This window comes from Glycine soja, chromosome 14 (genome assembly GCF_004193775.1).
Source record: "Glycine soja cultivar W05 chromosome 14, ASM419377v2, whole genome shotgun sequence".
Classification (NCBI taxonomy): domain Eukaryota; kingdom Viridiplantae; phylum Streptophyta; class Magnoliopsida; order Fabales; family Fabaceae; genus Glycine; species Glycine soja.
Genome location: NC_041015.1, coordinates 47,146,868 through 47,291,046, shown reverse-complemented (window position 1 = coordinate 47,291,046; position 144,179 = coordinate 47,146,868). Strand labels below are relative to the sequence as shown.

General features: G+C 31.8%; 5 protein-coding genes, 4 long non-coding RNA genes, 2 other non-coding genes and 2 pseudogenes across 18 annotated transcripts in view; 6 read left to right on the top strand and 7 right to left on the bottom strand.

Annotated features, from left to right (window-relative positions):
• LOC114384446 overlaps positions 1 to 3,792 on the top strand; it is a 4,149-nt gene extending 357 nt beyond the window's left edge. Inside the window, exon 2 of the long non-coding RNA XR_003660690.1 lies at positions 3,291 to 3,792. This is a non-coding gene — a long non-coding RNA (uncharacterized LOC114384446). The remainder of the gene's footprint in view (positions 1 to 3,290) is intronic.
• A 25,915-nt stretch (positions 3,793 to 29,707) lies between these two features.
• Positions 29,708 to 31,510, bottom strand: LOC114383576. Its single transcript, XR_003660544.1, has 2 exons — positions 31,328 to 31,510; positions 29,708 to 30,329 (listed from the first exon to the last, which is right to left on the bottom strand). It is a non-coding gene; the product is annotated as an uncharacterized LOC114383576 (long non-coding RNA).
• A 1,947-nt stretch (positions 31,511 to 33,457) lies between these two features.
• Positions 33,458 to 41,852, top strand: LOC114384155 (annotated as a pseudogene).
• Positions 41,853 to 42,467: 615 nt separating this feature from the next.
• On the top strand, positions 42,468 to 42,557 carry LOC114385565. The gene has a single exon (XR_003660934.1). It is a non-coding gene; the product is annotated as a small nucleolar RNA snoR26 (small nucleolar RNA).
• A 107-nt stretch (positions 42,558 to 42,664) lies between these two features.
• LOC114385566 lies at positions 42,665 to 42,754 on the top strand. Its single transcript, XR_003660935.1, has one exon. It is a non-coding gene; the product is annotated as a small nucleolar RNA snoR27 (small nucleolar RNA).
• A 17,509-nt stretch (positions 42,755 to 60,263) lies between these two features.
• Positions 60,264 to 61,714, top strand: LOC114384337. Its single transcript, XM_028343997.1, has one exon. The coding sequence runs from the start codon at positions 60,414 to 60,416 to the stop codon at positions 61,476 to 61,478; it is 1,065 nt and encodes a 354-aa protein (XP_028199798.1). The 5' UTR covers positions 60,264 to 60,413; the 3' UTR covers positions 61,479 to 61,714.
• Positions 61,715 to 69,301: 7,587 nt separating this feature from the next.
• On the bottom strand, positions 69,302 to 72,838 carry LOC114383511 (pentatricopeptide repeat-containing protein At3g24000, mitochondrial-like). The gene is made up of 2 exons (XM_028343193.1): positions 72,581 to 72,838; positions 69,302 to 71,823 (listed from the first exon to the last, which is right to left on the bottom strand). Exons 1-2 carry the CDS (start codon positions 72,680 to 72,682, stop codon positions 69,649 to 69,651), a joined length of 2,277 nt encoding a protein of 758 aa, XP_028198994.1. The 5' UTR covers positions 72,683 to 72,838; the 3' UTR covers positions 69,302 to 69,648.
• A 2,920-nt stretch (positions 72,839 to 75,758) lies between these two features.
• Positions 75,759 to 83,269, bottom strand: LOC114384573 (serine hydroxymethyltransferase, mitochondrial-like). 2 transcript variants are annotated; one of them, XM_028344273.1, is made up of 15 exons: positions 83,039 to 83,267; positions 82,928 to 82,972; positions 82,747 to 82,833; positions 82,512 to 82,633; positions 82,325 to 82,401; positions 80,922 to 81,046; positions 80,060 to 80,152; positions 79,253 to 79,345; positions 78,962 to 79,159; positions 77,905 to 78,009; positions 77,690 to 77,755; positions 77,464 to 77,541; positions 76,628 to 76,739; positions 76,430 to 76,540; positions 75,759 to 76,312 (listed from the first exon to the last, which is right to left on the bottom strand). In XM_028344273.1, the coding sequence occupies exons 1-15, from the start codon at positions 83,099 to 83,101 to the stop codon at positions 76,164 to 76,166; spliced, it is 1,524 nt and encodes a 507-aa protein (XP_028200074.1). In that variant the 5' UTR covers positions 83,102 to 83,267; the 3' UTR covers positions 75,759 to 76,163. The 2 variants fall into 2 exon arrangements, 1 of the variants encoding a protein (XP_028200074.1); XR_003660727.1 differs by lacking the exon at positions 75,759 to 76,312 and having other exon boundaries at positions 76,497 to 76,540; positions 76,628 to 76,722; positions 83,039 to 83,269.
• Positions 83,270 to 92,362: 9,093 nt separating this feature from the next.
• On the bottom strand, positions 92,363 to 93,098 carry LOC114383097. Its single transcript, XR_003660400.1, has 2 exons — positions 92,747 to 93,098; positions 92,363 to 92,636 (listed from the first exon to the last, which is right to left on the bottom strand). It is a non-coding gene; the product is annotated as an uncharacterized LOC114383097 (long non-coding RNA).
• A 1,997-nt stretch (positions 93,099 to 95,095) lies between these two features.
• Positions 95,096 to 97,798, bottom strand: LOC114384650 (annotated as a pseudogene).
• A 2,241-nt stretch (positions 97,799 to 100,039) lies between these two features.
• On the bottom strand, positions 100,040 to 103,036 carry LOC114383448 (pentatricopeptide repeat-containing protein At1g09900-like). 3 transcript variants are annotated; one of them, XM_028343127.1, is made up of 2 exons: positions 102,931 to 103,036; positions 100,040 to 102,372 (listed from the first exon to the last, which is right to left on the bottom strand). In XM_028343127.1, the coding sequence occupies exon 2, from the start codon at positions 102,204 to 102,206 to the stop codon at positions 100,371 to 100,373; it is 1,836 nt and encodes a 611-aa protein (XP_028198928.1). In that variant the 5' UTR covers positions 102,207 to 102,372; positions 102,931 to 103,036; the 3' UTR covers positions 100,040 to 100,370. The 3 variants fall into 3 exon arrangements, with proteins under 3 accessions (XP_028198928.1, XP_028198931.1, XP_028198929.1); XM_028343130.1 differs by lacking the exon at positions 102,931 to 103,036 and adding an exon at positions 102,677 to 102,859; XM_028343128.1 differs by lacking the exon at positions 102,931 to 103,036 and adding an exon at positions 102,468 to 102,610.
• An 8,643-nt stretch (positions 103,037 to 111,679) lies between these two features.
• On the top strand, positions 111,680 to 122,367 carry LOC114384686. Its single transcript, XR_003660753.1, has 3 exons — positions 111,680 to 112,096; positions 112,289 to 112,372; positions 121,872 to 122,367. It is a non-coding gene; the product is annotated as an uncharacterized LOC114384686 (long non-coding RNA).
• Positions 115,572 to 135,656, bottom strand: LOC114384684 (MADS-box transcription factor 23-like). Of its 5 annotated transcripts, none has more exons than XM_028344399.1 (9): positions 135,544 to 135,656; positions 135,072 to 135,296; positions 122,637 to 122,715; positions 117,659 to 117,720; positions 116,473 to 116,575; positions 116,355 to 116,396; positions 116,200 to 116,283; positions 115,923 to 116,077; positions 115,572 to 115,837 (listed from the first exon to the last, which is right to left on the bottom strand). In XM_028344399.1, the coding sequence occupies exons 2-9, from the start codon at positions 135,251 to 135,253 to the stop codon at positions 115,819 to 115,821; spliced, it is 726 nt and encodes a 241-aa protein (XP_028200200.1). In that variant the 5' UTR covers positions 135,254 to 135,296; positions 135,544 to 135,656; the 3' UTR covers positions 115,572 to 115,818. The 5 variants fall into 5 exon arrangements, with proteins under 5 accessions (XP_028200200.1, XP_028200202.1, XP_028200203.1 ...); XM_028344401.1 differs by having other exon boundaries at positions 115,572 to 115,834; XM_028344402.1 differs by having other exon boundaries at positions 116,242 to 116,283.
• Positions 135,657 to 144,179: the final 8,523 nt, after the last annotated feature.

Sequence of the window (144,179 nt, the reverse complement as noted above, 5' to 3'; positions counted from 1 at the left end):
ACTTGATCACTCTTTTCCATATAAAATCAGACTTTCCAATGCAGCACTATATATCTCAAAACAAAAATTGCTTTTGGCTAACTGTACGTTTTGTATAAAAAAAAATTAAAAAAAATCAAACAAGCATTATTGCTTTTGCCTTTTGGTATAGTGATTAGTGTTTCATTAGAAAAACTATGTTAGAATCAAGATATATAGGGTTTGATTCCCCAGAAAACATAGTAATTTTAAACTTAGATATAAGTGCTTAATGCCACACATTTTGTACTGTGAATTCTAGTAATAATAATATTATTTAAGTGACCAGAATAATCATTTAATCTCTCGCAACCTGCTTACATACCACTTCTAACACTACAGGCAATCACTCTGAAAAACTAAAAATAGAAGAGCTGTACGTTATAATTAATATTAGTATTTGAAAATTTAGGTTTCTTTTTTCTTGGGTTGAGTCATCGTTTTCGCACTTCTATATGCTCCCGCAAAGCCAAGATACGCAAACAGACATTATATATATATATATATATACACACACATAATTATGTGGCTCTACCGAAGCATTGTTGATTTTGCAAAAGAACAATGTTATGGTCAGTGACTTTGTGACATATGCTTAGGATTTGTGTCGACAAACCATGTTTGTATTAGGCTTTTGTCGTTTTGATCATAGGAGAGTTTGCTGATATAAGAAGTTGTGTCCTGGTTTAAGAATCAACGTCAGTGGCAGCAGGCTAATGTTGACAGAAACATTGAATCATGCCGGTTTAGTGATTTTCACTCTAATAAACAACGAATTTACAATTCAAGAAGTGGCCAAAAACGTAGAAATTTCATATGGTTGCATGAGTTTGGAAAGGAGAAAAATTTAATGCGGTTGAGTTTGTATAATCCAACGACTTGTTATGAGTTTGTATAACTTTCAAATATAATTTTGCAACTTATTTGTTATTTTGACTATAATTAATACAATTAGAATTTAATTAATTTAAACCAAACTATTATTTATTGCATAATAAATTATGAGAGAGAGAAAGAAGATAAACATACAAGGGGTACCCCAATCCTTACAATCTTAGGACATGCATATGCAGGGGCCGATCCTTTCATAGCAATGAGGGGGCCGTGACTACCCCCGATTATTATAAAATATGTATATATATATTAGTGTTTTGCCCCCCACCCCCATTTGTTAACTTTTCATTAAGTAAATAAAAGGGGGAAAAAAAACTTAGCTTTTTTGTTTTTTCATGTTATCCAAATGTTCAAAAAACTTTACTTTGTTTTTAATAAACTATCAAAGCATTAAGCATTCTACATGCATTCCAGATTTTTCAACATAGAATATGCATTTCTTTATACATCTTAGATTTTATGTCATTTTGTTTGACTTTTTTTTAGTTTTTAGTTTCAGGAACAATTTACTGTGGTTACTTCACGTACATATAATATAAGGAATACCCTTTAAATAGGTTGTTGGTACTTGTTAATTAATATGTATTGATTGGAAGGGACTTTTTATTTAACGTGATTTTTAAAGGGATTCTTGTTTTAACGCATGAGTATACTTAAAAGATTAGTTTTTGTTTTTCATGGGCACGTGAAAGTGATACTCTAGAAAACAAAAAAGTTTAAGCTGATTATGATTAGTTTTTCATTCTATTAAAATTAGCTCCTGCAATTTTTTTTTTCATTATATTAGAACTACAACCTTGAGCTTTTTTTTTTTTTTTACAACAAATTGAGCTTGTTTGTTTATATCCCATTCCTTTCAATCCACTGGTTCTGCTATGGTTGGTTATTATAAAAAAAGATATACAAATGCCTCAAGGGATTCTTGTATGTTTGAGATGCAAATTTTTTAAAAGAAAACAATTGACAATCCAACCTCAACTTTTTAGAAATGCAAATTTTTTAAAAGATATACAAATGCCTCAAGGGATTCTTGTATGTTTGAGACATCCAACCTCAACTTTTCATCTCATGAACAAGAGAGCAAAGTGAGCCAAAACATCCGAGATTTTGAACATTGAACTAGATATCGTATTGCAACCCATGATTTTGGGATTTCCTATAAATCAAAATCTGTTTTCATAATGACCAAATTACCTTGAAGCATAGTTGAACTCAACTTTCCTAAATAGCTATTGGAAGTTTTTCTTTCCTTTAACTTGTGGCTTTAATTTATGTTTTGTATAAGTCATTGTGCATATTTTGTTTATTGATTAATTTTAATTTATATTAATTTTTAAAATTTATTTATTTATTTATTTACTCTTTATATATGACCCCTTATAAAAATTAAGCTAGCTCTGCCTCTCTGAGCATATGATAACTCCCTAATTTTGTAGAAATTGTTTTATCCTCTTCCAACCTCAACTAGATAGTGTTGGAAAGCCACCTTATATGGGGATCCCTTTAGCTCATCTTAGTTGTGGTCTCTTAGGGGTTGATTGAATTGTAATCTCAAGAATGGTAAATTATTCCCATATCAACTAGAAATATGATCAAATTAAAATATATAAGTAAAAAATAATTCTTTTATAAATTGATTTTGTAGGATTGATCAGTTACTCATAACACACATTTTAAAATGATATTAAAATTTATCCTAATAATATGTTGATAGACCTATCATGTCACATGCTATTGAATCATTATTGGATCACCCACATATGTTGGTTAGTCTTTGCAAACTCCATGCTTAAGGTATCTAGTTGTCGGCATGAGGGGAGTGGATGTTAAAGTTCCCATATTACTAAAATAGATTATATAAATGAGATGTAAATCTTACCTTCAAAGTTAATTTTTTGGAATTGAATTACATCTATAACCCACAAATCAAAGAAGAAACAAAACATAATATAACCCCAAAAAAGCCTCCATAAAACAATCTTTCCACTAACCTTAAATTACATCTATAAACACTTTCAATACTGTTAATGAAAATAAAAAAAAAATTATTATTTCTTCTATGCCTTCACTTTCCATTGATTCCCACCCATAATATATGTATACTTACTACGTAGTAACTAAAGATTAATATGTAATGTGTTAGTGAATGATACAAATAAACTTTTGTTAAATCAATTTGCTTATACAAGGATACCGAATCTTTTATTTCAAACATATTACGTGATAACTTGGTAAACCCACTTGTCTATATCTTGCCTCTATGTTGGAACTTCAAAATTAATTCTGCGTTCTAATTGATGGACGAGGAATATTTTTGAAATTGTTTACTACCTAATGGCATTAATATTTATGTACCATATCTTGGGAACATTATTTAGTGCAGAGATCATTTAAAAAAAAAAAAGGAACGGAGAACACTTTGTATGGGACAAAACTAATTGGAGTAGTGGTCCATCGATCCTTCAAGAATATTATTAGGGAAAAAATAAAATGGGATTTGCAAGTGGTTAATGTGTTATCTCATATTCCCATGAAGACCGATGATATATGGTTCTCCATAAGATCAATCTCAACTTCAGTTCTGCCCAATAATCATCAATTAAATCTTCCCATACAACCGCGTGCACGTGTTTGTGATTTGTGATCTTCTCATGGGTTCAGCTCCATGCATATTAAACGGCTGTTATAGGGTGTTCACACCAGTGTTATCTAACTTTTGTCTTTTTATGAGTAGAACCAATTGAAAATTTTAAATACAACACTACCTGGTTGGTTTTGCGTTATGAAAGACTAGTTATGAAAAGAATGGATTTCTTTATTAAGGATAAAACTTAGACCCACTTAATAAAAGTACTTTTAGTATTGTTTTTTTAATTAAAATTAAAGTTTTATTTCAGTAATCAACGTAATGGCAGTTCATATTTTTTTTATGAGTGAGGATAACATAGCAGTTTATATTAAAGGTTAATATAAATTATCGAGATAAAACATTGATTCTAACTAAAAAAAACAACACCAAGAACATTTAAGAAATTGTACATAAGTTTTGTCCTTTATTTAAAACAGTTTGGTTTGTTAAAAAAAGAAATATATAAATAGGCACACATACAAATTCATTGATATATATAAATAGGCAAATTAATGGAGAAATGCCTTCTATACTTAATAAGTCTACGCATTTTTTAAATTAAAACAAAGAAGTGATTTTGTTAAAGCCAATGTTAACGAAAAAAGTAAAAAAAAAATGTTTAAAATAAAAAAAATATTTTTGTTATAATAAATACATTTTCTACATAAATTTTATATACATATATTTGTGTCTTTAACATTAGTCTTAAAAGTTGATATTGACAAGATATAGAACATATTACATAAAATAAATAAATACGATTACAAAAAATAAATCATTTTCATATTTTAAAAAATAAAAACTAATTTTTTATTTGATAATAAAGAGATTATAAAAAAGTTTAAAATATTTTTAGACTTTCAAATTTGGATATTTTTTATTTTGGTCTTCTAATTTATAAATGGTTCTTTTTAGTCCACTAAATTCACTTGAGAAATTAAAAAAACAATATCCTGTAAATTTGAAAGACTTAAAAAATATATTTAATCCTTGTAAAATTATATTACTATATATATGTTGCTAGAGGATTTGAAATTATATATATCCTCCACACATATATGACCTGATGATGTACATGTATACAAAACAAAATTAGTAATCATTTGGTTGTTGGGTTTCCAAAATTCTCAGATCTAATTTAAGAGGAATTGAACATGTTTTTTTTTTAATAGTCCATATATTGCTGCAAATAGAAAAATAAAAATTCATCTCAGCATTAACAACATAATTTTGCATTAAGCTTCTTCTTTTAATATAATATTTGCTCATTAATTAAGGGAATATTGCAAACTGTACGCGCAAACCTTTTTTTGGATAATGTTTCGAAAAGAAATTTGGGCTAACATATTCCACATAAGGAATAAATAAATTAATAAATCAATAAGCTTCCAACTTAAATTGGGCTGTACCTCACTCTTCATTTTGTCGTTTTCGATAAAAGAAACGGATCTTCGTTTGAGCTAGCCTTGATCAAACTAATATCTTCAAGTCAAATTTGCATGGCGTACTCGGAGAAAAACAAATTGATAAAAGTCAATATAGGGACAATTAATGATCCAATTCTCTAAATAAGTAATTAAATAGATGGAGAGTGTTGCTAGGGTTTCGGGAGCTGGAAGAAAATCATCTAACAAGGAAGAAGACTTATTAGACAAGAGCCCTAAAAAAAATCAAAACAAGAGACATCAATCCTGATGCTTTGTCTATGGAGGTGGAGGTGGAGGGAGTGACCTTCAAAGAAAAGGAACATGGTGATCCATATAAGGAAAAGCTATTGCTCATTGTGGGAATGGGTGAAGAAGGCCAGTAATATACGGAAGGTTTTTCGGATGTAGAGTAAAATGATCCTTCGAGTCATAAGGAAGATGAAGGGGTGTTTGATCCATATCCTAAGAATAGGATCTCAGATGAGGAGCAAGAAGCATGGAGCATCCCATGTCGTAATTTCTTAGTGGTCCATCTACTAAACAAGTGTCAGTTTTAGGGTTTAAGAGGCTAGGTTGAAGAAGGACTAGGCCAAGGTGGGAAGCATTTAGATCATTGATATGCCAAAGAATTACTTTATGATATCTTTTTCTGTAGAGGAAGATTGCAAGCATGCTCTTCATGAAGGCCCCAGGATGATAACAGATCATTATCTTTTGGTTAGGAGATAGAGGCCATTCTTTTTGACCAATGTTCAGGAAGTGACTAAAATCGCTGCATGGATTTGTATTCTCCAACTTCCCTTGGAGCTATATAATGATCATTTTCTTTGGAGAGTGGGGTGTAAACAAGGGAGGCCATTGAAGATTGACAAATTGACCTCTATTCATTCTCGAGGCCATTTTGCTCAAATGTGTGTGGAAATCAACCTGTCCAAAAGATTGATTCCTCATATCATTGTTAGGGGAGTGAAGCTTAACCTTGAGTACAAGGGATTACACTCAGTTTGTTTCAAATTTGGTCACTACGGGCATAAGAAGGAAAGATGTCCAGAGGTCGGAGTTTCTGATTCACAACATCCCAATCTACATGGTGGCATTATGAGGAGGGAAAAGTAAATGCCAGTGACGACAAACTACCATACTAAGGTTGAAGTGGATGTGGAAAAGGGTCAAACAAAATTAGTGGAGTCATTTACAAAGAAGAATCATGACCCAGATTTGGCAGATATTTTTGGCTCAGGGAATTTGGTGAAGAGGCCAATTAGAAATCGTGCTAAGACGTCCAAATTTGGGGCAAATCAAATATGGATAAAATAGAATCCAAACAGAAGTGACAAAAGCGAGCTATTACATTTTGAAATTCTCTATTTATTAGAAGAGCATATTCTAGAACAAAATCAAGATGAGGGCCTCACATTCACTCAAGATTCTAAAAAGAAGAAAGTGTAGAAGCAAGCTTCATGATGATGAATCAAGTTGATTCAAGTAGTTTTGATAATGACAAAGATGATGACAAAAAGCTCAAAGAATGATTTCAAGATTGAGTCAACAAGTTCAAGATCAAGATTAATTTCAAGTTTCATGAGAAGAAATCAAGAAGATTCAAGAATCAAGAGAAGTTTGATTTCAAGATTCAAGAGAAGATGAATTCAAGATTCAAGAGAAGATGAATTCAAGATTCAAGAGAAGAAATCAAGAAGACTTCACAAGGGAAGTATTGAAAAGATTTTTTAAAAAACAAACATAGCACAATTTTGTTTTTCAAAAGAGTTTTTCTCAAAATTTTCTAAGTTACCAGATTTTTTACTCTCTGGTAATCGATTACCAGTTTCCTGTAATCGATTACCAGTGGCAAAGTTTGATTTCAAAAGTTTTCAACTGAATTTACAACGTTCCAATTGATTTCAAAATGGAGTAATCGATTACAAAATATTGATAATTGATTACAAGATATTGGTAATCGATTACCAGTGTATCTGAACGTTGAAATTCAAAATCAATTGTGAAGAGTCATATCCTTTCATAAAAAGCTTTGTGTAATCGATTACATGGTTTTGGTAATCGATTACTAGTGACAAGTTTTGAATAAAAATCAAGAGATATAACTCTTCCAATGGTTTTCAGGTTTTTCTAAAGGTTATAACTCTTCTAATGGTTTTCTTGACCAGACATGAAGAGTCTATAAAAGCAATACCTTGAGTTGCATTTTAAGAATGAACAATCATTACAACTTTTCCAATTAACTTTTGAACTTCTACTTCTTCTTCTTCCTTTGCCAAAAGCTTTCTGAGTTTTCTGGTTTCCAAACTTTGTTCTTTCAAAGAAAACAAAAGTGTGTTATTCATCTTTTTCATTCCCTTCTCCCTTTGCCAAAAATAATTCGCCAAGGACTAACCGCCTGAATTCTTTTTGTGTCTCTCTTCTCCCTTTTCCAAAAAAACGAAGGACTAATCGTCTAAATTCTTTTGTGTCTCGCTTGTCCCTTTTCAAAGAATTCAAAATGACATAGTCTGTGAATTCTTTTGATTTTTCCCTTTCCCTTAAACAAAAGATTTCAAAGGACTAACCGCCTGAGATATCTTTTGTTTCCCCTTCACAAAGATTCAAAAGACTAATCGCCTAAGAACTTTGTCTTAACACATTGGAGGGTACATCCTTTGTGGTACAAGTAAAGGGTACATCTACTTGGGTTGTTGTAACTGAGAACAAGAGAAGGTACATCTCTTGTGGATCAGTTCAAGTGGAGGGTACATCCACTTGGTTGTTCAAAGAGAACAAGGGAGGGTACATCCCTTGTGGATCTTTGCTTGTAAAGGTTTTTACAAGGTTGAAAGAAATCTCAAGGACCGCAGGTCGCTTGGGGACTGGATGTAGGCACGAGTTGTTTCCGAACCAATATAAAACTCTTGTGTTTGTCTTCTTCTTCCCTACACTTTTTAATTTCTGCTGTGCACTTTAATTATCGCTTTTACTTTTGGTTAAGTTTTTATTTCTGTTCTTTACTTTCTTAACATTATAGTAAAAGCCTAATTGAATCTAGTAACATTAAGAAGGATAGATTTTTAATTAGTAAAGGTTTATCATTAATTAATTCAACCCCCCCCCCTTCTTAATTATTCCGAGGCCACTTGATCCAACAGGAAGTTAATAAAGGCAAGGCCTAACCCAAACAACATGTCATTAAAAAAGTCTGAAATGTGTTTGGGGGAAAAATTCCCCAAAATGGGCTAGTAGGTAAAAGGAATTCAGGCTTGATTATTCCATAATTTGGGATGGGGAAGCAAGGTATGGGTAAAAAGACTTTTACAACCACTAATAGCAGTTTGGGAAAAAATAAGGTGACTCTAAAGGAGGGAGAACATAACATTGTGAAGACTACTAAGGAGATTGACACTCATGTTTGGGCAGAAATGAAGTATCTTGAGATGGAAGGGGGTTTTCTAAGAGATCCAAATCTTAAGGCGGTGAAGAATGAAAATTTCATTCTTGGGGTGCGTATTGGGGGGACAACATTGTCATTGTTGATTGAACCTCCTAAGAGGCAAGATGGTCTTGACAGAAGTGGGACATTTGCCCAACAAATGATATGGTGGTGGATCTTCATCCACTTGGTGAGGTTAGTGGGTTTTTAATTCCATGCACAATCTAAAGGGGTCCCAATGAATTTCATCATATGGAATTATAGGGGAACATCAAGCTGAGGCTTCCTTGGCTTGGTCTGTGACTTATGACTCAACTTTGGAGCTAACTTAATTATTTTTCTAGAAACTCTCGAGTGGGGTGAGGGCTAAAGGGATTACAAAAAGAGATGAATTTTTCAAACAATTTTGGGCAAGAAGCAGTTGGTGCTTCGGGGGGTATTTGGTGCTTATGGAATGCTGATGTTTGGAAAGTGAATATTCTAGCACATTCTCATCACTGTGTCCATATGAGGGTGGCCTGTAAATTTGAAACACCTTGCTGTCTCTCAATTGTCTATGGTTCACCTTCTTTTGTAGAAGGCAACAACTATGAAAGAAGCATGGGGAAATTACAGAGGATATGAATAAATTTTTGGAAACTATAGGTGACTTTAACATGATTTAGTCTCTTGATGAAAGGGAAGGGGGAGCTGAGTTACCCTCTCTTCATGGAATGGAGAAGTTTCAATAGTTTGTTCAAGATAATGAGCTTATGGATGTAAGCTTTCAGGGGGTGCCTTTTACTAGGAAACGAGGGAGTTTGAAGGAGTGATTAGACAAGATGTTGGTTAACTTGAGTTGGAGAATTTGTTTCTCTAAAATTTATGTTCAACATCTCGCAATGATGAAATTTGATTATTCTCCGCTCTGGGTTAATTTTAATAAACCTGTAACTAAGAATCATTATCGTCATCTCTTTAGATTTCTAGTGGCTTGGTTTCTCCATAAGGATTTAAAAAATGTGATGACTCAAAATTGGAGGGGTGAAGAGATTGGAATGTTAACATAAAAGGGTTGTTGTTTTCTCTTTGCACTAGGAATCATCAAGACTTTGGTGATGTTCATAGGAAGAATAAGAGGCTTATGTAGCGAATTAATGATATAGCCTTAAGCAGAATGAGCAATGACAATCATTACCTTCAAGAGACTCAAATGAATATGTGGAAGCAATATGAGGAGGTTTTAGCTCAAGAAGAGCTCTTATGGATGCAAAAGTCAAGAGCAAAGTGGATCGCTTATGAAGATAGCAATACCTCTTATTTCCATGGCCAAACTATTATTTGGAGAAGGTGAAATGTTTATGATACTCTCCAAAATGATGAAAGGTGTTTGTGTGACAGATGTAGCAGAATCGAAAACTATGGTTTCAAATATCTACAAGTCTTTGTTTCGTGATGCAGGTAATTTTGAACCATACTATCTGCATAGGGATTTTTTTAAAATTGTGAAGGATGTCTGTGCTTGGAAAAGAGTTTACATTGCATGAAATAGCAAGAATTATGTTTAGGATAGGGACATTGAAGGCACTAGGTCTAGACGGTTTCCAGGCTGCCTTTTATCAATCACAGTGGTCAGTTGTGGGGGCATTCTTAGTCCTTAAGTTGATTCAAGGTATTTATGATGATCCTTCTAAGGTGGTTGTTGTTAATGGAACTTTAATTTCTCTGATTCCTAAGACAAATATAGTACAACATATAAAGTTCTTTAGGCCTATTAGTTTGTGTTTCGTGACATATAAAGTTGTTACTAAGATTTTTGTTGAGTGACTCCGTGAGATCATTCAAGAGTTAGTGAATCCTGTAAGAGTGGATTTGTGCCTAACAGACAAAGTGCGAATAACATCGTTGTGGCCCAAGAAGTCTTTCATTCAATGCATACTAAGAAGGGTAGTGTGGGGTGGATGGCCATCAAAATAGACCTTGAAAAGGCCTATGACATATTAAATTGGTTTTTCATTAAAGTACCTTGTTGCATATTGGGATACCTAAAAAATTTATAGAGGTTGTTTGGACCTATATTCTACTACTTATATAAGGGTGTTGTGGAATGGGGATGCTCTTGATGATTTTTCTCCCTTAAGGAATTTGTCAAAGAGATCCCATATCTCCTTATTTGTTTATCTTGGAGATTGAGAGGTTTTTCCCATTAATCAATATGTCGGTAGATTAGAAGCTTTGGATGCCTATTTAGTTAACAATGGGAGGTCCAATCTTGTCTCATCTAGCTTTTGCAAATGATCTGTTGTTGTTTGCTAAGGTTGATATTCATCAAGTGGAAGTCATTACATCTATTTTGACCATCTCTGCAAGAGTTCTGGGCAAAAGGTGAGTAATGACAAAACTCAACTTTACTTCTCGAATAATGTTTCTTGGCAGGTTAAGGTTCAAATATGTGATACTTCAGGATTCCAAAGAATAGATGATATGGGGAAGTATCTTGGGGTTCCAGTTATACAAAAGAGAGTCAATCATCAAACTTACTAGTTTATGCTTGACAAGATTAATCAAAGATTGAGTTCGTGGAAGGCTAGGAATTTATCCTTCGTTGAGAGAGTGACTTTAACAAAATTAGTCTTTCAAGCTCTTTCGACTTATGTAATGTAGTTTGTATCACTTTAAAAGAAAACTTGTGATGCCATAAATAAGAAGTGCATGGATTTTGTTTGGGGTGATACGGTGGATGACAACAAAATTGATATTGTTGTTTGAGGTTCTTTTGGTTTACCTAAGTTGCAGGGTGGGCTAGGAATAAGTTCGGCTAGGATGGTTAATCAGGCCTTTTTCTTCAAAATTGGTTGGAAGATGATAAGTAATAGAAAGGATCTATGTGTGCAAACTTTACGCAGTAAGTAAAAAATGTGGTAGTGACTTGGTTCCAATAATTGATTCAAGACGCCAAGGATCCAACATTTAGTAGAGTATGATAACTGCTAAATAATTGTATTTTGATAGTAGAAAATTAGTCAAATATTGGCCTGAAATTAATTATTTAGCAGTTATTTGTGATTAAAAGTTAGAAAATTAATTAAATTAAATTTTTGATTGCAAATATAAAAATTGGAAGTGTAACAAGCAAAAAAGGCAGAAAAAATGAAGAAAAGAAGAAATTTTGAAAAAGGTCCAGCCCAACACGCACGCTCAGCGCGTGTCACGGGCTAAGCGGGCCAGGAAGTACACACGCTAAGCGCGCCTACGAAGGCCCAAAGCCCACTTCAACAACTATAAATAGAGAGCCAATCTAAGGGACAGAGACACCACAACAGAACCCCCTCTCCTAGGGGTTTCATTTACTCCCTTTCTTTCACCCCCTTCTCATTGTAAAGCCCTAATGGCCATGAGTGGCTAATCCCCTAGCTAGGGCCTGACAGGCCTAAAAAGCCAATGATGTATGGAGCATTTTAAGAGTTATCAATAAAAAGAGAAATTCCCTTCAGGTTCTTTTATTTATTTACTGTTTTTTCTTTTTACATCCTGTATCACGGAACTTACTTTCTGTTAGGGTTTAGCCCACTCGGGAGAGGGTAAAGCCTAATTAGGGGTAAGGAATGAATACTTGAATCTGTTTTAAGGGTTAGGCCACTCGGGAGAGGGTAACACTTAATAGAACACTAAAAGGAATAAATTATCGGGGTATCTTTTAGAGGGTTTTCCTTCCAGGTTCTTTTATCTGCTTTTCTTTCTTACTTATTCTGCATCTTAGACTTTATTTTCTGTTAGTCTTTAGGCCACTCGGGAGAGGGTAAAGCCTAATTAGGGATAAGGAATGAATGCGTGAATCAGTTTTAAGGGTTAGGCCACTCGGGAAAGGGTAACACTTAATAAAACAATAAAAGAAAGAAATCATTGGGTTAGCATGACCTAATGCCCCAATGCCCATGCTTTAGCAAAACATTTGGAATATAATCTTAACGCATCTTAGTTATTGAGTCTTCGCAAAGGGCATTTGGAAGATAGGTAATTAAGGTAGGCTTGTCATCGTGAGGCATCAGGGGCAAGTAGATGGATAGATGTGGGGCAGAATTAGTTCACTGGTATTGATAACTGACAAATCCTGAATCCATATATCTAGGCTGATTAGACTTGTTAGGTTTTAGCGATTTTAATATATAGATTTTATTCCCTATTTTTCTATTGTTGGTTTTTCTTAGAAGTAGTTATTCCTTATTTTACCGTTGGGTTTTATTAGGAGTAAGTAGTTAGGCTTAGTAGATTTAGACTTTATTTGAATTTCGTAGAAGTAGTTATCTTTATCGCAATTTAAATATTTTATCTTCTATTTTGATCTTTCAATCTCTTATCTTTTTCTTTTATCTTCTAATTTTATCTTTAAATATCTTATCATTTCTTTTATCTTTTCTTTTTATCTTTAAATATCTTATCTTTTCTTTACCTTATCTTCTATCTTTCTTTTTAAATTTTTATCTCTTGCTTTTAAATTGGGTTTGCATTAATCTAAGTACAAACAAAGTCCCTGTGGATTCGACACTCGGACTTCCGATAACTTTACTATTTGTGACGATTTGGTACACTTGCCAACGAGTTAACAAGTTTTTGGCGCCGTTGCCGGGGACTTTATTTTTCGTACTTGATTATTTGCATATTCCAATTTTAAAGCAATTAGTTTTCACTTTCTATTTTTTTATTTTAACTTCTTTTTTTTTCTATTATTATTTTTTTTAGTGCTTCATTTTATTTTTCAATTTTTTTGTCTTTATTCATTCTTATTTTATTTTTTTATATAAAAAAAAAGATATTTAAGTTTAATTTTTATTCTGTGATAACGTGCACGGTAGTTGTTTCTTTTGTGAACAGTGCACATTCCTTCTCTAGAAAACGCATCATGGCAGAAGATCGTCCAAAGAGGATGACGCTAGAGGATTACTCTAGTCCTATTATACCTCAATACTTCACCAGCATAGTCGTACCAGAGGTGCAAGTGGCCAACTTCTCATATCCATATTCCTTGATCCAGCTGATTCAAGGGAATCTATTTCACGGCCTACCAAGTGAAGATCCATACGCACACCTGGCCACATACATCGACATTTGCAATACGGTGAAGATAGCCGGGGTTCCTGAAAATGCAACACGCCTCAATCTTTTCTCTTTTTCACTAGCAGGTAAAGCAAAAATATGGCTTTGCTCATTTAAGGGGAATAGCCTGCGGACATGGGATGAGGTGATGGAGAAATTCTTGAAGAAATACTTCCCAGAATCAAAGACCGTTGAAGGGAAGATGGAAATCTCTTCATTCCATCAATATCCTGACGAATCCCTCAGTGAGGCGCTCGACTGTTTCCACCAATGACTCAGGAAGACGCCTACACATGGGTACAGTGAACCGGTGCAACTAAATATCTTCATAGATGGCCTGCGGCCACAATCAAAGCAATTACTAGATGCATCCGCAGGAGGGAAGATCAAGCTAAAGACACCGAAGGAGGTAATGGAACTCATAGAAAACATGGCGGCTAGTGATCACGTCATCCTTCGTGATCGCACATATGTCCCAACAAAGAGAAGCCTTCTAGAACTCACCACTCAAGATGCAACCTTGGCTCAAAATAAGTTGTTGTCCCAACAAATAGAAGCCCTGACAGAGACCCTCAACAAGCTTCCACAGTAATTACAAGCGGTAAGTCATTCTCACTCTTCTATTATGCAGGTAAAGGGATGTCACATATGTGGAGGAACACATGAGTCAGGCTTATGCATGGTCCAAGATGACGCATCCAATGAAGTTAACTACATGGGCAGTCATAATCATCAAGGATTCCATCAAAGAGGACCACCAGGATTCTATCAGAGCGATAATTTTTTGTAGGACCACGATTGGAGATATTATCCAAGTAATAACTTCAACCAAGGGGGTTCACCCTATTAGCATCTTAGCCAGGGTCAGAGTCAGCAAGAGAAGCCGCCTATCAGTATAGAGGAAATGCTATTAAGCCTCATCCAAGAAACAAGGGAGACAAGGGCATTCATCCAAGAAACAAGGGCAAACACTCAGGAGATAAGGGAATTCATCTAAGAAACAAGGGCAAACACTCAGGAAACAAAGGCATTCATCCAGGAGACGAGATCACACCAAAAGAGCACAGATGCAGCCATCAGAAACCTGGAGATACAAATAGGCCAACTAGCTGAGTCAATTGCTGAAAAGCCCACTGAAACCTTTGCGGTAAACGTTGAGATGAAGCCCAAAGAGGATTGCAAGGTAATTTTCACTGAGAGAGAAGAGGAAGAAAAGAAAACTAAGGAAGATGTGCGTGATGAGGAAGGAGAAAAGACGGAAGAAAGAGAAAGAAATGAGGAGAAGGCATAACAATGGGAGAAGTACTCACAAGTAGAAATTCAACAAGAAAGTATTCTCCAAGTCAATACCCCTCCTCATCAACTGATTGTCAAGGAAGAAAGGCGTGGAAAACATGAGAAAGCCTTAAGTGTCATTCTTTCCTTGATCACCACCACTTCTCTTGCAATAATGTGGAAGGTGCTTCCAGAATACACGAGTTTCATGGCGTCTCTAACTAAGAGGCGAAAATGCAAGGAAGATGTGTTCTACGTGACTTTCATGCCACCTTGAAGGTATTTGACTCGTCAAGCTAATGACGTTAAAGAAGCGCTTACTGGGAGGCAACCCAGGATTTCTTACTTTATCTCTCTTATAGTTAATCGCATTTTGTTAGGATAGTTGTGTTATTTCTTTTCTTTATTTTGATTTTATGCATTTTGATTTCAGAAATTTAATTTCAGTAGTTTAAATTTATGCGTGAATAAATAAATTGCATGATAACTTGAGAAATGACAATTCTGAGTTTGTTCTGAAAGGTCCAACACTTGAAATGCTACTAATCATTGGAAAACACTAGTCTTGGAAGCAAAAGTCAGATCAATGAATGAAACATGATTCACGAAAAAGGAAAGGTTAGCTTGATGGAATGAAGACACATCTGGTACGCTAATACTGAATTTATCCCGGTGAGAGTGTGACCTTAATTGTGAGAGAAAACGCTTATTTTTAAACTCTTAGTTTTGCATCATTCTTGGACTGTTAAAATTAGTTACTTAAGGTGGATCTGATCAAGGCCATGTTTGCCTTATTTCACCCACTCAGCCAAAAAGCCAACCCAACATAATTTTATCCCTTGCACCCATATTGAGCCAAAAGAATTATAATGATTTATTCTAAGTAGAACCCTAAGCCAAGAAATTGATATTCCTAACCTTGTGTAGGATTCTAAGAGAGCAGTAGGGTTCCAAATGATAATAAGGCCTTAATTTGGGGGATTTTGAACAAATGGGTAAAGTAGCCAAGGAAATAGCACACACTAGAACACCTCTAAATAATTGTGAGCCCATTGTTATTATTATGCTTATTATTGAAAAAAAAAAGAAAAAAAAGCGAAAAAGAAAAAGAAAAAATATTTATATATATATATATATATATATATATATATATATATAATAATAAATAAAAAGGGCAAGAATGAAAAAGAGAGGTGTCAGTGGAAAGTGCTAAAGGCAAAAAGGGGCTTAAAGTGGAAAATAGGTCTTGGCAAGAAATTAAACTTTTGGAATGTATGCTCTCTTATAATCTTATATTTTGAATTTCCAAGAAAAACTATGATTCTTTTTTAGCCAGGCCCCATTACAAGCCATAAAAGTCCTTAGTGATCCACCGAAGGTGATTAAGGCTAACCTTAACCGAGATGAAGTACAAAACTCTTGAGTTTTATTTACAGGTTGTTAAAATTGCAAACACTTGACCAGACACTTGTGAGCAGAGAGAAACACCAACTTTGTAAGGAAGTAAGGCAAGTCGGACCTGTTGGAATTCCAGATAATTGACTTGTTTCTACTCTTGTGTTTATGCTTTTATTTTAAGATCATGACAGATGCAAAGAGACCAGTCAAAGGATCAAGGAATTGAAGTCATGGAGAGTGTTGGAATGCTTGGAACTTACTTGAGAAAATTTTTGCTTAAGAATGGAATAATTTTATTTGCTTGGGGACAAGCAAAGTTTAATTTGGGGGATTTTGATAATTGCTAAATAATTGTATTTTGATAGTAGAAAATTAGTCAAATATTGGCCTGAAATTAATTATTTAGCAGTTATTTATGATTAAAAGTTAGAAAATTAATTAAATTAAATTTTTGGTTGCAGATATAAAAATTGGAGGTGTAACAAGCAAAAAAGGCAGAAAATTGAAGAAAAGAAGAAAATTTGAAGAAGGCCCAGCCCAACACGCGCGCTTAGCGCGCGTCACAGGCTAAGTGGGCCAGGAAGTACACGCGCTAAGCGCGGGGTGTCGCGCTAAGCGCGCTTACGAAGGCCCAAAGCCCACTTCAGCAACTATAAATAGAGAGCCAGTCCAAGGGACAGGGACACCACAACAGAACCCCCTCTCCTAGGGGTTTCATTTACTCCCTTTCTTTCTTTCACCCCCTTTCTCATTGTAAAGCCCTAATGGCCATGAGTGGCTAATCCCCTAGCTAGGGCCTGACAGGCCTAAAAAGCCAATGATGTATGGAGCATTTCAAGAGTTATCAATAAGAAGAAGAATTCCCTCCGGGTGTTTTATTTATTTACCGTTTTTTCTTTTTACATCCTGTATCTCGGAACTTACTTTCTGTTAGGGTTTAGTCCACTCGGGAGAGGGTTAAGCCTAATTAGGGGTAATGACTGAATACTTGAATCTGTTTTAAGGGTTAGGCCACTCGGGAGAGGGTAACGCTTAATTGAACACTAAAAGGAAGAAATTATCGGGGTATCTTTTAGAGGGTTTTCCTTTCAGGTTCTTTTATCTGCTTTTCTTTCTTATTTATTCTGCATCTCAGACTTTATTTTCTGTTAGTCTTTAGGCCACTCGGGAGAGGGTAAAGCCTAATTAGGGATAAGGAATGAATGCGTGAATCGATTTTAAGGGTTAGGCCACTCGGGGGAGAGGGTAACGCTTAATAGAACAATAAAAGAAAGAAATCATTGGGTTAGCATGACCTAATGCCCCAATGCCCATGCTTTAGCAAAACATCTAGAATGTAATCTTAACGCATCTTAGTTATTGAGTCTTCGCAAAGGGCATTTGGAAGATAGGTAATTAAGGTAGGCTTGTCATCGTGAGGCAGTAGGGGCAAGTAGATTGATAGATGTGGGGCAGAATTAGTTCACTGGTATTGATAACAGACAAATCCTGAATCCATATATCTAGGCTAATTAGACTTGTTAGGCTTTAGCGATTTTAATATATAGATTTTATTCCCTATTTTTCTATTGTTGGTTTTTCTTAGAAGTAGTTATTCCTTATTTTACCGTTGGGTTTTATTAGGAGTAAGTAGTTAGACTTAGTAGATTTAGACTTTATTTGAATTTCGTAGAAGTAGTTATCTTTATCGCAATTTAAATATTTTATCTTCTATTTTGATCTTTCAATCTTTTATCCTTTTCTTTTATCTTCTAATTTTATCTTTAAATATCTTATATTTTCTTTACCTTATCTTCTATCTTTCTTTATCTTTTATTTTAAATTCTTATCTCTTACTTTTAAATTGGGTTTGCATTAATTTAAGTACAAACAAAGTCCTTGTGGATTCGACACTCGAACTTCCGAGAACTTTACTACTTGTAACGATTTGGTACACTTGCCAACGAGTTAACAGGGTATCAAGGAAGTTTGGCTAAATTTCTCTAATAACCTGGGTTGGAGACTTATTAATGGGAGGTCTTCGAGATTCTAGGTTTATCAATGGATTCTAGGGGAAGGAAAATTAATTGAGCAGGCCCAAGGTTTTACTTTTGACTTTGAGAAAATTGTTCCTGTGATCTATTATGCTTTTGCTAATAATAGATGGGATTTGGCTTGTTTATATGAGCTCCTCTCGGAAAGAATTATTAAATCTATAAGAGGATCTAGCCCACCAATTATTAATGGAAGATAATGTGATGTTTTGAAAGGCTCTTCTAATGGCTCTTTTTCAACGAAGACAACATATTCCTCTAATTGTTGGTATCTCAACTCCCCATCCTATTGCAATATTACTAAAGGTGATTTAAAGTTTGTCCACTACTGAACGAGTGTGAGTGCATCTTTTGAAGGTGACTGGGAACTTACTCTTAATAAATGAAGTAAGATTTAATAGAAATATTGTGTCTGATGCGATGTGTCCTATGTTTAAGACTGGTGTTGAATCTTTGATTCATCTCTTTTGTGATTGTCCTAGCATCTCTAGTATATAGGATAGATTGTGGGGTAGTCATATTTCTGATTCTTTCTGGGAAGGTAACATATTGGATTGGCTAACTCTTAATTCGAATCCAATTTATGGCTATCCAAGTGAGTGGGATGTTAAATTTGCAGTTGCTCTTGATATCATTTGGCAGAGATATAATTATTTTGTGTTTAGAGGCATTTGACATAGTGAAAATGTTTTGTTTGAGAGAATCATGGTTTTGTCTCATTAGGTGGTTACGAATGAATATATTACTCATCAGTTTGGGGCTCAAGTGCACAATCAAGAGTTAATTAGTAACATCGGGTGGATTCCTCCAAGTTCTCCTTTTATCAAACTTAACTTGAATGGGGCTCATGCTTCGGTTCATGCTTCTTGTGGTGATTGGTGAGAAATGGTTTAAGTGTAGTTGTCTTTGCTTATTTGGCACCCTTGGGGGGATGTTCTATTATTCAAGCAAAATTATGGGACATTCTTAAAGGGTTGGCCATTGCTTGTAAAAGAGGATTTACTCATATTATAGTGGAATCTGATTCATAATTAGCCATCAAATTCATTAAGGAAGGTTGTTCCAGTTTGCAAGATTGTTATCTGCTAGTTCATCAAATCAAGATGTTGGCAAATTCTATAACTAAAGTTACTTTTTGATAGAGGACTATCCAAAGGTTAAAAGTTTGGCTTGGGTGGGCTCAACATGGAAGCACCAATCATTAGAACAAGGAATAAGAGATTTAAAGAAGAACTTGACAAGAGGCTAAATTCCCTCATGGAAGAAAGAAACGAAGAAGTGAAACTCATAAATTTTAGCGAACTTTTAGAATAAAATTTATTTTCATTTTAATTGTATTTTGGGTCTATTTTTGGAGTTGTAATGGACTGCCACAACCTTTTATTATTATTTTTAAGTCTTTTAATTATTAGATTAGTTATTGGACCTTTGACCTAATTTAAGATTATTAGTAGGAGTTATAAATAGTTTCCTTAAACACTTTGTGGAGTTTTTGATGAATTTTCATATTAGACACAGTTAAGAGAGTGCCTTTCTTGATTCTGGTGTGAAATTTTAGGTTTTTATCAAAAAATTATATTATTTGTGTGTCAAATCATCCTGAACTTATCAATCTTTTAAGATTGTGACATCGTTCTTTTCATCTCCTTTTCTAATTCTGCTTTTTCCTTTTTATTTTTCCCAATTTCATAGAGTCCCTAATAAGTTTTCTAGTTTGCTGATGCCAAAAATTGGATCCCTAAATTATGGTTCCATCACTTTCTCTCACATTTTTAGAGAAGCAAAACAGTCAGCAGATGCTTTAGCCAAACATGGGTTATCTATCAGTAATGATTATCATTTTTTTTTTATTTTGTGCCCGATTTTGTTGTTTGCTAATTTTGGCTGACTTTGCTATTATCTCTTTTTATAGAAGTTTCTATTATGGGCGGTTAACCCTAATTTTCACCCAAAAAATTAGAAAGATGTTAATTGTTAATTATTTTTCTTTTGCAAAGTAAATTTAATTTGTGGCAACAGATTATACTCCTTCAGTTCCATTATAATTATTATGTAAGAGAAAAAAATTGTCCAAAAATAATTGCCATTTTAACTTTTTAATGTAACATTAATTAAGTTTTTCCACTTATATTCTTTATAATATTCATGATGGATAATAAAATCTATAAATGAATTAATAATGATAAAAGGTTAATTTTATAAAATTATTTTTCTCTTTCATCTATTATTTTTTTTTCTTAATTTCTATAAAATAACTTAAAATGACTTCTATTTTGAGACAGAATGATGTAACAAAATTGATAAATGAAATAAAATAATTATAAGAGAATTTAGAATTATTTTCTACTGTGTGTACAACTATGAATTTGACTCAGAATAAATTTTCTAGGCTAGTCTAACCTTCTAGCTATAAGTTAAAGGCCAAAATGGGCTAACCCATGAATCTGCATTTTTTTTCTATACAGTTTTTATTTCTTAACTTTAAGTAAAATAATTACTTTCCTAACGCATTATATCATTTTAGTGACTAATAACATTGTCATACTTTTAAATAAACAATAAATATTATTAGAGTTTCATGACTATGCATTGATAGTATAAAACAATTTTACATTATGACTAATCATAAATAATTATTTATATAATTTTTAAGATAATTATTATAAAAATTAATAAACTTAACATATGTAATAAGGTGTGATTAATTAGATGATTATGTAAACTATTTAATTAATTAATAGATAATACATTCACATATCACAACTTGGTGAAGTCCAAGTGTTTAACACAAGAAATAATAAGTTCATCATTATAAAGGCGGTATGGAAAGGGTACCCCTTTACCCTATTTCCTCTTACATAATAAAGTTTTTTTTGTTTGGTAATAAAAAAATTATCAATAAAATAAAAATTAGAAAGCTTATTATAAAAATAACATAAGAGTTTATCAAAAAAAAAAAAAAGATTCCATCACAAAGAAAATACACCTTGTCACATATTAACAAAAGATTCTAAAACATAAAACATTGAAATTTGTCATCTTCATCATTCTGATTCTTCTGAAACATCTCCCTTCTTTTTTCACATCCGACCGTTATCATCAATTAATTTTGGTGATCATTTTATTTGCATCATCAATCATCCTAAAATATACAATTAACCATAATAATGATATATAAAAGTAAAAAAAAATATGATTATGATATTAATAGAAAGTTAACCGTCAAAAATTATTATCACTTGTATCAATCATGATTGGTTAATATATATACAAGTAATAATTAAAAAAATATTGTACAACTCAAAAAAATTATTACCATTTTGTAAAAGTTCAAGGAACCAATTAAAAGTACAAATAAGAGTTTGTAATTTTAATTTAAAAGTATACAACTTCTAAAATTACTCTAAATACAACTTTTAATGATAAAAGCAGACTCAGACGTCACTGTGTTGATTGGAATAATGAATATATCACTATATTTTTCCTAGATCACCAAATAATGAGGGTTTATGACCTTTGAATATCACTGGTAGTTAAAAAAAATGAGAAATTGATAAATAAATAAAAAAGCTTATGCAGCACTCATAATCAAAACTAAAATAACGACACAAAAATGATAAAGTATGTGTTACAATAAGTATGAAATATTTTTTTATTCTTTAAAATTCAAGACAGCAAGTTAGCCCGATCCGTCATAAGTTAATCCGCGCGAGTGAGCGAGACTAATAAAATTTCAAACTATGAAAAATTAGATTAAAATATTTCATGCATGCCTAAATTTATAATCTAATTTATATTTGACATTTGATTGATTACCAAATCATGATTATGTTTAACTTATTTTGATCACCACCCCTAATATACGTATTTCTTTCAATTTTGAATATAAGTAAAAAAAACGCCAATTTATGTTGATTAAAAAATTAATTGACATCATTTAATTTTATTAATTTCATGTATAAAATATTTTTTCCCTTAAAAAGGGGTCAGTGGAAATACAATTATAATTAAATAAAATATTTTGATAACAATTTTATTGAATATGATGAAATTAATTAAAATTTGCTTATATATGATTTTTTTTAACTTGTATTAGAGACTTAGAGAAGGAAGTATAAAAGAAATCTAACAGTTATTTGGTTGGGTTTTCAAAATACCCACTTCAAATTAAGAGGAATTGAATAAGATTTTTTTTTTAAATATACTGCTGCAAATAGAAATATAGAATTAATTGCAGCACTGGCAAACGAGATTTGTGGGGGAGAAAGAAATGTACAATATTTGCTCATAAAGGGAATTGCAACTGCATACGCAAACCTCTCGGAAAAAAACATGTTCCTCTTTAAGGAAAAATAAACAAACAAATAAATAAATCTATAAGCCTCTCACTTAAAATTGGGCTATACCCAATTATTCATTTTGTCGTTTTCGATACTAGGAAAGCATATTCGTTTAAGCTAGCCTTGATCATATTGATATCTTCAAGTCAAATTTGCGTGGTGGCACTTGACAAAAACAAAGTAAGAAAAATAAATAAAGATTATGGACAATATTAAGGGTCCAATAGTCTTGGTAAGTAAATAGAAACATGCTACTAATTATTTAATGATTTTCTTCTTTCTTTCATGGACAAAATTTGTGGCTGTAAACTATATAGCTTAGCTGTAGGGAAGCTCCACTAGCTAGTTCTTTTTTTCAAGTACGTTATATATAGTTTTGAATTTTGATTAGGGCAGAAGATCAATTCATTAGCTGTTTGAATTAACCACAACAATTGTTAACTTATTGGTGAGGCTATTGTCATTACTTTTGAGAAATTTGACTATCTAATTCATTGACCAGAAAAAATATAATTCAGCGATGGAAACCATAATTTCAATAAAAGATACATAAGGCATCAGGTTTGCAAGTTGGCAACTGATTTTTTTAGAGGAAAAAAAGCAAGCACTTTCAAACTAATTATAAGGAGCACTAAAGACAAAACTTATTCATATATAGCTGAAATAAACTAGCAAAACAAATCTTCAGAATTTACTTATATATAAACCATTATATGCTACTTCTTCATTTGATTTTGTTCTTGTTGAAGAGAGATTGTTAAATTATTTTGGGTACTGTTTATGGAAAACGAAGGTTATGATGCACTATCTCTCAAGGCAATGATCAGTAAGACTTTTTCTTTCCTTTTCTAATGAAGCAAGGATCAGTGTATAAGATTTTCTCACACGTAATCTGTGTTTTAGTTAATTATTAACTGGTTAACCGTGTTTTCTTTTTGACAAAAATTGGTAACCGTGTTAAGAATGATTAGTAGTACGGATATATATTCTATAAATTTAAGTTTATGTTTTCAGTCGGGAAATTATGGAAGCCTAATGATCATGCTAGCTGTTATTGAAAAGTTGTTAAAAAAAAGGTGTAATCTCCACTTTAACAATTATCTAGCTGTATATATTTCTAGCAAGTCTTTCTCGAAGAATAAAGGAAGAAAAGGATTAACTACATATGCTAGTCTTTAATTAGTATGACAGGTTATAATGTATTTATTGCTGTCTCCAGATATAATTAACTGCTTAATTTGGTTAGGATTTGGAATTAGTTGGGTTGAGAAAAGATTGGATAAAAGTTATTTAAAAATGTTGATTTTAAGTTTCAAAAATGATTTCTGGATTAATAATTTAATATGAACACATGACAGGCCAGCAAAAAAAAAAAAAAAACACTTAAACACGCTGATGCTTTGCTTCTGCTAAGCTAAGTGAATTCTTTCAAAAACACGCTTTAGTAGTATTACTAATAACTAACAAATTAATAACCAACGTTTACCTATAAAACATTGAATTGAAAAATGAATTAGAAAACTATTTTAAACATAGTAACTTATTGTTTTTAGGAAAAATATGTTTTTTCTTTTGATAAGAAAAAAACGTGTTTTTAATCTAAATACTTTTGATTAAATGTGATCAAGATTCTTATTTTTTTTCCAACTAAATATGATCAAAGTCCTTATATTTTTTTATGGATGAATTTAGTTCTCAAATTTTAAAAATCATGTAGATTTACTCATTCATCTTTAAGAATTTATCATGTTTTTTAGAGTTAGATATTACTAAATTCGTACACTTTTAAAAATTTGAAAATCAAATTCCTATATGAAAATGCAAAAACGTTAATCACGTTTAACAAAAGTATAAAGACTAAAATACATTTTTTTTCTTGTTTTTTACACTGCTGTCGAATAGCCATTATTGTTTTCATAAACATTCGTAGTGTTTATTTTTTTTGGACAGAATTCGCAGTGGGTTATTAAACACACTAGATTTTAAACCGGGTTCGATTAAATTACCTATTTTTTTATATTTTTATTTAGTATTTATATTAATTTTTAAATATTTAGAAATATATTAAATAAAACTATATTAAAATCAAGAAATATAATTAATTCTATTTTTAATATATGCTGTAAAAAATGAAGATTATTATAATTTTTCTATTATTTTTAATTTTAAATATTATTTTAAAATTAATTTAATATCTATAAAATCCTTATTTCTAATTAAAATTATTCATAAAATATATTTTAATAATTAATTCAATATCTATAAACTTCTTATTTGTAATCATCTAAAAAAAAAACTCTTTATTTGTAATTACATTTGTTCATAAAATATATTTGAATAACGATTACTGGTATAACTTTACACTATTAAGTTGATCCCTCCTATTTCTCTCTCTCTCTCTCTCTCTCTCTCTCTCTCTCTCTCTATATATATATATATATATATATATATATATATATATATATATAAAAATTTATGTCCTTGGTTATTAATTAAAATAAAATAATATGAATTACCTTAAATTTAACTACATATATATAAAATTATTCGTTTTAATTATTATTTTTTATAAAATATAATTTAAGTAACTAATTTTAAAATTTTAATAAAAGTGAGAATAAATATTAATATAACATTAAATATTATTATTATTATATATATCTATATCAGTATTTAATATTTAAATGGGTGTGCGTGTTATTTTAATTTTATTTTATAAATAAATTTAAATTTTTGCATAAGTTATATAATCAATATTATTATTATGAGATATTCATGAAATTTTACACTATTTTAAAATTTAAGCATGAGTAAGTAAAATTAAAAAATATATATTTTCAAAAAATAAATTTTAATCTTATTAATATATATATATATATATTTATATATATATATATATATATATATAAAGAGGTACCTAATACATTTGTGTTTATAAAGATGTTATTTTTTCTCAGTTTCAAACTATATTATTGTTATTATATTAAAATTCATTAAATTGTGTAAGGAAAGATAATGATAATAATAATAAATGCTGTTAATACATATATAAATAAATATTTTAAATATGTGCATAAATTATATAAGAAAGAGTACTAATTGAGCTATTTAATCTTCCAATAATATTTGGTAGAATTGATTCAAATCAACAATTATTATAGAGTTAAAGTTTTCATCAACGGTCAAGTTTTAGTTTCATATTATTTTCTCAAATCAATGATTATTATGGAATTTAATTTTGATCTAATGGTTGTAAAAAAATTCAAGTGAATCTTTTATATATATATATATATATATATATATATATATATATATATATATATATATATATATATATATATATATAGATGTTGGCTACTAATTATTACATAGATTCTCAATATTGTTATGAAACCGTTAATAAATACTACTAATGAGATCAACGATCAAGTTTTAATTTGAGATTGTTTTCTCAATTCATCGACTATTATAAAATTTAAGTTTTGATTTAATGATTGTCAAAATTTCAAGTGAATCTTGCTTATATAGATAGATGTTGGCTACTATTACTAATATTACATAGATTCTCAATATTTGTTATGAAACCGTTAATAAATGTTAAAAATGAAAACTCACAATATCATAAAAGTATCATATTGTATCATTAGAGTAAGTTTAGCAGTGAAAAGTTTGGTTAGTATGCGTAAAGACTTAAGTTTAATTCTCGTTGTCGTTATTGTACCCCAAAAAAAGTATCATATTAATTCGGTTGCTTTGATCAACTTCAATGTTATGATATGATTGAAATTTTGTAGGTAAAATGAAAAGGAAATTGTTTTTCTGGCATTTAAATACAAGAAAATAAACTGCGGCAATCGGTATCATAGGTAGGGATCCAATTGTGTTGGGTTAATAAATGAAAAATTGCTATATATATAAATCCTTTGAGTACTTTTTTTCTTTTAAAAAAATCACAAATAGAAAGAAGGATTGATGCTGTTGTTGTCGTGTTGTTGGTTTGATTTTGAAGGATTTATCATGTCTCGAATCTAAGACCATGAATATGGTATTGCAATAAGCAAACTATTAGCCTAGGTTGAAGACACAAATAAAAAGAAGGAAAGAAGTACTCTAAGGATTTGAAATTAAAGCATAAAAATGTTAAAATTAAGGGGAAGCCTCGATTGCATTAATTTGAAACGTACGTAGACATTGTTTAATCATTGTTCATTCAAATTAAAGTATAAAATTACTAATAAATGATTGGGTCGAGGAATAAAAAAAAATATGATTGATACTTTGTACCAATGTTATAGATACAAAAAAAAAAAAATAACTTGTGAAATTTCTTAAGAAAGTAAAGAAAACGTGTCATTTAAATATACTTTACTGGCATAGTTTTTATCATTTTTTCTATATTGTACTTTTAATTATATTTTGGAACTATAATTAAAAATAGAATATTATATACTGGCAAACAGATAGTACTTTTGGCAGCAAAGGGGCATTCCTCATGCTCTCTTTATTTCTTATTAATAATTAATAATACTTGGCTTATAAAAATAATTAAAATAGAATATAAATTATGTAAACTGGAACGTAGAGTTTAATTTCGATTCTGAGATTAGGGTGGGTTGCGTATTAAAGATCTAAAAAAATTCAATATATTGCACTGCTAGGTAAATGAAAATGGAAGATCCAAACAAATGGAGATTCTTTTGATGTAAAATTCTAGCTAGTGTCAAAATATATATAGAGGAGGAAGGTGTTTGGGGATGAAAACAATAGGTGCATTAGGACGAGAAGGTCATCTTCTATTTGTTAGAGGGATTTGGGAGGTGTTGAGGCCTATATATCGGGCTAAAAAGAGTGGTTTAAGGGTACCATTAGATATTTAGGTTATGGGAGAAATATAAATTTCTGGGATAAACGTTAGTTGAGTGATGAAATATTGAAGCAATAATAAATTCTGGACATTACATATCATCCTATGTAGAGAAGGAAGCTGCAAGTTTGGGAGAAAAGATCAAGCAGAATCTCTATTTAGTATTGTTGCAAGAGTTACACTTTCACAGGACCTTGTGGTTAATGTAGGCAGTAGGGATTTTTAGTTGAGATGCATGCCATGTGTTTTATGAGTTGGAATATATATATATATATATATATATATATATATATATATATATATATATATATATGCATACTTTAGTTGTTGATTAAAAAAAAAAAGATAAAGGTTAATGAACGTTTTCTTGAAACATTGGCTAAAGAATCAAAAGAAAAAATATTTTCGTTGAAATGCATAAAATTGTGCCGCTCATGATTTTTTTTATGCTCATATAAAATTTTTACAACAAAATATTTTCATCTTTTAATTCCTTAATTATCCCGTTCCTAGAAAGACCCAAAAAAAAATACTGCAGAACAAGATAGCTGAAAATGGACGTTCGATTCATCAGGGTTTTATACAGTTAAATTAGCTTATCAAATGTTGTAGAAGGGGTAAGAATGTAAGATCAGTGTGATAATTAAGTGTTCATGCAGCTTTGGACTTCCAAATCCCCTTAAACAATTACTTTAGCTTGGAAGGTGCTCCTGGATAAAAAAAAAAAATTTGTTGGCAACGCTCCTTGATAGAATTCGATAAAAAGTAAATAACTAAATATGCAAATAAAATAAAATAATAATAATCTTGTTCAATAGTCACAATATGAAATGTGTTTAGTGCAAGGACAAAAAACTTAGATACATTATCTTAGGTGTAATTTTTTTCTATTTTTCAATCAAAATTTAGATTTTACCTTGGTAATAATAATCTCTATAATTCTTTAATGTAAATTAACCTCTATTATGCGAATTATTGGGGTAGATCGAACTCCAATTCTTATTGAAGAACAACACCTAAAGTACTAGTATCTAAGTGTTTTCCTTTGTGCAAAGAAAAGGATAAATCTCCTCAACATCTGATCTTTTCATGCCCATATATATTAGCAACAAGAGCTATAGGAATTTCTGGTTAGTTATTACGATGGCAATAATGGTCTGGTTTATTTGGATTGACAAGAAATATATCATTTCAGTGAATCAAAATGCAATATGAACGAATGAAGGATCAGATCTTGGCCTTGGATCAATGACAAATGTACTCAAGGTTACATCTCATTCCATGAATGGGTAAAAAAGTCCTGGTATGTATGTCTAGGCTCCTATTGTAAAAGAATCTGTTATTTAGCTATCTTGTAACCTGATTTTGTGTAGACTGGTTTCAATGTTTCATCATTCATTGTAAATAGGCAAAATTACTCCTTGTACTTCATATGAATGAATTTTGCTTACAAGAAAAAAATGTAAAAAAAAAAAAAAGAATCTCAATTCTAAATTGTTGGGATCTTATGTTCGAAAATAGTGTGACAACATCACAACACCTAAGTTATGTAAATGGAAAACATATTATCCCAACTCCACAATCTGGACACGGAAACACAATATCAGAAAACGCATGCATTTCTACAGAGTCCATTTCTGATTATTTTGTTGAGGAAATAAATATAGACCATCAATTTCACATAAAACCTGACCAAATCAACATAAAAAATTTGGATAATTTCTGCACTTACAAAACAATTCAAGGCATTAAAAGCAAAGATAAAACATAACATAATGGAAAAATAACGAGACAAATATAACGCAAATGAAGAGAAAAATTATTAGCAAAGTAAGCAAATACTAAATCAAGGGTTAACATAAATGTTTGAAGCAACATGTCAATACCACGTATCTATTACAGGCTCAATTCATGATCAAAATATGATAAGATATGATATGTTAAGAGCAAGATAAACATAATTATATCCAATGTTTATTGCTCACCATAGTACAAAACAGATAATAATAAGTGGTAGTGTCAGGGACCATAATAGTGGTGGTGGTGCTTGTGGAGGCAATGAGGCGATGACGAGAGTGATAATAGTAATGATTAAATTGTGACGATAATGGTAGAAATGATAATGATTGTTATTGTGGCGGTAGCAATGATGATGGTGTGAGTGGTGGAATTAATAGTAATAATGCAGTGGTGATTGTTACAATAAAGATGAAAATGATGATTGTTGCAATGCAGTGATAGGAAATAGTGATGGTGGTGACAATAAAAATTATAATGACAATGGTAATAGTGTGTAATAATTTATTCCTCGATCAACAAAAATCAAACATATATATAATAGGAAAGATACTAAGTACTCATTTTTTAATGATGACTGTAACAGTGATAGTGATTATGAATAATGGGGAAATGGGGGTGAGACGAAGGGAGGGATAAAGAAGGACTATTCTATCATGTTTTCTAATCCAACTCCTTCCAGAGTAGAAATACATAACATCAGTAGAACATGATAGACAATAAAATAAGTAAATCCTATTCTGTCGGTGCACCAATCAATTGATTACAGTAGGATAAGATAGTTCTCCTATCATATCCTAGCCACCAAATAGACTCTATGTACATAAACCAATCCTTGTTGATGCCTATATGAAAGAATTGCTCATGATAGACATAATTTTCAACAAGAGCAGAAGACTTCAAAATCTAAATTTTGTTTCTTAAAGGGCATTATATACACCTTATAAAAGTACTGATTAAAAAACCATTTCATGTAATTTCAGTCGATATTAACGCACATCAAGCATGGTTGATAGGCTTGACTTCTTCCAACCGTCACCAAATTCCCAATTTCCAATTGGATTTTTAGCACCGATTCCCCAGCACTTTTGCTTTGCTCCCTAGTCATCTTTTTGTATAAATCCAAGGGCGATAATAATAAAAGTAGGTTTTTTTTTTTACTGCAATAGTAAATGTAGTTATTCACAAATAAAAATGAAACCATGAAAAACAATAAATAAAACTAGGTAAAACACTAATATCAACAGGCACCACCAATTTAAAAAAAACAAACAAATAGCATTTTCTTGAGAAAAATGAGATGAAAAGTCTGGTTCATATCATATCCAATAATCAATAACTATATGAAAATTGTCTGATCGTCACCATGTGTCGGTTGGACAATGCTGTCAGATTTTTTTTTAATTTCACCTTTTCTTTTCCTCTTAGTTTTTTCCCCAAAAATCATGCATTGCACGGGTCACTTTCTAATTCTTCCCTTAAAAGTCTAGCATATGCAAGAGGAAAATTAAGTGATACTTTCTAACCTATTTTTTATTATTGGTTAAAATTTATAAAATCATGAAACTCATTAAATAAGAAATGAGACTTACAAAGTTTTATAATTTTCAATAAATTTCACTAAATAAGAGAAAATAATTATATTAGGAAATGTGTTACTACTATTATGTGCAAACTGCTCAATAACAAATTTCAACGCTTCTTCTAAATAGATTATCGAATGCTTGCCTATACTAAGCTACCAATCTAGTTCTGTATAGATACACGGTGTACTTAGTGCAACAACTGACTCATCTGACATCACGAAATGGGAAAAAAGATATTCAAAGATAAAAATCTAATAAAGAAACATTTCCTTCAATATAGATTAATTTCCTAAATCCTAAGTATGTATTAAGTTACGAGAGATGCATCATAGTGTTTCCTACCTAAGCCATGCCTTTCAACCATGGACAATGAACAGAACCAGCGTGCTATATACACTTCATATTTTAAGGATGGAAAAATACAATAGAAAGTAATTTGATTTTAAAGAAAAGTAATCGAGAAAGGAAAAAACACAATAGAAAAGTAATTTGAATTGTTCTTGCAAAATTAGAACCAAAAGTAACAACGTAATTCAAATTTCAAAGAAACTAAATAGAATTAAAATTGGAACCTTGCGATGCCTTCAAAATATGAATACAAGTTGAAGTGAGGCATGAGGCAAGTTGAAGTGGTGTCTGTCAACAGAGAAAAAAGAAGAAGGGAATTTTCACCAGAGAAGGTGTTGTGTTGAAGCGAATAGACAATTAGACAGAGAAGAGGTAGAAGAATATGTAAAGGAAAAAGGTTTGGCAATGTCCTAAAAGTCTAAAACCATTTGAGTCGCCCACAGTTTCCCTCTCTCTTTAAAAATAAGAAAAACCTTATTCCCAAATCCGAATACAATTTTTTTTGTAATACTTCTTAATAATAAAGTGATACAAACAATAAAAATATGAAATAAAATAAATATTAGGATGTTCAAAAAAAAATATTACAATAAAATATAAAGACAATCATGTCTCGAACAAAAGGGACTAATTTGTTTCCCACAATATCATAAACCATGGTTCAAATCTTTTTAAAGAGGTATTCATATTTAATTTTGATCGTGTCTCGAATAAAACTGCTTATATTACAAAACAAAAATAAGATAAGATTATAAAATGTGTGATTAAAATAAATAACATATCATTTATTTAAAGATTATATACATGGATCCATCCTCTGATCATCATCATATTATTATTATTATTTAAAAATTTGTTCTAACAATCCATTATCCAGCCCCAGCCAATTATTTTAAAAGAGATAGATAAAAAAATATAAAATAAATTAATATGATCAAAAGAAATAAAAAAAATATATATTTTAAAAACGTATGAAATAATGTAATTCATTATATTTTCTTAAAAAATTTCAATTAATCAAGTAAAATAATCAATGATAAAGTGAGACATGAAATGGAAGGACAAACATCCAACCCTGGCCTTTACTAGCTTTTTCAAAGTTATACTTTGTTATAATTATATTAAACTTAAATATATTTTTAATTTTATAATATATTGGCCTTTTTCTTTCGATCTTTATAAAAATTTTGGTATATATTTAATTATGTATTTTATTAATTATTAAAAATAATATACAAATCATATTTTCTTTGAGATATGTATTTTATTACTCGCATGATAATGACATGATTGACGGATAATCTTGTTGCTTTTATTTATATATGATTGTGGATTCAATTTTTAACTTGTGTTTATGAAAAAATTTCTGCTAAAAAATTAATTCCTTAAATAAATATCAATAGAAGATTAATTTTTAATTTTTAGTTGAGATATCCCGATTAAAAAAACAACTTTTTTTTATTGAAAGAAGATGTACACCAGTTAAGCGTCCTTGAAGTCACGTGCGCATGACTTCACTTCATTATTAATTATGTGTTTATGAAATTATTTGAAGCTATTATATTATTTGCTTTATTTGTGATGCATGTATATACAAGTGCCAATTTTGAATGTGTGTAACATTACTATTTGTACGTATCTGTAACTATCCTAAATTAAATTTAACATATTATACAAATAATGCGATATACTAAACATTGCTACCAGTTTACTACAGATTCAGAAAGAAAAAAAAAAAACCAGTTTACTACATTACCTTTCTAATTTTTACTGCGCCTCAAACACTAAACACACACAATGACACAAACACCATATCAATGACAAAATAAGAAATTTTTTTAATGTGTCTAAATTGTTGTTTTCTAAAAAAAGTAATTTTCTATATTTTTTTATAAAAAAAATCTTATATGCTTCTTAAAAAATATATTTTAAAAATTATTTTGTAAAGTTTAAAATTTAAATAGACTTACCTATCATTAACCCACTTTTATCTGCAATAATATCATTGCGCCACTGTTACAATAGCTTTTAATGAAAAAAAGAAAAAAACAATTTTGTAGTAAGAATTTTTAGGACGTTGGTTTTAAGATGCTAAAGATATTCGAGAAATCAGACCCAAGGCTGCTACAGTGCTACGTCGATGTCCTATTGTTCCTAATCAAGCTAACTGCCAACCGTTAAATAAATAAATAATAAATGAATTTAAAACAAAGGGGTTCAAATTTATGAAGCACGGACACTCCAGTCCCTTGCCGTGTCCGGTGTCCGACACGAGTCCGTGTGTTAGTGTCCGATACCGACACGACACCCGTACGTTCTATATATTTTGGACACTACAGGTGTCCATGTGTCCGATGTCCATGTCCGTACTTCATAAGTTCAAACTAGTTCTTTGCCATAAGTTTTTAACTGATTCTTGGAATTTTCACACCTCCTCATTCCAAGTTATTTTAATTCTTGACTTACTCATTCACAGATTTTCCATGACCCGTTCCAGTTTTTTAATGCTTACATTTCCTTATATTACATACTGACCTGTGTAATCTTTCAAAAAAATTAGGAAGTGCATGGAATTCAGTTGATACAGACTAAATTCCATAAACTTCGTATTTCAGTCACTAGTCACTACATGTAAAGAAATTCATAGCTTATGTGTTGTACATGTTGTATTGTGATTCTTGAGATCATTCATCATCTGCATTACTTTTTATAGCATTCATGTCTTGTATAAATTTGTATATAGGTTTGGCATGCCCAAGGAGTTCATATTTAGCAGGAGAGAAGAACCATGATGCATACAATTCTTGATGTAAGCTCCATTGGAGCTTGTAGGCCTAGGATCTTCTTTATCAATGGATTCATTTGCTTCTTGGAAGATGAATGACAGCGGAATAAAGAAAGGAAGAGAGAGAGGAGACGCCACTTCAAGGAGAAGATGAGTCTAGAAGAAGCTCACCACCATAGGAGGCCATGGATAAGAGCTTGGAGGAAGAAGGAGATGAATGAAGGGAGAGGGAGAGAAGAGCACGAAATTTTGTGCTCTAAGAGAGCTCTGAACTTTGAAGTTTAATATTCAAATAATCAAAGTTGAAAAAAATGCACACACATGACCTCTATTTATAGCCTAAGTGTCACACAAAATTGAAGGGAAATTCAAATTTCACTTGAATTTGAAATTGAATTTGTGGAGCCAAAATTTCACTAATTATGATTAGTGAATTTTAGTTATGGTTCAGCCCACTAATCCAAGATCAATTCCAAGATTCTCCACTAAGTGTGCTTAGGTGTCATGAGGCATGAAAAGCATGAAGGACATGCACAAAGTGTGACTATATGATGTGGCAATGGGGTGTAGTAAGCAAATGCTCACCTCCCCCTCTAAAATTTAATTAGATTGGGCTTCAACCAATTCAATTAAATTTATTTCCAACCACACACATCAAATATCCACTTAGTGCATGTGAAATTACAAAATTACCCCTAATACAAAAACTAGTCTAGGTGCCCTAAAATACAAGGGCTGAAAAATCCTATATTTCTAGGGTACCCTACCTACATTATGGAGCCCTAAATACAAGGCCCAAAAATAATGAAACCTTAATCTAATATTTACAAAGATAAGTGGGCTCGTACTTAACCCATGGGCCCGAAATCTACCCTAAGGCTCATAAGAACCCTACGGCCTTCTCTTGCATCTCTGGCCCAATCTACTTGGAATTTTCTATCCAATGCCCTTGCGGGGTAGGATTGCATCAATTCTTATGAGCTTTTTGATGCACACTTAACCCCCCTCGACCAGGTAATTACTAGTCAGATTTACCTGAATGTCATGTTGTCATGTATTTCTGGATGGATTTACATGAAATTCCTCCTCAAAGTGATCACAAATATCATGATGAATATTTCAAAGATATTGGTATATGTATTCTGCCATGGTATTTCCATTAGTTGATTCTTCATCAAAGAAATCAACGAGTCAATAACAATCTTGTAGCATAGATCTATCTCTGCCTAGTTGGCTAATTCTTTCCTTGGCGAACTTTTGTGCTTTAAATCTCATGTTGAAATGCTTGTGTTTTGTGGCTCTGTGACAGGTTAATAATCTGCCAAAGCACATGAAGGCATGTGGACTTTCCAAAAATATTGAACTTGTTGTCATTTCCCCGTTGTTAAGGTATAATTTCGTTGTTATTTGGAATTTTGCTAAGACATGTATCAGAATCAAATATCACTTTGAGTCTGTCATTTCTTTTACTGACTTTTTTAAAATGTATATCTGAATAAGCTTGCAATGTATAATTAGCCATACCTGACAATGATATTTATTGGTAATGCGTGAAAACTCCTTCACAAAGCATGGACCAGATAGGCTGCATCTGACCATTGTGGATGAAATGCCAGAAATTGGCTAGAATTACTGAATATTAGGATGTCGTTTCTGAAAACTTAAATGTCTTATTGATTGTTCATGGATACTGATTGTTATGTTTTCTCCTGCAACATCTTTTATGACCCTTGACTTGAAACCTATAGAATACAAATATTGGGATAATTAGGGAAACTATCTGAAATTAGTTTTTGAATTTTAACATTGTGTCTGCTGGTCTATTGATGCGTGTATTTCTTATTTCTCTACTCCTGTTATTGTAATGTCTTTCAAGTACTACTTTAGTTTAAATCATGATCACATATGGCTTTTAAGAAGTGGTTTCTAATATCCTTTTAAATTTTGAAAAGGGAAGAAAAGTTGGAAATAGTATCAACCATGTTTTTTATGTTTAATGTGAGGATTATTAAGTATTGATAATGAGATAGAATCAGACCTTAGTTGGTGATAGGAATTATTTGAACTTGATCTTGTAGACCATGATATTGCCGGTATGTGTGAAGAAATCATTTTTAAATGTCTTTCATTTAGTGAGAAAATAAGAGTCCTTATGTGTTAGGAGCTATTGTTAGTTGAAATTGTTAATAATTACATCACAGGACCATGCAAACAGCAGTTGGAGTCTTTGGTGGTGAAGCATACACTGATGGGATTAGTGAACCTCTTATGATGGAAAATGTCAGATACAGTGATCATCCTGCAGTTTCTAGTCTGAACTGCCCTCCATTCATAGCAGTGGAGCTTTGCCGAGAGCAAATAGTACGTAATTTTGTAATGATGACGAACAAATGTTACATGATAAGTATTGTTTTGCTTTGGAGTTTGGATGACTGAATCAACTAATTTACATGAATCTTTCCCTTGGTTTCTTAAACTCTCCTAGTTCCTAAAATTCTTGAGATGGCCCTGCATCTGCATACTGTCATCTTGAGCTGTAACACTGCTAAAGTAAACTGATATAAGTAATGTGTTCCAGTCTCATTTTTGTGCATTATTTGTCTGTGACCTTAACGGAATTAACTTCAAATCGTTGTTGTATCAGCTTTCTGTGGGCTTAGAATGGCTATAAGACAATACTTGCTAGTCCAAACATTGCCCAGTACTGTTCTTTCTCACATTGTGATTATTACATGTTTAACTGAGATATCTGAATCCTTTTAAACTGTCCAAAGTTGGTTGGTGCATTGTAGTATGCTGTGGGTATAGCTTCTTTTGAATTATTTTATATTTTGCTGTTTGCACTGCATAAGCTTTTTCAATATCCCTTTCTCTTCACTAAACAATTATTAGAGGCTACTTGTTTATGTACGTGTGTGTGTGTCCTATGAACTTGTAGCTAGTGACAAGATTAAATTAACATGAGGAGGAACAAAATTTGAATATCTCCCTTTGTGGTGTGTGACTCAAAATCACAATTGGCACAAGTGAGAAGGCTTTAAAGTGGTGTTGTCATAACTGTTTTCAGTTATTATAACTGAATTGGTTTTGGCATCAAAGTATAGTCTTTGTTCCTAGGACTAGCTTTTAGAGTGTATATATACTCTTGATCATGTAATATAGAAAGAGAGTTTTAGAGACTACAAAACAGAGGACTAACAGAAAATTCAGAGAGTTCATAAAGGAGGTAGTGAGCTAGGTGATTGAGAGAGATAAAGAAACCAAGAAAGATCAAAGCTAGTTGCTGCTTGCATTGAACTTGTAATTTCATGATCAATGTGATGATGATGAGCTGCACTTTCCCGTGGATGTAGGCACATTGCCGAACCACATAGATCTTTGGGTCTTGCTCTGCTGTGCTTGTTTGCTGTGTTTTCTTGTTTGTTTTTTTTTTTTATCTTGTGCAGGTTTAAGAGTAGCAAAACTTATACAAAGAACCAGCAAGTGGCGTTGTCTGTGGGAACTGGGAAGCTTGGAGTGGTGAACCACCTGATTATTTAGGATTAAAGGTGTTTGGATCGCTGACCTTTGCTCATGTTAAATAAGGAAAGCTGGATGCAAGGGCTGTAAAGTGTGTGTTCATTGGCTATCCTGAAGGAGTTAAAGGGTACAAGCTGTGGAAATTTGAACCTGGTGAGACAAGATGCATCATCAGCAGGGATGTAACCTTTGATGAGAGCAGAATGACAATGCTAAATAAGGAGCAGAAGGATAATAGCTAAAGTGGTGAGAGTACCAATTTTGAGGTGGAGCATTCTGAGATTTTAGATCATGGCAGTGGAGATGCTATTGATCTCACTGATCAAGGAGAAACTGGAGATAATGAAGAGCTGGCTACTCAGCATGACTTGTCCAATTATCAATTGACTAGAGATAGAGAAAAAAAGGGTGATAAAGCCCACAAAGAGGTATGGTCATGCTGATATTATCTGCTATGCCTTGAGTGTTCTTGAGGAGATTCAAAATTCAGAACCAAAGATCTGGAGGGAAGCAATTAAAAGTGAAGACAACCAGCTATGGCTTCAGGCAATGAGTAAAGAAATGGAATCTTTGAGAAAGAACAAGACCTGGATACTTGTGGATCAACCCAAGAAGCAGAAGGCTGTTGGATGTAAGTGGATTTTCAAGACGAAAGAAGGCATTTCAGGAGTAGAAAGGCCTAGATTCAAGGAAAGATTGGTAGCAAAAGGCTTTACACAGGTTGAAGGAATTGATTACAGTGAGATTTTTTCACCAGTTGTGAAGCATTGTTCAATTAGAATCATACTTGGTCTGGTAAATCAATATGATTTGGAACTTGAACAGCTAGATGTTAAAACAACTTTTCTCCATGGAAATCTGAAGGAAACCATTTACATGAACCAGCCTGAAGGTTTTGAAGAAGGGGAGAACAAGGTGTTCTTGCTGAAAAAATCTTTGTATGGACTGAAACAAAGCCCTCGAATATAGTACCTAAAATTTGATAAGCTGTGTATATATCCTGAAAAATGGGAAAGTGTGTGTTTTTTACCTTCTCTTGTATGTGGATGACACCCTCATAGCGAGTGCTAATAAAGAAGAGATTGGGAAACTCAAAGAAAGCTTGAACACAGAATTTGAGATGAAAGATCTAGGGTCAGCTAGAAGGATACTCGGGATTGATATTCATAGGGATAGGGCAAAGGGTGAACTATTCTTGTCCCAAAGCAATTACCTCAAGAAAGTGGTGGAAAGGTTAAGGATGCATCTAAGCAAACCTGTTAGCACACCACTTGGCCATCATACAAAGTTATATGTTATTCAAGCACCAGAAACAGCTGAAGAAAGGTCTAAAATGGATCAAACACCCTATGTCAGTGGTGTTGGAAGCATAATGTATGGAATGGTTTGCAGCAGACCTAACTTGGCTCATGTTGTAAGTATTATAAGCAGATTCATGGGAGATCCTGGCAGTGCACATTGGGAAGCTGTGAAGTGGACACTAAGGTATCTAAATGGATCTTTGAAAGCTGGATTAAGGTACAAGCAAACAACACACGAGGCAGCAATCACAGGCTATGTAGATGTAGATTTTGCAGGAAATGTAGACACAAGGAAATCCTTAATAGGATATGTGTTTACTTTGTTTGGTACAACAATCAGTTGGAAAGCAAATCAACAATCAGTTGTTGTTCTTTAAACAACTGAAGCAGAATACATGGCCCTAGCTAAAGGAGTGAAGGAAGCAATTTGGCTTAAAGGTATGGTAAATGAACTTGGAATAGCATAGTCATGTGTCACAATTCATTGTGACAGTCAAAGTGTCATTCACTTAGCAAATCATCAAATGTACCATGAGAGGACAAAGTACATAGATGTGAAACTACACTTCATCAGAGATGTGATTGAATCTGAGAAGGTGAAGGTGGAGAATGTTTCAACAGAAGAAAACCCGGCTGGTATGTTCACAAAGTCCCTCTCTAGTGTCAAGTTCAAGCACTGCCTAGACTTGATCAATTTCGAAGATGCCTAAAGCAGATTGGTAGAAATGCAGCCCTGAATCACAAGGTAGACACTTGCTGATTTGGAGTCAAGGTGGAGATTTGTGGTGTGTGACTCAAAATCACAATTGGCACAAGTGAGAAGGCTTTAAAGTGGTGTTGTCATAACTGTTTTCAGTTATTATAACTGAATTGGTTTTGGCACCAAAGTATAGCCTTTGTTCCTAGGACTAGCTTTTAGAGTGTATATATACTCTTGATCATGTAAAGCAGAAAGAGAGTTTTATAGACTATAAAATAGACGAGTAGCAGAAAATTCAGAGAGTTCATAAAGGAGGTAGTGAGCTAGGTGATTGAGAGAGGTTTTGAAAAGAGAAAACAAGAAAGATCAAAGCTAGCTGCTGTTTGTATTGAACTTGTAATTTCATGATCAATATGATGATGATGATGAGCTGCACTTTCCCGTGAATGTAGGTACATTGTCGAACCACGTAAATCTTTGGGTCTTGCTCTATTGTGCTTGTTTGTTTTTTTTTATCTTGTGCAGGTTTAAGAGTAACAGAACTTATACAAAGAACCAACACCCTCCTATTGTTTTAAATTTCATTAGCTATAAAATGAATATGCTTTTATGTAATGCTTTATTTTTTTAATGTAGGGAATTCATCCTGTTGATAAGAGAAGAACTGTCAGCGAGTACCGAAATATTTTTCCAGCAATTGATTTTTCACTGGTAAGTGATTCTTTTACTGTCATCTCATAATATGGTCTAGCAGCTACTGTAATCAAGTTTGTTCTAATGAACTGGTTGCCAGAAGATAACTAGAATTTGGTTGAATGAGATTCATTCTTAATATAAAATCTGTTTAAATTGAAAGTGATGAGGACATTTCATGGGAAGCTGATGTCAAAGAAAAGACAGATGAAGTTTCTACAAGGGGCATGAAGTTTTTGGAATGGTGAGTGATATTAAATAATATTATCTATATTTCTTGCCAATGACTATGCATATTTAGCATGTAGAAAAATCATGTTAAACAAAAAAGTAGGCATAGCCAAAGAGGCCTGAGCATACTGAAATTAAGCTTCATATTTGCATAAATTGAAGTTCAAAAAGAAAAAATTTAATGGATTTAATCACTTCAAGTTTTTGCACATATTTTTGCCGGTGTTTTTGCATTGCATTTGAAGCACTAATTTCCGGTTTCTGTGGCTTTAGATTCTAAAAAATGTAAGGTAACTTTGACAATAATGCCATTTAGACTATGCCTTGCAAATGTTATCTAGTGGCCGAATGGCTACAGCCAAAGATTTGACATATTTTCCCCAAATATTGCTGTTGGTCAGGTTATGGACATGTAAAGAGAAGGTGATATTGAAATTTTAAAGCATCCTTATAAAATACCAATATAAGCACCAGGAACACATTACGTTAGATTGTCAAGAAGAGTTTTAGCAATATTTGCATTCATAATAATTGATCAAACAAATGTCGTGGAATCTGAATCTGTACATGATTTTTGATCTATGTATTCTTTTTAGGATATATTACAAAAATAATTAATATTATTATCTTATAATATTAACCTACATTAATTATTAGAATTAGGATCTGTTACAAAAATAATTAATATAATTATCTTATAATATTAGTTCACATTAATTATTAAAATAGAAAATTTCAACTGGAGATAATTGTTTTTACCCACAACAGTTTTCTTTTTAATAGGCTCCGTGCTTTTGGAAATGATTGTCACCCAGATGTAAAGAGTGAAATATGCACACAGTAAACATTTCTCCTGAAAGATTGCCTTGTATAATGCTTGAAATTATAAATAATGAGATTATTAGTATTTGGACTTAACCTCAAAAGCTGCTTTTTGAAAATGTCTCACGAACACTAAGGATCAATCTCAACGAATCCTTCAAGGTAAAAAAAAAAAAAAAAAAACCTTCATGACTTCATCTTATGTTGTTTTACAATAGATTAAATAAAGTACTCATAGATACCTTGTAACTTCTGATATCTTATCAGATCTTCAAATATGTACCTTTTTCTTCTGCATTTATTATTTAACTTGAATTTTCTGACTTCATCGTGAAGTTAATTTGACGATTACCTTCACCCTTATAGAATATTATTCTGTTACATAGAACAAATGGAAACAAGTCGAAAGACTTTGGATGTTCAGGAAAAACTCTTGTATGTAATAATAATATGGTGTAAATGTGCTAACTATAAACTAATTGTTGTGTTACTCTTTCATAAGACTAATTGACAAAATTTTGTTCTACAGCTTTGCTAATTGTGAGCTGCGTTCTATCGTCATCATTGATAGAGGGTGAGAATTTTACACTCAGAACACAACTTATATTCAATGTTATGCAGAAAATTCATTTGAGCTATATTATATATGCAGTATGATTGGATCAAGTGAATCAACTACCAACTATTCTGCTGACTAAAAACATTCAGGGATTAGGCTGACCAAATAATAGCTCCTCCTCATGATCATTGGTCGTATATTGGAATTTTCATTGGTACAATATGGTTATTTCTTAATTAGGCAAGGGTTCAATTTTTTGTTTTACCCAAACACACTACATCCATAGGAGCAGTTTCAAAATTCCTGTTAGTAGCATAAAGTAGATTGGAAACATATGTAGCTGCCAAATTTTAAATGGTAAAAAGGATGCCAACAATGATTATATATACCAAGTTTAGTTAATTCCAAATTCATGCATGAATTGACATTTGTCTTTCCACTTTAACCAAGTATATTATAAACATGTATTCTATGTTTGCCAGAGTAATGCTATGTAGTTGAGTTAATTAAATCAAATTTATCCTGTCTAGGAGCTGTGATGAGAATGAACAGAACAAGAGTTCAAATATCACTTTCGTTTTCTCCACGTATCTTTATTTATTGATATCAAATTATCAATTTCACATACCACCACGGCCCACAGTGCCACGCATCACCACGCCATAAGCCCACAGGCGGTTTCAAGGCCCGGCTACCCTGGGCAATTGCCCAGGCTCTGGCCCAAATTCCTTTGCACAACACGTCTCTGTTTTTGCGAGCATCAGTGATGAGCAATTCCAATGTTATCCTTGCACTTTGATTACCAGTGAAGAAGCTAATGGGGAATGGTTACTCTGAGATGCTCTTTCTGCAATCTCTCTCTTTATTCTTTTTCTAAAAATTTCAGCTTTTTGACCTATTCGCACCCGAAAATTTTGATTTTTTTTTTTTTGCATTTTAGTTGGTTGGATTTATGGATCGGTGATGTTTATTTTAAACTGCGTTATCTATCCGAATCTTCCCAAAGGAATTGAAGATAACCATATATTGCTGAGATCCATTGATGTTCTTATTGGATTTATGTTTTTTTTTTTAATAAACCACGTTATTTCAATGTGATGTGAATCTATATGATTGAGCCTGATAAACATCCTTTGCCCCTACTATGACTGCATTTTTTTTATTTGATATGGTTTGGTTTCTTCCACTGGTAGAGCTTCAGTTCGAGGTTCTAAATTATGGTTGTTGCGATTTTGTTGTACAAACATTGACATTGTGGCCTAAATCAAGGTCGCACACCATTTTTTAAAAAAACTTGTTTTAAGCTTTGAATGGGTATTGAATATTGTTTGTATCAGCTATGGATTTTACCAGCTGCAGAGTTCTGTTGTGTATTTTGTATATTTATTCTATTTAGATTTGTGTTCCTATGTGTTTAGTTTTTTTTAAGCCTATTAGTGCTTAAAGCATGTATCGTGGGAAATATATGGGATCTGTGATGGTGTTCAGAGACTGCGTTATCTTCTTTAAATTTTTGCCCAGGCTTTATAATTTTTCTGGCTCCGCCACTGCATAAGCCATATCACTTGGTGAATGTATACACTTATATATGTATCAGGTTAGATGCAGGTATCCTATTTGACCTTATCGAATTATTTACTTATCTAGTTTACCATTCCTTTATTTATTTTGCTGAGAGGAACTATTGCATCAAGAACCAATTTGAGACTTCATCCATTTTAAATTTATGGTTATGACAGTTTTAAAATTTGAATCACATTAGACTGACTAGTTGTTTTGGGACTAATCATGTTAATTTAGACGATTTAAACCATTTTTAGAGTTTTTGGTTTATTTTATAAATTTAAAGGAAATGCAGACTGTGTTTATAAAGGTTATTTTTTAGAACAAAAGTTTTAGGATTTATAAATACTATGTTTTGCATCGTCAGATACTCTCTATGACAAAGTTTCGTCTTGTTCCAACGAACACCTTGTGTTTTTTGCTCATGTGCCTCAAAATTTTTTGTTTTGAAAAACATTTGCGAATAGATTTTCGAAATACAACTCATCACCCTTCTTGCGTTTTCGCTTTTGTCTTTACACTTTAATATTATCACTAAGTTTTTATCTCATCCTTTATGTTACAGTTTTACCATTTTTAGGTATTGAATAGAAAGGTGGTTGCGGATTAAACTAAAGGAAACTCCACATGAAATTGTGGTTGTCAATAATTTAAATTAATTTTATTTAATAAAAAAAATATTTGATTACATTTTTTATTTCTATGGTATTATAAATAATTGGTTTTTTCATGAGTCTTTCGTTAAATCTTTAATACATTTTATTGACGTAATGTTAAATGAAGATGTAATAATTAATACATTAATTGAAATATATGTTAAAATAACTTAATTACATTAGTTACTTATAATTTTAATAAAAAAATAAAAATTATAATTAAATCACATCAGAATATGTGATAGCATTAGATATGTCTATCTTTACATTATAGATATATCATCTGTTACAAATGTCACATCAATATAATATGTTAAGTAAAAATTAGTTGGAAAATTAAAATAATATAATTGTAATATTTGAAGGATCTAATTCTTATAGTTGGGAGACCAAAATAATATAATTGTAATACTTCAAGGATCTAATTCTTATGATCACAATAGTGGAGAAATCAAATGTGAAATTAAAACTATTATTAGTAAAAATCTCTATGTCATCAACTTGAATTTGTACTTAAGATAGAAGTAATGATTTTGTTGTTGAGTCTTTATATGTAATATTAAAGTGTTCTTTGAGATATCTGATATTTGAAAAATATTTATAGTAAAAGTTATAAAAATTTCTTTAAAGCAAATTTCTTTAATAGCATGTCCAACTCCTTCCCGGTAAAGTAACATGCTATTTTCGTAGATTCTCAATAATTTTATATTAAAGTTAATCAGGAAGTTTCATAAATTACTATTATAATTTTTAATTAAGATACTACATATTGAAAATTGATAAAAATTATAATTTATATATGTACATGTATTTTATTTCTTATTTTAGAATAGTCATATTTACAAAAATGTAATATTTTTTAAAGATAATAAGGAGTTTACGAAATAGAAAATCTTTAATATCTATATTTTTATACTTCAATTTTCCATCTATCACAATCAACATGGATTAACATAAGCGGAATTTGTATCTTTTAATCAAGTAATTTAAGATTTAAATCATGATTGATCCTTGAATATGGAATAATTTGTGTTGAGAAAATCATATTCACCTTTGTATATTCATAATTTGCAATGAAGATTTATCATTACTTTTAAGAAAAACAACCTCGTACCAATATGATAGTAAGGAAAAAAAGGTCAATCACTAGTATCTTTTTGAATATAATATTTCTAATTTTAAAAATTTAATAAGTTATATTCTATTCGAACTAAAATATAAGCAAAATCCAATGTGTATTAAAATAAAATATAAATAAATTTTAATTAATTTTCTCCTATCTAATGATACTATCTCCAAAATAACTTTTATTTAATTAGAATTTTATTTCCAATAATTTTTTTTTGTCCTATGCAATTAATATAAATGATATTTAAAAAAATAAATTATTTTTTTATTGAGAGTATGAAAATTAAATTACGTTAACTAATTTTTTTAATGAATGTGATTCGGTTTTTTTGTGTCTCTCTTATATTTCAGTTAAGACAGAGTATTAAGTTATCCCTTTCAAGCTATTCATAAAGTCGTTGAAAGAAACTCCCGCTCCTTCTACTATAAGTTCCTTATGAAAACACAAATGGCCCACTCTAATTCTATTCCATATCTTAAATTTCTTATTAAAAGACAGATTCTATTTTGAACTTTGTGACATGAGAGTTGTATTTGTGATGTGTGGCATGGAAGCATCTGAAGTGTCTGCTGAGAGTTAGTTTTAGTTGTCTTCAGAGAATATCCACTAGAGCCTCCATGCCTTTTTATTATGTGGGAGCCTCTCTAGTGGAGAACAATTACGTTGTGTATGAAAAATGTAAACCACAAAGGCCCACTTATTACGCATAAAAATTTTGTGTGGAAGGCAGCAATATTTTTTTATCCCTTAAGAAATCAAAGGCATGTCATAGATCGAGTTTACAATAATTCATCCAAATTATTCAATCAATTGAATTAAATTTTTTCGGTGAAAGTCAGCAAAATAATTTCCTAAAAATTTGTCAACAAAAAAAATGAATTCTAAGGAATCAAAATGTACCCAACTTTCTCATGAAACTTGATTATTAACTGTTTAAAAAGTTATATGAATCTCATTGAATAATTTGGATTTATTCTTTATTAGTGGAATTATAAGAAACTTCGATGATAATAAAAAACATAAAAAGCGTACTATTATTGTATTATTATGCGTTAATGACTTTTTTTTGTATAGATGCATTTTACGGCGATTATAAAAGAATTGGAAACTATTCCATCGAATTAATAAGTATAAAATTAATATTTTAACAAATAAAACTTGAAATTTATTATAAATCCCCTCGACGCAGCTCCATAATATCTAGTGGTTAAATGTTCGATGTATATTTGGTACAAGTACTTTTTGGGTTGTTTTTAAAAACTTCTATTTCTCTAAAAAAAATGATATTTTTTAGATTCAATCATTTACATATACAAAGTTACATTATTTAATTATTTTAATTATAATGTATTCAGTATATTATTTTAATGAATCAAATTGATACAAAAATAAAATTTATCTTATTTAAATTTATAAATAACAGTAATAATTATCAATTAAAAATGTAATTTATATTCTATATCTATAACTATTTACTATCATAAAACAAGGTCCTCCTTGAATACATGTTACCTTTTGGTGAAAAAAATTTCCTCCAAAAACTTTCTCTTTCATTTTGTCTCTTATTTCCACTTTTCTTTTGTAACTTTTTTGTTTTTTTCTTTTTTGTCTTCCTTTTTTATCATCTATCTATTCTATATAGGAAAAAAAATTATTACCTATCCTACTCAATTTTTTTTATTTCTTCATTTTCAATTATTTTCTTTTAACATTTATTATTTCCTTCTTTTTGTTTTCTTTTTTATTTTACATTTTTTTCTATCCTTTTTATTTCTTTTTGTGTTATTTTTTCTTTTAATGTTTTCTCTTTCATTTTTCCTTCCTATTTATCTATAATTTCTATAATAAAAAAATATATTTCTGAATTCAATATATATATATATATATATATATATATATATATATATATAATGTACTACATAAAACATTGTCCTCGTTGGACACAAGTAAACATTTTGTAAGAAGTTTTCCAGCAAACACTATCTTTCTATTCAACTTTTTCTTTTTACTTTTTGTATTTATTTTTCAGTTTTATTACTACTAGATATCTATTTTATATAGAAAAAAATGTTTTATTATCTATTTTACTATTTTTTGTCTTTTTTTTTTAGATATTTTTTGAACATTTTTTCTTTTATGTTTTTTCTTTCTTTCTTTTCTTTCCTTTCCTCTATATTTCCTTCTCTCTTTTAATATATTTATTCCATTTTCATTTTCTATTTTTTATTTTTTAAGTTATTTTCTTTCTTTTTTATATTTTTCTTGTATTCTTTTTATGTCATTTTCTAAGCTTAAAATTAATTTTATTTATTCATTTCTGAGCTTAATTTTATTTATCCATTGGAATCGAAGAGAGTATCTCAAAACTAACAATAACTTCTATTATCTACCTATTATCTATGACTTTTATTATTTTTTATCAATAAAAGAAGATTTGGCTAGCAAACCATGTAATTTTCTTTAAAAAAATCCACCAAAACTTCTCTCTTTTCAATTTTTCTCTCTCTTAAAAAATAATGTTAATTTTTTTATAAATATACAAAAAAAAATTTTAAATTACTTACCAAATAATATCATAAATTAAATTAATTTTAATTTTAGTTATAATGTATAAACTACAAATAGTATAAAAATCAATATCTTTTTTAAAGTATAACTATTAAATAAATCAATGCTTTTATTTTTTTACATTTAAAATTCAAAAAAATATTTAAATTTAGCGTAAGTTAAATATTAAAAAAAACAATTCTCATGCAGTAAAAAAACTTTAATTTCTCATACTATTATATAAATATTTTAAATAAAATAAGAAATAATTGTGTGACGATAATGAAATATATTTTGTCTATTTAAATACTCATACTCTTTTTGTATGAGAACATAATATGTATACCTAACCCAAACGACGAGAAAGGGAGTGAGTACAAATTTTTATCCCTCATAGAGATTAGGGATGAAAATAGAAGTGAGAATGGAGGCGAGCAACAACATTTCAATCCTCATCTTGTCATGTTTTCATGTCTATTCATAAATATCACTTATATAATTATAAATTTGGATAAGACTAAAATACCTTTTAATATTTGAATTATTCATTTTTTGGTTATTTATTTTGTTAAGTGGCGATGAGGATGGATATAGAGAACAACATACATATCTGCCTTGTCCTATTATCATGTTTATTTACTATCGTTACTTACATATTTTTTATTTTAAATAGTTATAGATTTAGATAAGATTTAAATATTTTTTAGTCTTGTATTTATTTTATTTTTGGATTTTAATTTTATTTTCTAAATTAAAATACTTTGATCCATTATTGCTATGTGTGTGCTGGCCACAAAAAGTATATAGTTTATACTTTTATAAACAATATACTTACCACATAAATATTGATTCCTTTACAATAATGACCTTAATAAATTGAATGTGTATTAAATTATTTATTTCCTATTATACATGCAAAAGCATTGAGTCATCCGTGCAAAGACACGGGTGCTAGTTCAATTTAAATTTGAAGACCATCATAAGTAGTAATGTCATTTTAAAAACTCTAAGTTATGTGTGTAGATCACCGTGAAATGAGTCTTATTAACGAAGAAAAAATAGTTGAGAAAGAAGAAAAAGCTATACTATAAGAGTAAATTAATAGAATAAAAAAATAATCAATCAATGATAAATAAGAATAGAAAAAGTGTATTATTTTTTTTTAGGAATCAACGTATCAAGAAATTTATCACACTCATACATATCTCATTCAACTTAGCTAGATTACTTTGATAGAAAAAAGTGTATTGTTAATATGCATCAATGAATATAAAAGAATTAGAAACTATTCAATAAATTTAACAAGTATATAATAAATATTTTGATAAATAAAATGTAGAATTTATTATAATCCCGTTCGATGCACCTTTATTTAGAGTGTATATCTTGTATACGCGTTGCATCCACGTTCAACAAGAAAATTACAGTTTCCAAAGCAAAAACACCAAAACAAGTATATTGAGTGTGTGTTTGCGAAAACGTTGAATGGTACATAAGAGATGTTCATTCTAAAGCTTCCCTCACATAGAGTTGTCTCCAAAAGTGTGAAATGTCATTGACGAATGTTGAAACGCTCATACAAACATTCTATGAAGCTTTGGTCTGAATGCGGTTGCGTTGGATTCAACTCCTATGCAAACACAATACTAGTGTTTAAATGTTCAATGTATGTTTCATGTAATCATATATTACATTTTGGGCTGTTTTACTGGTTTGATTTTTTCCTACCTAATGCTACAAATTTGAAGATCTCATATAAATTATTATTATTATTATTATTATTATTATTATTATTATTATTATTAATATTATTATTATTATTATTATTATTATTATTATTATATTTTACAAAATATGTGATAATATTTCTATGCTATTTTAAAACATTTCTTTTTTATAATATTATGTTGATTTATTACTCTATATGACATAATATTAAAACATATATTTAATTTAAATATAATTAAATGGTGACCGGTGATTAATTCCTCCATTGATTCAATCTTCTATATTTACTTCTCTCATCTTGAAACTGGATCCTTTCAGTGTATAAAAGACATGTGGTTCAATACATAAAGTGTGTATCCTCTCTTGTTCAGGATAGAGAGGTAGATATAAAGGAGAGATGAGAGTAATGTACTAATTTTTTTACTTAAAAAAAGTGTCCGACACTTCAAATATATTTATTTAATCTCATGATGCACGTTCTAATTCATGATGCAACAGTTGAAAAATTTAAATAATATTTACTTTAACATGCTATTATATTTACTTTTACATTATAAATTAGAATACATAATTTAGATTCAATACGTATGATACATAATTTAGATTCAATACGTATGTTTGTGATAAATAGTCAAAAATTTGGTGAGAACTCTCACATTCTTTACCGCTGTGGATTCGAATCTTCCTAATTTCACTTTTTTTGTTAGACAATTCTTTATAATGAGATCCTCTAATGCCTAAGACTAATTGAATAGCTATAATTGGGGGAAATTGTTTGTAGTTTAGGTTTATACATTAATTCTCTTGACTTAGGTGGGGCTTTGCTAACAAATGCAACATGTAATTGACACTATTTTTTTTATCAACAAAAAATATATTGATGATGGAAGGGTACCATAACCATTATACAAGTAAACCAACATATACAGCATCTATCAATTAACATTGGTTAGACTCTATTTAAGGGCTTTATTGCAACCATGCATAAATAGAAAACTAACCAAGCCAACAAATATGACATATCACAATAAATTTATATCTAAAAAAAAAACTAGTATCCTCCACCCTCCGAAACCAATATGTCATCTATCCTCCATTGATGTAATCCTACCCTCCAAGGATATTAGATAGAAGACTCCTAAAAGATTGGTCCAAAGATACAAGAGAAGGCGTTAGGGTTCTCATGAGTCTTAGGATAAATTTCGAGCTCATGGGCTAAGTATGAACCCATTCATCTTTGTACATATTAGATTAAAGTTTTATTATTTTTCGACCTTGTATTTAGGGCTTCATAATGTAGGTAGGGTACTCTAGAAATGTAGGATTTTTCAGCCATTGTATTTTAGGACACCTAGACTAGTTTTTGTATTAGGGGTAGTTTTGTAATTTCACATGCATTAAGTGAATATTTGATGTGTGTTGGGAAATAAATTTAATTGAATTGGGAGAAGCCCAATCCAATTAAATTTTAGAGGGGGAGGTGAACATTTGCTTGCTACACCCCATTGTCACATCATATAGTCATACTTTGTGCATGTCATTTATGTTTTACATGCCTCATGACACTTAAACACACTTAGTGGAGAATCTTTGATTTGATCTTGGATTAGTGGGCTAAATCATAACTAAAATTCACTAATCATAATTAGTGAAATTTTGGCTCCAAAATTTGTCTCCACAAATTCAATTTCAAATTCAAGTGAAATTTGAATAGAAATTTAAATTTTTCTCCAATTTTGTGTGACACTTAGGCTATAAATAGAGGTCATGTGTGTGCATTTTTTTAACTTTGATCATTTGAGAATTACACTTCAAAGTTCATATCTCATTTGAGACACAAAATTTCGTGTTCCTTCTCTCTCTCTCCCTCCACTCATCTTCTCCTACCTTCAAGCTCTTATCCATGACTTCCTGTGATGGTGAGCTTCTTCTTGACTCATCTTCTCCTTGAAGTGGCATCTTCAATCATCTTTCTTTCTTCTTCATTTCGCTACCATTAATTTTCAAGAAGCAAAGGACTTCATTGATGAAGAAGATCCAAGGCCTACAAGCTCCACATGGAGTTACATCACCCACCTTCACCCAACCATTCTCTAATAAGCATTCTAACAACTATATAGCTTTTATAATCCATAAACTCATACAAAAAAAGTTAATGGAAACTACATGGCCTTAATCATCAAGTTAACATATGACCCTTCCTGCAACCATGTCCAGCCTAGCTTATATCCACAATCGATCATGGCCACAACAAAAATCCTATGCAATTTAACATCCTATAGATACTAAGATTAACATCTACCAGGATTCAGAGACCATAAAAGATATGAATAATCAAAGGATTTTTGTTTGGTATTCAACCATGACCAAGCCATAAACAAGTACTTTTGCTTCAAGGTTTCTTTACCAAACTCCTTTCCTTCAAAAACACACAAGTTTCAATACTGCCATATGTAATATACTACAACAAACCACACCACCAACCTCAAGTAATTCGGCACTATATTCCCACCATACAGTGTTGCCAAAAATGTTGCTTAGCATCATTTGGAAGTACCATTGCAACGCTCTCTCCACCATACCAGTCTTGCCATATATCCATAACTTTCGGACATGTAAAGAAGACATGGCTAGAAGTTTCCACCTGCAAAAAACATAAAAAGACACATAGTGTCATTGTTAGATAAATCAATATTTCTTCTTCCAAAGTTGTATGTCATTGGTAATCTATCTAAGAGAAATCTCCACACAAAACATGAAGCCTTGGATGGTAACTTTAATTTCCACATAAGAGAGAAAGTATCATCTTTGTGGCCCTCCACAATGGTGTTATAGATAGCCTTGGATGGTAACTTTAATATTCACCATGGTTATCCATTAGCCAGTCCTATAGATCTTCTTGTGAGAATGATGGTGTAATTCCACCAATTCTACCTTCCAAATCAGCTACAAGATCCTCCTCCCAACCAAATCACCCTCTTCGCCAAGATAAATTTCATCACCATTGCTCCTCCACCCACAAACCATGTTGTATATGGTCTCCTCCTTTTATGTTGAATTCAAGAGTAGTCTCGAATGAGTGTGGGCTAGTAGCCCTTCACTGGTCCAATCATCTAGTCAAAAGTGAACTTTAGTGCCCCTACCAATCTTCCACTTCATATTCGAATCAAACCATTGTGAAAAGTTTCCAAACCCACACACCTTGACTAAGTCTCTCCACCACATTGATACATTTGTAGCTCCTTCACCATCCACCATATTTTGAGAACAATATCTTCCTCCACAAAGCATGATCCTCATGAAACAAAGCCCATCTTCACTTGCCTAGCAAAGCATCATTAAACGCACAAATATTCTTTATCCCTAACCTTCCTTATTGTTTTGGCCAACACAATTTCTCCCAAATAACCCATGCAATTCTCCTCTTCCCTTTCTCCCCACCCCAAAGATATTGTCTTTGAAGACCAATAATTTTCCGTGTGACCATTGACGGGATTTTAAAGAATGAAAGAAAGTATAGTGGGAGAGAAGTTAACACTAAGTTAATTAAGCATATCTACGCGCAAAGGAAAATTGTTTTTGTTTCCACTTAGATAGCCTATTTTTTACCTTAGCAAGAATACGATCCCAAGTGCTAGCTATGCACGGATTAGCACCAATAGGAACCCCTAGGTACACAAAAGGAATGTTCATCAGCCTATAATTCAAAATCTCAGCCATTCTTTCTTTTTCCTCCAACCCCACCAAAGCAACTCTTGCTAAAATTAACTTTAAGGCATGATGCTAGCTCAAAATATCGCATGATAGCCTTGATGCTAACCACATTATTGATAGATGCTTCTCCAAAAAAGATGGTGTCGTCTGCAAATTGTAGCAAGTCAACCTTCACCTCATCCCTCCCATTAGAGACACCTTTAAATAACGAATTCTTCAAGGCTTCTCTAATCAAACCCCCACAAGCCCTTCTGCTACAATAGTGAAGAAAAAAGGTGCAAGTGGTCACCTTGTATCAAACCTTTTTGTGGCACAAACTCATTTGAGGGGCTTCCATTAACCAACACAAATATAGAACAAGATTGAAGACACTCATCTTTGTAGATATTAGATTAAAGTTTTATTATTTTTGGGCCTTGTATTTAGGGCTTCATAATGTAGGTAGGATACTCTAGAAATGTAGGATTTTTCAACCCTTGTATTTTAGGACACCTAGACTAGTTTTTGTATTAGGTGTAGTTTTATAATTTCACATGCATTAAGTGAATATTTGATGTGTGTTGGGAAATAAATTTAATTGAATTGGGAGAAGCCCAATCCAATTAAATTTTAGAAGAGGAGGTGAACATTTGCTTGCTACACCCCATTGTCACATCATATAGTCATACTTTGTGCATGTCATTTATGTTTTACATGCCTCATGACACTTAAACACACTTAGTGGAGAATCTTGGATTTGATCTTGGATTAGTGGGCTAAACCATAACTAAAATTCACTAATCATAATTAGTGAAATTTTGGCTCCAAAATTTGTCTCCACAAATTCAATTTCAAATTCAAGTGAAATTTGAATAGAAATTCAAATTCAAGACACCCTTTGATCCACTTTATCCATCTCGCATTAAAACTCAATCTTCCCAACATATAGAGCAAGAATTCCAAATTTGCAGAATCATATGCTTTCTTGTAGTCCACCTTAAATACCAAACATTTCTTCTTTTTTTCTCACCTCATCCACCACCTCATTGGTTGTCATAACATTATGAAGCAAATTCCTACCTCCCAAAAAAGTACTTTGGCGTTGATCAATAACACCTACAAAACTTTTGGAGTCTTTTGGCCAACAATTGGGTGATGATTTTATACATGCACCGCCACCAAGGATATAGGTCTATATTCACCTAACCCTTGGGGTTCATCCACCTTTGGAATGAAGGAGACGAAAGACGCATTGGTGCCTTTAGGAAACACACCATTAGCATAAAATCCTTGGACAAATCCGAGTATGTCACCTTTCAAAGTACCCCAAAAAGCTTTTAAGAAATTGAAGTTGCATCCGTTTGATCTCGGGCTTTTTGATCCTCCACTATCCCAAGTAGCCTCCTTAAATTCCAATTCCTCAAAAGGTGAAGTCAACATTAGGTTATCCTCCATAGAAATTCGAGAGAATTCAATCCCATCAAAGTTAAGCTTCACCTCCTCCCCCTCCATAAATCAGTTAAGGAAGAATTTTCTCATTTTCTCCTTAACAAGAGTAGGGTTCTCCTCCCAAACCCCATCAACAACCACCCCTCTAAGCATACTTTTCCTCCTTTTCAAGTTCACTACCGAATTAAAGAACTTTGAATTTGAGTCACCTTCCTTGATCCATTTCAATCTAGCTTTTTGTCTCAACAAAGACTCTCTATGCATGGCCACTTCCCACAAACTTTGTTGGATTATTATTCTATGAAGCCTTTCCTCCTTCACTAATCCTTGCTCCTCACCTTTTTTTTTTATCAAGATAGTTCATTTCCTTCTCAAGGTTTAGGTGCTTTTGATCAAGGTCATCAAAAGAAATTTTGTTCCATTCTTTTAGTTTCCCTTTCAATCCCTTTAATTTCTCCTTCAAGATGAACGCTCCCCAACCCTCCACATGTAGTCCTCCCCAAGCTTCTTCCACAACACGTGCAATGTTATGGTCTTTGAAGTCAACAATCCAACACCCTAAAAGGCTTTGGTCCTCAATCTTGTGTGGATGTCTTCAATAATATTGGGCAATGATTGGAAAATTTTCGCTCCAAGATGAATAAAGTGCTTTTATTCCATGTGTCAAATCACTCCTTAGAGACCAATGCTTTATCCAACCTACTCATAGCTCTCTCATTAGAACCAAGTGAATTTCCTACCCATAATTGGAACTTCCTCTATCTCCACATCCAACGCAAAATTATTGAATTCCCTATATTGGCTTGCTCCATTATACAAATCACTTTCTCCTTTTCTTTCATTGAAATTTCTAGTGCTATTGAAATCTCCAATAAAACACCAAAGATCAATGAGGTTTCCTTGTTTTTAGCTTTCAACTCCTCCCATAGTCTTCTGTTGAGTGCAATGTCACATGGTGAATATACATTAACAAAATGATAGGCTAGCATGCCTCTTTCCAAATTCCATTGACACTTATATCTTGTCATACTTTGAGTGTCACTTCTTTCTATCACTTTTAATACATGATTTTGAAAGTATCTTAATTAGACATTTTTAATATTTTATTTCTTTGTTTTCTTTAAAGATATATTTCATATACTCTCCCAAACTAGTTAAAAATCTCTCCCAAAGTCTAAGCCATCTCCATCATGAATTACCTTTCCTCTGTCTTTATTTGTATACTTAATTTTCTTAATCAAATATATGTTTTAATTTATCATCTTTTATCTTTTCTAAATTAAAATTCAATTTCATTTTAAAAAATAATAATTAAAAATAATCTTATATATGTTAAAATTTTAATTGTAGCATAAATCTAAAATATAATGAATATATTTAATGATTAATTTTTTGTATATAAAAAATAATTATTATATGGGATGTACAAACTAAAATATTAATATAATATATTTCTTTAAGGAACGGATTATATATAGTTTAATTAATTTTTGGCTCTTACCCTAAGACCACACCTGGTTTCGTGTATCTAGTATATATATTATACCATTGCTTTTAATGATTTGAATTATACTTCATAATTTTAAAATATAAACTGTAAAATATTAAATTTATTGTATATTATGACAAAATATTATCATTCAAATATGAAACGAATAATATGATAACATATTATTAAATGTAAACATAGTTTTTAAAATACTTAAAACTAAAGTCCTTTTATATTACGGTAAACAAATAGTTAAAATTAAAGTCCTTTTCTATTCGTGCTAGACCACTACAATATTACCGTGTGTAGTACATTATTAATATGTCGTTTTAATTTAATTACCATAAGCGTGCAATATTTACGCATAGCTAGCATGGTTCTCTAATACTACAAAAGTATGAATGTGTTTCAGGGTAGCATTTCTATTAACAATAGTTCCTCTTAATTTGTATTAAAATACAACATCAACAAAATTTTCAATAAGGTAGCCTTATCTAACTGGATGGGGCCTGCTACATGTATGACGCCTTTTGGATCGACCAAGAACCAAATTTTCAATAAAACCATTTAGAATACAGAATTTTTTTTTATGGTTTCTTCTAATTTCTAAAGTTTTCTTCAGTCTTCTTTGCGTTGAATTATTATTATTATTCAATAAATAATGCATATTATTAGAAGTCTTTCATTTTTTTTTTCTTTTTACTGTTAGAAAAACAGTCTTTCATATTTTCATTCATGAATCATGATGCATGAAAAATTTGTTTATCTTTATAACAATTATTCAAAAGTCATATATGATTAATTTTTACTGATTTAGAATATAAAAAATTTATACTGTTAATATATGCTTATTAAACTTCCATTTATTACTTAACTTTCTTTTTTATTTTTTTTTATAAAAAAAATCTATATATAATTTCTTAAATAGCTGACCTCTTATCCCACTGTCAATACAAATCTCTTATATTTTATTTTTTTGTTGTTTAATAAACCTCTTATTGAGGCAATGACATAACTCAAAGATTGACAATATGTGATTTAATAAGGAAATTCATTTTTTGTGATATGCGAATTGAAATAAGCCTTACTTTAAATTATCTTAAATATGAATTTTAATACATGATAAATTATAATTCATTAAATGATAATATTTTTTATGGATAGATATCATAGTTCATAGATATCAAAGCCAAGTATCAATAAGTTATAATAAATCACGCATCCAATTCACTTTTTTCTAGTAATTAAATAATAATATAAAAAATATTTTAAATTCATCTATGTGATCAATTAAAAAAGGTTGTGATTAAAGTGGATGGAGTATTATTAAAATGTGAAAATAGTGATTTAAATGTTAATATATCATTGAAAATATTTAATTTCTTTAATCAATCCTTTTGTTAACTTCTGTCATGCATGCTTTGGAATGAATCACGGTGAAGGAATGTCATATATTATGTGGATATTTTCACAAGTGCCGTTGATTTTGAAAGTAACCACTAACCTCATCTTAAAATAGCAAGTTTTTTTTTCTATAAAAAAGATTTTAATTTTTATTAAATAAAATTGTCTCAAGATGTATAACTCATGAACATCATATTTATTTTGATTTTTTTTTTTCATTTTACTTGAAGTTACTGAGAGAAAGTTCCTGAGTTTGAAGTAGGTACAAACGTGATCATGAGATTGTTAGGAGAGGGAAGGTGATGAGAAGAGAGGCGGTCGTTCGCCGGAGAGGAGGGAGCCGCCTTCAGAAATTTCCACTCCCGACGGCAAAGGATCAGAATGATTTTCTAGGTGGGGTTGTAAGAATCTAGTGTAACATGACCTATGATAATAAGATAAATCTAGTCATTAAAATTAATGGTCCTCATGAATGGATAACATTTTGGACGGAGAACAAAGATAGAACGAAACTTTTGAAGTTTAAAAAAAAAATAGAAACTAATTACAAACTTTGAATATATTTTAGAGATTTTAAACATATTTAACTATTTTAACTATAAATACGAAATTTTAATATTAATAATTTAAATTAATTTTATCAAAATTTTAAATCAAATACATTTTAAACTAATTTTTTACATGAGTATACAAAATAAGTCTTTCAATACATTTCTTAAATCTTTTATAGTTTTTTATTTTACGGAAACAAACTCAAGAAATTTTATTCATAATCAAATCAACCATACGTAATTCAACAATACATAGAGCACTTTGATCAAACGTAACTTAGATAAGATGGAGCCACCTTCCAAGAACATGAGCAACTCATTTATTTTTTTATCGGTAAAAATTAAAATAATATCAAAAAATTTACAATAATTCATATCAATTGAACTAAATCCATTCAGAGAACTGATTTGTCTCCCCCACAAAACCTATCTTAAAGGATGAATTAGATAGGGATGGCTTGCGATTTCTGCCCACAACATTTTTATTGTCCAGGTACCTTTTTTCTTATGCATAGATACGAGTTAAAAATGAAAACGTTTTATTATATTGAAATTACAAATTAACTCGCATAGGATCATTATAACTTTGTCACAAAAAAAGACCATTATACCATAATTAGTATTGTCAAATTTAAATCTTTAAAATGCATTTATGCTGCAACTTAAAAGGATTTTTTATTTTATTTTCTAAATAAGTTTACTCCGCCTAAATAAAATGAATCAAATCTAAAATAAAACCTTTTTATTTTTTTAATAAAAAGCATTCTATGTTTTTAGGTCATTAACTTATACACCTAATGTATTGGGTAGAAACGTATTATTATATCCGTAAAAAAGTATTATTATAGAATTTGCATTATCAGTGTAAGTTTTATTAATTAATTAATTAATTAAAAAAATATTTTATTTTTAATATGATTATTAAAAATTCATAAATTTATTATACACAATAATTTATAAACAGTAAAAATATAAAAAAATATTATCATCTAATCATAAGTCAACTTATATGATAAATTTATTGACTTTTAAATTAATTATTACTTTAAAAGTCATACCATAATTAATTTTTGATGAAATAATAAAAAAAAATTACACTATTGTATACACCTATTAAACTCAAACTAAATTATGTATTTTTACTTTTATATTATTAACTAATTAAATGATTTAAGATAATTATTAAAAACATAGCAAACTTATGACTTTAAAATTAAATAATAATATAAAAATTTTATATGTTGTATATCCGTACCAATCGAAGACACGTATAGATTTACAACAGCTTACTCATTATGCTAAACAAACTAAATTATATCTTTATATGATCATTTAATGACAAATCAACATAACTAAAGAAAAGAAATCAACATATATGATAAATTTGTTAATTTTTACTAACTTACCTTTTTTTTTACTACTTTAATACAACTATTTTAAGGACTCATTTAATGGATGAAATATGATATGATCAAATAAAAAGGTATATGATTAGAGTATGATAAGTTATAACCTATTCAATATTTGGTGCACATTACAATAAAATAATATAATATAAAAACTTAAATATATTTTTAATCTTATAATATATATATTCATTTTATACTTTTAGTTCTCACAACTTTTTTATGATTTTGGTCCTTATAAAATTTTATTTCAAAATTTTAGTCCTTATTACTATTCATTGTTGACTTGTCAACAATATATTAGAAAATAAACTTGACATTTCTTAAATATTAATAGAGAGTAGAATAAATATACTCTAAAGGAGACCAATATCAAAAGTTTACGACCTTATGGAACTAAATTATTTCATAAAAAATCCTAATATTTAAATTTTACAGTTTTACAAGGAATAAAATAACTTTAATAGGAATTAAAAAAAACAAATATATTATACATGTTTGTATTCATTTTCCATTATTAATTAATATGATACGATAAAGAGTTCATATTTTTTTCATTTATATTTTTTTCAAATAACATAAAATAAAAGTTTTGTTAACCTGTGTCATACGCCATTTTTTAATACATTTATATATAAGACAAATCATGACTAATGTTATAAAAGTATTGATGAAGAAATTTAAATTAAAAATACTTTTACTAAGAGAAAAAAAAATACTATTCATGATATTTCTTTTTTCACTCTTATAATTTATAAAGTAAATATTTTTGTGTTTTAATTCCTAAACCATATCTTTAAGAACACAACTAGCAAGACTTTAGACTTATATACAGATGGAGAACAAATATAGATATAAGCATTAAAGTAGCTCACGCGGAACATAATTAATGGGCATCCAACTCAGGTGATTGGGTGAATCTATCACTTTTTTTTTTTTTCTTTTTTTCTTTCTTCGTCCCCCTTGCTCCCCACCACCCCCACCATAATATATAAACCCACACTCTTCCAACCACTCTCCACACTGAGTCCACTCCCACACTCTTGAAATTCAATTCCCTCCCAAACCCTAACACCTCCATCTCCATGGATTCTCGCGACTCCTCCCCTTGCTCCCGCGACCCCGACGCCGCCGACAACCACCACCACCACCGCCGCCCTTCCTTCGACGACGCCCCTCCCAAGGTCAAGCTCATGTGCAGCTTCGGCGGCCGCATCCAGCCCCGCCCCCACGACAACCACCTCACCTACGTCGCCGGCGACACCAAGATCCTCTCCGTCGACCGCCACGTCAAGTTCCCCTCCCTCATCGCCAAGCTTTCCTCCCTCGCCAACAACGCCCTCTCCAACCATTCCTTCTTCAAGTACCAGCTCCCCGGCGAAGACCTTGACGCCTTAATCTCCGTCACCAACGACGACGACCTCCACCACATGATGATCGAGTACGATCGCCTCTCCCGCTCCTCATCTAGACCTGCGCGCCTCCGCCTCTTCCTCTTCCCCCTCCACAACAACAACAACAACAATTTCGCTCCAACCGAATTGAAATCCGAGCGCCAGTGGTTCGTCGACGCTCTCAATTCCGTTCACGTTCCAGAAGATTCTCCGGCTCCGCCGCCGACGGCGAATCCGGATTTTCTGTTCGGCCTCGAGAAGCCACCGGCGGAGGATGCTCCGGCGAAGGATTCGGAGTGTTTTCCCGAGGATCGTGAAGCCGAACCTGAGATTCAGAATGAGAATAACAATGAGCAACGGAAAATGAAGACAGAGGAAGATAATGATAACGGTAGGGTTTACGGTGTTAACGGCGGGGACTGTTTTGTTCAGAAGAACGCGGAGAAAGTGACGCCGTTAGTGGCGCATTCGCATGCACACACACACGCGCAATTCGTTCATCCTGGTTCGGTTACTGGAACTGGAACAGGAACGGTGTCGTTTATGCAGGAGAGGAGTAATAACGCGGGTTATTCGTTGGCGGTTCCTACTACGGGGAATGAGATTTATCTCATTCACACGCCTTCTGGAGTGTTTCAAGCGGTTCGGCCCGTGACTGGACCGGTTGGGCAGCCGGTTTATCTGGTTCACGCGCCCGGTCCGGTTTCGCATTCGGAGCTTGGAGCGCCGGTGGGACGCGGCGGCGCGCGGTGGTGACGGGAGGATATAAAGGTCGTTTGATTTGTTCGTTTTTGTGGCATAGTGCGGGGTGGTATTGGTTTTTCAGTTTTTTTTTTTTTACTTGTTTGGAAATATTGGTTTGGGCATTGTGTCTTGTGCATAGGTGGTGAAGTGAAGGGATTCAGTTGAGGAATTGTTTGTAGAAGTGTAATTACTTTCAAATCAGTAACATTGCTGCTTTTCGTATCAGTGATTGATTAACTAATTGTCTCCATTATTCTTGCAATTTTCATTCTGTGTTCCATCATGTTTGTCACTAGTTGTTTACTGTGCTCTTTTTTTATTGATATTAAATTAAGAGAAAAAAAGTTATATATTGATTGTATAAAATATTTTATAATTAATTTAATTATAATTTATCACTTACTTATAGTAAATTAGATAACTTTTAAAATAAGTATTTTAAAATAATTTAAATGATAATCTATGATCGAATGATTTAGGAAAATTATTCTTATATAGAACTTAAACTCTTAACTTAAAACTAAGAAACTTGTAAAAGTATGATATTCTGTGTCTGACTAGCTCAATGTTTTTTACGTAATGCTTGTTTGCCATTGACAGGCAACAGATATTTTGTATTTTTTTGAATCCAAGTTCTCGTTTAAATTTTGATATAACTTAATAGGAGAATAAATAAATAAAAATTATAATAGTTTGGCGAACCCATAAACAGCACAAGCTTCGGGATTGAAATTACTTTTGTCCTGTCCTTTGTTAATTTTTCTGAAGTATTATTATTTCTTTAATTGAAAGGGTAGGAAAGAGGCAGAAAACATAAAATAATTTGAATTCCAACTGGAATTGATAAAATATTACTAGTTGTTTAGGATACATATATCTTTGTGCTGTGCAGCGGGCAATGCGCCTTCTAGCAAAAAAAAAAAGAGAATAATATTATCTTTATTTAAAATTCTGGCGACACTTTTTAGTTTTTACGGGTACATAATTGGGTGACTAAACTAGGTATTTTATATGCTAGATTAGTTGGTTTTGTTCTTGTATCCTGTAGAGTACATTACAAATGGTTTGTGTCAAGCTAAAACTAAAACTGATTACACCAAGGTGTCAGCACCTTAAAAGGTGACCCTACTCACACGTATAAACTTCCAAGAATTTTTATTGTACAAAGTGTATAATGAAGTACAATTGTGAGGTGAAGTTTCATATCGAATAAAAGTAAAAAATTTAAACATCATATAAGTGAGGAGAAGACTCATAAATTTCAACCTTAAGGTGTTGAGTTAAAGTGTGGTTGTTGTGATTTTTAATGACCATTAATCATGGATCAGTAGAGGAAAGGGATGTAACATTTGCCAGCTGTATTTTTAGTGGGGGTGTAGTTTTTCTGAGATGCGTTTGAGTGTATGCGGGAAAAAAAAAGAATTTTGGAATAGGAAGAAGAGAGAACAAATTTGGGAGAAAGAGAGAGCATGTCATAAATGTAAAAATCTGACCTAATATGTCTCAGTTAGGCTCTTTTGAGTTTATTATTTACTCTATTTTTTTTTATTTTATTATTTTATAAAAAATGAACTTTATTTTACTCCCTATCAAATGAATAAATAAAACACCTTTTTTATTTTATAAAAATACATATTTATTTTATTTACCTTAAAACCATTATTTTAATCAATAAAACTATTTCTCCTTATTTATTTAATTACAAAAGTCTCATTATTTTTCTAAAACTATTTATTTTTAAATAAAAACATTTTAAATTTATTTTACGAAAAAGGGATGTTACAGTCGTCACCACTTAGAACCAACGGCGACGACACCACCGCAACTATCACAACGACATCATCGTCATCAAAGGAAGCCAACTATGGCAGCAACGACGCCATGGAAAATGACTCTTCCTTCCAAGCCAAAGACAACAACACATCTGTAACTTTCGTGAAAGCGATGATGACAACAACGGCTACAGTGGCCATGACACCTCCACCGCAACAATGCATCCACCCCTTCCAAGTCAACAAAGGCGACACCATCTACACCATCATAATCATCCTTCCTTTCTCAAATATGAAAATCGCAAATTACCCTCCGTTACTCAAATTGAAAAAAAAATGCAACCCACTTTTCTCAAATCCAAAGAAAAAACAGTACCACCCTAAGCTAGGACATACAAAAAAAAATGCAACCCAGATTCAAGAAACAAAACCAAATCAAAATTAAAAAAAAAACAACAAATAGGAGCCTCTATCCCTTCCTCTTCATGCTCTGCATCTTTGACGCCAACTATCACATCATCATCTAGGTTGGCACCAATGCCATCGTCGTTAAGGTCATGCCCGAGATCTATGAGGTAGTCGTCAAACGTGCAGATATACAAGGTAGCCATTGGAACCAAGGAATCCATTTAGACTTGTTTCAATTGAACCAAATATGGTGTTGCGAAACATATCTAAATGGATTCCTTTGTTCCGATGAAGGTAATCAACCAATGAGGTCAGCGATGACGTGGTCCATTGTCTGGGAAAGGAGGTGAAGAAAAAGAGGCAGAGGCCTTCGTCGTGGCGATGTTATAGTGGAGAGGTGGTGATAGTAACGTGGTGTGGTTGCCTGCGGTAGAGAAATAGTGGTGCACAATGGTGGCAAATAGAAGGAGAGGGGAATAAGATCTGGTTTGGGGAACAAAGAAGAGGAAAGTAGAATAAAGGGGGCAATTAAGGAAAGATGAGCAAAAACAGAGAAAAAAAGAATAGCAAAAATGAAAAAAAAATTGAGCCATCAGATGAAAATTAAAAAAATTCAAACCATGAAGGTTTCTTTTGTACTGTGTGAAAAATGTTTTACTTTTCACATAGTAAAATCCATCTAATTGGAATGCACCGGTCAATAGAAACTTCCTTGATTCTGACTCAGAAATAACTAACGTGGTTTTTTTTTTGGGAGGAGGATGACTGATACAGTTTTTAGTTATGTTTATTTTTTCTATGCGCCAACAAATATTCTTTGAGTTGTTCCATGTTATGCATTTCCTTGGGGTTTTTTTCCGACATGTCTCTTGGGAGACAATATTGTCTAAGACACAATAAGGTATTAAATGTGAGCACCTCTTTTAGTAAAGATTTTAACTTTAATTAATTACATTGTGAGAGACTAGTTACTTCCGCTAGACCCAATCCTTATTGGTTCATTTCCTTGGGTTTGACATGATTGATCAAGCCTATATCATAAGTTGGAAATTTGATACTTGATTTTTGAAAGGACCAATGATCAATGATACAAATAAATTTTGGACCATGGAATGAAAGCACCAAATTCTTCAGATTTCTTGTTTGTGTCTAAAATTAATTATTTAGAGCATCTTCAACGCTCTTTGCTTAATGAATTGTTTATTTTTAGATAAGGCTACTTAATTTTTTTTACCATTGGAATGATCTACGTGCCATATTGAGTTTCTTAAAATTAAGTTTTGGTTACTTATATAAGCAACAATTGCTTATGAGTAAAAAAAATATTTTCTTGTCATTTAAGTATTATTTAAGGGGGTAATATAAAAGTTTCTAAAAATTATACCATTGGAGCAAAATATATAGGGGTGGGTAAACGAGCTCAGGTCCATGGACCGGCTCGTGGTCCACGCGGGCAACATACCAAATTTTTTAAAAAATACATGGCTATGTAAGATTTTGGGTCCGTCCCGTATAATCTACGAGCTGTGCAAGTTTGGTCTGCATATTGGCTCGTAAATCCACAACCACCAGCCAAGCTCAACCCAAACCTAATCAATCGTAAAAGCCTAATCCAAAATTGCTTTGCATTTATGTTGAAAATTTATTTGGTTGTGTTAAAACTTTTGTAATTGAGTATTTGTTAGAAATTTATTAAGACTTATATATATATATAATTGAGTGTAGTTGACTATTTTTTTAAGAGAAAAAAATATTTATTTTGAGATTGTAATTTTTTTTTAAAAAATTAGGCCCGTGAACCAATCCGTTTGGCTCGTAGGGTCCGCAGGGCGAGGGTAGACCAATGTATTAAGTCCATGTAAGAGTGCGGGACAGGTTGGCCTAGTCTACTGGCAATGGGGGCTTACATAGGCGGGCCTTAAGCGGGGCGGGCCAGCCTGCTTACTCACCCCTAAAAATATATAAGTTGTGTAGTTATGATGTGATATTGTAGAAACCAATTAATATAAGATAAAGAACTTAAAATGGGTTGCTTAAGTTGCACTCATTGGAGATGCTCTTACAAATTAACTCATGAATATTAGTAATACTCCATTTGGACTCATATATAAGCAAAAAAGTTATCTTGTTTTCTGTTCTCAAATATAAAGAGATCTAACTAATTTCACCCATAATTAATGATATTATTCCTAAAACACTCTTCATTTAATTGCAACTCTATTTTCAAGGAGTCTATTTTATTCATGGTATCAAATTTCAATGAAGAACATTTTAGGAATAACTTTATTTTTTTACTTGAGATTAATAAAATTAAATTATTTCAACTAACTTACTTAATCTATGTGAAAGTAGTTATTTTTATTTGTATATGAGTTCAAAGGTAGTATGTTTTTTTAATATATTTAGTATTTAACAATTTTTTATTATCGATAAAAAATGTGCATAATCTTATCATTTTTATGGGCTAAAGTATGTCTGTGATCCCCCAATAAATACCTAAATAATATGTTTGCTCACTAATAAAAATTTCTTTATTTTTTCTCCTTGATAAAACAAAAAAAAAATATTTTTGGTTCTTGACACTTTTTTTAGTCATTGATATATTAGTGATTTTGTGTTTGCTCCATGATAATTTTTTTTTCATTTGTTATTAGTCCCTTGAAAAAAGATAAATAACAAAGGAATGTTAGAGACTAATTAAGAATGGAATCTCTGCCACAACAGAAGGAATGAAGTTTACTTAAGCTAGGAGAAGGTCATGAATTTGTTGAACAATAGCTAAAATGCTCGAAAATTAAGAATTATTCATTTTAGGCCATTGATCAAACCATTTTGAAGACCATCCTTAATGAGAATAGTTCCAAAATATATGAGATTTTATGAAGCAAAAGTATCAAAGTTTAACAAAGCTCAAAAGAGCACAACTTTAAGCCCTTCGAAAAGAGTTTATAAGGTCTTACACATAAAAGAAGGTGAAAATGAGTATTTTTTGCCCTTGTCATAGAAAATAAGATGAATATTCATGGAGAAAACATGGGGTAAGTGGTGATTGTACTTGAAAATATAATCAGTGAGACCTAATTTGAAAAGGCAGGAGTGGTATGAGTGAGTGTGGACTGATCAATCAAAGTATCTTTATCACACACTTCTTAATTTTACATATCATTATTTAACATGACATGTCAGGAAGAAATTGACTAGGCAATCAAAATTTATAATAATAATAATAAAATAATATATATATATGATATTTTTATTTGTGAATGTGTAAACTAATGAGAATTTAGCTTGTAAAAGAACAAAAAATGAGCTTGATTTTTTATAATTTAATGTCAAATTAATTCTTAAATATTATAACTTAATAATAAAATGATATCATAAAATTAATAATAAAAATAATTATCACATTTTTTTATCTATCATAGTATTCACCAATTTATACATTTAATGACTAAAATAGTCATTTACTATTTTTACCCTAAACAAGAGAGAAATTTAAGCAGCTTGAAAAAAAATGCAAATTTAAGCAGCTTGAAAAAAAAATACAAAGATAAAAGTATTTAGACTTCTGAATTTCATTTGTCAAATCCTTCTTATTTTGTATTTAAAAAATATTACACTACAAATAATGAAATTTTATTTACACTTATATAGAATACCCTCCAACCTAATCTTACACTTATATAAAAATATTAATAATATATTTATTTAAAAATTATTTTCAACTGTACTTTTATAAATAAAAAATTAATATATTTGATTTTAATTTATTTTTTGACAAGTTTCAAAGTGCCTTAAAAATTAAATCTTAGTAATATAAAAATCAATAAATAATTTTTTTATCAAACGTCATATAACATACATTGAAAATTTCAATAAAAATATATTTACAACATTTTCTGTGAAAAAAATCATTTTAATTTTTTAATTAGTATCTTAAAAGCATTAATTAAGGTTAGCAAATCATCATGGATATGTTTCATTAGGTCAAAAGAAAGTAAGAAATAAGATAATAGTTTGAAACTTGAATTACTCAGACAGTGAAAAAAAAAGATTTTTTTAAATTTATTTTTTGTTTATTGTTTATTTTTTTTCTCTCGTCCAAACATTTCATATATGTCATGATATTAGAAATGATCTAATATTTCCTTTTAGTTTTCTAAGTGTATTCTTCATTAGAAAGCATCCTTTTTAGGCATGGTTAAACACTTCAATATTATATTTATTTTATTTTTCATACTTAAGATGCTTTAAATAATATATTTTTTATTGGTTAAAATGTTATCTAAAAGACTTTAAGGACTAAAAATAAAAAAAATTGCAAGGATAAAAATAAAAAAATACTAAATTGTAAAGACTAAAAATATATTTAAACCTTAATTATAGTTATATTTTAGTCTAAATATCTTTAATCATTAAGAAGATTGCTATCAAGTATCAAACACATTTTCTAACATACCATTCCCAAATCCTTTTTTTGAAGGAAACTACTCCTAATTCCTAACACAATGGTTATGCTCGGTAGAATTAACTAAAAAACTAGTTAGAAGTTAAAAACTAACTAATAACTAAAAGTTGAAAAAATAACTTATTAAATTATAATAAAACATATACTATTCCTTTTGTTCTTTTTTTATAAGAATAAAAAAAAAACTGATTTTACACTACTTCCTTAGAAATTATACATAAGCAAAACAGTTATTTGATTTCTTGAACTTAAATATAAACAAATCTAACTAATTTCATCCTTATTTAATAATATCATTCCTAAAATACTATTTAATTGTAACTCTCTTTTCAATGACTCTTTTTTATTCATAATAACAAGTTTTGAGCTCTATGGAATATGAAACGCTCTTCATCAGTCAAAAGCCACCAAAGGTGATTTTATCAAGTATGAAAGTTGTGGCACAATCAATGGGATTTAAGACGCATATTCGCAACTACATGCTTAGTAAATTGCATTGGTTTGCTGCTCTTACGCCCTCCACTTTGTTGTTCTAAATTATTTTGTATCACTTATTTGCTTGTCTGTTCTAAAAAATTAACTGAGAACACTAATTGAACAGTATTATTAAATCACGTAAAATGCTTAGAATACAACAGTATTTGCTGTCCAGTGTCATAGACCCCTGCAGAGATGAGTTCTGTGTCCAAATTATAAGACAACATATATATTTCTATTCACCCCATTACACATTTAAAAATATGTAAAACTTTCTTCCCTAAACTGTCAACATGACAGATTGAACACATAATAATACATAACTGCTAATGACGATTATTATTGCACATATTTTTGATAGAAAAATACTACTACTTTTTACAATTAACTGTCATAATTGCCCCTAACTCTTGGTTTCCATCACCAACCTAAATAACTTACGAGTTAATTCTTCTGAAAACAAAACTTGCCGCAATTTCTTAGTTTTATTAGTCTGAACTGATATTGGTCTACATTTCCAGTTATCTCCGTTTTATGGGACACACACATATCTAAAAATGTAAAATGACATAAAAAAACTTATTTGTAGAAAAAAAAAATCTTTTTCTGTATGTAGAAAATGTAAGAAGTGATCTAATGGAAAAATAGGAAGAAAAAGTGGTGCATACATCTTTTTCCCCCCACAAATTAAACGATTTTAAATTATTTAATTGAAAACCAGTGTTGGATTATTTCTGAACATGTAACAGTAATACAAAAATTTGAGTCAAACTCAAGAAATCCAATGTCTCATGTTCTGCGCAGCTAAGATCATTAAGCCATCTTAGACAGGCAAGCTTTTTGCCATTTGTACATTGTTTAATACATGTTAACAGTTTCATGTATGATCTAGTAATACATGCTCTAAACTTTTGGGAAGCTATAATCACAATAATTTGAAACTAATCAATGTAGTGTGCCGTGTTATATTAATAAGTGTAGTGATGTGTAAAAAACTCTTATCAGATTTTGATGGTCAGCTTTTGATTGCCAACACATGAACTTTTAGCTGCTGCTTTTAGAGAAAACCGCCAAAATTTCCACATGAGCATTCTCCATTGGCAAATTTGTGAAGCCGCTTACTATCTTTAACGATGATTTCCCTACCGGCTAGTGTTGAGACATACTTAATAAAGTTATGGCTATCCCTGCATATTAAGGTGCTCTTGACAACTCTTATTGGAGAAGAATTTGGCAAGTTCTCCAACCCAAATGTAATGGCCAGCTTCTCGCTGTGATAAATGTTAGGGGATGATGTCTTTTCCTCCTCCTCCTCTTCATCACTTATTTCCACACTTTCTAGCATCTCATATCCTACATTCTTTACTTTGGCAAGTAAATCCTCCAATGATTTACATATTAGAGAACTCTGTGGGTGTGTTTTTCCATTGGTTTTGAAGGAATACACTTTGTCTTTAATGCTAATCCAGCTCCAATCCTTCAACTTTCCAACTTTCTCCTCTTCCATCATCTTCCTCACCCTTGAAACATCCTCAAAACGCTCAGCTGAGAGGTACATATTCAACAACAATACATAAGTCTCTGGATCTTTTGGTTTGAGACTTAGTAACTGTTCAGCAGCATAAAACCCCAATTCCAGATTCCCGTGGCTTTTACAACCAGCAATAAAGTTTGACCAAATAAACTCACTAGGCTCATAATTCATTTTCTTAATGAAATTCAGAGCTTGCTCCAGCCGACCTAACCTCACAAACATATCAACCATGCATTCATAGTGGTCCATAGCAGGCTTAATTTTATATTTCTTTTGCATAATCTCAAAGTAGTTGAGTGCTTGACTGACCATGCCAGCATGGCTACATGCTGATAAAACACCCACAAAAGTGACCGCATTTGGTCTAACTCCTGCTAGGCTCATATCCTCAAAAATATGCAATGCTTGTTGTGACATACCATGCTGTGAAAAACCTGTAATCATAGAAGTCCATGCTATCATAGTTCTAGTAGACATCTCCAGAAATGCTTTGCTAGCCCTCTCAATGCTTCCACACTTACTGTACATACTAATCAGTGAAGTACTTACAATCACATCCGATAAGAATCCAGTTTTGATAGTCTGCGCATGAATTTGTTCCCCCTGCTCTATAGCCAGCATTCTACTGCATACACTTAAGACACTAGATAAGGTAAACAGATCAGGTTTCATGCCTGATAGATTCAACTTGGAGAAAAGTTTCATTGCTTCACTTCCTCTATGGCATGCAGAAAGATTATCCTTTGTGAGTTCCATCATCTGCGCATGCCCGGCAATCATTGCATTCCATGTAACCATACTGGCATCATCCATTCTATTAAACAACCTATGAGCCTCAACAATACAACCACTTTTGAGGTACAAATACAACAAAGAATTTCTAACACGTAGGTTTGATTCATAGCCAAATTTAATGCACAACGAATAAACCTGAGTTCCAAGTTCCAAAGACAGGATTTCACAACACTGGCTCAAGGCACTGGTCAAAGTGAACTCATTAGGCTTTATGTCCACAGCAATCATCTCAACAAAAAGTCTCAACCCCTTCACAGGTGCACCATTGTCCGCACAAGCAGAAACAGCTGAAGTCCATGAAATAACATTCTTTTCTCTGATTCTACTAAATGTTTTAAGAGCATCCTCCAACCTGCCACATTTGGAGTATAAACTACAAAGTGCACTGCCAACACTGGCGTCAAAGTCAACATGGTATTTGATTATGTAAGCATGGAATTGATCTCCTAACTTGAGAGACTGCAAAGAACTACAAGCATGTAGAACAGCAGAAAGAGTATAAACTGAAGGGTAACTTCCTGCATACAACATCTCTTGAAACACATGAATGGCGTGCTTTGGCTGTGAGTTCTGCACAAAACCCACCATTAACGTGGTCCATGCCACCACGTTTCTTCTAAGCATGTTGTCAAACACCCTGCGAGCATCCTCCATGTTCCCACATTTGGCATAAACATTGACCAGAAATGACATGACAAAAAAATTATCATGGCAACCTGTTTTCATGACATGACCATGAACAATTTGTGTTTCTGAATAGGAGCGCGTGTCTAAGCATTGTTGCAACAAGGGAACATAGAACAATTTTTCCTCCTCCTCTGTCCCCTCTTTGGTCAACAAAAGTGTTTCCCCAAAATCCAAATGTGTGAATCTGTGGCTTTTCTGGAAAGAAATGCTTTGACCCTGAAAACATAAGCTGCAGTTAAAGTAGTTGTATATGTGATGCGAGTAATTTTTGTGTGAGCACTGCTTATGCATTGCATACAACCAATTAAAGGTTTTGAAAACGATATCGAAATAATTTCATTACAGATTGCAACATGATTTTAATATAAGAACTGTATTAAATTAAGATATGTTCCTTGAAGTAACAGTCCGTAGAAAATGGCTGCACTATAGACCAAAATATAAAATTGTATGCGATGTGAGTAATTTATTTGTGAGCATTGCTTATGCATGCAGCCAATTAAAGTTTATAAAATGATACTGAAATAGCTTCAGTACAGACTTCAATAAGTAAACAACCATTTTGGTTTTGCATTAGTCTTTGAAACTAAGGAAATTTCAAATAAGTTCTTCAATTTCCAGTTGCTTCATCTAAATCCCAAAAGTAAACCACTTATTATCATTTCAGTCTCGAAACATGTCTTAATATTTTATCATTTAAGTCACAATTTTTTAAAAAAATTAGACTAATATGTTTGACGATTCAGATACTTATTTGAATTTTTCTTAATTTCAAGAACCAATATAACAGCGCTGTATCAGGAACTTTACATGATTTCAGCACGAGCTTTATTATTATTTTAATATAAATACTGTATTCATTTAAGAACTGTTTGATTAAGTTTAGAAAAATAAAAATGGCAGAATAATAGACCAAAATGTAAAAGTGAGTTAACATAAGGCCCAAAGAGAGAGAGAGAGAGAGAGAGAGAACCTTCTCTGGGGGATAGGAGCTTGGTGGGTATATTGGGTATTTTGGGAATTGTGGGTGGAGCTTGAGAGTTGCAGTGACAACAGAGGAAAGGAAAGAAGCCATGGTAGTTATGAGTGTGAAGGAAAGAAGGGGGAATTATAATTATGGCATGAGTTTCCTAGTGTGTCTGCATGATTGATATCCATATCCCCTTCTTTCTTCCTCGGATAAAAATTGTGGGAAGGAGGGGAACGGATATCTGATGACAACCACTCCCTGAGCATGGGAACGTAAGTAGAAAATAAGATTTAAAATAGGTTTGAATATATATAAAATAATTTTTAAATGTTTTTTTTAAATTCTATTAACCTGTGTTTTTAGAATGAGTTAAAAAATTAAAAGAAGAAAATATTTATTGTAAAAATTATAAGAAAATATAAAAAAAAATATATTATGAATAGTATAATTTTATGCATTTTAATATTTTTTTTAATTTCTTAACAATGCCTAAAGATATTAATTAGTATTTTCAAAAAAATTCTTAATTCATTTTCATCCTTATTTATAATATGCAGATATAAAAATTTTATTCTTATTAAATATTTTTCAAGGGGATTAATTCATAATAAATAAAATATTATAGAGACTAAAATAAAAATAAATAAATATATTTAAAAAGATTAAAATAAAATAATAAGGAAAAAAATTTAAAAATAATATAAGGATCATTTAAAAATTAATTTTATATTAATAAAAAGTCTATTGCATTCCTAACAAAAAAAAGTATATAAAAAACATTAAAAATATATTTAAGTCTAAAAAATCAAAGAATCAAATATATTATTTGAACTCCACTTAGATTTTGGTCCGTTTTTATTTATTTATTTAGAGTTTAGTTTTTATAAACTTTCCTCGTTAATAATTTATTGTTTCTATAAGATATGGCTTTTATTAGGATTATGATATTTAAGGGAGGAAATTTAAATAAATAATATATTAAGAATTAACAATAAAAATAATAAATTATTTGATCCGAACTTTAAATTAAATAAAACTATAAGAACTATTTCAACCATAAATTTATAAAAATTGATTTTGGTCGAAGCTTTTATTATTTTAATTTGATTAAAATATACCAATAGAGTAAAAGATTTATATTCTTATCCAAGTTTTATGATAAGTTTGTTGAGTTTTATAATAATCATTTTAAGAATTATATCTATGATTATTGCTTATTGATTGATAATGTAAAAATATTTACAATGACAATTAATAAAAACTAAACTTTTTGTTTTATTTTTCCACAAGATTGTTATATATGGTATGATTAATTGACATTCATTGTGTAAAATCAAGTTTAAATATTCAGTTTTTTTATATTATTATTATTCAAATGTTATTTTTTACGCTCAACATGACAATAGGAACTAAGACACATTATGTTATTTTCATGTTTTTGATGTCAAGCAACCTTTTCTTTCTTAAGAACCTATGCTAATTACTCAAAATTCTTATCATTAGACCAACCCTAATGTGCTAAGTGCTAATTCATCAATTGAAAGATTATGTAACCTACCTATATAGGGTGACATCAAACTTTATCCATTTAATTGGGTGTTAGCCCAAGATAAACTTGTGATTGTAGAGCAATCCAAAGGTGAAGAAAGCAATTCTTGAATAGTAGTATTGTTTTGGACTAATTGCCTTGTCGGCTTCCACCTTATTGGCCTTGTCAGCTTCTCAAGCCTAATTGGATTTATATTATATTCTATTTGGTATTCTTGAATTTAAGTTTAAGAAATCTTATTAGTCTTGTGGTCACTTGTGTGGCCTACCTCTTAGTAGACATGTGTCTTGACGAGATCCTCAAACCAACATTGTGTTAGAGATCTCATATCGACTAGTGATATGGCCAAACTAAAATATATAGGTGTGAAGAAAACCATTACCTTCTAAAGCGATTTTATAGGATTGAGTTAAGTCAAAAATCAAATTCTAAGATGATATCAGGGTCTATCCCAGCAATTGTTGTCGGGTCTATCTAACCACCTACAAAGCTCTAATCCTACAAATTTCATGCTTGAGATGTCTAGTCTTCAATGTGTCAAGTTCTAAGATATTGACCTCCTATGGTCTACTTGTGTGGTCGTCTTTGCAGGTAACTAATTCATCACACACCCCACGTGCATCATAATTATCTTGCCATATGTTTCACATGCTCTATAATCTCTTAAACAACTTGTATATAAGACATCTTCGTCTATGGGGTATGCATTTGACCCTAACCTTTTGTTTACTTCTCTCAAATATTGACTTGAGCATTATAGTCTTTACAAGTGATCACCACTAGATTTCTCCTTTGTTATTGTACTTGTACCCATTCAAGCTTTGACAATAAAAAAAATTATCACCAACATTCAACATTTCAAACAAGTTGTTTTTTTTTATTGAATTATTCATTTGGTTCCTATAAATTTTTATTTAAAGTTTGAATTCTTATACAAAAAAAAAGTTCTTATACAATTTTATGTGGGTATTTATCTTTACCTGAAAACTTTTTGTGATAATTTTATATCATCAAAAAGTATTATCTAATGTTCTCAACACAAACCAAAACTTAAATTCTATGATGTGCGAAAACGCGTCCAACACATTTATATCACATGTCGGACACCCCCAACACATCCTTTAGCCGGCATGTCCATGCTTCATAGGTAGGTACTTACAAGGAGCATGTTAGACTATTATAAGAAAACTTGGGGAGAAAAATGAGTGAGGAATTAACTAACTAGAGAGAAAATGATTGTTCTTTATAAGATAATACAGAATATAACTCATCAAATTTTAGAATTATTGTGATTGCTCTAATTTGAATATCCACATGTTACATTAAGTGCGTGTTTTTTTATTTTACATTGAAGAATTGATTCTAGATTCAAAAATGAAACAACTTTGGCTTATGTTAGATTAGAAAATTTTAATCCTAACTTGAATGGGCAATGAAAATAACTAACCATAAATCACATTACTTCAAATTCAATTTTAACCAAAATCAATTTTATAAAATCAATTCCATTTAAAATTAATTTTACCAATATTCATCCAAACATGCAATAAATAACTTTAGGGTTGATGCCGTAATAAAATTTATGGGGAATTTTTGTAAATTAGATAGACGTAGAGAGATGGGATTTGTAAATTGAGGAGGAATTAAGGTAATTTATTTCAAATACCAGCACAAATTCACAAAATAGCAAAATTTATGGAAATTAGATAGACGTAGAGAGATGGGGTTTGTAAATTGAGGAGGAATTAAGGTAATTTATTTCAAATACTAGTACAAATTCACCAAATAGCAAAATCCACATGCTCGACCTCCTTTTTGCTACATCAGCAGTACGATCACAAGGAATTTTCACCATGAAATCAATAATATATTTGAAAAGCTGAAGGGAAATTTCTCCCTTTTCTCTTTCATTTAAACCATTGATAATATCATTCTCATTTTCATCCAAGACTCCGGTACTATCCATTGAGCAACGTGTTGTTATTAATTCCAAAAGCTTCCAAATAATACTCCAGAAGAAGTTCCATCTGTCGCCTTTCACTTACCATACTTCATTGTTTCTATGTTAAAACCAATAGTGGGAAACTTCTTAGCATAATCCTCAACTTCATGACAGAGATTAGCAATCTTAGATTGAATTTGTTCATCTGATTGCATAGCTGCCACAAAATCTTTCAACTTTGTACCTGAAGTTGATGTAACCATCAAGAAGAAAAGTGATTTACGTAACGTTAAGACACTGGCTATGCTTTTAAAACTGCAAATATAACAATTCAGATGTACGAAGGTAAGGTAGGATCAACCATTGGTATTTTCCTTAATCTGCAAGGCTAACTTGACAGCCGCATCAAAGTATTCAGCTACTTTTTCAAAATCTTCCTCAACAAATCCCCTAGATGTGAGAGCAGGGGTTCCTGAATCACAAGAAAATAATCTTTATTAACATGTAATTATAGATCCACTAATAAAAGCATAAAAAAAAGATGAGCAACAGACTGTACCCATTCGAATGCCTCCAGGAACCATAGCAGACACATCCCCTGGAACGGTATTTTTATTGGCAGCTATATGAACTGCTTCCAGTACCTTCTCAACCCTAGAACCATCAATACCCTGTCAAACAGCACATCATTGAAACCTGCTCTCCCCTTGATGCTATAAAATATAAATACTACTCATGAAATCAAACCCAACAAAAATATTAACATCTTTCACAATCTTGGGTTACCAAATAAATACCTTAATTACCAAACCTCAACACTGGAAACATTCCATAAAATAATTCGGTCACTTCACAAACATTGAAGAAGGTGTTGATTTGTTTGCCTACAATAACTAATAAAATGCTCTTAAAAGGTTTTGAGATGTTTCTAGCAGTTTGGGATGGTAGAATAACTATATGATACATGTTAGATGCCAATTTCTAACTACTTACTTGGCAATAAGTACTAAGATAGCATCACTATCATATTAAATCTATCAATGTCTATTGGGTTTTATCTTCCAGTGAGCTCTCAATATAATTTTCTTTACATAACATAATTATTTAAAAATAACATCCCGGCCATGTATCTATACGTTACAACATTCCAAGTTCCGTACTAAAATCTTAACGAAGGAGGCTTGACACAATAAATATCTTTTGAAGCCAATTTATCCATACTAATAGCTGATTTTCCATTCTCACCAAGTACTCAATGTATGATTTAAACCAAGCATAGAAAGGCTGCTCTGAACAGGTCTATTTGACATGTAAACACAATTTGGCACTATCTGGGTTTCTTTATGAGACAAATATAACCAAGAAATTTTCAGAGAAAAGGATCACATCATTTACCTTGTTTCTTAAGTTCACCAACACTAAATGGTTGTCAGTTCCACCAGATACAAGTTCGTAGCCTTTTTCTAACAAACTCTGAAGTTCAAAAACACAGTAGGGTCAGTTAAAACTGAAAAAATGTCTGGCTAAACATTTAGTAGAAGATACAACTACTAAGTAATAACTAGTTTCTGATGGCTTTATACAGCATTTGTGTGCATCATACAAATGGCATTCATTTTACCTGTGCAAATGCTGAGCAGTTGCTAAGTACTTGCTTTTGGTAATTCTTGAATTCTGGTGTCATAGCCTACATTTACAGAAATGAAGAAAGAACTGGACTTACATAAGCCTGGCAACAGATTTACAAGAATGACCATTATGTTTTTATAGAGAAAAAAATGTTTACTAGGAGAAACTATAATAACTACAGTTTCTTTGCCTAGTCAATTAAAGAACCTGCTTCAGTGCAACTGCTAAGCCTGAAATAGTGTGATTGTGTGGACCACCTTGAAGTCCAGGAAAAACAGCCTGGTTTATTTTGTCTTCATAGTCATACAACACCTGTAAGATGGATTCAGAAAATAAAGAATTTTTTCAGGTTACCCAACTTTGAAATGGTTACAAATGAAAACAAAATGAGCCTAACTCAACCCTCAAAGCAAGCTCAAGTGAAGAGTATAGCTGAAGTCATTATATGGGGTACTTTGACTATATACCCAACCAATGTAGATCATTCTCACACCCAAGCCGTCTCAAGAGCATAAAGTTTGCTGGACTGGAAATCTCTAGGTGGCCCAACATAAAGTTTTACATAGGCTTCGAAAAGATGTTAAAATTGAGAACAGACAGGGCATAACTCAAAGCTAGCTTAATGAGAAACGATTGCTCAAGTCATATCTGTTACCCAAATATTTCAGCCGATGTGGGATATACTAACATTGTTTTAAGAAACAAACATATCAATAAACATTATTTATGAACACAGTCTACAACTACTACAAATGGGAAACTTATATTTTTAGGAAAAAATGTATTTTACATCCTTTAAGTATAGCCCCTTTCTCAACACCATCTCCACACAAAAAATGGAAGAGAGAAAAGGTCGGTTTTCATTTGATCACATAAACCCCTTGACGGTTAATTTTAAGTGAAAATGTTTACTTCTTAACTCAAAGGAAGACAAGGCACATGCACACAATGTGACCTCACCAATACAAAAACGAAATTTAATTTTATTACTTAAAGCCCCCTGAAGTTGGTTTACTTATCACTTCAACCCCTACCCCCATAGAGTATTTTTTTTATCACATAACCCCCTTAGAGTTTGGCTTCAAGTGTGGGAAGGTTAACTTCTGTTTGATTTATCTGAAAAAGTAATGTTTTGACTTAAAACTTCAAGGGACTGGGGGAGTAAGTCATGAAAGTGCTATAATTCAGGCAGTTAAAGTGTATTTTACCCTATTTTTGAATTCCTTATCTCCGTAAAACATTAAATTTATAATTTTAAACTCACTTCCTTCCCTTGTTTGTTTATCTCTTTCACACCCTTCCTGAAGAAAATCATAGCCCCACGTGGTCCACGAAGTGACTTATGTGTCGTGGTTGTTACAACATCTGCATAATCAAAAGGAGAAGGAATAACACCGGCAGCAACCAATCCACTGATATGTGCCATATCAGCCAACAGAACTGCCTTCTGCTTATCACAGACCTATACAAATTCAAGCATAAAAGATTCAATACCATCATGACTGAATTGTTCTAAACATTAAATACCTAAGTTTCTGTATCAGATATAAATTACCTTGCGAACACGTGCATAATCATAAAGGCGAGCATAAGCACTAGCACCAGCAACTATTAATTTTGGCCTAAAAAGTGCTGCACTTTTCTCCAACTGCGGATATTAAATAAGTCAAGCAATTATAGGAAAGTCTCAACCAACAGTATGCATGAAAGGGGGACTTTGCAAAGTGTGAATCTAACCCCTCATCACATTCAGAAAAATGTCTCTTTTCCCATTTGTAAGGAAAAATTTATGCAATAATCAAGAATAGATAGCAGAACAATGAATGCTGCGGCAATCAGCTACTAAGAGGACAAAATATTTTGATCTTGGCCATGAAATGATTAACTTTTGAAAGATTAGAACAAAAATCCTATCTCCTTTGTTTCCTAATCCTTTCCAACTGACCAATTCTGCCCTCTATCCCCACCTAGAAATTAAGCAGGTTGTTACAAAACAAACCCACAACATGCTGACCACACACCTTTCATACAAGTCAACTTGGCCCCAATCCTCTCCTACTACTTCCTCTTCCCCTACCATACACCTTAGTTTTTTTTTATTGGGGGGAGGGCCATGGACCAATGAATATATCTCTAAAATTCGCAATCACTGCAATATTTTATAGGAATAGGATAATAGTTTTAATAACATAATCTCTACCGACACATTCTATAATTAAACATCAAATGAAAAAATACTCAACTCATTGGCAAAATAGATAACAGTGAACAGCAACTGAAATAGAAAAAGTCCGACTGCTTAAAAGATTCTCTTTGATAAGAAAGAATATCCACAACACAGAATACAATGGTACCTACCTACCTGGTCATAATCGATATAACCAGTGCTCTCATTCAATCTGTATGGCATTGTTTCAAAGAATATAGATACAGCCGATATCTTCTTGGTGTCAGTCTGCATGATACAAACAAATAATCAAAATCTTGTTACAAAGAATATGGCACACATTGCTACAATTTAAAAGAGGTGCAAGGGGAGTTGCTAATGAAAGGCTGTGACAGGTTAGATAAGGGGTCTTATGGTGATATTGAAGAGTGAGGAAGTTGTTCATTTGCAGTTTCAGACAACACTGTTCTTTTGATTTCATAAGGGGCAGATATTTTTAGAAATGTTCTTGCTGAATTGAAATCTTTCAGATTGCTTCTAGTCTTTGTATTAATCTAACAAGGTAGTTTAGTGAGAATTGATTTCAATCACAGTTTGTGGCTGGAATATGATTCCAAAATTTGTCTATAACTTTTTTCCTCCCTCGCCTTTTTATGTGAAGAGCTTGTTTTCTTAGCTTCCTTGTGGATTTCTGCTCATGGGTTTCTTAACAGTGTTCCTACTCCTAGGTGTGACATGCAAAGGGATTGGGTTTCTCTTCTGAATTAATTTTTTTCTTTTCTTTACTAAATAGAATTTTATAGCCTTAGAAATAATCCCTTTTTAAACTAGTTCCTTCTTAATGGAAACTCCTGTCAGCAAAACGAAACAAAAAATAAAGTCCATATATAGATCACATAAATAACTATTTGGCCAAAAAGGAGGGGAAAAAAACTAAACTAATATGAGCTATTGCTACGACATTCATCCATCATGTCTTATTGCAGACTTAATATGATTATCAACTCGTGGCAGCAGGTAAAATGACCACAATTGATAATCAGAAGCAGAACTTAACCTGATAACCATGCGATAGATGCCCACCATGGGGAAGATCAAGTGCCATAATTCTCTCATGAGGTTTCAATAAAGCAGTGTAAACTTGGAAGTTAGAAGGGGATCCAGATAATGATTGCACATTGACTGTCAAAATGCAGAGAACATAAGATTCTCCAAGAAAGCACATTATCAAAATTTTGTTCCCCCAAGCTGTGGAGGAAAATAATAGAAAAGACATATGAACGATCCAACAAAACAATAACACAAGTTCACCCAAAAAATAACAAACTATTTTTCTAACAAGACAACAAGCATGCTAAAAAATATTATGCATCAAAATTCCAAAGCAGGAGAATTCTATAGATTCTCCAGTAATATTAGTAAATTTCTATCACAAAGAAATGTTAGTTTTCTTTTAACTCCAAACAGTTTTCTATAGGTTAAGTACATGAGGTGTCCAATAAAAATGAATTAAGATAATCCTCCAATATATTCAAAAAATCTCTATGATTATCACTTGATATACAAAGTTCTATGATCAGATATAAAATTGCAGGTAATATGTAAATATAATTCAATAGTTGAATCAATTAAAATCACATTCTATATCATGTCATTAAATGGTGTAATAGTTAAGTTACACCGGTGTAATTTGATCTCTCTCTCTCTCTCTCTAAATCAACAAGCTATGAAATGAAGTAAACATCAGTCATGATAGTATACAACATATTTAGAGATGACAACAACAACAACAACAAAAGCATTATCCCATAAGGTGATATACAACGTACAAAGAGAGACAAAAAAAAAAGAATAAAAGGAAATGAAAGAAGAAAACAAGGAATAAAACATCAATGAATCGTGTTGAGTATTTTACTTCAATAATAGATGGCTGTTTCATTACCACAAAAGAAACTGAAAGCACTTAAAATGTTCATTTGAACACAGTAAAAGATTAATATATCAGGATATACACTCTGGGAATATTTAACATGTACACAAAAAAGGTTTCATTCTGTTTTCCTTGGTTCCTCCCCTTTTAGCAGAACCAAGATATACCATTTTGTAATCTTATGTTTTGCTTTCAAAATGCATGGAACATAAAGTAAAACCTTGTGTCCTGTTCTAAGACATCTACCAAGCACAAACAAATACACTAGTTCCTTGAATCCGTGGTTAACAATCAGAGCAAGATAAGAGCACTACAACCTACGTGATCTCCAATAATATATTGGCAATGCTCGGCAGCTTTCACGCAAATAACAACAAGTCTGAACCATAAAAAGAGAGTAACAACTAAACAAACAAAAACCAAAATGTTCTCAATTTCTTCTCCAAAATACCTTGACACGCACAAAACCATTCTAGATCAGAATAAAGAAACTCAAATTGCACCAAAAATGACTTTGCGCGCTTACTAACCTCCCCATTTTGCTGGATCCAGCTGAAAAGCTTCAAGTGCACGCTTCTGACACAAGGTCTCAGCCATGTCAATGTATCTAAGCGCCGAATTATACACGTAAACCCAAAATCAACACTCACCAACAATCCATAATCTACAGTAAATTTCTAAATTCAAAACAAAACATTCAAAAACAGATGCACATACTCGTTTCCTCCATAGTATCTAGCACCAGGATATCCTTCACTGTATTTATTCGTCATCACCGATCCAACTGCTTGCATCACCGACAGCGACGTGAAATTTTCCGAAGGTATAAGTTCGAACCCCTACAAATTCCGTACAAACAAACTTCCGTAAACAACAATCATGCATAAAATCGGAAAGCTTATTTATTAATTCAAAGCAAAGCAAAGCACTGTAGAATGAAACTCGGATTCACCTTCCATTGACGCGCCTTTTCGAGTTCGATTATGTCGGCGATCTCGGGATCGATGGCCTCGAGAGGATCGTTGAGCTTGTTTATCCACTGGCATTTATAGAAGAAAAAAATTGAATTAGATATGAACGAAACGCGTGAAAGCAACGAGGCATGGTTAGTGAGAGGATCTGAATTGGCTTACATCGGCGCGAGATTTGTGTTTTTCGTGAGCGGAGAGCGAAGAGGACTGCAACAACGAAGCAAGCACAGAGTGTTATGAAGAGAATGAATAAAAAGAAATGTATGTTTATACCTGGCGATAAATGGAAGTGGCGTTGGAGAAAGGTTTGTTGAGTCTGCGAAGAGCCATGGCCATTGCGATCGCGCGTGTTTGGTTGGGTTCAAAAGTGGTATTTATATATGGGTTGCGGTGGAGGGTCGGTGAGTGACAGTGAGACTGGGGTGGGTGCGGAAGAGGTTGGTGGGTGATTTATATGTGTGTGTTTTTTTTTGGGGGAGATATTCTTCGTCCTTCGTGATAAAGTGTTAGTGATGAGTTAATAGTAACATTATTATAAAGTAAAATCTCAAAGGATTTGTGAAAGAATAGTTAAATTGCGTGGACATCTAAAAATAGATAAACCAGTAGAAGAGTTTAGTTTAGAATATTGGTTTAGAGGCAAGAATATTGGTCTAGAGAAATGAAAATTCTAACTTGGAAAGGCAAGAATGCTTGGTGCAAAGGATACAATACTAGATTCAATGACTAATTAGATCTAGCTCCGTCATTATTTTTTTTGTAACAGCGATTGAATGGAACAACTCAATTTAAAAATAAATACAATTTCAAATATCTAATCAATAAAAATAGTTTAAGAACCTAATTAAAAATTGTTAAGTAATTTAAATTTATATATTTATTTTAAAAATAAAAATAAGGGCAAGTTTCTAAATTTAAAAAGTTACCTGTGAGAAAGTAGGCATTACAAGATTGTAAGATGAAAATCTAATTAAAGGTGTCTAAAATGCAACAAATTTAAGCTATTCTTGTAATAATAAATAGGTTGTATTTGTTTTAAAGTAGGTGAAATTATTTTTCAAGAAATTAACTTAAAACTATAACATTTTTTATACTGGATTTTTTTTCACATGTCTGGATTTTTTTCACATGTGTGATTTATGATTTTTTTGGTAATCTTATTTGAAATACGGTCGAATATTAAATATAAGTTTTTTTTAATAGAGATTCTAATTTTAATTTATTATATTGTGGGGTAACTATCTTCTTTTACCAGATTCAACTTCATTAGTTTTCTAGACACTTTTTACTATCACGAATTTAGGCACAACATTGAATATGACTTTACACCAATACTAATTTTGCACTTATGAGCCTCTCTTGGAAGGATATGTGTTCATAAGAATTGATCACACCTTAGAAATTGTTGGAGTTAATACTTCAAAATAAAATTATATGACCGTACCATTCTCACAATTCAATATGACACATGAAGGGATTGAAAAAAATTTATTGTTCACTAGGCAATTAAGTGACCTTGGGTGCAAGATCCATGTTGAAGGTTGAATCTTAAGTATAGAGAGAGACATTCTTGAGGTGGTGAAAGTATAAAAGACCACAACTAATTTATATACACCTTTTGGAATATAAATTTAATTAACAGGGGAATGCAATAGCTGCAGCAATTGGTCCAGAAGAAACAACATTGATATGACATAGCAAACTAGGCCATATGGTAGAACGAGTCTTGGAATGTAAAATGAAATCTCTTGCCTGGACCCAAATTGGTAAATTTACCTTTTAGTGATCATTCGGTGATAAACAAGAAGCATAGGTTGAAGTTTGATAGGTAAACTACAAGAAGCAAACACATATTGTACTTGATTTATTTTGATGTGTAAGAGTCACTAGAAATATTTCTAAGAAGCGTAAAGTATTGTGTATCATTGATGTATTTTCAAATATTTAAGGAGTTTAAAGTACAAAACTAGGAAAAGAATTAAGTTCTTGATGATAGGTAATGAAGAAAAATAAGTAATGATCACATTATGACAAGTGTACCAACATTCCATAAGTATTCAAGATCACTTCTTAACACAATGTGGCAGTGAATGATCAAAAGTTTTATCCTGTGTATAAAAAAACTGTTGATATTGCATCGACTAAATCAATAGTCCAAATTGTGTTAATTCAAATGTGTGCACTATTCACACGTTAGTGAACCATTAAAAGCTTTATACTATGCATCCGGGAAAAAAAAATAGTCAACATTGCACTAATTAAACCAAGGGTCCAAATCTCACTACTTCAAATGTGTCCCTTGTTCACGCGTCAATGAATCATCAAAAGTTTTATCCTATGCGTCAGAAGAAAAAAGAAAGAAAAAAGCTCAAGATTGCTCCGACTAAATCATTAGTCCAAATTACACCGATTCAAATGCATGCCTAATTCGTGTGTCAGTAAATCATTACGCGCTTTGCTCACGTGTTAGTGAATCATTGAAAGTTGCCTACATAATTGAATGAATTTTAAAAATATAAACTATTAATTTTGAAATACTTAACCGAAACACATTTATTTTTTTTTGCATGAATGTACATGTTTAAAAAATACACAACAAAAATGTTGTATGTATACATGATAAAAATATATTTTTATTGTGTATTATGCACGATAGAAAAGTGTTTATAGACAATAAAAATACATTTTCTGAAAATAATATACACAATGAAAGTGTGTGTTTTCATTGTTTACTGTGTATGAAGTTTGTATGTCCCCTAACATAAAACATGTTTCTACTCTTTATATTGTCCAATGGAAATGTGCTTTTGTCAAGGATACCTTCATAAATGAAAAATAACAAAGCGAGCTTGGGGGTAGAGCCCATTTTAAAACTACCCAATACAAAACGTCCATGTATTTGGAAATTTTCAAACTGACCCGACCAACTGGATTTAAGAAAAAAATCTCAACTCAAACTAAGCAATTAACTAACCTACCGAAGTTGGATTGGTTTGTCAAATTGAGTGTATTCTTTAATTTTACTATTTATGACACTGCCATTGTTTCTTTCTGTCTTTACCATGGTTATTTTTATCCTAACCATACACTATCCTCAGCGTGTGTTGGGAATATATTCTGCAGTTCTGCTCCATTTTACAATTACAATAGTAATTTACCATGGTGTACACAAAGCTTGTCCTGGTGGGGGAACAGATACCAGATACTGAGGATGTGCCAAATGTCACATATATAGCAGAAAGCTATAGTGGTTGATGGGTGTCATGTGCATTGATTCTCATATCAGTCATCACATTAATTCTATTTGATATTCAAAACAAGTTAACTCATGTCTATTAAGTAGGCTAGTACATAACATAATAATAAGAAAATAGAAATTAAATTCACTATTGCATAATCTGAAACTGAAATCCTAACGTTTAAGAAAAACCACGACCATTATGCTACGTGGAGTAACACACCCCTTAAAAATAGGATAACAACTTAACTACTTAAAATAAATAATTTTTTTATTTTCTTAACAATCTCTCCCTTAAACTGAACACTGCAGTGCTTCAGTTTAATGTTACAGCAGAAACATTAACATCCTTCAAAGAGCAGACCCCCATCAACTTTCTCAGATTTTGGAAAGGTGAAATTTTGAGAGATTTTGTGAATATATTAGCTATCTGATCCTTGCTTTTACAATATTGTAGATCAATGGTGCCATCATTGCTTCATTCCCTTAAAAAATAGTTTTTCACATCTATATGCTTGCTTCTTCCATGCAGCATGGGATTCTTGGACAATTTAATAGCTGAATTATTGTCACAGAATATTGTGGTTGCACCCGGTTGTTTGAACTTCAGTTCTTCAAGAATTCTCCTTAACCAAATGGTTGGACAAGCACAAACTGTAGCAGCAACAAATTCAGCTTCTGTGCTTGACAAAGTAACTATTGGTTGCTTCTTAGATAACCATGAAATGGCACTGGTTCCCAACACAAAGACATAACCAGAAGTACTCTTTCTATCATCTTGATCTCCTGCATAATCTATGTCAGTGAAACCCAATAAATTGGATTTTTCACCCTTTTTATAGAATAGCCCAAATTCTCTGGTTCCTTGCAGGTAGCGAAGGATTCTTTTAGCAGCCAACAAATTAATTTTGTAGGTTCCTCCATATATTTGCTAATTATACTTACAAAATACATTATGTCGGGTCTCGTTGCAGTTAAATACATCAAACTACCAACAATTTGTCTGTAAAGTGTGCTGTCAACCTTCTTTCCTTCAAGATCCTTGTGAAGTTTTAAACTAAAATCTGATGGTGTGTTTGCTGGATTGCAATCCTTCATCTGAAACATGTCCAAAACTTCTCCCACATATTTCTTTTGACAAATAAAGATTTCACCAGCTATTTGATTCACTTCTATTCCAAGAAAGTAATGCATCATACCAAGATCAATCATTTCAAACTCATCCATCATGGATTTCTTAAAGTCTTTAAACAAGACATTGCAATATCCAGAAAAAGTAAGATCATCAACATACAAGCAAAAAATGAGCATTTTACCTTTATCTTCGCTTTTAACAAAGAGTGTATGCTCATTAGGACATTTTGTGAAACCAGCTTTAAGAAAATAAGCTTCAATGCAACTATACCATGCACGTGGGGCTTGTTTCAGCCCGCACAAGGCCTTTTTTAATCTGTAAACTTTATGCTCACTTCCAATCTTGACATAACCCGGTGGTTGTTCAATAAAGACTTGCTCCGTCAAGTATCCATGTAAGAATGTTGATTTAACATCTAGTTGGAAAATGGGCCATGAATTTTGTGTTGCTAAAGCAATCATCAATCTGATTGTGTCATGTCTTGCAACTAGAGAAAAAAAATTTGTATAGTCAATCCCATATTGTTGCTTGTATCCCTTCGCCACCAAGCGTTCCTTGTACTTGTCAACTTCACCATTTTCCTTCAACTTTTTTTAAAAACTCATTTTACACCAATGGTTTTGTGTTCTTTAGGAAGATCACACAGCTCCCAAGTATCATTTCTTTCAATGGCATCAATTTCATCATTCATTGTTTTTTGCCACTTCTCTTCTTTGACAACACTCTCAAAAGTTGTAGGATCACAATCTGAAAACAAAGCAAAGTGAGTAATTGAATATGGAATTCCAGTTACAAGAAAGTCATCCATCCAAGCTGGTCTTTTTCTAATACGGGGAGGTAGTTCTTCTTCATTGTCACTGTTTGTTGGAGAAGTTTCAGTGACTATTGGAGTAATTCTTTCAGATGTACCAGAGGCTGAAGTTTGTCCTTTCTCGTCATTTTCATCAAGAAATACTTGGGTAGGTTGTTGCCTATTCCAATGTTTTCTTCATCAAAAACAACATCCTTGCTGGTCACAGTTTTCTTTGTACTGGGATTAAACAATTTGTATGCTTTGGAGGTTTCACTTACACCAATAAACACACATTTTTCAGCTTTTTCATCAAGTTTCTTTCTTTTCTAATCAGGAACATGGGCAAAGGAAATGCATCCAAAATTTTTGAAGTGATTCATATATGGTTTTCTCCCACTCCAAGCTTTTTCAGGAGTCATGTTTTGAACAGCAAATGTTAGGCTTCTATTCAAAATATGAACACCACAATTTACGGTTTCTAGCCAAAAATTCTTTGGAACCCTTCCTCGTGTCATTGAGCTCCTTACCATGTTAAGAATTGTCCTATTCTTCCTCTTTGATACACCATTTTGTTGTGGTGTATAGGCTGTTGTGAGTTCTCATGAATCAGCAAAGAACTCTGGAGCTCGTCAAGGGAGAGTGTATCAACATCTTTGGATTCTTCAATGGAACACACAACATAGTTGTACTTTGGTGCCATGGAACGTAAGATCTTCTCGACTATAACAACATCTTCCATATTTCCACCATGTAAACACATTTTATTTGCAATTGTCATGGTTCTTGCAAAATAGTTGGTTACCGATTCATCACTCTTCATGTGTAACATTTCAAATTCCTTTCTCAAGGCTTGAGGTTGTGCACGCTTTGTTCTATTAGAGCCTTGATATTTTTTATTCATTGAATCCCAAATATCTTTGGAAGTTTCTTTGCAAAGAATTGTTTCCAAGATAGAGCGATCAATGGCCTGAAACAAGTAATTTTTTGCCTTTAAACCTTTCAACTTCAGTCCTTCCAACTCCTTTTGTTGTGTTTCTGTGAGTGCTACATCAACATTAGGTGTTTCAACAGCACTTTCAACAACATGCCAATACTCTTTAGATCACAGGAAATTCTTCATCAACATGCTCCAATGGTCATAATGACCATCAAAGCGTGCAATAGTAAGCTGCACAAAGTGTCCTTCAGATGACATCTCTTTTTTGTTGTGTTATCAAAAAAGTTGCTGCCTTTGTTTTTTTTTATATAGGTCATGTTTGGCTCTTGACACCACTATTAACACGTAAAGAAATAAAGAATAAAATATGAGGAATGTGTTTCTCTGTGTTATTGAAAACAAATGAACTCATACTCATGCCTATTAAGTAGGCTAGTACATAACATAATAACAAACAAGAAAATAGGAATCAAATCCATTACTGCATAATCTGAAACTGAAATCCTAACGTTTAAGAAAAACCATAACTATTATGCTACGTGGAGTCACACACTCCTTAAAAATAGGATAATAACTTAACTACTTAAAATAAATAAATTTTATTTTATTTTCTTAACACACATTACAACACTAAGTTTTTTCACTTCCAGCAAATTTTCTGGTAAAATGGTGTGCGACAAAAATGTGGAATATATATATATATATATACTTCTTCAAATATTCGTTGGATTAGGTCGTTTAAATTGCTTTCTTTGAATTCTTTTATGTTTCTGATTGGTTTGCAACTTATAAACATAATCGGTTTTAGTTATTATAATGTCGTCCATTTTATTAAACCTCATATCAAGATAGCTTCTTCTTTTTTTGACAGAAATTAAGATAGCTCTCTGATCCTAGTATGTTAAGAATTATATCATGTGGTTGCTTTGTTAGCAAACGTTGGAGTTTCTACATTTTGTAATGCCTTGCCCCTCGTTTAACTATAAATTGGATAAACTTATTAATAAGTATTTATAGGTGAAGTCTTGACTGATATAAGAAGATAAAATAAAATTAATTTTTCTCATAAGTTACAATCAACTCATATATAAGTTAATCCGTAAAAGTTTTATGATTTAGTTTATCCGAAAAAAAATTTAATCATATATAAATTAATATTAACTTATGGATTTTTTTTTAATTTTCTTCTTTTATAAGATATTATTGATAAATTTATTCTAACATCAATTATATCCTATGTAATTATCCATTCTCACTACTAGAAAACGCGCTTTCTACATCGGTCGAAATGAGTATTCAAAGACGGTGGTCAATCATTTTTTATTGTAACATCGTTGAAAGTAAAAAGTTTCAACAACGGTCAACAATAGACCGTTGTAGAAATACAATGCTTTCTACATATGTCATTTCCCAACCACCGATGTGGAAAGGTGACTTTCAACTACGGTGGTGACGTCAACAACGACTTAGAACGTGTGTTTTCAAAGTTGTTGCTTAGGTCATGACCAATGTAGTAAGATGAGCTTTAAAAAATGGTGCTAACGTAAGCACCGTCTTAAAAACAACGTCTTTCTACATCGGTGCTTACGTCAGCACCAATGTAAAAAGGGGATGAACCTACAAATAAAATTTTAGATTAATTAATAATAATTATTTATAAATACAAAATTATCTATATTACTAATAATCAATAAATATAATTATATAATATTAAATTAACTAAAACCTAAGAATGAGTATTAAAAATTATCTATGTTACTAATAATCAATAAATATAATTATATAATATTAAATTAACTAAAACCTAAGAATCAGTAATAAAAATTATTTATGTTACTAATAATCAATAAATATAATTATATAATATTAAATTAACTAAAACCTAAGAATGAGTAACAAAAATTATCTATGTTACTAATAATCAATAAATATAATTATATAATATTAAATTAACTAAACCTAAGAATGAGTAATAATTTGAAAATTATTATTTTCAAGTATCAATGATAAGTATTACCAAAATAATTGACCTTCTCTATACTCGTATCGAGGATGCGTGTGTGGCCATAGAGGGTGGGCCGGGGGACTCGTGCTTCAGGAACTGGGGATCGAGGTTCTCAAGCTGCCGAAGCTTGGACTTCACAGCCTCGACGACATGAACATAGATCATGGCGGTGGGGGGAAGAGGGGCGGAAGGCGGAGGGAGCCACAACAGCGGAGGCAAAGAGAGGAGAGGGCGGAGGCCCGCCTATCAGAGCGATGGGCCACGGAGAGGAGGCGGTTGAGGGACATGGCTTGGCTTCGCACTCGCAATTGGGTCTAGGGTTTCATGGTGGAAGAGAAATTGCGAAGAAGTGATGAGAAGAGAGAGAGAGAAAAGAAAATTGGGTTTGTGGATTTTAATTAGGGTGAATGAATACTACTGCTAGAAGACAGAGTAAAAAAGATGCATACGCATTAGGTTTTTGTGTCCTTCAACGACGGTTTAAAATAACTGACGTAAATGTCTACTTTCAAAGATGTTCTCTTGAAAAATGATGTAAAACACTTTTCATTATTTACGAAAATGCCACCGTAATTTATTTTACATCATTTTCTCTTAAACCAACGTGGATATAACGACGTAATAGGAGCTTTTTTTAGTAGTGTCTAGATATATACTAGTTGGCTACTACTTTCAAATTGATCAAAGCAACACAGGGAGACATTGTTTTCTCAAATTGGTTCATCTATCTATGGTTTATTGTTGTATTGAAGAAACCAAAGCTGGCGTTCAATATATGAAAATGATTCTACCAACAATATTGAGTTGCTTCTTTTTGCTGTACCCCAAGTTTCAAAGATGAAAATTAATTTGTACTTTATGTATATCATTGTCGTTTTCTTAAGGTGATTTCTAGTTTTTTAGCAGTCAAAGAAAACTGGCAATCTCCTTTAACAGTCAAAGACTCCATTCAACCAAAAAACAAAATACTAGAAGACTTTGTCTTATTTTTTAAAATAAATTTAGACTTTAATAGACATATATATTAATAAGAAAATTATCATTTCCATAAATTTTAAAATAATTTTTATAAAAGTGAACTAACTTTGTATATACGCGTGACAGTTTTGATTAGATAATAATATTAAAAAAATCTTTATACTGATTTTAAAAAAGAAAATATCTTTATACTAAATTTTATTTTACACTATGAGTTCATATATATATTTTTTTCGATATACATATGATTTCATATATTATTTATTCATAATTTCAAACTACACTAATTCTCTTAATATTAAATATTTTAAATTATTTTCTTTTCCAATATATAACCCACTTCAAAATTTACTTCCAAACTAATTAGTGCAGTAAACGTCTCCTAGATGCAGTGCAAAATATAATAAACATGCTCTTTGTTTACTAAAGTTACCTTAAGGGAAGGAGGAATATAATATCAGTGATGAAAGACTTATAATCAGCAATCCACACAAAAAAAAAGGAAAATCAATAAGCTCAAAAAGAATGAAAATTAATGATGAATAGCTCTCAAACTCTTGTAGTAGTTTTCTGTTAGAACAGATAAAACCCCCTCGATCATCTCGTAGAGCCAACCACTTTCACATAGCGTTTAAACTAAGGAATATATTTAGTTTCACTACATAGTACAAATAACCATAAATAGTAAGCTAACAAAAGTTTCCAGTTATTCCAAGGAATACCCAATCTCTTCTTGAAGTTGTTAGATACAAGAGTCACGCAGCAAATTAGTGCCCTTTTGTACGCTGTATCAACCAATAAGTTGTATAAACATGATTAGTATATAAACATATATATACATATGGCACACGCACATTGTATATTCTTATGCACACATTGTATATAATTAGCGTACCTTCAAAGCTTCAACCTTATCGCTATTTGAGAGTTTTAGTTGAACTTGATGAGGGAGCAGCAAATCTATCTGAGAATCTACGACGCGAAGTAGATTCTTCCTCGTCGTCCATGCAACCCTCATCGAAGTTTTGAGCATAGCTTAAAGGGTCATACCCAAAGCCACCAACGGGTTTGTAAGTGCTTGTTCTCCTTGTCCAAGGAAGCTTCAATTTGAGACACCCCAAACACGAAAGCAAGCCTGTTCTAGGAGATGATGAACTTTTCTCCATCACTTCGAGAGTGCTTCATGGAATGAAAGTACGAAAAATCAGTATCAAATGCTTTTCGATGCCTTTCTTATTCACTACTTTTCTCTCTTATGCCAGTGATTTTAAGTGTGTGGTAGAGAATATTATAAAAAAATAGACTATACTTATATAATAGTTTTATAGTATTATTGATAAATATTATTTAGGATAAATTTGTTAATTTTTATAATAATCATATTAAAAATATATTTTCTAATATATTTTTTAAAACAGTCTCTCTTTTAATTAAAAATAATAAATTTTTGTAGTCGCACATCTTAATTAATTTTTATATCTCTTTTTTTGGTATCTTTTAATAAATTTAAACTAATAAAAAATATATTAAAGAGTGTTTCTGACACTTTTTATTATGTTACAAGTCAATTTTCTTTTCTCTCAAGGCGTTATAAGTCATAGTAAGAATGAATTCTACTTAGTTGAAGGTGTAAAAATTTTGCACTAGCAATATGCAGTAATTAAACTCATAATTCACAAAATCTAATGGTCAAGAAGTTAAGGCCTTAGGGGTTGAAATGAAAGTGGAAGAATATGAAAATTTGTCGTTTTGAATTGATTAGTTGTATGTAAAGAGAATCTAATGGTACAGTAAGGTTTTCATTCAGGGAGTAAACTAAACATGGTGGGGCCAGGACAGTTTGGTCATGAAGCAGGAAGTGAAAAAAATAGTCGACCCGAAACAGATAATTTTCCACATTCAATCATAGGTTAATAATAGAGGACTGAGGATAGTAAATAATAATTCCTAAAAAGTATGCATGCAACTAGGTATCTGCATGGATAGTTGTTATATTAAGTGTGATGATTATTAAAATTAAAGCTCCAATCCAGCGTGGGGCAAAGATCTAGAGTAGATTTGGGTAGAGAATAGTTGCAGGAGACACAACTTGTCCCTTAATCCTTGTGGGCATACAGAATTGTGACGTTCATGAATTATCTTGTTCATATGAATATGAATGGCATTTCCTTTTTTCGGTTCTGTGGGATGGTGAACAATTCATTAGTCCCACCATTTCAATCTGTGGCCCAGCTATCCTGGACGGTAAGTTGGGACTGTTTCTACTATTCAAAGATCCATCCAGGCACAATATTTAAATAACAAAGAATTAAAAAAAAATAAGAATTTAGATTATCTAAAGGATTATTCGAGCATCAAATGCTAAAGTACGAGGTTCAAAACTATTTGGTATCGAAAATAGGTCAATTTTATCTCAATAAAATCATATTGAGCTCCAGGTGTTTATTTGTATAGAACTAGGCAGCTAAGTTTTCGTTCATCAAATTTTTATTTTCTTCTGCACAACTAAGTTTAGGTTGATTGAAAGGGATATAATGAAGTGGATATATTGGAGATCTTAGGTCGACAACAAGTGGGTGATAACAAATTTTAAAATAATATTAGAATCTATCATAACAAATATTATTAGATCAATTGGACAACCACCATCAAATAACTATTGAACTACATGCAGATGTTTAATAACAAAATTCACACTTAAGATGTTAAATCGTCATGAAGGAAATTGAATTGAATTGGACCTGAACTCAAATTCTAAGAAGATATGAAATGAAATGATATTAAGTCTCGTTGTTAACAATGTTTAAAATAATATGGAATGATTTAGATCATAATGTATTGTTTCATTCCGTTCAATACCTTTTTTTTCTTCCCCTTCAATTTGGGTTGTGTGTGTGGCTGGGGGGATCGGATGGACCTAGTCTTTTTCACATTATCATAAAAAAGCTCGACTTAAAATTCACCATATGCTGTCCCTCAAAATTAAAAATCTATAATCTAGACCAAGTGACATGTGGACACTAAAATAGCGGACGACAAAATCTAAGTTCATAAATGGGAAGAGCCACTTAGTAGTGCAATGTAAAAATGCATTGTATCCTACATATAGATTGCTTTATAGAAATATCACAAATCATTTTATTGAAATTTTGGTTCTTGATAGAACTGAATAGGGATCAGCCAAACCATGTAGCCAAATAATCGACACATCCTAACGGTATAAGATTGGGCTGTTGTCGTTGATGTTTTCTTCTACATCTTAAATTTGATTTTTTCAACCAAACTTTTCTTTACAGGTCCTTTGGAATACAATTCACTCCACAACTTCGAAGCCTCCTTTGGTATCCTTCAGAAGTAATGCCTTTTACAAGAATATTATAGGTAGCCTCAGTAGGTTTACATCCACGACTGGTTTGTTGAGTTTTACATAGTCCCATTATTATTAAGTTATAAGCAAATGCATTGGGTCTCTAATACCTAACCCTTCCAAGAAATGGAAAATTTTTATTGCTTCATGAACCTTTCCTTTACGACTTATGCCCCCTACTACGGAAGTGAAAGTAATTAAATTAGGCTTCAGACCCTTGGTGCAAGCCTCTTCCAAGAGTTCTAGAGCAAGGTCGGTTTTTCCCACCTTTAAAAGCCCATCTATGATTATACTGTAAGTAATTATATCTGGTTTAAGACCTTTTCTGCACATATCTTCGAAGAGTTCCACAACACGCTCTGTTTTTTCAACCTTCAAAGGCCCATCAATCACTATAAGTAATTAGAACTGGAGGGCACCCTTGAAACTTAGTTGCTTTAGTATCTCAACTGCATCATCCACCTTCCCATCTTTGCATAATGCAGCTAGCAGAATATTATAGGTCACTATATCTGGGTAACAACCCCTAGATACCATTATTTCCAAGTAACACTTTTTTCATTACAAAACCCTCCAATCGATGGATTGTAACTTATGGAATTAGGAGTACAGACATGCTTTGTATCATCTCCAAGACATTAAAGGCTTTACCTAGTAAGCCTTTCTGGCACAAGAAATTGATCAAGGTATTGAAAGTAACAACATTCAGGGAACACCCCTTACAAAGCATGCTAGCCAATAGTTTCATAGCATCCGTCCATCTTCCACCACTAGACAAGCTATGCAAGACAATAGTATAGGAAATAACATCGGGCTGATAACCATAGGATGGCAAATTCTTTAAAAATCTAATTACTTCATCCAACCTACACCTTCATTGCAAATCCCTTTTATAAGAGCATTATAAGTATCCACATTAGGTTTGCATTCTTTGCTCACCATCTCAATCAACAGCTTCATTGCCTGACCAACTCTACTATCTTTACAAGCTGCATCAATCAATTCAGTGTATGTAACTGCATCTGGGTAACACTTAATTTGCAGTTGTCTGTCAAGTACTTCCATGCCTTGCTTCAATTTACATCTATCACACAAGCTCCGCAAAATTGTATCATAATTAATGCCATTTGGAGAAACACTCATGCAATCCAAAACTCTCAAAGCTTCCTCTACCTCCCCTGATTTGCAATAACCACCAATCAAAACATTGTTTTTTTTTTTTTTGGAAGGCAAAAAAACTTATATTAATAATAAAAAAGAAGCACAATCTCAGTCACAAGATATGAAAGAAGATCAGCAGTACAGAATAAGGGACATACAAAAAATCCATCCCCTCTAGTCCCTCATGAATGTGTGTAGCCTACTATACATCATTCCACTCCAAAAAGTATACCATATAACGGTTCCCATCAGGGGTAAAGTCCCCAGAATAGGACTTCACCTACGAGAAAAACCCCACCCCCTAATCAAGTCACAGTTCTAAGACTAATGACCGGATTCAATAACTAATCAGAAAAAGAAAATGTGTCCCTAGCATAATATGCCTTCACCCAGCTCCACGTTTTGAACACAACCGAATCAACAACCTCCTGCACACAAGCCTGCTTCCCGCGGAAAATGATGGTGTTCCTCTGCAACCAGATCAACCAAATAACCACTAACCAAAATGTCATCCAGTGACCGTAACCTTGATGATGCCAGAAGTATGCACAAGAACTACCTGGTAGCACCTGCTCAAACCCAAGCCGCTGGTAACATCTTTGCCATACTGAATAGCCAAACCTGCAGGAGAAGAGGTGAGTGGTTGTTACATCGTCGCCGTGGCACATGGGGCAACTCAGATCAGCATCTACCCCACCAATGTTCCTTCAGAACAGAGCTTCTCTGGTCTGAGTTCTATTAAGGATCACCTGCCACCCAAAAACAATGACCTTCAAAGGTGCTTTCGCTCTCCACAACACATCAAAGAGCTTCATGATAACACCAATCAAAAACATTGTAAATTGTTATATCAATAACTGCTCCAGACTCCTCCAGAATTCCCATGATTCGAGTTGCATTCTTAGTCCTGCCAATCTTGCAAAACTCACTGATTAAAGCAGTGCAAGCAATGACACAAGGCATATATATTGCCTTTGTTAGTCATATACTCAAGAAACCTAGATGCTTCATCCAATTCCCCATTTTTAATCAACACATGGAGATGATGAATCTCAGATTCTTCAAAATTCAGGGAAGTATTGACCCCATTTGCCGAGGAGGATTCCACACCATTTAAAGCACCTTTAGGTAATCTTTCAAAACGTTGCAAAATACCTTTCGAACCAGAATTTTCATATTTTGAAACAGCAAACACGCAATTGCCCAAATGCTTTGTAGACCACGTGCCATTGGGTTTTCTAAAATCAATAACCCTAATATGATCAGGCAGAACAAATATTTGAGATTTGCAGGCCATATTGCATACCCTCACCGAATTGAATGCAGAACCAGTGCTATAGCTTTCTGGGTAGAAGTGTTTATATGAGCAAAACTGTATATGGGGTACCACCAAGTCCATTGCTTCAGCAACTTCCAAGTTCCAACACTTGCTACACAAACTCTATTGCCACCAAATACATTTTAACTATATTTCTTTTCCTAATAAAAAAAATATTACAAGATTTATAATAACTCATTGAGGAACTTAAATACCTATTTTTAATTTTTTATACCAATAATATAGTTGTCCAAAAAATACATATTTTAAGTTTAAGTTAAGTTAAATTATCTATAGTTTCCTGAACTATTTGATAACTTTTAAATTAGGTTTTTGATCTATTTTTTAAATTAGGTTTCTGAAAACTAAAAAATAAATATAAATTTAAGGATCCAATTGGAAAGATAATAATTCAGAACCTGCAAAAATTAATTTAACCTTTAGTTTACTGTGTGAGTCACATGATTATATAGATAGGCTCACGCAGTTAGACATTCCAATGAAATGTACATATAAGAGAAGAAAGATTTGCCAATGATATTTTGGTATTTTTATTTTTTTTACTTCATTTTAGTAGTATTTTTTTATTTATAAAAATTGAAAACAGTATTAAAAAAATTATAATAACTCACACATATGTTAAATCAACTGAAATAGACTTTCTTAATATTTTAGTAGTATTTTGTATCTCATGTTTACTTATTTTATAATGTTCTATCTTTATTATTTTGATTATATAATCTCATATTGACTTATTTCTCCTTTATATAAATTAGAATAATAATCTTAAATAAAAAAATTTTAAGAGCTATTATTCATCGAGACCGTCTTTAGGAGTTTTTCTTCAATTAGAATGCTTTTAGAAATTTTTCTTAACAATTTATCTCTTTCAGTTTATAGTTTTCATCTTTATTTCTATATTGAATTTTAATACTTTTTTTAAAAAATTATCAATAGTTAAAAATAACATTATATTATAACATAAACTGTTCATCATAAATCTAAAATATAACGTACATGTTCAAAAATATTTATTTATTATGAATTTTAATTAATTTATATATTTAAAAAACATTTATTGTAAACTTAGTTATAAAAAAAAACATCTATCATGTGCCTTGGACAAGTTAAAATACTAGTTTTGTACAAGTATTTGATTTGTTCCACATTTTTGCCTCATTTTTTTTTCATTTATCAAGTTATTCAACTATTAAAATCATTCAAAACAAATAAAAATGAAGCACCAAAACTAACTAAATAAATTATTAAATTATATAATCAAATAATAATCATTACATACAAAAAAAAAATTACCTACACAACGAAAACTAGTTTTTTGGTATCTTTGGTCCATCCACAAAACGGAAAGTAATCTCCGTTTTGTAGTCATACACAATGAAAACTAATTTTTGACAAGGATATTTTGTAAAAAAAAAATAATAAATAAAAAAGCAGGAAATGCAAAGATCAAACAACAGAGTATCAATATCATTGACCCAAAGAAAAACGCAACAACCCAATAATGGCCAGCTAGTCAATTGCATAGAGCAGCTTCTTTCTCCTTCAAGAGCACGACAACACTAATGCTGCCCCCCTCTGTCTTCCTGCTCTCTAATGTCCCACTGTGTTCCCAAACCACAATCGTTTCTCTTCACCCATATATAACAATTTTGAGAAGAAACCCCACAATCATACCCAACTCTCTCTCACATACCATATAGCCCAAGTCATGGTTTCTCACAAGTATAGCCGTATAGGGGAGCAGGAGAACACAATTTTTTTGCCAAAATTTCACATGACAACAACAACTAATGTGTTTGAATTTTCTATTCCAATAATTAATGTGAGCTAATATTATAAGATAATTATATTATTTATTTATCATGAGTGAATTTTATGTTATGTGATCAAATTAAGTGAATCAGGTAGACAATTAAATCAGATGATATAGATTTAAATGAGCAGATGTCAATAAAAACCCTATTAGGTTAACAAAAGGTCCAATATACTGAGTCGTCAAATATATGCTATGTGAGAGAGAGTTGACTATGATTGTGGGTCTCTTCTCCCCATGTGAAGAGTTACGAAGGTCAAATAAAGAGATTCCAGTCGAGGAAAAACCATGAAATCACCGGTTATCTCCGGATTCAAATTCCGTTGTGTTTGTTTGATTAATCATTATGGATTCAGGTATTTCTAGAATTCTTCTTGATAATCTAACTTAATGTGTTCCAGGTATGATTATTGATATTTTATAAAGATGCTCTAAAATTCCAACAAGTGGAATATTTTATAAGGATCTCCTAAAATTCCAACATGCATACAGTTCCTACACTTTCATAGTTTAAACAATCAATGATATAAAATAATTCATCATAGTCATAGAGAATTCCAGTATTAAAAACGAAAATCTGTAAACTAGACCAAGAGACCAGTGGCAACTAAGATAGGGGGACAACAAATTCTAAGTGCATTAATAGGAAGAGCCATTTAGTAATGCAATGTAAAAAAAATGCACTTATACTACATCTCGATTACTTTATCGAAATATCACAAAAATGGTCCTGTTGAAATTTTGGTTCTACATAGAATTTGATGGGGATCAACCAAACCATGTAGCCGAGAAGCTGACCCAACTTTATAGGATAAGATTTGGCTATTGTTGTTGGTGTTTTATTCTACTTCTAGACTAACTTTTTCAACCAAACTTCTCTTCACAAGTCCTCTGGAGTACAATTCATTCGACAACTTCGAAGCATCCTCTGCTAATCCTTCATAAGTAATGCCTTTTATGAGAGTAGTATAGGTAGCCTCAGTAGGTTTACATCCTTTTGCCACCATATCAGCCAGAAAATCTATGGCAAGACTGGTCTGCTGAGATTTACACAGTCCCGTAATTATTGAGTTATAAATGAATGCATTGGGTCTAATAGCAAACCTTTTCAAGTAATGGAAAAATTTCATTGCTTCACGAACCTTTCCTTCACGACTTAGGCCCCCTACTACTGAAGTGCAAGTAATTAGATCAGGCTTAAGACCCTTATAGCACATCTCTTCCAAGAGCTCTACAGCCAGTTCAGCTTTTCCCACCTTTAAAAGCCCATTAATTATTATATTGTAAGTAATTATATCTGCTTCAAGACCTTTTCTGCACATCTCTTCAAAAAGTTCAATAGCACACTCAGTTTTTCCAACCTTCAAAAGCCCATCAATCACTGTATTATAACTAATTAGAGAAGGAGAGCATCCCTTGGAACTTAGCTGGCTCAGTATCACAACTGCATCATCCACCTTCCCATCTTTGCATAATGCAGTTAGCAAAATATTATAGGTCACTATATCTGGGTAACAACCCCTAGATACCATTATTTCCAAGTACTCAATTGCTCTATCAATACCTTTTCCATTACAAAACCCTTGAATCAATGGATTGAAACTTCTGGAATTAGGAGTATGGCCATGCTTTGGCATCATCTCCAAGACATTAAGGGCTTTACCTAGTAAGCCTTTCTGGCACAAGAAATTGATCAAGATATTGAAAGTAACAACACTTGGGAGACACCCCTTACGAAGCATGGTAGCCAGTAGTTTCATAGCATCCATCCATCTTCCACCACTACACAAGCTACGCAAGATCATATTGTGGGAAATCACATCAGGCTGACAACCATATGATGGCAATTTCTTTAAAAATCTAATTGCTTCATCCAACCTACCTCCTTTACAAAACCCTTTTATAAGAACATTATATGTAACCACATCAGGTTTGCAGCCTTTATTCCTCATCTCATTGAACAGCTTCATTGCCTGACCAACTCCACTTTCTTTACAAGTTGCATCAATCAATACAGTGCATGTAACTACATCTGGGTAACACTTGCTTTGCAGCTGCCTGCCAAGTACTTGCATGGCTTGCTTCAATTTCCCTCTATCACACAAACTACACAAAACTGCATCATATGTAGCAGCATTTGGAGAAACACCCATGCGATCCAGAACCCGCAAGGCTTCCTCTATCTCCCCTGATTTGCAATAACCACTAATTAAAACATTGTAACTGGTTACATCAATAACAGCTCCAGACTCCTCCAGAATCCCCATGATTTGACTTGCATTCTTAGTCCTGCCAATCTTGCAAAACTCACGGATTAAAGCAGTGCAAGCAATGACATCAGGACTTTTGCCTTTGTTAGTCATATACTCAAGAAACCTAGAACCTTCTTCCAATTCCCCATTTCTAATCAACCTGCGGAGATGACGAATCTCAGACTCCTCAAAATTCAGGGAAGTATTGACCCTATCTGGTGAGGATTCCACCCCATTTAAAGCCCCTTTAGAGAATCTTTCAGAATGTTGCAGATTACCTTTCAAACCAGAATTTTCATATTTTGAAACAGCAAAAACGCAATTGCCCAAACGCTTTCTAGACCAAGTGCCCTTAGGTTTTCTAAAGTCAATAACCCCATCATACAGACCAAATACGTGAAATTTGCAGGCCACATTATACATTATCACCAAATTGAATGCAGAAACAGTGTTATAACTTTCTCAGTGGAAGTGTTTATATGAGCAAAATTGTGTATGGGGTACCACCAAGTCCATTGCTTCACGGACTTCCAACACTTGCTAAACAAACTCTCATGCCACCAAATCCATTTTCACCAACACTCTTAACCTGAAAGGCCAAAATCACACATTCCATAAGTGCACAAGTTAATATACTTAAATGGTTAAGTATGCTATAAAAATGAAGCAGTCCAATAATGAAACCTGCAATAACTGCCTTATTGATAGTCAAAATCTAAGCATCCACGACAACAACACAACACCAAAGGCAAACTTTCACATAGTAGTTACTTCCCTAGTCATTCATCAAATCTGAACCTATAACAGTAAACAATCCTACAAATCAAGCAAAAACAAAGCACACAAAGTTATGCAGCAGAGAAATCATAATTCATGGTTTTCTAGAGGAAAACCTCAAAGTTTCAGAAACAGAAATCCACACTAATCCCTGCCTGTATTCCCCCACGGTATCACTCAGCCTACGTCATACTTGCCATAAACTCAATCACATTGATGATGCCAAAAGAATCACTAAACCTTCTCTAAACGGGAAAATGAGAAGGAGGGAAAAGGGTTGAGCGAAAAAGAGAAAAATAACTAATAACTAAGTGAAGAAAAGAGGCGAACTTGTAAATAGAGAAAGGTGAGGGGCAAGGGTTTGACTTACCCGGTGGGCGAAAAAGTTACTCTACGGCAAACAGAACGGAGGTATCTGTGGCAACGCAACGGTCTGCGTACTAGGCTACTAGGTTGTCCGCAGTAATGCAATTGTGTAAATGTCATATCTTTCTGTGCACCAATTTTTATTTAGCTTAAATACTACTACTTCCTATTCCTATTCTTACATGCGTGATTAGATTGATTTAAGGACTTAATAAAAATAATTAATTTAATTAATAATATTAAATATATTAATTATTTATACTTTCATTTTAAAATTATTTTTTCTTATTTTTCATTTACTTAATTATTTTTTATTAGTATTTAGAGAGAGAATAATTAAGAAAAAATATATTGAGAAAAAAATTAACTTGTGCATTTAAAAATTACTAGAAAGAGTCATAAAAAAGGATAAACAAATTTCAGAAAAAAGTATAATAATTAGAGATGAAATAAGTACTATTTAAGCATTAGTACTATTTTTTAAATCTTCTAGTTATGTCAATAATTAATTGTGATATAAAAAATTCTCATTTACGAATGAATTATTATTGTTCGAGGAGAACTGAGATGAAAGTGGTAGCTAAGTTACTATGAATGGTGAGAGTAAAATGGACTTTAGACAAATAAGAAAAAAAAGCTAGGGGTTCACGGGTGAACGACCTATTTGGTAACATTAAAGAAAACTAAACAAGACACAGATGTTGTTGTTAGAAATAGAAAGTCTATCGATCATTATACATGTGTTCCAAAATGTAAATTTAGATGGCCAGTGTCAAGAAGTTTATGAACTTTATTAAAAGGATAATTCCTCTTGATAAATCCCAAAAACATTGCCGTATATTAAAAAGTGAAAAGCCAGTGATACTTTCTCTAGCATTACCTTTTTAACACTCACTATACAATTTGATAAAATTTAATAAAATCATCAATTTTGGTATATGATAATTCTAAATCACGAGAGTCATGATATCAAAAGCGTGTCTCATCAAAATTGATATTCCTTTCATCTTAAAATGACTTCAATTTTAACATTTGAAAAAAATTCTAGACTGACCGATAAAACATATTGGCATAAATGTAATTTAATCCATCTATTTTATTTGTAATCCCTCTAATTGAAATATTTAATCCTCATATTTTAAAAATCTATAATTTTGATTCATTATTTCAAAATACAAACATTTGATCCTCATATTTTAAAAAATTTACAATTTTAATCTCCGTATTTTAAAAAATCTATACTTTTAGTTTAATCTTTAATTTTATATATTTTTTATTTCTTTTATTTCTTATTTTATAATTAATTAAATCATTTGTTGATGATACCTAAATGAATATGTTAAATTTAGAGTTTAATTAGACAAAAAAAAAAAGAAATAAAAACATAAAAAATTTGAAAATTTGACCAAAATTATAAAATTTCTAAAATAAAAAAACTAAAATTGTGGATTTTTTAAAATAAAAGAATTAAATATCTATATTTTAAATTGAATAGACTAAAATTACATATTTTTAAAAATAAATCAATCAATTGTTTCGATTTTAAAATAAAGGGATCAAAATTGTGGAATGAACAAAATAGGAGGATTGGAATTACATTTAAATCAAACATCTATTCTAATTTTTTCTTGTAATAAATAATATTATCTTGAAAAACTTAATAATATATTTATTAAAATTAAGAGAAAAAATAATGATACTTTAATAAAATTATTTTCTAATAAATATTAATTTTTTTAAAATATTTATTTTCTTGATCTATATAAAAAAATCTTAAGCATCATTTATGATGAGAAAGAGGAAGTAATTTCAGATGAATTATAACTAATTGAAAAAATATGTGAAAGAGAGTGATCAAACAGAGTGTTGTTATATTTTTCGTTACTAGGTCTTAAAAACATCGTCCATTTATAGAAGGAGAAAAAAAGTCATAATGAAATAAATGAAGTAACTTTTCAAAATATTCTAACTGTAACCCAAGAAAATATCTTTATCTTTCGTAATTATAAAAGGAAAAAAAAAAACTTTAACATGAGTTTGACGACAGGTGTCCTCCCTGGCTGGACTCATCAGACAAATGTCCATGTGACTGGTTTTCAGTAGGTGTCTTTTTTATTTTGTTGTTGTTAGTGTTATTATTATAAGAGTATTTTTAGTAGTAGATTTTAAATTTGGGTCTTAGATTATTTTTTGGTAGATTTCATATTATTATATAGGATTGGAGATTTCTTAAAAAAAATATTTTTTCTTTAATGATAAATCTCATTTTGAAATCTTATATAAGTTTTAATAGATTTTACATAGATCCTACTTTTAAATATTTTATTAGAATATTTATTAAATTAAACATAATTAATTAAGTTATTAATTTTAATCAATAAAACATGTAAGAAAAAAAATTATAAATATTAAGAAATAGGAAGATGGACATAAATTTAATTTTTATTTATGATTAAATGTTAGACAAATGAAAAAATACATAAATTTGATAATAAAAAAATGCAACACTTTAATGCTAAAGAAAAATTAAATTTCATTATTGTCATGACTGTAACATTTCCAAATATGCTTCACCAAGTATGTTTAAAGTTGTTGATGAATTCTCCTTGAATTCATAGTGCATCTTGCTTCCAAGTATGTAGTAAAGTCAAGCGGAGCATCACGAGATACTTCAACATTTGAAATGTCATTGTCTACGTGATTATAATCAACATCAACATTATCATTGAATGTATCTCGTTTGTCTTCGACAATAATGTTATGTAATATAAAGCATGCCAACATTATAGCCTTCATTGTATTCATGTATCAGGCACACGATGGACTACATATAATTACGAATCGATATCTGAGCACACCTAATGTTCATTTCACATCCTTTATTGCTGCTTCTTGATATTTTACAAATAATTTTCTTCTAGGATCTTGTGGCATTGCTATGGTAATCACAAATGTGCCGTAATTAGGATAAATACCATTTGGAAGATAGTACCTCATATTATATGGAGTTCCATTAATTATAAATTATACTAAAGGAGCTCAACCTTGCAAAATGTCATCAAATATAGGCAATTGATTTGACATATTAATGTCATTGTTTGAACTTGAACTCCAAAATATGCATGCCAAATTCACAAGTCTTGTTAAGCAACGACTCCAAGTATTATTGTGGGTTTGTGATGATCACCTCTACGATATTGACTCTACCATGCAACTAGAAAATTTTTCCTCTCCCAATGCATGCAATCAATAGAACCTACAATACTTGGAAGCCCTCGTGCATCCCCAATTTGTAGTAGATGATTAATGTCATTGTTGTTGGGTCTTCTCAAGTACTCTTATCCAAATATCTCATTAATACCCCTTACAAATTTTTGTAAGCATTGGGTTGCAGTGCATTTGTCAATTATAATATACTCATCCACACAATTGACAAGTGATCCGCATGCAAGCATATGAATAGCTGTGGTGCATTTTTGCAATGGCAAGAGACCCATTCTACCAACAACATCAGGTCTCATTTGGAAATACTCATCGTGATTACTAGGAGTGTTGGCAATTCCAATGAACAATTATTGTTGCATTCAGAACCTACATCGGAATTGAGTTTTTGTGTATACCAAATTTTTGAGAAGTAGTTATTCATCAATTGTAGATGTCCATCTTCATAATTGCGATTAATTACTCTTCTAGGCCTTCTGTGTTACTTGTTGTTGCCTTTTTGTTGTTGCATCGCACCTAAGTAGCTCATGATTTGTTCATTACTATTGTCATCAAGTGTTTCATAAACAAATTGTTTCCAAACTCCGTCGAAGTCATTATTTGGATCCATTGAATGAATGATTGATTGCATAAATGAGTGAAAAAAGAAGATTGTTTGAAGAAGACATACAAGAATGAATGAGAATTCAACAATTAAACAGTAAATTATACAACAACTAGTTTTATAACGGTTGGTTTTATAACAATTAGTTTTATAACGATTACTTATGCAACGACTAGTTCATAAATAATGGTCAAGTTTCACAAAGAACAAAAATGAACAAATTAAAAGATGGTTACAAATTAAAAAAAGACAAATCACACACAATTCATAAAAATAAAAATTAAAAAATGATTACAACAAATTAAAACTACCTAACAAATTAATGTTACATACCTAGTTTACGCTCAATTATTTCACAAAAGGCTTGATGGTTTTGGAGTTGAATTTCGAACATTGTAGATGTGTCCTTCATTAGAATGTCGTAATACTCCTTTTTTAATTCTTTCTCCCTTACAACTGCTAGTTTGACATTGAGAACATTTCTTTCCCTTCCTCCACACCAGTCAAGTCCACAGGATTGGTAGATGTTCCTACTCTTTTCCCCTTGCTCTTTCTTTTGGCTTCTTTTTGACCCATTGGATAAACAATTCGAGACAATGTGTCAACTTCAGAATCTTCTACTGGTGTTTTGGACTAGATGACAATGAATATGCCCCAAATGCAGAATTTTTCGTCCTTTTAGAGTCATTTTCAGTAAATTGGTCTAACCATTTCGATTAATCATTTAGAAATCTCCAAGCATGCTCCAAACCAAAATCGCTTCCTTCCAAATGGTATATGCATGAAGCATGACATCATTATTCGTGCAACCACTTTTCTTCAATGATATCGCTTACTTGTAATGACCCTTAAATTTTTGCACGCCCAGATTAATTTTGTGTCATCATGATTTCAGTTGATTCACTACTCTTTCTCATAGTTCACCTCGAAAATTGTTATAATTTATTGTTACTCTCATCCAAAAATGGTCTCTTGCTTGACCATCACCAACAATTGGATCCATTGAGACATTAAGCCACAGACCAACAAGATGTGTATCCTTTTCAATAGAAAAGAAAACTCGCAACTTTTTTTTTTTTTGCAGAATGTTTTCCTCGTTCCACTAGTGTGATGTTTTCTAGCCCAATTTGAGTAAAAAATTGTGGAAATTGCATTTCAAAGTCATCATTGGAAGGAGTTTGCAGACCACTATAACTATTGGAAGGCTTACAAAACATGGAAGAATTTGTCTTGTGGCATTGAAAGAAAAATTTGAGAACTTTGAGAATTTTAAGTGGAAAGTGTTTGATTATTTTGCATAAAATTCATTGATGGTGGTGGTGGCAAGTAGAAAAAAAAAACGAAGGAGGATTTTGAGAATTTTTTATGAAAGGGGATTGATTATTTTGCATAAAATTTATTGATGGTGATGGTAGCAAGTAGGGAAAAAATGAATGAGGATTTTGAGAATTTTTTATTGAATGAGGAAGTTGATAATTTTGCAAAAAGTTATAATAAACTTGTCAATTATACTGATTTAGATCCATTAAGAATGAAATTAAAGCAAGAGATTGAGATTGCAAATAAGAGATTGAGAAATAAAGGATGATAAAGGGGTTTGGTGTGCAAAATATGAGCAAGTATGTGCTCAATTTATAGGTTGTAAAATATTTGATTTAAAAAAAAAACACAACCTATTATAAGTAGATTGAAAAAATTACCAACAATACTGGTTGAAAGGCAACAATAACTTTTTAGACATTTTAAAAGACAACGTTGAATTTGCATAGTTACAAAGCGTTCATTTTTTTAATCTTTTTCTTTTTTTTCTTTTCACCCTCACCAACCCCCACCCTTAGATTAATTTTTTTCCTCAATCCGCATGCCTTCTCCACCTTCCCCATTTTTGTACACCACTTCCTTTCCCCTTCCCCTCCAACCCTCCCTTCCCTATTACCCCTTTCCCTCTAACTTCGTCTCTTCCCTTTCCTTTTTCCTCTCCCTTCTCCTTCACAGAAAGCACTAGAGGATATCCACGCACGACGACAGGAGTGATCATGTCGAATGGTCATTCATCAATGAAGAAACATTTTTTTTATCACTATTTTTGTTTTTAATTTGTAATTTTTGCTTAATATTCATCTTTCTTTTCACCTCCTTCATTGTGCAAAATAAGGTGTTTATTTTACCTCTAAAATCTATTAATATGAGAAAAAAAATGATTTTTTAATGTTATTATTGGTATGTTCACGATTCTTGTGGAGGAACTGATCTTGCAACGTGAAGATCTTCCATTTCTTTGTAGTGAGAGATATTCAAAGAAAGAATATTTCACATCAGATTTGAGATGAGGTTTCACAATAAAATTGCTCCAATGTATTACCTTCTTTTAATTATATTAATTTTTGAGATATGAATAATTAATTTTATGGAGTACTTTCTCCCAATACGTTCCTGAAGCTCCGGGAACACTAGTTAGGGCAGCTAATGAACTAGTTAGATTCTAAATAATTAGATTATACTCTATATAATATTTATTATTTATAATTAAAAACGAAAAACGAGGTTTGGCGTTTGGTCTCATGCAAGTACGTGCCTAATTCACATTTGCTAGAAGAGAGCCACGGTAATTTTTATAAATGTTCTGGAGCAGTTGTACTATATGCAAGACAAAGTCATATTCAGATATTATTAACCCATGTTTCGATTAATTATTTTTTTAAACTTGGTAAACAGATAAGTTATATTTATAATTACTCAACCGCCGAGTTTTCAAAATATAAGCGTTACCTGTGTGTTTCATTCCATGTTCACAAATTAATTTTGAATCTAAAATTAAGTTTAGATAACACTTCACATGTTTAGTTCCACCGCAAGAGAAAAGTCTAAAATTAATTTTAAATAAAAAATTAATTATGAGTTGAAACAATTTTAAATAATTTTATACTTAAATTTTATTTTTATTATTTTTATAATAAAAACATTTAAATATAAATCACATCACTTTAAAATACTCATTCAAACACACACTTATATTAGATATGGATAGGAGTGCAAATGAGTAAAGGTATTCATGAACCATTCAAGCTTGATAAATATTTCATCAAGCAAGTTTGTTTAATTGCTCAAACATGAGATTAAACTCAATTATTTAAATGAGTCAAATTTAAGTTTTACAAGCTCTTTATTTTTAGATTATTATCTAATATCAACATGTTTTATTAAATACTAAATTGATTAAGTCAAATAATTTAATAATTTTTTTGCAAATTAAAAAAAGTTATAAGTGAATTAAACAAGTTAAACCAAGTCAAACTCAAGTTTTATTTTTTTAAACCAAGTTAAACCCAAACTTTTAATTAAACTCATTTAAATAAATGAGTCAAGTTTCAGCTACCTATGTTTCACAAGCCAAACCTAAATATTCAATCTCTGCTCGGTTCGACTAATTTACATACCTAACTATGGATAAGCATTCTTCGATTAGATGAATCACTGTTATTTTCAATTTTTGAGATTTTTGCTAAAATGTATTATATTAGATTAGACAAGTGAATATTAAAAATGGTGAGTTGATTAGTTGACTTTAAAAGACAGGAAGAATAATATTAAAAAATACCAAAGTTTTTATTTAACAGATGACTTATTTTAACTAGCTTCATTTTCAACTTGTGAATCGACAGCACTTTCTCATTTGTAATAGTTGATTCTATCTTTTTTTTTTTTATTGAAGCTGATTCTATCTTTTCTTGCATGCATCCATGTTAGGACGAAACATAACTGCCTTCTAACTCGAACTGTAAAACTAATTTATTAATGAATTTAATGAGTTGAGTCACCTTAGCATGGGTTCATGTCTCTTCTAACTAACATGTACGGTAAGTTTATACAAAGAGTTCAACTCACTTAACCATTTGCAATAGTTGATTCTATCTTTTCTTGCATACATGCTAAGATGAAACATAATTGTCTTCTAATTTAATCAATAAAAGTGGTTTAATAAAAATACTTTGATATCTAACAACCAATTAATATTAGTAATATTATATCACTCTACGATAAAAAAAAATATTAAATAAAAAAGAAATGTATTTAATCTTGAAAATATAAAATATATTTAATATTAATACCACTTACTATTAAAAAGAAGAAAAATCATTAGAAGTATATACAATATAGTAAAAAGATTTAAATAATAAAAAATTAACCAAAAATTGTCAACCATACCGATATCAAAAGTACCTTTTTTTTAAGGTTAAATTTCTCATTTCGTCTTTTTAGTTTCATGATTTTTACTTTTTTAGTCCTATAGTTTGAAAGTGATCTTTTTAGTCTATATAATTTACATTTTAATTCTTTTTTAGTCCCTGTAATTTTAAAAGTAACTTTTTTAGTCCTTATAATTTCATGATTCCTACTTTTTAGTCCCTCTAGTTTTTAAAGTACAGAAAATAAAAAAGAATTAAAATGTAAACTATAAAGATTAAAAAAAATATTTTTAAACTACAGGAACAAAAAGAGAATTAAAATATAAATTATAGGAACTAAAAATACTACTTTCAAACTATATGGACTAAAGGTAAAAACCATTAAATTATAAGGATTAAATGAGTAACTTTTTTTAAATATAATTAGATGATGAGAAATACCGATAACATATTTTCTTACACATTTCTTATAATACATTATTTTTAATTGATTAAAAATTAAAAAAATCATAAGAAAATCATTAAATAGCATGAGATGCATAAAATTTTATGAAATTTGATAATTTTTCACCAATAAAAAATATATTCAAAAGAGAGTTTATTAAAAAAATAAATTACTAACATTTTTTCATTTAGTGCATTACATGATTAACTAAGCTCCAATAACCCTTTTACGACTGCAAAACGCTAATAATTAAAGCTTGGAGGCGATGCTAACTCCCACAATTACTTATTCAAACACCTAGTGGCTCTTGATATTTTCTTCGCGTCCTCTAACCTCCTTCACACGTTTCATTCTCTCTCCCTCTCTTTCTCTCTCTGCGTGCGTACGGTCACACACACACACACACACACTATTCGTAGATTGAATCCTCCGAAGCAGATCTCACATTCAACCTTCAATGCTTCGTTCTCTTTCCCTCTCCGATTCATCCACGGATTCCAATTCTCAGTTTCTTTGTTTCTCTCGTCGAAATTCGTTTCCGAACACCGCATTCACGCGCCAACCTTGTTCGCTTCGCTTCTCTCGCAGCTTCGTGGATTCCGCTTTCATGGAACGAGTTGCTGCGGTTTCTGTCCCGTTCTACAACGGCGAGAATTTTCCTTCTTCTGAATTCGTTTGGTTTCCGAAAAAATTAACCGCGAGAAAAAGAGAGGTAAAACCGAAGAACTAAAACGAAACGTTGATATGAATTGCACCGATTCCTAACTGTTGCTCGATTTCTTATCGTTTTGATTATTTTTAGCTAAGCGAAGAATGGTTTGAGTTTGTTTTTGGCTTCATCGTGGCGTCACGTGGTGCTTCTTATTGTCGTACACTTACCAGTGTGTATTTTCATGTTATATAGGTTAGAGGGTAGAGATGTTCTTTAATCTATATGGAGCAATAATCACTTTCGATGGAGACGTGCGTTTCAGCGTTTGGATCTCAGGTAACTTAGAATCTAAATGTACGGTGTATGATATTTTAGGTTTAGGAGTTTTTGATAATTAGATGTGTTATTCTAGATTTTTTTTTGCAACTTTTAGTACAGTCTTATATACTTTTGTAGTCTACTTTGTTGGTTCGTTGCTTTGATTCTATATATTTAAATTAGAGTTCCATCATTTGAACATAAAAAAAAAAAAAAATTAACGTCGCACAACTTGTTAAATTATCACTGTGTCTCATTTTTTTTATCGTTTCTTATTATATACAACTTTTCGTTACCCCTAATCGATCGTAAACTTTACCCCGTCGAATGCCTTTATTTTTTTTCCCTGGTTGCTTTTCTTTCTTTCTACCCACTCACTGAGATGAGTATCGTGTCACTGTCGGGGAATATTCCTTTGTGTCTTAACGGAGATGTTATAATCTATAGTTAATGACCTTTAGCTGTACGTGGGTTATACGGTAAAAGCATAATAACCTCCTAGTTTGTGAATTGGTCAATGTTGCTTCTTCTAGCATTGTCCTTGGAAGAAAAAAGATGCTGATCGGATGAGCTATCTCTTGCAATCCACACATGTCTAATCCAATGCTCATCAAGTTGATGGAATTAACTTAGCGGCAATATCTAAAGGAACAAACTGCTGTGGAATTCGATTGATATTTATTACAGATTTTATGATTTTATCCGGGACTCTTTTCCTTAGTCACATGTAGTTTTACCGTGTGTTTGTAATTGACTTTATTATTCTATCTTCTTTCAGAGGAAGGCTAGCAACATTTTGACTAACACTTTGTTTCCAATACTCTGCTTATGATTGTCTGAAATTTATTGGAAATTATCTCACTTTTCATTTAATTATTCTTTTTTAATTTAGAAGTGAGACTTATTAAAATTGATGATTTCCAACAAAATTAAGCCAATCACATAGAAAATATTAAAAAAAAGTGTAAGAGAAAATGGTCTTAGCATTTCTCTTATTTTTATGTTTTTTTTCCTAGCAACATTTGGGATGTAGGATAATGGGTTTGCAGATGTACATGAGTCGTTTTATTTCCACATTCTCGGTGTGTCAACTCTTGGCTTTTCAAATCGTATTTTATATAACATAATTATTCATAGTGTGCCATCATGTAATATCATTATCATTATTCCCAATTTCAATTTCAATTTTAAAGTGTTTTTTTTTACTTGTTAAGTCTCGTTAAATAATTTGATATATCCTCATCTTAGATTATTTGAACTTTTATGTGGGTAAATAAGTTAGAATCTGAGTTGAAATAAGTGAATCTACAAAGCTTATCCCTATGTTTGAAAACAACATAGATTTAAGCAACATTGGAAGAATTTTTAACTCACATTTGAGACAATGCCCACATACTTCGCATCTCTTGGAATGGTTCATTTTGGTTAATCTCATGTATAATTTACTTGAATCTTGTTTGATGGTAAGGGTGTGTTTTGAATTTTTCATTCAGCACAACACAATACATACTGGTGATGTAGGACATTGTGAAAATTTAGTTCAAAGAGACACTATACCATTCAAGGTCAAGGAGAATGGTCTAGAGTATATATTTGGCTATGACTGCTCAAGAGTTTGAAGGCGAGTATTAGAATTTGGTCTTAGGGCCTAACTAATCCCCTTAAACCAACTTGTAACTTGTAAGGTGAGGACTATTGCCCAAGCTTTAATGTAGGACATTATGAATTCAAAGAAAGGCTATATCATTCAGGGTTATAGGAGAATGGTGTAGAGCATATGTTAAATTGGCTATGAATGCTCAAGAATTTGAAGGCAATTATTAGAATTTGGACTTAGGGTCTAACTCAATCCCGTAAAATCAGCTTGTAACTTGAAAGGCGAGGACTGCCCAAGCTTTAATGTAGGACACTAAAAATATTTAGTTGGAAGAGAGGCTCTACCATTCAGGATCATAGGAGAATTATCTAGAGCATATATGTTAATTTGGTTGGCTGCTCAAGAATTTGAAGGCAATTATTAGAATTTGGGCTGAAGGCCTAACTTAATCCCATAAAATCAGCTTGTAACTTGTAAGGTGAGGACTAACCAAACTTTATTTAAGCAATATCTCTAGTTGATGTGGACTAAACCACCACCTTTTGGCTTCAATTAATGACCTTTAGTTGTACGTGGGTTATACGGTAAAAGCATAATAACCTCCTAGTTTGTGAATTGGTCAATGTTGCTTCTTCTAGCATTGTCCTTGGAAGAAAAAAGATGCTGATCGGATGAGCTATCTCTTGCAGTCCACACATGTCTAATCCAATTCTCATCAAGTTGATGGAATTAACTTAGCGGCAGTATCTAAAGGAACAAACTGCTGTGGAATTCGATTGATATTTATTACAGATTTTATGATTTTATCCGGGACTCTTTTCCTTAGTCACATGTAGTTTTACCGTGTGTTTGTAATTGACTTTATTATTCTATCTTCTTTTAGAGGAATGCTAGCTACACTTTGATGTAGATTATAATGATGGTTTTAGTTCTGATTCTCAATAGCCATAATTGTAACTAAAACTCAGTTTAAAATGCGCTAAAGCAGTGATTTTTATTTTCAATATAAGTGAGTTGGATATTGATTTTTGCCATGTGTTTCACCATTCTTAAAGTAATATTATTATTATGACTCATCACTGTTTCCAATTTTTATTTATATATCGATTTTTGTGAAATATAGTGGTCTCTACTCTCTACTCCCACTCGCGTTCATAAAATTTAAGTACTTTAAGTATAGATTACTTGTTGTTTCCTCTTAGTTTAATAAGAACGATATTTATTCATGTCTCTTGACCTGCTGATTAGCTACCTTTTTCAATGCATTAATGCAGTTCTATTTTTTTTTCTTCTTTTCCTTTGGAAGTTATGCTATCAAGTCAAGAAGAGCAAAATTGTGGGGTGATATTAACCATTCATTTTTGAACTTTAAGTGAAATTTTGGTTAAGGGCTTGAGTTTATACATGGATGCATTGTAATTGTTGTATGTATGTTTTTTTTTTCTTGCATAGGCGTTTAAATTCATTTTGCAGCAGTATTATATTCGTTCTGCTGGAATCTGTATACACTTGATTGCAATGATTTTTTATCTGTATTAATCACATCATGTTTGCTTAATGTGGCAGCTTCCACCCATTTGAAGTCCAGTAATAAAATTTAACACAATAAAACAAGTGAAATGAATCACACATCTGTGCGGTTTGAAGAATTTCTTCCTTGATTTGAGTCTTGGTTTCTCATAAGATGCTTTCATTGTTTCTTACATACATGCTAGGGTTGCCTTTTCTTTTTTTGATAATTTCAAATTAAAATCTTTAAGCTAATTTGTTTGTGGTCTATATGCCACATTTATATGAAAACATTGAGGTTAAAATTTGAGTCCATTTTCCTTGATAGCAATTGAGAAACACACGTCCTGTAAATGGATCAATGCAATTGCAATCTGCTGCAACAATCAAAACAAAAAATTGATATCAATGCTTTTGCATCATAATCATTGGTCTACTAATTAAATGATTGAAAGCTCATACCCCAATTTTGTAGTTCCTGAAGGTTCCTTGTAGTGTTGTTGCTGTGGCTGGCTTAGCTGGAGATTCACAGGCACTTGCAAATCCTCTCCTATGCCTAGACCATTTGTGAGAACAGAATCTCTGTTTGTTTTGTTATCATCTTTTGTTCCATAGACCTGAGTTAGTAAAACTCTTTTAAAGTTCAGGATAAACAGAAAACAAGGTTGTCCTAATTTAAAAAGTGTGTCATTTAGTTTGAGGGGATTATTTTAATTTGATCTTTCATCCAAACCAATACCTTCTTTTTCAATTCCATGTTTTCTTGACAGATTAGGTTTACCTTCTGATACAGTTCCACATTTTCTTGGTGTATGAGGTTTCCCTGCAGAAAATAAAAGCAATATTTTAGTTAATAAATACTAAGATTATTAGTTTTTCTGTTTAAAGACTGACCTTCCGATTTAACTCTTGTATTTCATCCATTAAAAGTTGATCCTGCATATGCCAACATTATGTTATTATATCTTTATGTTCAAACTTGAGCACTGCATTTTAAATAGGAAATACAAACCTTTTTCATTCGGACACCTCGAAGGCTAATTTCTAATTGGTTCTCCAAATTTTGTAATTCTTTGACTGTCAAGCCTGACAGTTCTTCCCCCATCATTTTCCTGCTACATCAAACAAGAAGTAAAATGTGTGTATTGGAAGTTTGGAACCTTAATAATTGATAGTTCACTATAAAGGTTAGAGACAAATGTGACAATGGATATATTTACTCTAGAAAGTACTTTTTGTGTGTATTATTATAATTATTTGACAAAATTCAAGAGATGCTCAAGTTATTCTTTTGTAATTATTTTGTAATTATTAGACAATGTATTTGATAACAATAATAGTAGTAATAATAATGGAAGGGATTCAAGTACTCCAGAAGTCATTCTTGATCGCTTACTCCACTTAAGAACTCTTTATAGAAGACTAATTTAATAAATCTGACTGTTAAGTCATGAGATATTATCTGGATAGTTGATATTTACTTATATCTTGTATATTTAATCTACTTATAAAAAAACTAGATGAAAGTCAATGTCCATAGATTAACAATTGATAGAGCACCAATCGATAAACTAATAGAATACAATATTGAACACGGAACAACAATACACTTGTAGTTTTTGAGTAGATGTTCTCTATTCACAAACTACAATTAACAACACAGTTGCCTAATTGCACGCCCTACATATGCAGTTATTTTCTTTGAATAACTGTCATTATGCAGTTTTCAATACAGAACTAATGCAAGATTAGTTCTTTAATATATTCCCAATAATAACTGTCTACAATCCATCAATGGATATTTTCTAATCCATTTGGATCTTGGTTCGCATCACATGTCAAAGCATTTTATAATCTGTACTGCATACCTAATCATGTTTACACATTTTGATCTCTATAGGTTTCTAATGTTCATATGGAAAGAAGAAATTATCGAGAATGCTGAATGTGTTAAATACCCCACTACTGACTAATGAGTTATTAATTACATCCATAAATACTAGGGTGATTATCTCCTGAAATAGCTTCTTAATCACAGATCTTATTAACAGCTTTACAATAACTACACTTTTTTTTATCATAATAACATGTTAAATATGCTAATAAATCTAGACTGCTATCAAGAGTTCCTTTTAATGCTGGTTGTTCTTTTAAACTTGTCTTTAGGATAAGCATATGTTGTTTTGATAAGGGTGTACCGGTGACTTTCTTGCAAATTGTGTAATTGTTGCCTTAACATTGCTGCCTCCCTTTGCCAAAACTAGAAATTGAAAGAAATAAAATAAGGTTTGGTTAGATATTAGAGGAAGAGGAATCACCAGACATATATACTTTTATCAGAAATAATTTTTTTGGCTCTCATACTTATTTAAATGATACAAAACAGAAAAAAAATTGATAAATATGAAGTATGAACGGAACAACACAAATTTATTGGTCACTTATCACCTTATGAAGTGCTTGAAGATTGTTTAATGTACAATTCACATGCATGAATACTTCTAAACTTTTGAAAATTTTACAACTTTCGATTTTGGGACCTGATAAGTTGTATATGATGTATTTTTGGGACTTAAAATAGACATTGACGTAAGTGATTTTACCATGGTCCAGTTCCAAAGATCTTATTTATATAGGACCTGAATCTGGCTGAAAACCCCCAGATTTCTGTCTTCTTCCTTTGTATAGTATTTTGCTTGCCAAGTTTGGGATAGAGAGAACTCAATGATCTCCAAGAGTAGCAGTACTAATGAACTTTGTGAAAATTTCTGCATTATAATGTATTCTCCATTTAGCAAACTAGTTTATATTAACTGCTCTAAACTATCCATCCCAATAGAAATAAAGGTCCTATACAGGAGACAATATTTATAGAAACTATTCATCCTAAGAAATAGCAATTATTGTTGTGAAACCGGGGGTAAACCAGAGAGATTTAGACCAATGGGTCATGAGCAATTACATAATTGAATTTGATATCACACTTTAATCCAAAACCTTAGACTCAGGTTTATGGGTTTTTTCCTCATTTATATGACACTCAACTTTTCCACTTCTAACCAATGTTGGACTTCACCTTATACTTGTACTCCAACAATCTCCCCCTCAAGTATGAGTCTCTTCCACATGGTAGTTTTCCCTTGAGCGAAAGCCAATTTCAATCCACGAGTATCCAATGGTGATCCTTAGAGCTTAACCGTGATTGTCCCGACTCGTCTAGCCATTACTGTTAACATGCTCTAGTACCTTGCTCCGTCGCAACACCTGCGAGCCCTGAAGCCTGGCCTACATGCATGGACTCACTCACCAGGAAGACTTTCGATACAAGAGATTTCCATGTCCATGGATCTCTCACTGTCATCTTACTCGTTTGAGCTGATCACCAAGTCGAACCATCAACTTAGATACCGAGGGGGGTAAGTCGGGGAGATTTATCCCCATCGGTTACACAACAATTGATATCAGAGCCGAAAGACATACCCTACTCTAGACCTTCTTTCATTTAGATCACCAGCATAGTTAGAATCCACATATCGCTAACTCCTTCATGTCAAACTCCTTGCTCAACAGTGATTTCAACTCATTCACATCACACAAATAGTTACCAGCAATCAGCATATCATCAATATATAGTAGCAGAAAAATAAAAGAGCCATCATCAAGGCTTCTCACATAAACACATCAGTCATACTCACTTGCCTGTAACCAATCTGAAGCATGTAGGAATCAAATCGCTTGTACCACTGCCTTGGAGATTGCTTCAATCCATATAGAGACCTCTTCAACTTATAAACTAGCTTATTCGATCCACCTTTATTGAACCCTTTTGGCTGCTCCATGTAAATTTGCTCTTTTAGATCACCGTGAAGAAAAGCTGTCTTCACATCCATTTGCTCCAAGTGCATGTCACGACTAGCTACCAAGGTTAGCACCGCCCTGATAGAAGTGTGTCTTATGACAGGGAGGAAAATCTCATTATAATCAACCTCCTTATGCTGTGCATACCCCTTTGCTACTGGGCGAGCCTTGAACTTTTTCCCTTCTTTTTTTGATACTAAAGGTTTCCTCTTGTACATTCATTTGCATCCTATGGCTCTCTTGCTGATAGGAAGCTCAACTAGCTCTCATGTCTGATTCTTTTGCAAAGACTCCATCTCTTCCACCCTAAACACCCATCCATTTGTCTTTCTCCGTGCTATTCACGGCCTCTTGAAAAGTAAAGGATCTCCAGCACTAGTGAGAAGTGCAAAAGCAACCAACTTAGCCTATTCTTCAAACCCATATTGGACAACGGGTTTAATGGTGCGACGATCTTTATCTTTAACAAGATTTTACTCCTGATGCAGTCCACCTAGACTCATAGATCCAGGCTCAAGTATGGGTGTCGCCTCAGGTCTTGGACTGCATGGTTCTGCCCTCTCAAGAATCACTGGCTGGTGCTTTAGGTCAACCTGAACCTCCATGGAGTTAGGGTAAGCTTCATCAAACACTGGCATAGTTGCATCAATTATCTCTGGCAACATGGGTTGCTAATCAAACACTACATCCTTGCTGATCACTATCTTCTTAGAAAATGGATCCCAAAACTTAAACCCTTTCCTCGTGTCCTTCCACGTTCCTATTTCCCCTTCACGTACAGACCATCGCCTTACAAACTTCCCACTGCATTCTGTCTCCCTTGAGAGTGAGACATAATTGCAATCTGTATTGCCTCTAGAGTGATTGAGTCTTTCTCATACGTTAAGGTTGTCACCAAATGTTCGTAAGAACACAACAAAATACATGTTTTATCCTTGTCCTCAACATTTACATCCAGCCTTGCCAGATCACTGATAATCTGATTGAAGGCATTCACGTGCTGTTGGAGGTCCGCACCCTCTTGCATCTTCAGTCCATACAGTTTTTGCATTAGATACAGTTTGTTCGTCAACGATTTCAACATGTATTGACTCTCCAATTTCTTCCATACCTCCCCCGGAAACGCCAACTCCATCATGTGATAGAGAAACTCGTCTACCAAACATAAGCGTATGGTTGTCGCAGTCCTCTCTTACAACTCCTCCCAATCCAAAGCCTCCGTATTATTTGACTTTGAATCGCGCAGCACCTTTAGAAGACCTTGTTATGCCAACAAATCCTTAACTCGCTTTTGCCACAATCTGAAATTCCCAGTTCCATCGAACTTGCCCACTTCGAATTTGGCCCGAGAGTTAAGCATTCTAATACTAGTTGTTAGCAATAACCATCGAAATTCTAAAGGGTATGAGAGAAATCACATACACAAACACAAGAGATTTAACGAGGTTTGGCAAATGTTTAGGAAGAACAATTAATTTTTTACAGTATCAGGATTTGAAGTGGAAACATGTAGACTTGGTACAAAATTACATGACATAGGAGAGAGATCCTTCATGGTGTATATGTAGGTGATTGTTGAACACATAAAGGCCATCCTTCCCGAGTGTTCTTTTCAAGAGGACTTCATGAGATTTGACAAGACAATGTTGGATGAAATTTAAAGAGAACTGAATTGTCCCTAGCAAATTGACTATGGCTCACTGGGCTTTTGTGACAGAAGAAATAAGATTTTTAAAAAATGAGTGAGGTGTGTGGTTTGTAAGAAGAATGAAAAGATGTGGAGCCAATTAAGTGATTGACACACCTTCACCATTACCCTTGAAAATGTGATCAGATCCTCATAGTGGATTGTTTTCCATCAAGTTTTCTGGTTGTGGTGTAACATGGTGTGTTGCACTAGACTCAAGATACCAAACTTAGGAGGTGTTGGTTTCATGGTATAATTTTGCATTTCCGGGAATATTATGCCAAGGAATGTTATTCCCATATACATGTTTGGTTGGTATTTAGTAATTGTAGAAAAAATTAAAATTTATTTAATGGAAAATTAAGTAAAAAAGAAATATAGTAGAATGTAGTAGGAATAGGTAGTTATTGTAGAAAATAACTTTCATTCTCATGGAAATGTGAGATACCCACCCCTCCTCATGGGAATAAAATTTGCTTGAAACATGAAGACTTAACTTTCCTAGGAATACAACATACCCAAGAATATAGTTTCATAACCTTGTAACAAACATGGGTATATGACTATATGTATTCCCACCCTCATATTCCTAGGAACGAAAGAACATCACTTGAAACAAACCCCTCCTTAGTTGTTGGGACCATTGGAGTGTGAAGATTGTGGATCGTTGAATGCTGGATGTGCTTTTATTTCAAATTTCAAATAAATATTCTAGAAGCTTTAGGTAGTTAAGATCAAAATCAGATTAAATCTAATTTGATTCTCCCTATGTTATTTTGTAATCAAGGTGGTCAGGGATCTCTCATAGCTAACTCTGCCTACATAACTCTTAACGTAATTCTAATCAATATTTATTTTGTAATCAGGGTGCTTGTGGAGGGAATCAAACCAAACCTTTCTAGTGAAGTGCTTCAATCCATACAACCCATGTTGGTAGTTCATTCTACAAGCTGCACTTTGCACCCGTGTCTTTGATTGTATAGTTCCATCCGAGAAGAAAGGTAGAAGTGGAAGTCATTAAAATATCTATTTCTTTCAGAGTGCTTAACTGGCATCATAATTTGTTAATTATGTTATGCTTTGGCCAATGTGAATGTTTGTAAAGAAGAGTGGTAAACATTTTACTTTTTTGGTGTATATGACCATGCCAACGAAGAACTGAGATGTCCTGCTAAGTTCCTGCTTTTATCTTATTAAACACAGTGGGTGCTAGATTCTCAATTTTTCAGGTAGGTTTTCGTAGATTTTAGAACAATCTGTTGCATTCTACCCTTCAAAGAGTTTGTCATGGTTTACTGAATCCTGAACTTCAGAAAAGAATGGCTGGGAGGAAGTGCTCCAAATTGATTTGCTTATTTTTCGAATGCTGCCCCCAAAATGATGATAAAAGGTTTTTTCTCGAACTTGAAAATTGTGGTGTCTTAATTCACCGATACTCTGGAAAGAAAAATGAAGAAACTAGCAAACTTGAGGATGCAAATATTACATTCCAAATGATATTTTTCAGTCAATTCTTTTTCCACATTCAGGCATTTCTAATGGTCTATGCAAATTATATATCTCCTAAGTAATTCATGTGAAGATTGTAAACTCCCATGCATATATTGGCGCAAGATATCTATAATAACTACCTTAATTTCTGAAGCTGAACTCCCAAGTTGACAAGGTTCTTCTTTTGATTTGTTGTATCGGTCAATTACTGATTTCATGCTGGAAAAAGTCATTCAACAACAAAATGCGTCAGATATGTGCTCTGTTGACTGTAACATTCAACAAAAGCAATTAGGTTCATCCAATGCAGATTGTAGGAAGAAATGTTTATACCTCAATAATCTTTTATCAATTATAAACTTGTTCACATGTCTTAGGAATATGAGATTTGGGGATGGATGCTTTAATTGATGTAGTAATTATATCCGGTCTTTACTGTGTAACTTCAAAATTACTCTCTCTCTCTTCGAGAAGGGGGAGTAAATTGTGTAATATATTAGTTCATGACTTTCGCTATTGTGAAATGATATATATATATATATAGTATGTCAGTAATTTGGATGTGATGTTTTTGCCTTATCTAAGCTTTACAAGATTTAGTATCTTATTGGAAGAGTATTTGGAATACTATCTAACTTTTTATAAACACAGTTTCTCTTACTAACTAAAATGTATATTAAAAATTATAAATTTAGGAGAAAATCATTGAAAAATAATATGATTTACAAATTTTTATGATTTTAAATAAATTTCAATCTATAATAATTGGAATGAATAAGTTTAAATTTTGAATGCCCCTGAGGGTTAGTTTCAAAGCAAATAAGTAAAAGAATTAAAGTTCAAATTTACAATGGATTGGATTATGTTATTGAACAAAATTATTGTGTTAGTATAGAGCAATAAGAAGAAGAGAAAAGAATAAGTAAAAAAGAGAGAAGATACCAAGTTTTAATGTGGTTTGGCACACAATGTATGTACTTACGACTACACTAAGAAAACTTTCTTGTTACTTGCACATTTTAAAGCTTACAAGGTGTCTTTATATATAACACTAATGAGACACAAGTTTTTATAAATCAAGCGATGTGAGACAAAGGAATTAAGACCACAAAACTCTAACAATTCTCCCACTTGGGGTCTAAGTTCCAAACTCTAGCAGCTCCTTGTAAGCAATAAGTTCATCGACTCTTTACCTAGTGTAGCGCCTTCATCTTTAATTATCCTTGAAAGCTAATTGAGGCAATGCAAAGCCTCAACTTGTCAATTGTAATAGCTTTAGTCAACATATCTGTTGGATTCTCTGATCCTAAGATCTTTAGCAAATATAAGTCTCCATCATTTATCAAGCAATTTATTTTGGGCCGTTTTCACTTTGTTAGGTTCATTGGGGTTATTGTTGGTTGCAATTTCCAGTTATCCCTGATAAAATGATATCTTAATTGAATATGCTTGCATCTAGAATGGAAGATTGGATTCTTAGCAAGACTTATAGCATTTTTACTGTCACTGAACATTGAAGCATTATCTTGTTCTCTCCCTAATTCATTGAGAAAATTCTTTAGCCAAATCATCTCCTTAGCTGCTTCTGAGATAGCTATGTACTCGGCTTCCGTGGTTGAGAAAACAACTCTATGTTGAAGTTTAGACTTTCAAGTCACAACAGTACCTCCCAAAGTAAAAATGTAGCCTGTGGTGCTTTTCTTGGTATCAAAATCTCCTCCCAAGTCTGCATCTGAAAATCCTTGTAAAGTGAAATTGCTTTTTCTAAAGCACAAACACATCCATGAAGTACCCTTCAGATATCTGAGTATCCACTTTACGCCTTCCCAATTGCTCCTTTGCTGGATTTGATAAGAACCTACTGACAACTCTCACTGCATGTGCTATGTCAGGTCTGGTTCACAAACACCAACATCAACATGTTTAGGCTTGATAGCTTACCCTTTGCCGCCATAAGCTTCATTCCTTTTTCACTCATGTGTCCAAGTCTTTGATGTCATAGGGTTGAATTATGACAGCCTCAGTAACTACTACCATATCCTCATCTACAATCATGTAAAGAGATCCTCGCTTCTTTCCACGAGCCATAATGAGACTGCCTTTTATTACCTTCCAAGATCCATCTCCAAAAGTGGTGTAAAGCCCCTCATCATCCAACTGCCCTATAGATATTAAATTTCTCTTTAAGGCAAGAATATGTCTAACATTATGCAATGTCCATAGGGATCCACTGGAGGTCTTGATGTCAATATTACCTCTTCCAACAATGTCAAGAGATTTTCCATCTGCAAGGTAAACTTTCCCAAACCTTCTAGAAATATAGTTAGATAATAAATCTTTAGAGAGAGTGGTGTGGAATGACGCACCTAAGTCCATAACCCATGAATCAACAGGACTATCCAAGCTGCAAATTAATGCATCATCAAATTCATCAGTTGTTGCATTTACGGATTCATCATCATCACGCTTCTTATTTTTGTAAGTCTTGTTCTTCTTTGGTGCCTTGCACCAATTGGTAAAGTTACCTCTCTTGTCACAATTTCAGCAAAATAATGTCACTTTGAAATTTTGTCTGACCTTTCCCTCTTGACTTTGATCTGCCTTAACCATTATGACCCTTTTGGGTAGTCCTTCCTCTGCCTTCAGTATTCAATGCTGAATTGGAAACATGACTAGAAGATTCTCCTGAATCTCTCTTGCGAACATCTTAGCTTAAGATCAAGTCACGAATGTCACTAAGTTTTAATGTGTTCTCCCTTGTAGAACTACTAACTGCAGTAACAATTGCAGCCTAACTATCCGATAGTAATGACAATAGAATCAATGTCTTCACTTCATCCTCAAATTTAATCTGCACTGACTCTAATTGGGCAAGAATAGTATTAAATTCATTAATATGATCAGTTACAGAGTTACCTTCTCCCATCTTGAGGTTGAACAACCGACGCATCAAGTACACTTTGTTGGCTGCAGACGACTTCGGGTACATATCTGATAACGCCTTCATTAAGCCTACAATAGTCTTCTCATTTACAATGCTAAACGCGACGTTCTTGGCTAATGTCAATCGGATCACGCCAAGAGCCTGTCGATCTAGCAAGTTCCATTCTTCTTGCCTCATGTCGTCTGGCTTATCCCCTGATAAGGATTGATACAGCCTCTTCTGATATAGATAATCCTCTATCTGCATCTTCTAAAAGCTGAAATCCCTGTCATCGAACTTCTCGATCTTCACCTTCCCCTCTTCTAATGTCATTGCTCCCACTGTGATGCAATCCTCCCTAGGAAGGGACCAACCACTAAAGCCATGAGCAAAAGGCTCCAAGAGGATTGGGCTAAAGCTGCTGAAGAAGGCCCTGGGGTTCTCATGAACCTCAGGGTAGATTTTTGAGCCCATGGGTCAAGGTTGGGTCCAATTATCTTTGTACATATTAGACTAGGATGTCATTATATTTGGTCCTTATATTTAGGGCTCCATAATGTAGGTAGGGTATCCTAGAAATATAGAATTTTTCAGCCCTTGTATTTTAGGACACCTAGACTAGTTTTTGTAATAGGAGTAGTTTTGTAATTTCACATGCACTAAGCGAATATTTGATGAGTGTGTTGGGAAATAAATTTAATTGAATTGACAGAAGCCCAATCCAATTAAATTTTAGAGGGGGAGGTGAACATTTGCTTACTACACCTCATTGCCACATCATATAGTCACACTTTGTACATGTCTTTCATGCTTTACATGCCTCATGACACCTAAGCACACTTAGTGGAGAATCTTGGAATTGATCTTGGATTAGTGGGTTGAACCATAACTAAAATTCACTAATCATAATTAGTGAAATTTTGGCTCCAAAGTTTGGCTCCACAAATTCAATTTCAAATTCAAGTGAAATTTGAATTGAAATTCAAATTTCCCTCCAATTTTGTGTGACACTTAGGCTATAAATAGAGGTCATGTGTGTGCATTTTTTCAACTTTGATCATTTGAAAATTAAACTTCAATTTTCAGAGCACTTTTAGAGCATAAAATTTCGTGCTCTTCTCTTCCTCTCCCTTCATTCATCTCCTTCTTCCTCCAAGCTCTTATCCATGGTCTCCTATGGTGGTGAGCTTCTTCTAGACTCATCTTCTCCTTGAAGTGGCATCTCCTCTCTCTCTTCCTTCTCCATTCCGCTGCCATTCATCTTCCAAGAAACAAAGGAATCCATTGATGAAGAAGATCCTAGGCCTACAAGCTCCAATGGAGCTACATCACACTGCCTCCTCTAAACTAAGAAGACTCTCACTAATTCCTTTAAACTAAGGAAATCTCGTGGAATAACCAAAAGCTCTGATACCAGATGTTAGTATAGAGCAATAAGAAGAAGAGAAAGGAATAAGGAAAAAAAAAGAGAAGACACAAAGTTTTAACGTGATTCGGCACACAATGTATGTACCTACGTCCATGGCTACACTAAGAAAACTTTCTTGTTACTTGCACATTTTAAAGCTTACAAGGTATCTCTTTATATAACACTAATGAGACACAAGTTTTTACAAACCAAGCAATGTAGGACAAAGGAACTAAGACCACAAAACTCTAACATATTGGAGTTGCTAAAAATTATGGAGTATGTTTTGAAAGATATTTGCCTTGCTTAGAAGCGTAAAATTTTGACCTTTATGTTTTTTTTAATGAAAGGTTGATTTTTGTTGCACAAGTTAAAGGGAAATGTAGAAAATCTCTTTGATGAAGTGTGAATCTTCTATCTCACCTAATTTCATCTCAGAAACATGTAGTACCTTAAGGTGATCTTCTATTAACAATATATCTAGCATAATTTGTATTTTTTAACAATTAACAAATGATGCATGGGTGAAGAACAAGAACTAATCAAAAGGAAGTTATCTTGAGAGTTTGCTCCTCATTTAGCCAACCAATAGACGCAAGCATTTCCTTCTCGCAAGGTGTGATTGAAAGTTTATTGGGGAATTCGAGGGGAGTAAACACCGAATAGATTTACACCGGTGGACCACGATCCACCACATAAGGGAACTTGACATCATACTTTAACCCAAAACCTTAACGCTTAGGTTTATAGGTCTTCTCCTCACTTATATGGTGCTCAACGTTTTCACTTTTGCGTGATGTATGACTTCACCTCACACTTGTAACCCAACAATCTCCCCCTCAAGTGTGAGTCTCTTCCACATGGTAGCCTCCCCCTCGAGCGGAAGTCATTATCATCCACAAGTATAGCCATTAGAGCCCACATGCTCTAACTACTTGCGGTACTTGCACCGCCGCTCTATTTGCGGGACACGCTACCTGGACTCACCGCGAAGAAGACTTTTGATACAAGGGATCCTCAAGGCTAAGATCCATCGCCGCCGTCTTACTCATCTAAGCCGGTCACCAAGTCGAACCAACGACTCTAATACCAGTTGTTGGGGAAATTCGAGGGGAGTAAACACCGGGGAGATTTACACCGATGGACCACGAGCCACCACATAAGAGAACTTGATACCACACTTTAACCCAAAACCTTAAGGCTTAGGTTTATGGGTCTTCTCCTCACTTATATGGTGCTCAACTTTTCCACTTTTGCATGATGTGAGACTTCATCTCACACTTGTAACCCAACAAAGTTTGCTTCAAGTCATGGTCAAGGAAGGACTGAATTATAGAGATGATAGGTGCATGTTGATTCTGAACAACAACACCTTGAGAGATCATCTATAACGCTACTTGAGAATTTGTTGGAGTAAAAATGTGAGGTTAAGTCTTGCATCGAGTAAAAATGAAGAAGTTGAGCATCATATAATTAAAGAAAAGACCTATAAACATGAGTCTTAAGGTTTTGGGTTAAGGTGTAGTGTTAGGTTCACTTATATGATTATTCATGATCTATTAGTGTAAATCTCATCGGTCTTTACCCCTCGATTTTCCAACAACTGATATCAAATCCGATGGTTCGACTTGATGACCGTGGACATGGAGATCCCTTGTATTGAAAGTCTTCCGAGCGGATTGAAAATGACTTCCGCTCGAGAGAGAGACTACCATATAGAAAAGATTCACTTGAGGAAGAGATTGTTGGAGTACAAGTGTGAGATGAAGTCTTACATCCAATAGAAATGAAAAAATTAAGTACCATATGAGTGAGGAGAAGACTCATAAATATGAACCTTAAGGTTTTGAGTTAAGATGTGGTGTGAGGTCACTTATATGATTGTTTATGGCTCATGGTGTAAATTTCCTCGATATTTATCCCCTCAATTTTTCCATAGAATCCTCATCTCAAACCAAGTTATTATCTTCTCATGTAAAGCTTGTTTTTCAATCTCATCATTACTTATAATAATCATATCATACATATATACTAGAAGAAGCATGAGTTTGCCAACACGAGAATGTTTTTGTTTGTACCCAAAGGATATATAGCCTGGGTGAATCCTCCAAATCATGCTTGAGGAGATTTTTGAGATTATACAATGTCTTCTTTAGCTTGAAAACCTTAGTTTGCATAAGCGTTGGTACTTCTTGGTCAGCTTGAGGGAGTGGGTCTTTTACCATAATCTTAGAGTAAGATATTTGTCTAATTAACACACTTGTGCAGGATCTTGGTGTCCTCCGATGCGTTCAAGGACCTTTTCCCTCCCAAGAAGTTCAAAACAATTATCCTTAATATGGCGTGACCATTTATAATAAATGTAACACTTCTCACGGTTATCCTTTATGGAAAACTTCTCATAGGAAGATGACCTTCTAGTGGAACCCTTTCTTGATGCCAAGGTTGATTCCTCGCTAGATTTGCCTCCATCCAACATGATTGATCTTTGAGTTTCTTCACCTCACAATATAGAACACTTCTGACAATGAAGAGTTTCTCCTTGTTCAAAATCTAACGTCGAATATGGTTGTACTAAAAAAGTTGGCCAGTGAGAAACTTAAAATTCCAATTTCTCGATGAACCAAACCAATGTAGCAGACTCACATGTCATCTTCTAACTCTTGTATTGGTCCATCTCAATCCATAACCCATTTAAGGTTTCATAGTAGTCTATCGCCGAGAGGCTTCTCTGCCTAGTGTTAAATATCATACTTCTGATCTTATAGCAAGCAACAACATCCTTCTTTGTGGAATATGTCTGGCTAAGGTCCGAAATTTTTCCATGGAGTGGAGAGGGGTATACAATTCTAGCTAATTTTCAAAGTCATAAAATGCCATAGGCAAGTCTTAAAAAGGGAATCTTCATCATCCACAGCTTTAAACTTTGGGTTAGCTTTGGCTGAAACATTTGGCACGCTATGGTTAGTAACTATACTACTATAGTCTAGGGTTGCAACAAAAAAAAAATCAATATTTGAAATATATTCGATTTTCCCAATGTGTCTTTATTTGTTTTCCCTTTTTTGTAACCATTTCTTGATTTAACCTTTTTTTTTATACTACCTTCCTCTCTCTGAATTATTTCGTAATTGCAGGAACAACTATTGTATTATACTCTTGTTTTTTTTTTTTTTTGCTTAATTAATTGCATCTCCATCAATTGGACCACTTCCTATTTCGGTGATGTTGAGGATTCAATCAACGCTCCTTGCTCGGGGGTAGGAGCAGGAGAAGATGGACAATTTCAAAAGACCCGGTCATAACAACCACACTTCGAACAAATAATACGAAGACCTTCATAAGCCACTTTATACCATGTCCATCTACATGTACCTTGCCAACAATAGGTTATCTAAATCAATCTCCACACAAACTCCTGCAAATAGTCCTCACAGCACTTTCAGAATTTTAGCAATCACTTTGATTGGTTTTCCAATAATGGTTCCCAAAAAAGAATTAGAAGGAAACTTTCATCATAATAAATCTTGTTAAGACTTGGGAAACAAATCCAAACCATAGTCCTATCACCTTTAGTTTCGAAAGAGATAAAATGTGGACTCCACACGTTGACTGCCAAGTAGTGATCAAACAGCATCTAATTAAGGTCAACCAGCCACAACCTTCTTTGTCTTCTTTAATATCAAATTTAACTATATATAGTATACATTATCCATGTCCATTAATTTGAATCCCACTTTTGTCTTCCATAATCATGTGATCCTTCATGGTGGGAAAACCAATCGACTTACCCAATAACTTGACAATAAAGGCATTCTGCCAGAGAGTACACAACTTCTGAAACAACGAAGGTTTCACCCTTAATCTTGGCAAGAAAGGATTACCTTGCTCAAAATTCATATGAACAAGCTTCTAATTGATAAGACCAAGTTTTGGCCTTGGTGGAAGAATTGGTTTTTGCCCAACACTTTATCTCTAAAAGATACAGAAGGCCAAATTTGGTGGTCTCTCTAGGCAAGTTGGGGAGGCAAAAGAACATCCTATCCTGTCTTCATTATATAATACATCAAGCATATTAAACTTGCATGTTATGTAAGCATTTTCTTTTTGTTGCAATTAAACTTAGATGAGCTAAATCCTATGAGCTCGGTAGGACCAAGAGCTCAAAGAGCACTTCTAGAATTATACTTACATATTGTCCATTAGTAAAGTCTACCGACAATAGAATTATTCAAACTTACATCCTTGTGAAATGAATTCGACTCTTACTGACTAGATCAATATTTGTTGGTATTATTAATTTTATTTAACTGATTTAAAACCTCACTAATTAGTATACTACTTATTTGATTATATATTCTTAATAAGAACTATTATATTAGCTAACATGATAATAATGATGAGTAAATTTTGACTTTTTAATATTACATGAATATCAAAATTAAAAATTATTAAAAGTTAGATGACAATTTAATTAAATTTTTTTTTATCTAGGATGCATTGATAATATACAGATTCTTTGTATTGCTACTTAACTATAGATTGTTTTGTATGAATTTTTTTTATAATAATTATTTTTAAGTCATATTTACAATTTTTAATTAGTTGATAACTTTAAAAAAAAATTACACTAATAATTTATTAAAATTGAACTTTTTTTATTGTTTAAGATCATGAACAGATTTAAGAGGCTCAATCGTAAAATCTGACCCTGCCCATTTCAAAATTGTATGTATAATAACATTATATATATATATATATATACTACATTAATATATTTATATTATAAATATGAGAGGGAATTTACTTACGAACCAGGAGTAACTTTAAAATGTTACTCTCAACCCTTTATTTAATTTTAATCTAAGACTTCATATTATATGTATTTTTGTTTATGAGTCTTATGATTCTATCTCCTTTTTTGAAAAAAAAAATGTGAAATATTTGAGCTTTCATTTATATTTGACCATTCATATATTCTAAATATATATATATATATATATATATATATATATATATATATATATTGACTATTTGAATATAGTTCTCAATAAATAATTATATATTTCAACTTTTAGAGAAATTAGATGAGAGAAACGTTATAAAAAAATAAAATTGATAAGTTTATTTTAACTTATAAGAAAATTTTAATTTTATTTTTTATTTTATTTTCTTTTTCTATAAGTGCATATAAATAAATTTATTTAGAGAATCAAATGATTGAACATAAATGATTAATATATTGAAGTTAAGATTGAATAGTTTGGATAACATGTCTGATAAACTAGAGGCTTAAGGAAGAAAAAAAAGTTTTTTCAGACAAAACTTTTTAATTTAAGTTACCTAAAATAAGAAGCAATAATGTACTAAAACAATATTGAAAAATAGTACTTCCCGTAAAGGAAAGAAGGAAAGCTGTAGATTTAACCGAAGGGTTTCTAAGAAGATATTATAGGAGAGTTTAAAATTATTTTAATGACAAATTCACAATCATATGTGACAATACCACAAATTACTCATCAATCTCAAATATGGTGAAAGTTTAATTTTTACAGAAAGAAACATGGTAAGAGTGTTGTTTTCATGCAGCGTCTAGATGGAAGTGTTTTTGGGTTCCGCTAACCCATAAACCCAAAATCATTAATTCAGATTTTGTCATTGTTCTGTTCAAACTTCAAACTCATTTCAAACCTAATAACTTTTAGTTTGGACAATGAGTTTTTATTTTTAAACTTGTGAACTTGATGACTTAACACGTTGACATATTAAGTTATTTTTTTATTATTTGTATATATTTTTATTTATTACTATTATTTGCATGTTTTAGAAAACTTTAAGTTTTTTTTACCTGATAGACTTGATCCTATTCAACCTGTCATTGATCGGGTTCGATTAGTTTAAGTTTGATAAAGAAAATATACAAACCTAATCCAAATTGAAATATTTTGATCAGGTTGTTAAGTAAATGGGTTTAGTTAAATTCCGACACAACTTGATCCATACACACCTCTGCTTCTAGATTAATAGCAGCTATATAACGAGCTTCCTGTGTCAACTTGAGGTAAGTGTTGATGTAATAAGTTGGTTTTTCTATCAGTTTTGGAAAAACGAAGATAGTAAAATTGAAGAAGCGCGACACGAACCCTCGACCTCAACACCATTGTGGACACAGGTAAGTGATCAGTCTTTCCGCTCCACATTAGCTTTCGCTCGAAATACCCCCGGTTACTAGTCATGCATCCAACCACTTGCAATTGCACAGGTAATGTTATCCATAGGGGTGAAAATAGTTATGATGGTGATTATTACTCAATTAGTCTACATCAAATTAGGTTGTCAAACTTCTTTAGAAAAATAAATTTGGTTAAGACTTTTATAAGAATTTATTTGATTGAAAATATCATATTTTAGATGATTTTCCATTGGTGTTATTATTATATCATATTAGGGCTTTTCTAACTAACTCCGAGTAAAAATGGGGTTAACATAATGTATTAAAATAAAATATTATTTACTATTTTGAATTTTAAGCATGTTTGACATACAGAAAGAATCAAATCTATAAATTTATTGATGATTATAAATTACAAAATAATATTTTAAATAAATTATTTTGAAGATTATATTAGACCTTAAAAATAGGTTTATATCATAGAAACAAGTTAGACTCGACTCTTATTCCAAAATCTAACCTATCTATTTTTTAGTTTATTGTTTATTTTACAAAAAAATTCCTGTCGACCTATTAAGAAATACATCAAACCTATGTAAAAAAATTAATATATAAAATAGGCTTTTTTGAGTAGTTAATAGGTTAAGTTAGACTTTTAAAAATGACAAATCAAGTCTAAAAGCCCTATAATAAGTAATACAGATTTAAACCTTGAATTTTTAAATTATTCATACTTATTTAATGTAGCCTATTTCCATTTCTGTTCATAAAAATAAATATTTTTTCACATATCCTTCAAGATGGGAAGGTAGAAAAGTAAAAAAAAAAAAAGAAGAAGAAAAATAATGTATTTAATGAGTGAGACGAGAAAACAAAAAGGAGAAAAAAATGAGGTGTAAGATATTTGGGAATAAAAAAATTTGGTATTGATATATTAAAAATAAATAAATCAGATACCTTAATCCTAAGTGAGAGGGAAAAAAAAAAAGAGAAATGGAAGTATAGTAAATAAACTAAATAAACTGTATAGAGAGGGAAAATCTGTATATCTCATTACTTTACTGAAAAAATAAAATAAAATAAAATTATACCCAGCCAGGTGCTCCAGTCATATATCTTTGGAAATGGAAGCGAAGTTGCCCGTACTAATAGGTGATTTTCCACTATAATTTAAACCAAGCATAGAAAGGTTGTCCGGGACAAGCTTATTTGCATGTATAAATAATAAGTAACTTGGTATTATTCAAAATTGCTAAAACACTAACCACGCGATCTAGCTCATTCAACTTTCAACATGCTGTATGATTCACAAAATGGAATCCTTATCTCACTGATTAACATCTTACGGTCTTCTTATAGAACAAACTATGTTTTTCATCAATTAATGTGGGCCTCTTCAGCACTTTACAACAGTAATAAGATTACGCCACGCACCTATTTTTTTTTCATCCAACACAACTGTTCTAATTTCTAAACTCACTCCACTGCATCTTTGAAGAAAACACCACTCCTTCACTCAACACAACTAAAGAGTAAAGAGTCTTGTACCTTTGGACATAAGGAGAAATTATTACTATAATATAATTAGCTATTAGCGCTTTTATTACAATAATAGTATTAATTAATTAACTATCATGTCACCTGTATATTATTATAACCTCCAGATAAAAACTAAAGAGAAGGGAACCCAAACCCAATAGTACTAGCCACTAACCGTAGAATCCAATAGCACCACCTCTATTGTGCGTTTGTGCTACTGCTACATATTACTAACCGTACGAGTAAGCACCGGACGCAATCATTCTTCTAATCCTAAACCTTCTCCGTTTCAAAGAAAGCGTCGCTGGTCCCTAACCTAACCAAGTGCTGCTTTCGTTAATCGGTTCTGTTAATTCACTATAGGAGGATTTTCAAATATTATATGCAATCGTCAAGTGCAAAGTTTGTGTCAAATATCTTCGGAAACGAAGTAATCATGCGGTTATGAACAAACACAACACAAACAGCTAGCATTCAACATCGATGCACAAATCGTAGAGAAAGAAAAATAGATCGATAGATGAATCTCGTACCCGGAGCTGGCAAAATCGTAGAGTTTTCCGGTGCTGGAGAAGATCATAACTCCGACTTCAGCATCGCACAAGATCGCAAGCTCCTTCGCCTTCTTCAGCAAACCGTTCCTCCGCTTCGAGAACGTCACTTGCCTGCTCGTGGAATTGTCGATCCTCCTTATCACGATCTTACCTCTCCCCATACCAAACCCTAACAATCAGATCCTTCCGAACCACAAAATACTCCTGCAAAACAGATCCAGAAACGATTTAACGAAACTTCAATTTGATGAAGAAAAAGAAAAAAGAAAGCGAAATCAAAAGAAGTGGTTGTTGCAAAAGCGAAGTAGAAGACGCGTGGATCCACATGCTGTAGTTAACAAGGAAGAAGAAGAACAAATTGATTTTCCGAGAAATACAGAGAGAATCTTAAAAAGAAAAAGAAAAAAAAAAACTAAGAAGAGAGAAGAACGGAAAGAGAAAGAGTGATTACTGAGGAACGCGTTGGTTATAACAGACAAAGCGCTGGCTGAATGCGCATCAGCCGCACGAGCTAGCTGCTATATAAGGAAAGTGATGAAACCGCTTTTGGCTAGTGCAGTGAAACCGCTGAATGGGAGCAATAAAACCACTAGTGGTTTCCTGAAGTGCCACGTGGCCCATCAGGTTCTCGCTCCCGAGAGATGATTCGCTCATTTTATATGTTTCTCGTTAGTCGTGCCAACCACCGGTGCTACGCTGACGCGTGGAGCTACGAATACGTATGCCGTAGATCGTACCGTAGTTGCTTTTTTGGGAAATGGCGCTTCTTTCAAATAATCGCCAGGGGTGTGCTGTGTGTACCGCGAAATCGCAATCGCAATTTTTGTGCATTGTCTAATATGTCCTCAGTCCTTTGTACATTTTGTACTTTGCACCGCCAAAATGCTTTTCGCGTGGATATAATAGACTATTATAAAATTTACAATGCATGCTCATAAAAATAAAAAATAAAAAACAGCAGTAATATATAATACCTGTTGCGTCGAATTATAGACTATGTAATATACTAGAGTTAAGATACGTACACCTTCACGAATTATATGCTTCCTTAATATATCCAAAAAAAAATACTTCATTAATATATTAAAAGAACTAGTAGATAATATTTTTCTTTGTTTCCGTCTTTTTATGATATTATATTTTCTATAATTTATATTATTTTCTTTCTCTTTCTAATCCTTATGTTTGGTAGAAGAGAAAATGAAATAAAAAAATAAAGAAGAAAGAAATCACAAATAACGATTTTTTTTATTTGAGAAATAGTGAAAGGAAATGAGAGAAGAAAGTTGACTTATTGAATTTTTTCTTTCTTTTCAATTCAAATTTTAATTTTTACTTTCCTTTTTATTTTCTTCCTTCCAACCAAATGTACCATAAGTGTTACATAAGTTTGAAGTGACCATTAATAATTTTCTAATACACTCCATGGCTTTTATGCATGGAAATATCATTTCTTTTATTTAAATTTTAGTGTTTATTAATTTTTAGTCCTAAAACTCTCTTGCATTTTTGTTTTTGGCATTCTTAAACTTATATTTGATTTTCATGGTTTTGAAAACTCATTTTTTGTCTATATGTTTAGTCTTTGTCGTCTATTTTTGTCACTAAACTCTAATGTGATTATACACGTCTTCAATCTTGTGATGTCATGCTATTTAAATGGTGGTGGGACATTTATTTCACATATCATTTAGTCATGTTGTATATTATTTAAGTAACAAAAGTAGAGAATAAATTATATGAAAGGAAGGCATCTTATATGAAAATGAGATGATTAAATATGAATCGTATAATTAAACATGGACAGTCAAGATTTAAAAGTCATGTCAGTTTTTTTAAAAATTCATGTGACTTTTTAAATAGTCACATCACATTAAATTTTAACCGTTCATGTATGATTATATAATTCAAATTTAATCATTTCACTTTCTTATAAAATAATTTCTCTCGTAAGATATGCTCTCACAAAAATAAATGTACAAACATACAAATTCATTTTATATAAGTATCAATACTGAATTTTGATTTATTCATGGCTAAATGAATTTATATGATTTGGTAGAATTAAATAAATACTAAATATTCTTATATATAATATTTAATAAGTTTGTTTGGTTTTTTTTTTTTTACTTAAACAGACAACATGGCTAAATAATTGTTTTTGATGTTTGAATTTCATTCTTTATTAAAACATAATATTATTCTTTTATATATGCTTGAAATAAAAGAATAATATTTTCTTAAAATTTTCATTCCATTCTTTATTTTATCTTTCCAAAATATATAAAATAATCCTTAAAATTAAATATATAATATTTTGTTTTATTTTAAGAAAATAAAAATTATGTATTAATAATGTAAAATAATTTTACACACTCACTTAATTATAAATTATAATAAATTTATTGACTTTAATAGTAATTATATCAAATGTTATATTAACATAGATTTTTCTATGATATATATAAAATTATTTTAGACTATCAATATTTAGTCATTAAATTTTTATTTTAATCATTAGAGTAGATATAATAACTTATAAATGGACGTCTTATATATATATAGTGAGATGTAATAATAAGGAAAGTGATATAGAAACATATTCAAAATAAAGTGAAAAATTAAATGAAAAAGTGTATATATTTATATTAATTAAAAAATAATAATGTACTACTAGTGTGTTTGTTTGCCGTGAGGAAAAAAAAAAAAGAAAATGTTTGTTTATGACTCAAATGGCAGGAGAGCACTATCACTGTCAGAAAGTGCGGCAGACATATTATTTACGATTTCTGGGACGACTTCGCAATAACATTAATTTAATGCGAATTAGAAAAATATTTTTGAAAATTAAATAATATAAGAGATTTACTTTTAAAACATTACGAGCTTAATTATTTATATAGATGAGTAAAGATTTTATGAAAAGAGAAGTAATATTTTAAATAATTTAAATGGATTATTTTTTAAAGAATTTTGTAATTATTATCTATCAACTAATAATTAGTAACTTTTTAAAACTATTTTTCTTTAAAATAAATATTTACTATTAACAATATTATACACACACATACATTTAAACCAAAAAAATGAGTCTTTATAAAAGGAGAGGGCCCAAAACATATTAGTGGCCTTGCACCGGCCTGTTATAACACTGATAATGTATGAATTATGATATACCGTATACGGATTAAATATATGCTGGTTTTCTTAGGAAATTTAAGAATTTTTTTTAGTAAAATTTGTAAGTCGGATAATTAAGATCATTTTCTGCAAAAAAAATCTTAAGATTATAATTAGTGCAGAAGTTATTATTGATGTATTTTCGTTTAAATTATATTGTTAAAGTTTTTTCAAAAAAATATAAATGCATTCAAAATGATTTTATGGAAAAATAATATGATGGAAATATACTGGAATAGATTATAAATAAATAGTCATTCTTAATTTATGTTTTAATTAAAGAAATTAAAACCCTAACCTTAATGATTTTTTAAATGATTTTTTTAAAATTAAAACCCTTAACTCTAACATTGTTAATTAAACTCAAAATCTTAACCTCTATATGATTAGTAACAAGTTGTTGATTTAAGTGGTTTTGAACTCGGTTCCTTTAAGTAAGATTTCAGGAGTCTTATACATGAAAAAATTGTAATTGGAAGGAAAGATCCAATTAAAGATGGTTAGTTAGATTTTCTGGGTGAGATTAATCATTAGGAAAGCTGGTGAAAGCACCACCGATGTCATGGTGACAAAAAAATGTCTATGATTTTTTTTCTAAAAAATATGTGTTTCAAAAAATTAGTGCATATATATGTTAGCTCAAAGCTGAAAAATTAATTCAAAACTTAAAAGTTAGTTAAGAAACTAAAATTTGAAAGTTAATAATTAGTTAACTCATTGAAAGATTTTTTTTATAAAAAAATAGTTATTAAACCATTTGATATGTGTAAAATGAGATTAAAAAAACTATTTTTTTTAAGTTCATGGGTCTGCCCTTGTCAATTTGCATTAAGAGAGGCTTTGCAAATAGTTTGGTTCGCCAAATTGTTGTGTTTATGTTTATTTGATGTAGCCAAAATAATATGGTATTCGACTAGTTAAGTATATGGTCGGTGCATTGCTATAAGACTATGTTGCATTATATATATGAGAAAATGATTTATTAAGGAGGAGAATCTGTGAAATTTTCTCCATGTATAAAATTTTCTTAAATAACAATAATTACCTATCGTGAGTAGAATTAGTTTTGATTAGATTGAGAAACACTCGTATATGGTCTCTGATCTAGGATAAAAGAAAATACCATTGTTTATTTTTGCTTTCTAAAAAAGTATGTAAAATAATTAAAACAGGTAAATATAAGATATAATTGAAAAATAATAATTAATAGTATAATACTATTTTTCTATTGATAATATTTTATTTTAAAATGACATATAAAATATTTCTTCTAAAACACAAATAGAAAAAGAGATAGTCATAGACATTTATAATTTTACACGAGTCTTATTAACAATAATTATAAAATAAAGGAGATAAGTATAACTAACTTATGAGTGTTCTTAACAAGTATCGATTAATGAAATATTTTTAATTATTTTAAAAGTAAGTATTAAATTATTTTTATGTTTTTAACAGAAGGGATAATTTTTTTAAGTAAATATACCTTGATTTTATATTCCTAATTAATGATCTGACAACATTTATTTTGTTAATATTGTTATATCATTATATATGAAAGAATACTACAAGTTGAATTATTTTATTTTTGATCATTGCATATCCCTTGTGACTTGGAAGGGACACCCCTGATGTTGAATTGTTGGGTAAATAATGTAATATTATATCCAAGCTTTGTTTGAGCACGAGTGCTTATGCTTAGTCATAAATGATTATACATAAACAATTGTTTTAATAGGTTTTTTTATATTTATTAGGTATTAATCTTTGTTTTGAGCGTCAGACTATCCTTTGTATAATAATTTCGCAAGTTCAAACTTCTAAAATTAAAGAAAAAATATGGTGCCAACTGTGAATTTTTAGTTACTTAGCACTTTATGTATATATTTATTGTGCGACAAATATAATTTTCTGTACATGAGGCATTTGTTTGGGACGAGGGTTGATGAGGCGCGCAGAGACCCATACTATAAATTGACTATTTTAGTGAAAGAAATGCAAGTGGATCTATAATTTAGGTAAAATCACGTGAAGAAAGTGCACTTTATGCCTTTCATCATAGAGCATGAAGAACCATGATTGGTTTAGTTGGTGTAGTGGATAATATTTAATTTAGCTTAATTTAATCAGAATGGCAGCATTCAACAATGGTATACCAGACCGAAGATATTTGGTCCCATTTCTATCTGTGAAGGGCATGTGTGTCAAAAACGAGCAAAGAAAGTTGCAAAAACAGAAAAAACTCGTCGAGTACTCGAAATAGATCCCAGGAACGTACGATGAAGGGAAAGGGACACGTGTCGCTTTTTATATGGAGAAATGGGAAACGAAAGTTCATAAAGAACGGAACTTCTCCTTTTTTGGTTTTTTAAGGTTACTAAATAAGGAATCCAGCAGTCACGACCCTGCCAAAAACCCTGATATTTTAATGCCGTTTTTCCGTGAGTCTGACACTAATGTCTCGTACTTTTGGCACAGGGAAACATTTCCTGCGAAGATAGTTGTCACCCTTATTTAATTTTTGTTTCGATTTTTAATTTTCTTCAAATAAAAATACTATTGATAACTCAAACTTATAGGAGTAAACCCTAACGTAGTCCCTAGATGAGGTAAAAAAATTGAATATGTAATTCGTCGTTCAAGTTAGTCTCTTTATTGATTTGAATGGAGGATCGTATATGTGACTATGCGATACATCTGTATAGTTTATCCGTGCAGAAACTATTTTGAAGAAGCTAGATGCGAAAGTTGCAAATCCTTTCATTTCGTTCTCAAATTTGACATTTATTGTGATATTAGTCTTTGAATAGAACAAAATAAAAAATCGTCCCTAAATTTGTATTTTATACTTTACATTAGTTTATACATTAACCCATATTTGTTATCGTTAATGAAGATCATAATTAATATTTTAGGTACCTTCATGGTACTAGGGGTCACGGGTAGTAGTAATTTCCCGTTACCTATTCATTACCTATTGGATATTGTTTGAAAATTATTTGTGGATCTTCATAAATATCAGTAGATACTTTAAATTTCTTTAAAAAAAATTAAAATGTGATTCTTTTAAAGACGCTTTATCAAACATGTCCTTTATTTGTTATAAAATTTTTAAACAAAGTTATACTATTTTCATATTTTGTATGTGAAGATTACATATCTTAAACAAAAGAAATTATATTTTGTATTGTATAAAAGAAATAAGGATATCATATATGGTGTGATTTTGAGGTTTTGGACCTACTTTCTACTAGTAAAATGCATCCCAACAACAGTAACTAGTGAATTAAAAAACCATATCCAAAAAGAAAGAACACCTTAAAAAGTATAATTTAAGAATATATTTGTAATTTGACTAGTATTTGATACCATGGATATAAATAATATGATACTTATACCCTATCCGTTCACAAATGTTAAAAAATCTAGTACCTCCCACCTACTAGTATTCATTTAAACTATCAATCTTTTATTCATGATAGATTTTATCCACAAATATCTATGAGTACAAATTTCTGTCATCCCTACCGTGATACACACATGAAATGACCTTCATGTCCCAATCAATAGGAACTAGGATTATGCACCTTCATATCCATTGCGACTTCATTTTATGTTACTTACCGCTATTATCTTTGTCTTTGGGGTCTAAAAAAATTTGGAAGATAATTTTTCCAACTAGAAAAACAAATCAATTTCAAGAATACATTCCGCTTCCTGTCCATTGTTTCCTCTAACCTCATATCCCACTCCAACTTCGAAGAGTGAAATCGTAGGATGGAGTTACTCGCCACATATAAGATGAAGATCACCACCACCATGCTCTATGAGGACAAGGAACATAACATCACGACATATGGCACTATAAAAAAAAATTGATCTTGTGCACAACAATCATTATGTCCTCTCTACAACTTGCCCAGATTCAAAAGATATTGGCATAGAGAGTGCAAATGTCATGTTTTATCGAAAGAGTCTAATCTCGTAAGCCTATGAAAGTGGAAGTAGCAAGTCAAATATAGGTCATTTAGTTGCATGCATGCATTACAATAAAGCAAGCCAATGACACGGGTTTGACTTTTCCTGTCTACCAAAGGCTAAACGAGTTCGAGTTTGGTTTAAAATAGGTAAGTTTAAAATTTTTAAACTCAAACTCATCCTTGTTGAGTTCTAGTGAGTGTCGGGAAATTTGTGGTAACCCACCACATCCTTTCCTATAATTTTAATTTACTTTTATATATATATATATATATATATATATATATATATATATATATATATATAAAGATATTAATTATATTTTAATTCAAACAATATATAAAAATTAATAAATAACCAAGAACTTTAAAACAATTTTTTAAAAACAAATTATATTTTTGTTAAATGTACCATTTTAAGTTTTCTTATTTAATTATTATTAAAATAAATAATTTTTAATTTTAATATTTGTAAAAAATACAGAATTAACTGAGTTTTTAGTCCCAATTTTTTTTCAAAATTCAGTTTTTATTTTCTAGTAAAAAAGGACCAATCAAGATCCATAACCCTTCCTTTTGTCACCTATTTTAGTCAATGTTGTTCATTCGTCCATTAAAGGATAGCGTGGTGACCATTGGGGCGCCACACTTTATTCTTAATTATTTAATGGGATTAATTTTCTAATAGTTAGAAACAGTCAAAAAATTACTTGCCATTTCTAACGTTTAAAAGGAACAAATATTTTGAACCAAAACGACACTACCTTCGCTTCCCATTTCTCAGAAAATAAGACTGAACATTTTAACTCAGAAAATGAAGCCTTGGCTAAGAGTGTTCGTGTTCTTTCGGCATTGATGATGATTAGAAATTTCAAGGTCAAAGTCAGAGAATGAAGCTTTGACGGCAATGTTTGATTTTTTTCTCGATGATGTTCTTTAAACGAAAAATGTAGTTCTCTTTCACGCATCTCAGAGTACAAATCTACTCCTAACCTAGGTTTTAAACGTTTTGTATCTAAAAGTACCCTTGTTTCTCTTTCGCAGTCTCTTCACCCATTGACATTTCAGATCAGAATCACATCGTTTAGGCCCAAAATGACGATGTCGGACTCCTACCACCATGTCAAATATGGTGGTGTTGATGGTGAAGGATAAAGATTCAATTTTTAAAGTGGCTTGGTGATGAAGCTTCGATTTTTAAAATTGGGTTTGCCTTATTCATCATCAGAGATGTCTCGGTGAACTTGCCAGAGCTGTTAGCACCAACGATTCGAGGTGCAAAGACAATCTTGAAAAATGTGTCACAAAGGATCTAGACTCGGCCTGGAGAATCAAATCGGTCCAAAACTTTTTTGAGCTTTTATGTTTCAAAAAGTTTAAATTTGTTTCGAGACCTCGTTCAAATCACAGGGCTAATCCATGGTTTGGTTGAGATGAAATTGATAAGAAAGAACAAGAAATTTTCACTATTAAATATGGGTCTCATACCTTTACTACATTACTTTAATTTAAATATTTTTTTTAATTCTCTTCTTTTTCATTCCATTCGGCACAACCAAATCAGACCTAAAAGCTTGAGTTTTTTTTCCCACTATTGTCTTTTTTGGGTGGGGTTGGGAACCCAACAGACGCCATATCGGCGACGATGTGGGGAAGGTGCCGACAATGGTGAGCTTGGTATGCGAGGTGGCTGGCACAGTTCTGTTAGTGGCCTCGAGTTGAGTGTTGTCAGTTGTGTGTTTGCTTATACCAAAAAAAAAATGTGTGTTGTAATAAATAAAATAAATTATAAGAAATATATATGTAGCAAGGTGGGTTCAGGGATAATGGCAAGGCAGGATGGGGAGTTACATCCTCGAATCGAAAACCGAGCAAAATGAATTTTCTCCATCAAAGTTGGATCCAGTTCAAATGGATACCAACGAGTTTT

What these genes read in the sequence shown, in the direction of transcription:
- LOC114384573 (XM_028344273.1), bottom strand. Translation starts at nt 83,101, where the DNA reads ATGGCCATGGCTCTTCGCAGACTCAACAAACCTTTCTCCAACGCCACT. An exon ending in AGATACTATGGAGGAAACGA is followed by an intron (nt 82,402 to 82,511) that starts GTATGTGCATCT and finishes TTCGGCGCTTAG; the next exon opens with ATACATTGACATGGCTGAGA. An exon ending in ATTATGCACGTGTTCGCAAG is followed by an intron (nt 79,160 to 79,252) that starts GTAATTTATATC and finishes GAATTTGTATAG; the next exon opens with GTCTGTGATAAGCAGAAGGC.
- LOC114384684 (XM_028344399.1), bottom strand. Translation starts at nt 135,253, where the DNA reads ATGGGGAGAGGTAAGATCGTGATAAGGAGGATCGACAATTCCACGAGC. An exon ending in TACGATTTTGCCAGCTCCGG is followed by an intron (nt 122,716 to 135,071) that starts GTACGAGATTCA and finishes GACTTTTTCCAG; the next exon opens with CATGAAATCAGTAATTGACC. An exon ending in ACATGGAATTGAAAAAGAAG is followed by an intron (nt 116,078 to 116,199) that starts GTATTGGTTTGG and finishes TTACTAACTCAG; the next exon opens with GTCTATGGAACAAAAGATGA.
- LOC114383511 (XM_028343193.1), bottom strand. Translation starts at nt 72,682, where the DNA reads ATGGCTTCTTTCCTTTCCTCTGTTGTCACTGCAACTCTCAAGCTCCAC. An exon ending in GCTCCTATCCCCCAGAGAAG is followed by an intron (nt 71,824 to 72,580) that starts GTTCTCTCTCTC and finishes TTATGTTTTCAG; the next exon opens with GGTCAAAGCATTTCTTTCCA.
- LOC114384337 (XM_028343997.1), top strand. Translation starts at nt 60,414, where the DNA reads ATGGATTCTCGCGACTCCTCCCCTTGCTCCCGCGACCCCGACGCCGCC.
- LOC114383448 (XM_028343127.1), bottom strand. Translation starts at nt 102,206, where the DNA reads ATGTATAATGTGGCCTGCAAATTTCACGTATTTGGTCTGTATGATGGG.